Here is a 117,357-nt window from a genome sequence, read left to right as displayed (position 1 = left end):
GGGGCAGCAGTGAATCAGATCCTTATACTCTGCTGTGTACTGAATGTATACTGGAGCTGTCACTGAGATACACAAACTATGTGGTATCAGGTAGAAATGAATTATTCTCTTCTACTTCCTGCATATTGTGTGTGTATAAAAACTATCCTCGAGGCACACACGAACTGCACACCACCAGAATGGGATGAAATGTTTTCTTTAGTTGGTGTGTACTGTACATGTACAGAAGCCACCACTGTGACACACGAGCTGTATACCACCAGATGGGAGTGGATCATTTTATTTCTTCTTTTTCTCATATTCTAATTTAGATTTGTAAATAGTGATTTAATCCATTTTGCTTTCATCCTTGCAGCTTTGTGCAGGAAGCTGTGACGAGGGGGAATATTCTGATTCTGAATTTTTCGACTGAAACTGTGAAAGATTTACCTCAAAACATCATAGTTTGGCCACTATTAAAATTAGCCGATGATTTAATGGTACATCAGTGCCAGTTAGGGCTGAACCACACTTAAGCGTTACAGATTGTAACTAGAGATGGCCAGGTTGAACCATCTAAAATGTGCCTTGGCAAGCTTTACTATGACAAAGATGCCACAAAAGTGCAAGTTGTTGTTGCTATAACCAAATTATAACTCGAGTGACCCGCATACAACTGAAATCATAATCCAGATCAATTCAAACTGACAGATGGTCCCTATTTCACTTACTGCATATTCCTTGGAACTATCTCTTTTACTATTTTTAAATCTTTATTTATGTAATATTATGTACCAAATAAAATATACAAGATATCATCATTTGGGATCTCAGTGCTTCATCTGATAGACAGGAAGTCATAATACATGAGAGCAAAAAAAAAAGTAGGAACAGGAGTAGGCCATACAGCCCATCAAGCCTGCTGTGGTATTCAAACTCGGTACATCAGCCAGCTTGAGGCCTTTGGTGAACATGCACCCCAGCAGGCCCATAACCTCAGAGTGATACCCACTGCAGTGGGTCCATTACCTTACATTAATGACCGTTTCAACAAGCCCATTGCCTCATATTAATGCCCATTTCAACAGGCTCATGGCCTCCAGGGAGCAGCTGGCTTGGTGGCCTTACATTACCACCCACAGGGAGACACAACTAGGTGATATGCCACGAATAGGTGGAAGGAGACTGCTGGAGAGTCTGGGTGGGAGACCAGGGAATTGGTTCTTCTCATCTGAGAATTTAATATCCAGCACAATTGGGGTAGCTGAAGCTCCTGTGGCAGTGAGGTTTTGCATTCGTCAAATAGCCCTTATAATGCTACTTACAGACAATTTCAGTTTCCCAAACTTAATTGTTCTAGTTTAGAAGAATCCAATCATTATCAATTTCTCTTGCACTTCTGAGAATCACCTCAAGTGAGGTGTATGCCTCTATTATTAGAGAAATGGAAACTGGGCAACAGGGACTTGAAGAGAGAGGGAATTGTCTTGGGGAGGCAGCGAATGGGGTTTGGCAGGAGAGGGGTGAGATGGAGAATGGGAAATTGGGGCTTAGGGAGAGAATGAGGCTGGGGATGGGGGGAATTGGAGATAGATGGATTCTGTGGATTGAGGTCTCAGAGAAAGAGGCGACTAAGGATGGGGTAGAGAAGGGGATACTGACGTGGGGGATTGGGGCTCAAGTGGGGAGGGGAGAATGAGTGGGGGTGAGAGTGGGGACCAGCATTTTTGGCATCACCAAGAGTGGCCAGTGGGAGAAACATTGAAAAAGGAACAACCAGTTAAAGGGTTAAGTGAAATGTGAAGACTTTACTGTGGGGAAATGGTGAAGAATTACTTCTGCTGATGGGTGAGTGGAGGACTAGGGAATAGAAACCAAGGATTCTCACTGGAAAAATCAAGAGGGAAGATTGTTGAACATGGGACGATTATAACATGGGATCCATCATCATAAGTGGCTATTGAGATAGAGACTGAAAGTTTGGGCTGAATTTTACGGGGCACCCACAGGGCAGGAAAACAAATGTATGGACCTGTAAATTTGGGCACTGTGCCATTGGTAATGTACCCGCGGCTGGTCCATCCACCCCCACCACGATTTTACAGGCAGCATGGGAGGGATCAGGTGGGTCACCCACTCGGACCTCAATTGAGGCCCTTAAGTGGGCAGGTAATGCCCAATTAAGGGCCCCATCCAGCCGCCGCTCTGATATAATGAGTGGTGGGTGAGGCCTGCACCCAACTTGCAGCCTAGCAAATTTAATCCTGTGGGCTGTTGGTCAGTGAAAGGGGCAGTGCCTTCTTCCCGCGTCCCTTGTGCTAATCGGCGCCCCTGTCCTCATAATTTTACCTCCCCATGTCTAACCTGCCGCCCTGATCTGTCCAGCAGGCCCCCACTCCCCCTCACAAGAGCCTGCTAGCCTAGCCCTAGAGAAATCTTGAACTTACATCCATTGCTGAATGCCACCTCCTGCCCTACCTGCAGTACCAGAAGTGGCCACCACTCATGCTTGATGCTGCTGGTGTACATAGCTGCTGGCCTCTGATTGGCCAGCAGCTCTTGTAAGGCAGGGCTCCCTCCTGGAGGCAACCAGAAGTCCCGCCTTATACTAATTAAAGCAAGGCAGGCAGCTAAGTGGATGCGGGCTTGTCCCCGAAATTTATGTTGGGGTGCAGGGAGCCTGCCCTCAGCGTGAAATCCAGCCCCTTATTTAAAAGGAAAAGGGATAGATATTTGGAAAGGAGGAATCTAAAAGTATCTGGGCAGATCTGGCCCAAATTCCAATCTCCCTTTCCTCTCCAAAGTCTGTGAAAATGTTGTTGCCTTCCAAATACATTCTTTCCCAGAACTCCATATTTGAATCCTTCAGTCAGGTTTCTGCTCCTGCCACAGTACTGAAATGGCTCTTAGCAAAGTCACAAATCATATCCTGTGTGAATGTGGCCATGGAAAATTATCTCTCCTTCTTCTCGACCTGTTTGCAGCCTCTGACATGGTTCACCAGACCACGGTCCTCCAATGTCCCACCTCCATTGCCCAGCTAGATGGGTCTGCGCTTGCCTGGTTCCATAAGAATACAAAAACATAATAGGAGCAGGAGGGCGATTGGCCCCTTGAACCTGTTCCGTCATCCAGTGAGATCATGGCTGATCTGATTGTGGCCTTAACTCCATTTTCCTGCCCGTCTCCCATAACGATTTACTCCCATGTCAGTCAAAAATCTGTCTAACTCAGCCTTGAATATATTCAATGCCCCAGCTTCCACTGCTGTCTGTGGAAGAGAATTCCAAAGACTAATGACCCTGTGAGATAAAAGAAAATCCTCATCTTTTTAAATGGGACGCCCCTTATTTTGAAACAGTGCCCCCTGGTTCTAGATCTCCCCATGAGGGTAAAACACCCTCTCAGCATCTACCCTTTCAACGCCCCCCTCAGAATCTTACATGTTTCAATGAGATCACCTCTCACTCTTCTAAGCGCCACCCAAACACTCCCCACCCCACTTCCAATTAGACCCAACGTGCTCAACCTTTCCTTATGACAAAACCCCTTGATCCCAAGAATCAACCTAGTGAACTTTCTCTGAACTGCAGAGTGCAGTACCTACCTAGCTGGCTGTTTGGCCATTTCCCTGCGTAGTGAGGCTGCCTCCTCACTTCTGTAAGGCCCCAGCATGGCTGCCATCTCTCTTTGACAATCACGCTCTGCAGGCAGCTCCTGACACTCGGTAATGCCCAGCGCCGTTGACTTGGGGCCGATCTTGCCACTGGCCCGATTAGGGAATTTACATTCACAGGGACACAGATACAGCGCAGGGGCTGGGACATGGCAATTCTCCCAGTGTTAGGCCCAAAGCATTAGATCAGGGCAGTTGTAGATGAAAATTATGTGACAAAACCTCCAGGGAATATGCCCAACCTGAGTTGGTAACCATGTCCTAGTACCTCAGCCAAGTGAATGTCCATCACGTGTGAATATAGATGTTATTGGGAAGCTAATTGTCACAGGGAGAGGATGCATCAATGCCTCATGACTGCTTCCTGCAGTGCAGTTTGCAGCTTTCAATTGTGTCTGTAATATAGACACAAATTGATGCCTGAGGGCTACTGACAGTCTCACACTGCTGATTTGTTGGATGTTTTGCTAATATTTGTGACATGTAGGGGTTGCCAATGATTGCTGAGCTGAGCCTGGATTCCTACAATGGGTTCTTCAGATTGTCCTCGAACTGAGGGGCTTGCACTGTTCTCAGTTACAGGCCTATAGTCCACTGATCAGTATGAGTCTCAGGCTGAGAAATCATTTGTTGGAGGCCAAATTCAATAGGAATTGCATTCCTATCTATCTAGTCATAGCCAGAGCATCACCTGCAATGTCTTCTCTTCTCCCTCTCACACTGTTATCTTTGGTAACCCCAAGGAACCATTCTTGGGTCCCTCCTATTTCTCATCCACATGCTGCCCCTCAGCTGAAAACACAATGTCAGGTTCCACATATACACTGATGACCCCTAGCTCTACCTCACTATCACCCCTTGCCCCCTCTACTGTCTCTAAATTAGTCAGACTGCTTGTCCGACACCTAGTGCTGGATGAGTAGAAATTTCACTCCAAACTCCGTTCCCTAGCCACTGACTCCCCGATGCGTCTCCCTGGTAATCTGAAGCTGAATCAGTCTGTGCACAACATTGGTGTCATATTTGACATTAAGATGTGTTTCCAACTACATAAGTGTGCCATCACCAAAAGTGCCTATTTCCACCTCCATTACATCACCCCACTCTGCCCCTGCCTCAATACGTCGCTGCTGAAACTCTCATCCATGCAAGGATACGCATCCTTGTTACTTCAAGATTTGACTATTCCAACACCATCCCGGTTGGCCTCCCAGTTTCTACAGCTCCATAAACCTGAGCTTATTTAAAATCCAGCTGCCCGTATCTTAAATTGTATCAAGTTGCTTAAACACATCATCCCTGTGTTCACTTATCCACCTTCACTCCTGAACAACAACTCTTTTTTAAATCCACATTCTCATTTTCAATTCCCTCCATAGCTTCAGTCCTCTCAATCTCTATATCCTCTTTCAGCCCTACAACCCCGTGACCCCTGTATTTCTCCAATTATAGCCCTTTTTGCCCCATATTAATCCTTACGCTAATGGTGGCCATGCAGTCTGCTTCTGAGGCACTCAAATCTGGAATTCAATCCCTAAAACTTTCTGTCTCTCTACCTCTCTCCCCTCCTTTAAGGCACTCCTTTAATCCACCTATTTGACCAAGCTTTCAATCACCTGTTCTAATATATACTCACCAGTGCTCCGTTTGGGGTCCACCAGGGGCATTCGACTCCAGATCTCATTACAGCCTTGGCCCAAACATGGACAAAAGAGCTGAATTTTAGAGACCAGGTGAGAGTGCTGCCCTTGGCATCAAGGTAGCATTTGATTGAGAGTAGCATAAAGTAGCCCAAGCAAACCTGAAGTTCATGGGAATCAAGGGGAAAACTCTCCACTGGGTGCCTAGCAGAAGATGTGGTTATTGGAGGCCAATCATCTCAGCCCAAGAGCATCACTGCAAGAGTTCCTCAGCGCAATGTCCTAGGCCCAACCATCTTCAGCTGCTTCATCCATTACCTTCCCTCCATCAGAATTGTGGAGGTTGGCTGATGTTTACATCATATTCAGTACCATCTGCGACTCCTCAGATACTGAAACAGGACATGTGCACAAAACAAGATCTAATCAACATTCAGGCTTGGGACGATAACTGCAACTCATATTGTTAGGAAATAGAGACAATATAAGTAAGTTATATTTGAATTTGTGGGTGTTAGGAATGAGTTTTAGCTTTAATGTTTAAGCTTGATTTGTATTTCTGTGTTAAGAAAAGTTCAAGTTGAGTTTCAGTTTCACTTTAAAATGTACTGGCAGTTAAAGTGAAAATTTACAATTGTAAGAGAAGTTAAGCAAACACAAGAGTAGAAAAACTGGGCTGTTGTCTAGCAACAGGGGTCCAGAGAGGCAGGTCCCTCCCACAGACACACACAGAAGAAACTAGAAACAGCAGTTTTGAGCTCAGTTTTGAAGACAGCTACCAAGCAGAAGCAGCCTAGAAGGGGCCAGTCCCAAGCTAAAGTAGCTGCCAGAGAGAGACTGGAGTAAAAGGGATAGATACAAGTCCCAAGCTGAAGAAGGAAGTCCCCAAAAAATCCAGGAGAGTGGAACAGGAGAAAGTCCAGGAAGACCTTTTAGTCAAAGGGAGGGCAGGAACCTGGAAAAGATCCTGTTAAGTGAAGAGCGAGGCTCCAAGTTTCAAGTTTGAAGGGACAAAGGTTTGTGAGAAGTCAGAAGGCCCAAAGAGATGGCTAAAGGTTTGTAACTCTTTGCTATGGGCATGTGAAGCAGTGGTGTACCGTTGATGGCTGAGTCAGTGAGCGACAGTGCGTGGAAGGCAGTTTGAATGCAAATGGTGACCCAGGGGAGAGGAGCATCAGAAGAAGAGTTTGAAACCCTGGAGGTGAACCCTTGCGGGAGGCATCTGAGAGAAAGCGTCGATTTGGGAAAAGGCTCCAAAGCGAGGTCTTGGAGAATGGAGATTGGAAACCCTCGCGTGAAAGACAAAGTTCAGTGAGACTGGCTGCTCATGGTGTGACAAGCGTCTGGCGGGGAGCTGATGAGAGATCTGTAGTTTCTGGCTGAGGTGGCATCTGTCACTTGGTTTCAGAGTGTGGTGCGTCTGACCACAGGTTGCCTATTGGTACATGGACAGTGTACTTACTGTGAATATTAGAGTATAAGATAGCTTTTGTAACTTGTGCTATCCTTACAAATCTGTATATATCTGTAAAGGTATAGCTGTGGGTGAAAGAGCATTGTAATATAGTTCATCTTTTCTTGTTTAATAAATGTTTTATACTTTTGTTAAAAGTTCATTAGCTGACTCCCTTGACTCTGTTCAGTAGCCCCTCTCCATGTATCTAAACAAACAAAGTTAGGATCTATGGAGCTGGGTGCCACCCTGGGATCAAGCTTGTTCAGTGGTAACCTCAGCTGGGGATCATAATATTCATGCCGCACAAGTGCCAGGCAATAACCATCTCCAACAAGAGATAAGGCAGAGATCATGGTACATGTTGATACCAATGACATAAGTAGAAAGAGGGATGAGGTCTTGCATCAAGAATTCAGGGAGTTAGGCAATAGACTAAAAAGCAAGACCTCTCGGGTTGTAATCTCTGGATTACTCCCAGTGCCACGTGCTAGCGAGCTCAGAAATAGGAGAATAGCACAGATGAATGCGTGGCTTAAGAGTTGGTGCAGGACGGAGGGTTTTAGATTCCTGGATCACTGGGACCGTTTCTGGGGAAGGTGGGACCTGTACAAGCGGGACGGTCTACATCTGAACCAGAGCGGGACTAACATCCATGCGGGCAGATTTGCTAGTGCTGTTGGGAGGAGTTTAAACTAATTCAGCAGGGGGAGGGGACACAGAATGTTAGCAGAATAGGGACACATCATAATACAGTAAAATAATCAAGTCAGAGGGAGTACAGCTGCAATAAGCTTCAAAGGAGTAAGGCAAGGCTGGATGGCCTCTACTTTAATGCTAGGAGCATTACAGGTAAAACGGATGAGTTAAGGGTGAGGATTGACATGTGGAATTGTGATACAGTAGCCATCACTGAGACGTGGTTGAGGGAAGGGCAGGATTGGCAGCTCAACCTTCTGGGATATAGAATCTTCAGGCGAGACAGGGGAGAGGGTAAAAGAGGAGGAGGCATTGCATTATTAGTTAAGGAGTCAGTTACTGCAGTAAGGAGAGATGATATCTTGGTGGGGGCATCGAATGAAGCTTTGTGGGTAGAGCTTAGAAATAAAAAAGGGGCAACTACATTATTAGGTGTTTATTACAGACCCCCAGGTAGTCAGCGGGAAATAGAGGAGCAAATATGTGCACAATTTGTGGAGGTGTGTAAAAACAATAACAATAGGGTAACTATATTAGGTGATTTCAACTTTCCTAACATTAATTGGGATAGACATAGTGTTAAGGGCTTGGATGGAGTGGATTTCTTGAAATGTGTACAGGAGAACTTTTTAGGTCAATATGTAGAGGGTCCAACAAGGGACGGTGCATTGCTGGACCTAATTCTGGGGAATGAAGCCGGACAGGTGGCTGAGGTGGTGGTGGGCGAGCATTTTAGCGATAGCGACCACAACATGGTACAGTTTAAGTTTGTTATGGACAAAGAAATCGACAAGTTGCAAAAAAATGTTTTAGATTGGGGGAGAGTGGATTTTAGTAAAATAAGGCAGGATCTGGCCAAGGTAGACTGGGAACAGTTACTCGTGGGGAAATCTACAGAGGAGCAGTGGGGGGTGTTCAAAAAGGAAATGGGGAGGGTACAGGCTCAACATGTTCCCTCTATGATGACCAAAGGTATTCAGGTTACGATGAGAAGGATAAGAGAGGTTTTTAGCAGGTACAAGAGAAGCAAATCAGCAGAGGCATTATTGGAGTACAGACAGTGCAGGGTGAAGCTTAAGAAAGCAATTAGGAGAGCAAACAGGGGATATGAGAAAGCTCCGGCTGGTAAAAGTAGGGAAAATCCCAAGATATTCTATAAGTATATCAATGGGAAGAGGATAACCAGGGAAAGTGTAGGGCCCATAAGGGACCAAGGGGGCACTCTATGGGTGGAGCCAGGGGACATTGCTGGAGTGTTGAATGAATGCTTCACGTCCATCTTCACCCAAGAGAATGAGGATGAAGGTATTGAACTCGGGGAGAGAGACTGCGAGGTTCTTAAACAAATTGATATAGGGAGTGACAGGGTATTGGAGGTGTTGGCAGGCTTAAAAGTGGACAAATCTCCAGGTCTGAATTTGTGTCCCAGACTGCTAAGGGAGGCAAGGGAGGAGATCGCAGAGGTTCTGACCCGAATTTTTAATTCCTCTCTGGCCATGGAGGAGGTGCCAGAGGACTGGAGAACAGCTAATGTGGTTCCGGTATTTAAGAAGGGCTGTAGAGATAAGCCAGAGAACTACAGGCCAGTGAATGGTAGGGAAACTAATGGAGAAATTTCTGAAGGACAGTATCTATCTCCACATGGAGAGGCAAGGATTGATCAGGGATAGTCAGCTTGGCTTTGCCAGAGGGAGGTCATGCCTAACAAATTTGATTGAATTTTTTTGGGAGGTGACCAGGTGTATAGATGAGGGTCGTGCAGTTGATGTAATTTATATGGATTTCAGCAAAGCCTTTGACAAGGTCCCACATGGGAGACTTATAAAGAAGGCAAATGCACATGGGATACAGGGTAATTTGATAAGGTAGATTCAAAATTGGCTTAGTTGTAGGAGGCAGAGGGTGATGACAGAAGGATGCTTTAGTGACTGGAAGCCAGTGTCCAGTGGCATACCACAGGGATCTGTGCTCGGTCCCCTATTATTTGTTAATTATATAAACGACATAGATGACTATGTGGGGGGTAGGATTAGTAAGTTTGCGGATGACACAAAGATTGGCTGGGTGGTTAACAGTGAGGTTGAGTGTCTTGGGCTACAGGAAGACATAGATGGGATGGTCAAATGGGCAGATAAGTGGCAGATGGAATTTAACCCTGAAAAGTGTGAGGTGATACACTTTGGAAGGAGTAATTTGACAAGGAAGTATTCAATGAACGGCACGCCACTAGGAAGTTCTGAGGAACAAAGGGACCTTGGCGTATGTGATTTGATCTCTGAAGGCGGAGGGGCATGTTAGTGGGATGGTGAAAAAGGCATATGGGATACTTGCCTTTATCAATTGAGGCATAGATTACAAAAGTAGGGAGGTCATGTTGGAGTTGTATAGAACCTCGGTGAGGCCACAGCTGGAGTACTGTGTGCAGTTCTGGTCGCCACATTATAGGAAGGATGTGAATGCACTGGAGGGGGTGCAGAGGAGATTCACCAGGATGTTGCCTGGGATGAAACATTTAAGTTATGAAGAGAGGTTGGATAGACTTGGGTTGTTTTCATTGAAGCAGAGAAGATTGAGGGGTGACCTGATCAAGGTGTACAAGGTTATGAGGGGCATCGACAGGGTGGATAGGGAGCAGCTGTTCCCCTTAGTTGAAGGGTCAATCACAAGGGGGCATAAGTTCAAGGTGAGGGGCAGAAGGTTTAGGGGGGATGTGAGGAAAACCTTTTTTACCCAGAGGGTGGTGACGGTCTGGAATGCACTGCCTGGTAGGGTGGTGGAGGCGGGTTGCCTCACATCCTTGAAAAAGTACCTGGATGAGCACTTGGCACATCATAACATTCAAGGCTATGGGCCAAGTGCTGGTAAATGGGATTAGATAGGTAGGTCAAGTGTTTCTCACGTGTCGGTGCAGACTCGATGGGTCGAAGGGCCTCTTCTGCACTGTGATTCTGTGATCCTGTGAAGAGAGAATCTATATATCTCTCCTAGACTTTCAACAGCATTGCTATTGCTGAATCCCCCCAACATCAACATCCTGGGGCTTAGCAATGACCAAAAATTAACTAGACATAAATACTGTGGCTACAGAGGCTGGGAATTCTGCAGCGAGTAACTGAACTCTTGACTCTTGAAAGCCTGTCCACCATCTACAAGATACAAGTTAAGAGTGTGATGGAGTACTCCTCATTTTCTTGGGTGAATGCAGCTCCAACAACACTCAAGAAGTTCAAGATCAGCCAAGACGCAGCACCCTATCCACTACCTTAAACATTTGCTATCACCGGTGTACAGTGCTAGTAATGTGTACCATCTCCAAGATGCACTACAGTAACCAAAGCTCCTTCAATAGCAAACCTGTGATCTCTATCATCTAGAAGAACAAGGACAACAAACACCTGGGAACGCCACCACCTTCAAGTTCCCCTTCAAGCCACACACCATCCTGACTTGGAAATATATCGTGATCCATGACTGTCGCTGGGTCAAAATCCTGGAACTACCTCCCCAACAGCACTGTAGATGTATCTACCATAGTACACAGCATAACCAAGGGTTAGAACCAACCACTGCAGGCAGCTGGTTCAAACCCACCAACACAGGTTGTTGCAGTCTCAACTAAAGTCCAGGGCCACAGGCAATTACACAGTTAGGACAATACCCATTACTGAGAGAGTTGTGACCTTGCATTAGTACCCATCACTGGAGGCAGCCACAGGCTTGGGTTAATTCCCATCACTGGACTCAGTTTAACAGCTTAACTAAAGAACAGTACCTCCCACAAAGTAGTACTGGAAGATCAGTCTAGATTATAAACCCATGCCAGGTGTGGAATTTGAACCCACAAGTCTCTAACCTGGTACTGAGAAGCTACCACCGGAGCCAGGTTACTCATGGTGCTGATTCCCCTCCCAAAGTATATTAATAATTTAGCAAATTCCTGGAGTATTACAGATGGAGGGAGTACAGGTGAAGATGTTATAACTGTTCAAAGTACAAGTTGGGAGAGTATTTGGAGAGAGGTGGGAGTTGGAAAGGATATCCACATCTGGCATATTCAGTGTTATCGTTTAAGATTCTCCATATTCGTCCAATGATAAACCTTTTCAGTAATAATTCCTAGCTTATCTCACGTTCCACTGAAATCTCTTTTGCTCTCTCCTTTCTCAGCCTTGGTCTTGCTCACTCTCTCTCTCTCGTACTCTCTCTCTTTCTGTGTCCCACTCATTCTCCCCCTTTTTTTCTTTGTTCCCGTCTCAACTTGTTTAGCCTCTTAACTCATGCATGAACTAGTTGACAGGAAAATCAGCTTTCCTTTCCACTGAGATTGGAAGTTCTTGGCCGACCTGATCAGGTTTAAGACTGTCAGAATTGACCTGATCATTTGTTTATTTTAAATGGGCTAACATCTGGTTTAAACTAATGGAGAGAGGAATGCTACACAGTGTGCTCTGTGTTTGGTATCATCCCCTATAGTCACTTGTAGGCTTGAGCGGTTTCAGTTTCAAAAGTAGAAAATGTTTGAAATGCACAATAGGCTGCAAGGAAACATGAGGTTAACAGTTGGGTCTGACCCTGTAGTAGATCTCCATTCTAAGGTTTTGTTGTGATGGTATTTATCCCACCCTTATCCATCTACTTTAGAAGAAAAGTTGCTTGTTTTCAGTCATTAAACCAACACAAATTCAATTCTGGCAAACACTTGCCTGCCTCTGAAATGCCATGGGACATTGTAATCAATGTAATCATGAGCCAGTGCAGTCTTGTGCATGTCGAATGGACTGTCAGTTGAGATTAGTGTAGCTGTATGTTGTATAAAGGTTTCGGTTCACCAGTTAACACAACGTATCATGTTAATTTGTGAATAGTGTCTGATTACCAAAGTAAGAAATAGGACCCTTTTAAAATTTACTGCTGTTCCTACAAGTAATTTTATTTTCCCATTTAAAGTATTTGCAACCCTTGAAGGGAACTTACTTTGGAATAGCCCCAAGCACAGCATCAAATAAAGGGAGTGGAGTTCTGTGGGAGGGGAGGAGAAGAGGTGTCTCCTGCTCATTCACTGTACCTCTTGCAAGAATCATGAAAACCCCAGAAATATAGTGCAAATAGCATTCGTACTATTCCCCCAGGATTTCTGCAACTTTTCTGTTGCAATTAGCAAGAGAAATTTATCCTCAGCTAATATTAATGCCCATGTCCTCAGAGCTCCTCTGAAAATAACTGTCATGTTTTCAGTACCCACATTCCTCTTCTGGAAATGCACAATAGGCTGCAAGGAAACATGAGGTTAACAGTTGGGTCTGACCCTGTAGTAGATCTCCATTCTAAGGTTTTGTTGTGCTGGTATTTATCCCACCCTTATCCCATCCACTTTAGAAGAAAAGTTGCTTGTTTTAAGTAGTTAAACCAGCACAAATTCAATTCTGGCAAACACTTGCCTACCTCTGAAATGCCATGGGACATTGTAATCAATGTAATCATGAGCCAGTACAGTCTTGTGCATGTTGAATGGACTGTCAGTTGAGATTAGTGTAGCTACATGTTGTATAACGGTTTCTAAACCCATGTGACAAATCATGATTTTTGTCTGTGTTGGATTTTCTGACTTGTATTTTGTTTTGCTAGAAGTACCATACATGAACACACAAAATAGGAGCATAAGACGGCCATTCAGCCCCTCAATCATGCTCCACCATTCAGTAAGACCATGGCTGCTCTGTTTGTGTTTTGTATTCCACATTCCCAGCCACCTCCGATAACATCTGATTCCCTTGCCTAGCAAGAATTTATCTACCTCCACCTTAAAAATGTTCAATGGCCCCACCTCCAACGCCTTCTGAGGCAGAATTCCAAAGTTGGACAGCCCTCAGAGAAAAAAATTCTCCTCATCTCTATATAAGGAGAAAAGAGTGGAGTGTGCACTTTAATAACTCTAATAGTGTCCTAAAACCAACTGTGGTCCTCACATGAATTCCAATCTTAACACTGTTATAACTCTAATGCAATGACAATAATGTACTAACTTTAAGCATAATGCAACTAAAAAAGGGTTTTAGTCCAGCCCCAACCCTAACAGTGTTGTAACACTAACTCCAGTTCTAACCATAGCAGGTCTATAATAGTGTCTTTCCACCAATACAATTGCTAACATTGATCCTAACCCAATACATTTATAACAGCACCCTACCTCGCTTGGAGCACTGGAATAGGCCAGCATGCAACTGGCGAAGGGGATAACTAGTCAGGAGCCACACTGTGCTAATGCAGCGTCTAGCCGAATTGTCCAGGTAAGTTTATTTTTATTTTACTCATTTAAAGTTGATGCATAGCACATTCTAAAAATGTCCAGTTTTCAGACAGTTTTGGACAGCCAGATTTGAGGCACTGTACCTACACCTTGATAATAATTTTCTCATCTTAACTCTAAGACATCTCCAATAGTGTCCTAGCTGAAAGCTAATATTACCCCTCGTATTAATGCTAACACAGTGGTGTTTGAACCTTAAATGTACCCTAGACCTAAATTTAAACCAAATTCCAGCCCCAGCCTTAGCCCTAGCTCTAACCTGAATAAAGTGAGTTAAAGTATAATAATACAAACAGTATGCTCAACACAAATGCAATGGTACTTTGATATCTATATTAATGCCTTAACCCTAACACTAGCCCTAATGCTAACGCAGTAGTCATTTAACCTGTCCCTAAATTTAATCCCAATGCTGTGGCTTAACATATCCCAGTTTTAATTCTAACCCTAACAATAACCATTGAATATAAATTAGCAATGAATGATTGTGTCTAACAATTCAGAATGCCAGGAGTGACACCTTTTACAATTTTCTCTGTTTCTTGAGTGCCTTTTTAGATAGGTTCCTTGTCTGCTAACCTCCACATGCAATGAGGGATGTGGGCAGACTTCTGGGAGGAGCTTCTATACAAAAGAATGCAGCTTCATGTCAATGAACGGAGGTAAATGACTTTGTCTTAAAAGGAGAGATGTAGCTGGGTATGAGGTAATGCCTGAACCAACTGAAAGTCTACCAGTGGGAATGTTGAAGCTATGGTCTGAAGTCTTGTAACTGCACTGAATCCATGACTATCTGCTGTGTCCGCGTGGGGATTGATATTGTTTGCAAAAACAGGCAGGGTAGTGTCACTGCCCAGTTTCTTGGATTTACATAGTGCACTTAGAGTCCATATGAAAACAGTGCCAGAAGTCTTACAACTAGGTTCTGTTCTGTACAAACATCTCAAATTGTTTAAACACTTTATAACAGGTAAGGAAATAACATCATGAGGCTGCAAATTTACTCTGCAGACTTTGACCTCTGACCAGGCTGTGGTTATATATCCCTTAATCTTATCTTTATCAAATTGGTTAATAGTTAGTAATTGTACAATCAAAAGTTCATTAAACTCAGGGGAATGCTCTCTGAATTATTAATGTGTAGGAATAAGATCATTCTCATCACCTGCAATGAACAGCCCAAACAATCACATTATGGTAATTCTCAGCCTTATTGTGAGGGAGGCAATGGTGAAAATACCAAACAATTTCACTCCTGCTTCTTCCTGTAATTACTTGATAATCATCACAAAAACCGAATGAGGCACAGTGAACTAGAGGGCCATTGGTTCAGACACTATCCTTTCACAATCTGGGACTGGGTGGTATAGTGGGTCAGACACTGTCCTTTCACACTTTGGGGCTCGGTGGTACACAGGAACATAGGAGCAGGAGTAGGCCATTCAGCCCATTGAGCCTGCTCTGCCATTCAATACGATCATGGCTGAACATCCACTTCAATGTCTTTTTCCAACACTATCCCCATATCCCTTTGTATCATTGGTATTTAGAAATCTGTCAGTCTCTGCTTTAAATATACTCAATGACTGAGCTTCCACGGCCCTCTAGGGTAGAGAATTCCAAAGAATCACAACCCTCTGAATAAAAAAAATTCTCCTCATCTTGGTCCTAAGTAGCTTCCCCCTTATTTTGAACTTGTGTCACCTGGTTCTAGACTCCCCAACCAGAAGAAACCTCTTACCTGTATCTAACCTGTCTATCCTTTTAAGTATTTTGTAGGTTTCAATGAGATTGCCTCTCATTCTTTGAAACTCCAGAGAATACAGGCCCAATTTTTCCAATCTCTCTTCATAGGACAGCCCCACCATCCCAGGAACCTGTTGCACTCCTTCTATGGCAATAATATCCTTTTTGAGGTAAGGGGACCAAAACTGCACACAGTACCCCAGGTGCGGTCTAACCAAGGTTCTATACAATTGAAGCAAGACTTCACTACTCCTGTTCTCAAATCCTCTTGTGATAAATACTAACACACCATTAGCCTTCCTAATTGCTTGCTGCACCTACATGTTAGCTTTCAGTGACTTACTGACAAGGACATCCAGGCCCCTTTGTACATCTACACTTTCTAATCTCTTACCATTTAAGAAATACTCTGCACGTCTGTTCCTCCTACCAAAGTGGATAACCTCACATTTTTCCACATTAGGCTCCACCTGCCATATTCTTGCCCACTCACTGAGTCTGTCCAAATCCCCTTGAAGCCGCTTTGCATCTTCTTCACAACACACATTCCCACCTAGCTTTGTGTCATCTGCGAACTTGGAAATATTACATTTGGTCCCCACATCCAAATCATTGATACATATTGTGAACAGCTGGGGCTCCAAGTACTGATCCTTGAGGCACTCCACAAGTCCCAGCCTGCCAACGCGAGAATGACCCGTTTACTCCTACTCTCTGTTTCTGCCTGTTAGCCAATCCTTAATCCATGCCAGAATATTGCCTCCTATCCCATGTGCTTTAATTTTGATCACAACCTCCTGTGGGGGACTTTATCAAAAGCTTCCTGAAAATCCAAGTACACTACATCCGCCAACTCCCCTTTATCAATTCTGTTAGTAACATCCTCAAAAATCTCCAATAGGTTTGCCAAACATAATTTCCCATTCATAAATCTATGTTGACTATGCCTAATCAGATCATTATTATCTAAGTGTCCATTTATCACATCCTTTATAATATATTCCAGCATTTTCTCTACTACTGATGTAAGGTTAACAGGTCTGCATTTTCTCTCTCCCTCCCTTCTTAAATAGTTGGGTGACATTTGCTACCTTCCAGTTTTCAGGAACCGTTCCAGAATCTATAGAATTTTGGAAGATGATCACCAATGTATCCATTATCACCATAGTTACCTCTTTCAACACTCTGGGACATAGAATACCAAGTCCTGGGGATTTATCAACCTTCAATCCCATTAATTTCTCTAATACATCCTTCTGACTCATACTAATTTCCTTCAATTCCTCATTCTCCCTAATCCCTTGGACATATAACTCTTTGAGATTTCTTGTATCTTCCTCAGTGAAAACAGACACAAAGTAACATTTAGTTTCTGTTCCAATTCTCTATTCCCCATTATAAGTTCCCCTGACTCTGCCTATAATGGGCCCACATTTGTCTTATCCAAACATTTCATTTTTACATACCTATAGAAGCTTTTATGTTTTTTATCAATTTAGATTTTTGTTCTATTCTCCATTTCTTTATCAGTTTCTTTGTCCTCCTTTGCTGTATCCTAAAATGCTCCTAATCTTCAGGTTTACTACTATTTCTGGCAACTTTATAGGCCTTTTCTTTTAATTTTATGCAATCCTAACTTCTCTTGTTAGCCATGGCTTTCCTTTTTGGGTTTTTGGTTTTTGTGCCTTGAAGGGATGTATAATTGCTGTAAAATGTGTAATAGTTCTTTCAAGGCTATCCATTGCCTGAGTACCATCATATATTTTAATGTATTTTCCCAACCCACCTCAGCCAATTTATCCCTCATACTTTCATAATTTCCTTTGTTCAAATTTAACGCCCTGGCTTCAGATTGAACTACCTCACTTTCAAGCACAATGTAAAATTCTATCATTTACGGTCACTCATCCCTATAGGTTCTTTTACAACAAGATTATTAATAAACCCTTTCTCGTTACATAATGCTAGATCTAAAATAGCCTGTTCTCTAGTCAGTTCCTCAACATGCTGCTCTATTAAAAAAAAATCCCTAACATGCTCCAGAAACTTGTCCTCCACAGCATTAGTGCTAATTATGTTCATCCAGTCTATATGTAGATTGAAGTCACCCATGTTTACTATATTACCCATGCTACATGCATGACAACATGACCACCACCATCCTGAAACTGACACCTTTCACATCTGGACCAAGGTCAAAAAAGGTTGTGTGATTGCCCCCACCTTGTTTACACTTTACCTGACCGTCATTGTCCACTCATCCGAGATGATGTACCACCTGGTGTCAGCGTTCAGTATTGGCTGGATGAAAGCTCTTCAACCTTGGTCACTTCTGGTCAAAAACAAAACTTACCACCGTGGACATCCACAACCTTCAGTTTGCAGATGACTGCTGCATGATGGCTCACTCTGTACAGGACATGCAAAGGACACTTGACCTCTTCAACACTTCGTATAAGAGGCTTTGCCTGCCCTTAAACATTGCTAAGACGAAAGTCTTTTACCAATCTTCCCCGGGCCAGTTGAACATCTCCCATGCCATCCACGTAGATGGGATAGCTTTGGAGCATGTGCAGCACTTCCCTTATCTCGGCAGCCACCTCTCCCAAGGGACTACCATCGATGGGGAAGCCCAACACCAAGTCAACTGTGCCAGTGCTGCCTTCTTCAAGCTGTGTCAACATGTCTTTGACAACAAGGATCTTTGCAAGTCTACAAAGGTTCTGTCTTATAAGGCTGTTTTGTTGATCACCCTCCTCTACTGCAGTGAAACATGGACTGACTAATGACCAAGCTTTAAGATGCTTGAGAGCTTCCATCAGTGGTGCTTGCGTCGAATCCGAGGGGATCAGATGGGAGGACTGGCAGGCTAACGCGAGCATCCTCTATGTAGTTGCATCTACCAGCATTGAAGCCTTGTTCCTGCAGAACCAACTCCGATGAACGTGCCATTGCTTCCAGATACCCAAAAACCGCCTCCCTCGGCAGGTTCTCTTCTCACAGCTCTCCACTGGCCAATGCTCAAAGGGCAGCCAAAGGAAAACGTATAAGAATACGCTCAAAGTTGCCCTAAAGCACAGATACATTAACACCACTGGCTGGGAGGAGAATGCTGCCGGTCACTCGGCTTGGCACCACCTGGTCCATCAAGGCACAAGCCGCGTCGAGGCTCAGTGACTCAACAGTGAGGCAGAATGGCGGCACCAGAAGAAAGAAAGGGAAGCCAACCCAGAGCTGAGATTTCCACTGCCCTGTGCAAAAATATGCTCCCACGGCAGAAGAACATGTGGATCCAGAATTGGGCTCCTCTGTCATCTGAAGTCTCACCAAGCCTGATGGACATCACCCTCGATTCTGAGGGACCGCCACCGATGACAATGCAGATTGAAGTCACCCATGATTACTGTATTATCCACGCTTAATGCTTCTTTAATCTCCTGATTGATACCTTGCCCCACACTACCACTACTGTTTGGTGGCCTGTAAACAACTCCTATCAATGTTTGCTGTCCCCTGCTGTTTCCTTAGCTCCACTCAAACAAATTCCACATTTTCTTCTTCCGATCTGAGATCCTTCCTTACTAATGTACTGATCCCATCCCTTATTATCAGTGCAATATCACTTCCCTTTCCTTTTTGCCTGTCCTTCCTAAATGTTGAATATCCTTGAATATTCAGTTCTCAGTCTTGGTCACCCTGTAGCCACGTTTCCATAATGGCAATTAGATCATACCCATTTACCTCTATTGTACATCTACCTTGTTATGAATGCTGCATGTATTCAGGTAGAGTGCCCTTAACTTTGTCTTTTTGACATTACTCCACATTCTAAGCCTAGTTGATGCTCACTTTTGTTTTGCCTGCCTTCTAATTTCATTTGCTACTTCTCTGCTTCCTGTTACCAGCTTTACTTCCTTTCAATTTGAGTGACCCCTCAGGTTCGCATTCCCCTGACAAGTTGGTTTAAACCCTCACCAACAGCACTAACAAATCTCCCTGTGGGAATATTAGGCCCAGTCCTGTTAAGGTGTAGCCTGTCCATCTTGTACAGGTCCCACATGCCCCAGAACCGTTCCTAATGGTTCAGAAATCTGATGCCCTCACAGCTGCACTAATTCTACAGCTATGTGTTCAATCACTCAGTCCTCCTATCCTGTGCCCGCTAGCACATGGTGCCGGGAGTAACCCTGAGATTACTGCTTTTGAGGTCCTGCTTTTTAATTTACTTCCTAATTCCCTAAAATCTGCTTTCAGGACCTCAGTGGGAATCAGATGAAAGGTTTCCATTGGTTGGAGTCATATCTGGCACAAAGGAAGATGGTTGTGGTTGTTGGAAGCCAACCATCTCAGTCTCAGGACATCGCTGCAGGAGTTCCTCAGAATAGTGTCCTAGGCCCAACCATCTTTAACTGCTTTGTCACTGACCTTCCACCTATCGATAGGTCAGAAGTGGGGATATTTGCTAAAGATTGCATTAAATTCAATGCCATTCGCAACTCCTCAGATAATGAAGATGTCCGTATCCAAATGCAGCAAGGTTTGGACATTATTCAGGCTTGGGCTGATAAATGGCAAGTGATATTTGTGCCACACAAATGCCAGGCAATAATTATCTCTAACAAGAGAGAATCTAACCAGTTCCTCTTGATATTCTATGGCATTACCATTGCTGAATCCCACACTATCAACATCCTGGGGGCTACCATTGAATAGAAATTTGTCATGCCCACAGATCATAGCCCCAAATTACTTACGGATATATTGAACTTTTAAGTAAAACATGTGTTTTTTAAACAAAGGACATACAAGCAAAAGCTGGCTGTCACCGTAAAGAAATTACTTGCTGGAAAATTCCTATGTGGATTTCACTTGACCAACTAGTCCAGAGAAAGGAATGTCGCACCTGAAAATGTGTCAAGGACTAGACAGAGACACATCAAAGAAAAATATACAATGCAAAAGCTGAACTGTAATCTCCTATTGTTGCAGAGATAATGAAGGCTGATTACCATCTTAGCAGAAACAATCTGCTCTGAGTTATATCCCAGACTATGGGCATGATGTAAGTTGAAAAGAAAGCAGAGCTGGGCGAAAGACATGTTTGTGTTTTCCCTTCCAGGAATACACAAGAAAAGGGGTTAAAATCCAACTGCAACCCGGGTCTCTGTGTGCTAGTTTTGGTGTTCCAGGGGCCTGGTGTGCAAGGGTGTGCTGTGAAGGTCATAGCTAAAGTACATCAACTAGGCATCCTTGCATTTGCAGGTAAAAAAAATTCTCTCTCCCTGATTGCTGGAGGCAATTCACAAGTCAGCAAAGCCACAGTTGAAAAGGAAACAGGACAACTCCTTTCAGCTAACCTGCAGAACCAAGAATCTCCAAACCAACTGCTCAACTGACAAAGTTGGCTCTACCGGAATCATCCAGCTTAATGGCCACAACGTTTCATCATTTACCCCTCACAGGCCAGCCAAAGATTGATACGAGTATCTTTTTAACTTTTATTTCTGGACTCATTTCTCATTTCTAATCTGTGTTTATGTGTGTTGCATTTTTTTCTCTCGCATTTTAATAACTAATAAACTCCCTCTTTCTTTGACTCAAGAAAGCTAATAGACCAGATGAATGCATGGCTGGAGAAATGGTGTAGGAAGGAGGGATTTAGATTCCTGAGGCATTGGGACCGATTCTGGGGAAGATGGGGTCTGTACAAGCTGGACAGGCTGCACCCCTGCGGGACCGGGACCAATATCCTCACAGGGGTATTTGCTCACACTGTGGATAAAGGTTTAAACGAGATTGGGAGGGGCTGGGAACCTGAGTGGGGATACACAAGAGAGGAAAACAAAGATAGGAATGAAAGACAGAAAAGTATAAAGCAAAACTGGAAGGCAGAGGAAACAAGGGCTAGCACAAATAGGACCATAGAGCAAAAAAAGATGTGTAAAAATGTTAAAAAGACAAGTCTAAAGGCACTGTGCCTGAATGCATGGAGCATTCGCAATAAGGTAGATGAATTAACAGCACAAATAGATGTAAACAGGTACGGTATGATTTCAATTATGGAAACATGGCTGCATGGAGACCAAGGCTGGGAACTGAATATCCAAGAGGGATATTGTTAGTTAAGGATGAACTCAGTGCAATAGTGAGAGAGGATACTGGCTCAGAAAATCTAGATGTAGACTCAGTCTGGATCTAAGAAGCAACAAGAGGCAGAAAACATTAGCAGGAGTTTTCTATTGGCCTCCAAACATTAGGGGACAGCATTAAACAGGAAATGAGAGATGCATGTAACAAGAGTGCTACAGTAATCATGTGTGACTTCAATCTACATATAGACTCAACAAAACAAATTAGCAATAATACTGTGGCAGTGTGTACAAGATGCTTTTTTAGACCAGTATGTCAAGGAACTGACTAGGGAACAGGCTAGCCTAGATTTTGCATTGTGCAATGAGAAGGGGTTAATTAATAATCTTGTTGTGTGGAGCCCTTTAGGGAACGGTGACCATAACATGGTCGAAGTCTTCCTTAGGATGGAAAGTGAAGTAGTCCGATCTGAAACTAGGAATCCTAAATCTTAACATAGGAAACTATGAAGATGTGAGGTGTGGGTTGGCTAAGATAGATTGGGGACCTCCATTAAAAGGTATGACAGTGGATAGGCAATGGCTATTATTTAAGGAATTAACGTATGCATTGTAACAATTATACATTCCTTTCTAGAGCAAAAACACAACAGGAAAAGTGGCTCAACCATTGCTAACAAAAGAAACTTAGGATAGTATTAGATCCAAAGAGGAGTCATATAAAGTTGCTCGAAAAAGTAGCAAGCCTAAGGATTGGAAGGAGTTTAGAATTCAGCAAAGGAGGACCTAGAGATTGATTAAGAGGGGAAAAATAAAGTATGAGAGTGAACTTGCAAGGAACATAAAAGAGGACTGTAAAAACTTCTATAAGTATGTAAAGAGAAAAAGATTAGTGAAGGCAAATGTAGGTCCCTTAAGTGCAAAATGGGAGAATTTATAATAGAGAACAAGGAAATGGCAGAGCAATTAAACAACTACTTTAGTTCTGTCTTCATGGAGGAAGACACAAATAACTTCCTAGAAATACTAGGGAACCAAGGGTCTAGTGAGGAGGAGGAATTGAAGGGAATTAGCATTACTAAAACAATAGTGCTGGAGAAATTAATGGGACTGAAAGCCGATAAATCCCCAGGGTACTAAAGGAGGTGGCCATGGAAATAGTGGATGCGTTGGTTGTCATCCAAAATTCTGTAGAGACTAGAACAGTCCTGGCAGTTTGGAGGGTGGCAAATGTAACCCCACTATTTAAAAATGGTGGGGAGCAGAAAACAGCAAATTAGAGACCGGTTAGCCTAACATCAGTAGTAGAGAAAAATGCTAGAGTCTATTATAAAGGATGTGATAACAGAAGACTTAGAAAATATCAACAGAATTAGACAAAGTCAGCATGGGTTTATGAAAGGGAAATCATGTTTGACAAACCTACTGGAGTTGTTTAAGGATGTAACTAGCAGAATAGATAAGAGAGGACCAGTGGGTGTGGTGTATTTGGATTTTCAGAAAGCTTTTGACAAAGTCTCACATACGAGGTTAGTGTGTAAAATTAAAGCACATGGGATTGGGGGTAATATATTGGCATAGATTGAGAATTGGTTAGCAAACTAGAAACAGAGAATAGGAATAAAAGAATCTTTTTCAGGGTGGCAGACAGCGGCTAGTGGGGTACCGCAGGGATCAGTGCTTGGGGCCCAGCTATTCACAATATATATCAATGATTTGGACGAGGGATCCAAATGTAATATTTCCAAGTTTGCTGATGGCAGAAAACTTGGTGGGAATGTGAGCGATAAGGAGAGTATTAAGAGGCTTCAAGATGATTTAGACAGGTTGAGTGAGTGGGCAAATACATGGCTGTATAAAGTGGATAAGTGTGAAGTTATCCACCTCGGTAGGAAAAATAGAATGGCAGAGTATTATTTAAATAGTGATAGATTGGGAAATGTTGATGTACAAATGGGTGCCCTTGTACACCAATCACTGAAAGGAACCATGCAGGTGCAGCAAACAGTTAAGAAGGTAAATGGCATGTTGGCCTTCATTGCGAGAGGACTTGAGTACAGGAGCAAGGATGTCTTACTGTAGCTGTACAAGGCCTTAGTGAGGTCACACCTGGAGTATTGTGTGCATTTTTGGTCTCCTTACTTAAGAAAGTATATACTTGCCATAGAGGGAGTGCAGTGAAGGTTCACTAGACTGATTCTTGGGATGGCAGGATTGTTGTATGAGGAGAGATTGGGCCAACTAGGCCTGAATTCACTGGAGTTTAGAAGAATGAGAGGGGATCTCATTGAAACATATAAAATTCTGACAGGGATGGACAGGTTGGATGCGGGGATGATGTTTCCTCTGGTTGGGAGGGTCTAGAACAAGGGGTCACAGTCTCAGGATACATTGTAAACCATTTAGGACTGAGATGAGGAGGAACTTTTTCACTCAGAGGATGGTGGACCTGTGGGATTGTCTAACAGAGGAGGCTGTGGAGACCAAGTCACTGAATATATTTAAGAAGGATATGGATAGATTACTGGACTCTAAAGGTGTCAAGGTGTATGAGGAGAGAGAAGGAGTACAGCATTGAGATAGAGGATCAGCCATGATCAGATTGAATGGTGGAACAGGCTTGAAGGGCCGAATGACCTACACCTGCTCCTATTTTCTATGTTTCTAAATTGGCTCCTTTTAAAACATAAATACATTTGGACTGGGAAAAAGGTACCCGCGAGGGAAGAGATCTTTTTTAAATTAACCTTGTTGCGACCAGCCGAGAAGGTTGAATAAAGAAAGGGAGCCAATTCATCCCTCCTCATCCCAGAGCCTAACAATTTGGTGCGGCCTTGCCTGGGAGCTGGTTGTAACAAACTGAACAGGACTAGTCATATAAATACTGTGGCTGCAAGAACAGGTCAGAGGCTGGGAATTCTGTGGAGAATCCTGACTCCCCAAAGCCTGTCCACCATCAGGCACAAGACAGGAGTGTGATGGAATACTCCCCACTTGCTTGGATGAGTGCAGCTCCCACAACAGTCAAGAACATTGACACCATCCAGGACAAAGCAGCCCGCTTGATCGGTACCCCATTCACCAGCTTAAATATTTGCTCCCTCCATGACCTATGCACAGTGGCAGCAGTGTATGCCATCTACAAGATGCACTGCAGCAACTCGCCAAGTCAGCTTTGACAGCACCTTCCAGACCCACAATCTCTACCACCTAGAAGGACAAGGGCAGCAGCTAGGTGGGAACACCACCGCCTGGAAGCTCCCCTCCAAGTCACTCACTATCCTGACTTGGAAATATATCGCCGTTCCTTCACTGTCGCTGGGTCAAAATCCTGGAACTCAGGAATTCCTCCCTAACAGCACTCTGGGTGTACATATGCAACATGGGCTCCAGCGGTTCAAGAAGGCAGCTCACCACCACCTTCTCAAGGGCAACTAGGGATGGGCAGTCAGCGAAGCCCACATCTCACAAATGAATGAAAAAGTGCAGTTAAAGGGGACATTCTGTCACCCCTGGCACCCAGCCACCATGTTCTGCTGCTTGCTTCAGGCTTGGCAGATATGAGCAGCAGCTTCTCTACCTCTTGTCCCCCTGCCATCTGCTATCAGAGTGACAGGTAAGCAGTCTGTCACAGGAGAGGGGGTGGGGGGGTGGTGAACAGAAAGGTGATATATAGAGACAAGACCCATTGGCTACAACTTAGGAAAATGATCAGATAGAAAAATCAGACAATGGGCGATTAGTTAGTCAAGAAGGCTGCCGCTGTCAGCTGGATGGCAGGAGTTAGTCCAAATTTAGCGTAGTTCACTTTATTGCGGGCTGAACATTGTACTGTGTACCTTTAACCTCAGTACGTGACTACACCCGATCCGGTAACAGAACTCTCCTGTGTCTGTCTGCTGACAGAAGCAGCCTCTCACTTGGGGACAGGAGCCGGCACAAGGGCAAATGGTTGATGGTTGCGCACCGCCATGGTTCCTCACCTGTCCCTCCTCGCTGCCAAGGATGGGGACCTGCAAACCTTGAAGAGCCTGGATGCCAATGGCACGCTGAACGACAGCATCGAGGATCACCTGGGGGCCACTCCGGTCCATCACGCAGCCCGGGCCGGCAGGCTGGACTGTCTGAAATTCCTCATCACCCAGGCTAAGCTGCCGGCGAACAAAAGAGCCAAAAACGGAGCGACTCCCATTCACGATGCGGCCGCCACCGGGAACCTAGCGGCGCTCCTGTGGCTGAGCCGCGTTGCTGGCTGTGACATTGATGTGAGTGACTGGCAGCGCTGCTGAGAGGGAGACGGTGCACACAGCTATAAACACAACAACACTTAGTTACTTATTCCAGGGGCGAAGATTCTCGCTTCAACTTAGTGTCACAGCTTGTAAATAACAAGCAGAGGGTCAGCAATACATAGCAGGAGCTGTACATTACTGGTATGGGAGATAGACCGGAATTGTAAATTATACATAGGAACTAGACAGTACACATACAGGATCCGTACCTTACATACAAGAGCTGAACAATACTGGTATGGAAGATATACAGGGAGTGTAAATTATACATAGGAACTAGGCAGTACACATACAGGATCTGTACCCTACACAGGAGCTGTACATTACTGGTATGGCAGATATACAGGGAGTGTATATTAGACAGGAGCTACAACATAAGTTGTATAGGGTTATGTTCAAGCAACCACATTCAGAAATGGGGGTTGGGCCTGTGGATTTTAGGTTTAATCAGCATTCCCGGCAGAGAAACTCACTGGATGCTGTTGCTTTCGGATACAAGCAAAGATTTTGCCAAAATGACTTGCCTGGAAGGTTAGAGAGCTGGGCATGAGTGGGGCGCTTCTGAACTGGATCCAGGCTTGGCTGAAGGAGGGAAGACTGGTTAGATGTTCAGTTCAATGGGTATCGAAGGAGGCAGCTTGTGGGTTGGTGGGTGGCGTCAGGGGTCTGTAGCGGTTCTAGTGCTTCTTCTGATGTACATGAATTACTTGGAACAGGAGAGAGAAACAACACTAAGCTACAGGTGGTTATCACACTGGGAGGGACTGAAAACGATTAGGAATAAATGCAGGCGAACCTGTACAGGTTGGGGAATTGGGCTGACCAACGACATCTTGTTTTGGACAAGTGCAAAACCAGGAGACTGGGAGAAGATAACAAAGAATGATTGTATAAATTAATGTCAGAGGAGAGGGATTTGGAGATACCGGTGGGTAAATACTTGCGGCAGCAAAAATTGGCAGAGCTCGATATTGTCAGGGTGGGTGCACTGAGCACTGCCCGACCTAGAGTACTGTATCCAGATCTGATCACAGTGTTGTGAGAAAGTCTCCAAGGCATTGGGGAGGGTGAAGTGAAGGATCATTGCCCTGGATTAGGCACCGAGTTATGAGGAGAGGCTGCAGAAACTGGGAGTGCTTACACTGAAAGGTTCTGTGCTGACTTGAGTACTCGACAGCATGAAGAGTTGATACAAGCCTGCTTCCCTCACGGTCACTGGGTCTAAATGACGGCGGTGTCGTGGTAATGTCACTGGACTAATCATCCAGAGATCCAGGCTAATGCTATGGGGGACACGGGTTCAAAGGGCAGCTGGTGGAATTTAAATTCGATTAATACATCTGATTGAAAGCTAGTCTCAGCAATGGTGACCGTGAAACCATTGTCGATTGTTGTAAAAACCCATCTGGTTCACTAAAGTCCTTTAGGGAAGAAAATATGCCATCCTTACCTGGTCTTACGTACATGTGACTCCAGACCCACAGTAATGTGGTTGACTCTTAACTGCCCTCTGAAATGGCCGAGGAAGCCACTCAATTCAAGGGCAATTAGGGACGGGTAATAAACGCTGGTCTTGCCAGTGACATCCACGTCCAGTGAAAGAATAAAGGTAAAAAGTGGCTGGGTCAGCTCAACGCCATCTTCTCAAAGGCAACTATTCTGACAATATATGTCAGAATGATTTTTTTAAAAATAGTCAAAAACTATACTGTAAACGGGTGCAGCCTTAAACTTAAGACAAATGGAAGAGTATTGATTAGGAAAAGGATTTGCCAGAATGTAGAAAGCAGTGGATTTAGAGGAATTTCACTTTTTGGGGAATAAAATCGTTTCACACAGAGTTTGCAGCTGGTACACAGAATCTCTTCCGTGTGGTTAGTAGGATATGTGCAATGAAGAGGTGTAATCTGCCTGACATGTAAATAGTCTGACAGTGGACATCGTAATTTATTGCAGTTAATGAAAAGGGTCCACGGGGACATTAGAAGCTAAGCGTCCTGTGTGATGGTTTACTGCATGGCTGTTGCACTGCTGACGGTGCTGATGTCGGGACACCCGTCCCTCAGTTTCTCCATGTGAATTGGTGTTTGGGTAGTGAAGATTTGGAGAGTGCAGCAAATCATAATGAGCCGAGGAGCCTGAAATTGGGTCGGGTTCAAATTAAGAAGAGTCATTACCAGCCGGATGCTCAGTTAGGAGTAATCTTGTGCTGCAGTTCACCGTGCGATAGCCGGATTGCAACCGAGCGCAGTTTCCACAAGAGCTTAACAACCAGCAAAAACAGGATTCTTCCACATGCATGTAGAGCAGTTAACATGACCTGTACACTGATGGGTTTTTTTTTTGCGAAAGACGCTGATCAAAATATTTCTCCTTCAGGACCGCGATGACTATGGTGCATCTGTTCTACATCTGGCAGCTCGGTTTAGCCGGCCGGATACTGTGCAGTGGCTGCTGCACGAGGGATGTGACCCCATGTTGGAGACGGACAATGGGGCGGTGCCGGCTCACTATGCGGCAGCAAAGGGCGACTTGACATGTTTGAAACTCCTCATGGCCCACACTCCGAGGTAAGGGAGGCATTAGTTCAGAGCTTGCACCTGGCAGCTCTTAAAGGTGAACGAGTACAGGGTTCATTCCACGCTCTGGGCTGAGTTTTTTTTTGGAAAAATATACTTTATTCATAAAGTGTCTGAAAGAGCATTACAAAACATTTCAAAATGGGCATCACAGAATGAGCAATTATATTCAACTTTTCCACATAGATCATGAGGTGCTTCAATACAATCAACGAATGTTACAGACATTTCAATATGGTCATTTCAGACAGTGCAATGGTATTCAAGTTTTCAACATAGATCATGTTGCACTCTGAGGTGCTTCAATGCAATTTTGATACATTTAGTATTCACTACACACATTCCTTATGAGTCAACTCATCTCACTTTGCTGCTGGCTTTGAAAGGGGAGACAGAAGGGCTCCTGTGCCTGCTCTCTGCCCAGTGACTCCTTTCAAACTGAGGCCCCGTCTACCAGTAAAGATTTCATGGCATTATCTCAAAGAAGAACAAGGGAGTCTTTCCCCCCAGCCTCCTGGCCAAAGGTTATCACTAAGTCAATATTAATCTATTTTTATTTATGCAGATTATATAGTCAATATCATCATGATGTTTGCAGGAGCTTGCTGTGTGATAATTGGTTGCTGTGTTTCCTGTATTGCAACAATAACTAAACTTCAAATGTATTTCATTGGCTGGAAAGCACTTGGAGATATCCTGAGGTTGTAAAGGTCCTATATAAATACAAGCTTGTTCTTTAAAAGGTGCGTGTATGTGTGGAGGAGATGCTCATTATGCTTTGGGGTTTTATCGGTACAATTTGTAGGTTTACTTGAAGCTGGTAAACTTAATAGCAGCTTTTTGTCCCATAGCCAGCTTCCCCCAACCCCCCAGGCTCATGGTGGTCTGGATCGCTATGGAGATATTGCGTGAACACCTGTAACAGGTCCAGCGTGAAACTTCATAAGCACTAACAGCTGGAAAACATTGTTCTCAAAGAAGCTGTCAGAGCTCATGGCCTCAGCTGAGCTGCTGTTGTTGAGGGTGAACCTGATGTGATGTTTAATCATCACGCAGTGAGAAAGGGATACCTGAGTGAGGGGCTGGGAGGGACCCACAAGCTCAACACCATGATATTGCTCCACTAATACAAAGCAATGGTATTAATCCACCTTCTTATTTAATATGACACAAGCCCAATGGAGGTCTTGTGGCTCAGGAGGTAGCAGCCTTGCCTCTGGGCCAGAAACTTCGGTTCAAGTCCGACTCCAGAATTTGGAGTGTTCATGACATAGTTCAACAGGTTGGTAATCCGCCCGCTAATCCTGCACCGCTATTCCATAAAGGAGAAAAAAAAGTGTGCTTAAAGATAGGAAATGAACAACCCTGTTTTAATCCAATTCCATTTGTCACTGTGAATAAAATCCAAACCAAATTGCTTTGGTCAGGAAATGTGAAGAGCCCTCTGTGTGAAAGGCTGAACTCTGACAGCTGCAGGACAACTGTTGAATGGCTCCTATGCCAGGAAGCTTCATCCTGTTATTGTAACGTGCTACTCACCAGCTGTGTAGCAGATTAATGATGCGTAGGACAGCCACGGCCATTCGGTAGATCTGATGGCCCACTCTCGGGTGCTGTCTGTTCAGGGATCAATCAGTACTTCATATCTAATGCAGGCTTTTCCCTTTCAGCCACATAGTGATGTGCTTCAGCTCCATTTCATCAGTCCCTTGGACATTGCCACTATGAGCAGCTCAATGTAAAATCCTTTCAAAGATGCAGAAACGTTGCACTCTTCTACAAATACTTTATGGCTCCTCTTCAAGCTATCCCTGAGCACTCTGCTAAACGAAATGTCGGGGGAGGGGCTCACGATTTTCCTGAGGCTCACACTGATTTTTCTCAGACCCATTGCTGTGTACCTTCCTCTGACGACCCCTGAGTGTGAGAGAGCCAGGATCTGTTCCTGCTGTGTCCACTGGGGTTTAATTTCCTGAGGGATGGGGGTGGCGGAGCCTTCTACAGGTGTCAGGCCCCTAATTAACTCATTAATTATCTAACTAATTAACAGAAGCAAGGAGACTAATGCCTGGTTGACACAAATACCTGGACTGACAAAACATGGAGCCTGATGAAGTTAGCAGTGACTGGAACATGCCTGCCAGTTGAGCATATGTTGCGGATGCGGTGATCCATTTGAAATCTCCATTCAGTTCGGCGGGACCATAATATCCCGCCGGGCAGGAGGGGCTGTAAAATCCTGACCATAATCTAACCAGAAGTGCAGCACATGGTTACATTGGGAAGCTCATCTCATTGTTCTGAAATGCAACAGGATAAAAGGTCTCACTTCACCTGGCACTGGGCTGTACTTGAAACCAGTACTATGATGACAAGGTGGAGATTAATGCCTTCTCTAAACAATAACTTGCATTTGTGTAGCACCTTTAACACATGACGATGACTGGCAGGCACAGGCCAGCTGGTCCATCGAGCCTGCTCCACACTCATGATACCCAGTGCATCGAGACCAATGACTTGCACCCTCCCCCTGCCAACTCCAAAAGCCTAGTAACCCGGAGAGAGGCAAAACAAAGAGAGAAAACTCCAGGGCCAAGAAGAGAAGAAAGTCCCCTGGCAAATTCCTCTCCAACCCCCCCCCCCACCTCAGTCGATCAAAACCAGCTGCCCCCTTTGGATATGAGTTTCAACACTGAGATGGCTTGAAATATTTACAGTTTGCTATTCCTGACACACTCGTAGACTGCTATCCATCTCCAAGTTTAGAACCAAACTCATCGGCCGGGATTTTCCCGTCCCACTCGTCGCTGGTGGCACCAGCAAATCCAGCCCAATGTAAAAGTCGGGTTGCCAACCCTCCAGGGTTAGCCTAGAGTGTTCAAGTGGAAGATTAATCTCCAGGACCCAGCTCTGTGCAGAAACTGCCGCTGGAACAAAGGAGGAGATATTAGAAAGGCGATCAATAGCTTGGTTTTAAGAGTTTATGAAGGAGGACAGGCAGGTTTGCACAGGTGGGGCAGGCAGAGCCCCACCCAGGCCCTTTCTGTCTAAGTTAATATGATACAATGCACTTGTTGCTGAGCCGAGTTCCCAGTGCATTTAAAGTAACTTAAGGAGATCAGCATGTGGGCTGGTACAACACAGAACCAGGCGTTCGGGGAATATGAGACACTGCTATCAAGTCAATTAACTCTTAGGCAGCTGTCATGTTCCACCTTGTCAGGGAATGAACTGTTCCAGTCATCCTAGGTTTCGTCCTTTATTTTCCTGCTCAGTTTTAAACTTTCAGTTTTAAATCTTGCACAGTGTTTGCAGTTACATTAGTATCATCAAATTCCGCCCACCCTGTCCAGGATATCCTTGTTTGAGGGCTGTGACAGAATCCAAAGAACAGTGCCTACCTTCGACAAACTGTAGCAGATCTCGATGTGCTGGCACCCAGTGGGTTGTCAGTCCTCCAGTGGAGACACTGCAGGTCATGCTATTCTTTATGTAAATCTATATGTGCTTATAGAAACCATGCACTACAACTTGAGTTGATCACAGCAGTTTGATTTTAATATGGCAGGTGCATTATACACAATAGTTTGTGTTGTACATGGCCTTTTTTTTTGTTTGTGGGATGTGGGCGTCCCTAATTGCCCTTGAGAAGGTGGTGGTGAGCTGCCTTCTTGAACCGCTGCAGTCCATGTGGTGTAGGTACACCCACAGTGCTGTTAGGGAGGGAGTTCCAGGATTTTGACCCAGCAACAGTGAAGGAACGGCGATATATTTCCAAGTCAGGATGGTGAGTGACTTGAGGTAGAAGTTGCAGATTTGGGAGCATTGTCAAAGTTAGTGCGGCACATCTTGTATATGATGCACACGGCGGCTGAGGTGTGCCGATGGTGGAGGGAGTGAATGTTTAAGGTGTTGTACACAACGGTGAGTGTTATACGCAACAGTTTGTGGAAACTATCTTTCAGCAACGAATGAATGTGAACTCCTGAACCTTTGCTGTAACAGAGAAATGGTGAGGAATGTTGTGGAGGATGCTTCTGTGATTAGCAGAGCCTGGCACTGCTAAGAGGAATTGCAAGTGCAGATGTGCATCGTCCTTAGCAAATGAACCTGTGCAGAAACAATATTGGGCTGGGGACAGCTGGGGGAGGGCAGAACTGCAAATGGCAATTAGTCATCCATTATATGTTGGATAGTGTAAGTAATTGTATGACAGTGTGGCTATTTCCTTCCTGTTGTGGGGATTAAGATTTGTTTCTGACCTGACCTTGCAGCAGTGTCAGTCACAGCCAGTATCTCACTCAGACATGCTGTGCCATGGGATGGAGCCTGTGCCTGTGATTTCCACCCACACCGTGAACTCTGATTTCAGTTATGTCTCTATGGCCAGGCATACCCCACACTCAAAGAAAAAAATCAAATTGCTTGATTTTTGACAAAGAGAAAAAAAAACTTGCATTTTTATATCACCGTACCCAACCTCAAGTGTATTCCAAATGACCAGTGTAGTCACTGGTGTATGTAAGAAATGAGGCAGCTAATTTTTGCATAGCAAGCTCCCACAAACAGCAATGTAATAATGACGAGACAATCTGTTTTAGTGACTTTGATTAAGAGAGAACATTGGCCAGAACCCCAAGGAGAACTCCCTGCCCTTTTTCAAAATGCTGCAATAGGATCTTTTACATCTGCTTGAGGGAGCAGACGGAGCCTCAGTTTAATGTCTCACCCAAGAGTTGGCATCTCTGACAGCTCAGAGTTAATGAGCTAGAGTCCGAGATTCGGATACTGCGAAGCATCAGGAAGGGGGCAAGTTATCTGGTCACACCCCTTAGGTAGATTCTTCAGATTTGGCCTGTGATTAGGGACAGGAGGGTGTGACTGCAGGTGAGGCAGGTATGAGGACCCAAAAGGTAGAAGTGGAGGAGCCTCAGCCCCTGCAATTGTCCAACAGGTTTGAAGTTCTTGTAACTTCTGTGGACAAGAGCAGGGAAGATGGGAAAACTGACTACGGCTCTGTGGTGGGAGTAAAAAGGAATGTAGTTGTGGGGGTCAATCTAGTTAAGGGGATAGATACTGTCCTCTGCAGTCAAGAGCACAGTCCTGAAGACTGTGGTGCCTGCCTGGTGCCAAGATTAAAGACACTTCTCAGGGCTGGAGAGGATCTTGGACTGGGAGGGAAAGGATCCAGTTGTCATGGTCCATGTGGATACCAACAACATAGGTAGGGCTCAGAAAGAGGTTCTGCTCAGAGAATGTGAGCAACTGGGAACTAAATTAAAAGCAGAACCACAAAGGTAATAATCTCTGGATTACTACCTGAGTAAATTGGAAAAGGGTAAATAAGATCAGAGAGTTGAATGCATGGCACAGAGACTGGTGTGGGAGAAATGGGTTTTGATTCATGGGGCACCGGCACCAGCACTGGGGGAAGAGGTAGCTGTACTGATGGGACGGTGTCCACCTGAGCTGCGCTGGGACTAGTGTCCTGGTGAGTCATCACTCGGGCTGTGGAGAAGGCTTTAAACTAAATAGTGGTGGAGGGGGCGGGTGTTGGGAGGGAGGGCTCATGTGAGGAGAGATTTGGAAAGCTGAAGAGAAAGGAAAAGGGTATAGTGTAGAGTAGCAATACAGGTAATGATAACCAGAGTGTGACAGGAAGTACAGAGCTTACAACCTTATGAGTACACCAGCAAATGAGGCCAGAGTAGGGAAAAATGGTAAAACAATGGAATTAAAGCCCCGTTATCTGAATGCCCACAGCATTTCTAGCAAGATGGATGATTTGATAGCACAAGTAGAAATAAATGAGTATGATATGGTGGCCATTACAGAGATATGGTTGCAAAGTGATCATGGCTGGAACCTGAATATTGCCAGATACTTGAAATTTGAGGACAGGAAGAAAGGAAAAGGAGGTGGGGTAGCTCTGTTAATTGAGAATGAGATCAGCACATTAGTGAGAAATGATCTTGGTTCAGAGGATCAAAATGTAGAATCGGTTTGGAGCTAAGAAATAAAAAAGAAAATAAGTCACTAGTAGTTTACAGGCCCCCTGACAGTAGCTGGACAGAATATGAATCAAGAAGTAATGGGGCTTGTAAGAAAAAGGTACCACAATAATCATGAGAGATTTTAATCTTAATATAGATTGGACAAATCAAATTGGCAAAGGCAACCTGGAGGATGAGTTCATAGAGTGTACTCAGGACAGTTTTTTTAGAACAATATGTTCTGGAACCAACTAAGGAACAGACTATTTTAGACCTGGTTATGTGTAATAAGACAGGATTAATCAATAACCTCATAGTTAAGGATCCTCATGATAGAATTTCACATTCAGTTTGAGGGTGAGAAATGTGCTCTGAAATGAGAATTTTAAACTTAAAGGCAATTTCAAGGATATGTGGACAGATTTGACCAAGGTAGAATAGGAAAAATAGGTTAAAAGGTAGAGATGCAGTGGCAGACATTTAAGGAGATATTTTATAACTCTTAACAAAGATATATTCCATTGAGACAGAAATGCTCTACATGAAGGATGTACTATCCGTAGCTAACTAAGGAAGTGGAGGACAGTATCAAATTGAAAGAAAAGACGCACAATGCTGCAAAGGTTAGTGGCAACCCAGAAGATTGGGAACATTTTAGAAACCAGGAAAGGGTGACTTAAAAAAGATGAAAGTGGAGTATGAGGGAAACCCAACAAGAATTATAAAAACTGACAGTAAGAGTTTCAACAAGTATGTAACAAGGAAGAGAGTAGCTAAAGTAAACATTAGTTCCTAAAAGGGTAAGACTGGGGAATTAGTAATGGGGAAAAAAACGAAATGGCAGAGACTATTAACAAGTACTTTGTATCTGTCTTCACAGTAAGTAGACACTGAAAGCATTTTAAGAATAATAGAAAATCTAGAGGCAAAATTGTCGGAGGAACTTAAAACAATCACAAGCAAATACTAGGAAAACTAATGGCATTAAAGGCTGACAAGCCCCCTGGACCTGATGGCCTGCATCCTAGAGTCATAAAAGAGATAGTGGATACATTGGTTGTGATCTTCCAAAATTCCCTAGATTCTGAAAAGGTCCCAGAGGATTGGAAAACTGCAAATATAACACCGCTATTCAAGAAAGGAGGGAGACAGAAGGCAGGAAACTATAGGCCAGTTAGCTTAATATCTGTCATTGAGAAAATGCTGACAATACAAAGATATTTAGAAAATAAGTTGTGAGGGGGATGCAAAGAGTCTGCAAAGGGACATAGACATAGGTGAGTGTGCAAAAATTTGGCAGATGGAGTACAATGTGGGAAAATGTGAGGTTGTCCGCTTTGACAAGAAGAATAGAAAAGCAGAATATTATTTAAATGGAGAGAAACTGCAGAATTCTGCAGTACGGAGGGATCTGGGTGTCCTTGCACATGAATCGTAAAAGGTTAGCATTGCAGGTACAGAAAGTAATAAAGAAGTAATAACTGAAGGAATAGCACCTTTAGGCACTTGACAGCCTTCCAGACTTAACATTGAGTTCAACAGCTTCAGGCCATGAGCTCTCCCTTCCATTTTGATTTTTTCCAACCCCCATCCTCCCCGTCCGCTCCCATACCTAAAAGTGCCAGTCTGTATCTTGTTCTCATGTTTTGCTTAAGAAAGTGCTGACCCCTGTTCTGCTATTAACACATTCTGCTATTTTGCTTTCAGACAGGGCTGACCTTTATGCTGCTATTAACACCTGTAATGATAGGTGTTTTTATCACTATCATTAACACTCCCTTTGTCTTGTGTCCATGACATCTTTGTCATTTAACCTTTCCTGACCTCCGGCCTATCCTTGACCTTCTATTTTGCTCTACCTGCTCCACCTCCCCTTTTCAACAGCATAAAACCCATCACCTTTCTACCTCTCTTCAACTCCGAACAAGAGTCATATGGACTCAAAACGTTAACTCTGTTCCTCTTTCCACAGATGCTACCAGACCTGCTGAGTTTTTGCAGCATTTTCTGTTTTTATTTTATATTAGAAATGTGAGGGGGGCGGTTTGACAGGCTTGAGTTTAAGAATGAATCTGCTTCTAATTTAACAATTTTACCTTAATTCTAATTTAGAAATTCAAGAGACAAAATTAGTTTCTGTTCCAAAGAAATTAGTTGTTGGTTTTCCTCATCCTTTAAGATCAAGTCTGTGTTTTAGTGATAGGGAACCAGAGTTGTCCACACTGAGTTGGACCTGTTTCATGCATATTGGATTGGAGCTGCTTTGGATCAATATACATCTCCAAACCTTGTGTTAATGATAAATGGGTTCTAGTCACAGTGCAGTTTTCCCTATTATTTTGACTTCAGAAGTACATCGATAAGGTCAACTCTTGACCAAAGTCGCTGATGATTGCACAATATTCAGCACCATTCATGACTCCTCAGATACTGAAGCAGTCATATCCTAATGCAGCAAGACCTGGACAATATCCAGGCTTGGGCTGACAAGTGGCAAGTAACATTCACACCACACAAGTGCCAGGCAATGACCATCTCCATCAAGAGAGAATCCAACCATCGCCTCTTGATGTTCAATGGCATTACCATCATTGAATCCCCCACTGTCAACTCCTGGGGGTTACCATTGACCAGAAACTGAACTGGACAAGTCATATAAATACTGTGGCTACAAGAGCAGGTCAGACACTAGGAATTATGTGATGAGTAACTCACCCCCTCACTCCGCAAAGCCTGTCTACCAACTACAAGGCACAAATCAGGACTGTGATGGAATACTCCCAACTTGGCAGGATGAGTGCAGCTCCCATAACACTCAAGAAGCTTAACACCACCCAGGACAAAGCAGACCGCTTGATTGGCACCACATCCACAAACATTCACTCCCTCCACCACTGACCCACAGTAGCAGCAGTGTGTGTATCATCTACAAGATGCACCGCAGGAATTCACCAAGGCTCCTTTGACAGTACCTTCCAAACCCATGACCACTACCGCCTAGAAGGACAAGGACCACAGAACCCTTGCTGCCTGGAATTTTCCCTCCAAGTCACTCACCATCCTGACTTGGAAATATATTGCTGTTCCTTTACTGTTGCCGGGTCAAAATCCTGGAACTCCCTCTCTATCAGCACTGCGGGTGTACCTACACCACATGGACTGCAGCAGTTCAAGAAGGCAGCTCACCATCACCTTCTTAAGGGCAGCTAGGCATGGGCAATAAATGCTGGTCCAGCCAGTGAAGCCCACATCCCGTGAATTAATTAAAAAAAAATATGGGCCCAAAGCCCATCAGAGTTCAAACCACTCCTGTCTGCCTCTGATCAGGTGGAAACCTACTCACTTACTTTGAAACAGCTCCAACTTCCGATGGAGGATCCTGCAGATTTCCCTCACCGCAGGGATCCTCGCAGAGAACAGCGAAGAGAATCAGCGCAGAACCCACGCCCCCTTTGTACGGCACTGGCTGCTGCTGCTGCTGCATTCTAGTAAGTATTTAAAGGTTCCCAAGCCTCTCAGTGTGTTGGTGAGGGAGAGGTGTGAGGATGGGAATGAGGGTGGGAATGAGGGTGGGAGTGAGGGTGGGTGTGTCAGGGTGAGGGTGTGAGGGTGTGGTTGAGTAGGTGTGTAAAGAAAGCGGGTATGGTGTCAGCTGAGTTGGGTAGTAGGTTGTGAGGTGGGTGAGTGGGTAGGTGGGTCGGGAGGTGGCCAGGTTTGCCTGGGAGCAGTTGTCCGGTCAGGGCCTAGTCAGATCGGGTAAGGGGAGTCAGTGGGGTGGGGAGTCGGACGGGGGAGTTGGGTTGTGGGGGCTAGAGAGGTCAAGTTGGGGATCGGGGGTAGGTTGGCGTTGGGTGTTAGTCAGGTTGGGTGGTGAGAGTCTGGGGTTTGGGGAGTAGAGCCAAGGGGTTGAGGGGGTGGTTGTGGGGGGGGTGGTGGTGGTGCAGTTGTACTGTTACCCAGGAAATAGATTAAGATTTTTCTGTCTAACATTTCCTGGGTAACTATCCAGGTAAGTAAGCAGGAACCGTTGATGTCTCCGACTCTAACTCAGGGACCAGGGGAATTGCCCCTCAGAATTGCACTGGGACTTCTTCAGGGTCCCGAGGTGCATCTTGGGAGATATGTCAAGTCTCTGACGATCCAGAGTCTGGAAGATCTGGGCCATGGAGCCAGGGGACACGTAGCAGAATGGATAGCATGCTGGCTACAAAACAGTAAACAGAGGATTGGGTTAAAGGCAGTTAGAGCATATGAGAGAATGGGCCTTTCACTAAACACCCTGAAAACTAAGATCCTCTTCCAACCAGCTCCCACACCAAAACACCTCCCCCTGTCAATCAAAATCAGCGGTAAGGCCCTGGAAATGGTGGACCATTTTCCATATCTTGGAAACCTCCTCTTAATGAAGACAAACAGATGATGAAATTCAATATCATCTCCAATGTGCCAGCTCAGCCTCCGATCGACTGAGGAAAAGAGTATTGGAGGACCCGGGCCTCATACCCAAGACTAACGTCATGGTTTACTGGGCAGCAGTAAACCCTATGCTCCAAATGCTTCTGAGACTTGGACAACCTACAGCAGGCACTTCAAAGCACTGGAGAAGCACCAGCCTTCACAAGATCCTCCAAACCCAGTGACAAGAAAGGCGGTCCAACAGTGGGGTCTTCTCCAAGTGAACATTCCCAGCATCAGGATGATAATCATTCAAACCCAGTTCCACTGGGCAGGGCATGTCGTTCCTATGCCTGACACCAGGCTCCCAAAGCAACTGTTCTACTTGGAACTCAGTCATGGCAGGAGACTCCCAGCAGCACAGTGTAAACACTTTTGGGATATCCTCAAAACATCCCTGAAGAGGTCAACAACCAGTCGACCCATGGGAGTCTCTGGCTTGTGACCAGCCAAAATGGAGAAGGTTCTTTCAGGAAAACACCTGACTCATTGAGGGACTTCATCAGGAGCACACAGAGGCAAAGTTGGGGTACCAGAGGGAGCGTGCAAACCTCCAAACGCCTCTCCTACCAACCCTTCAAGCACACCCCCACCTGCCCCACATCTGGCAGGGTCTGTAGAGTGGGCATTAGACTTATCAGCCATCTCAAATCCCATTAAACCAGGATAGAAGCAAGTCGACCTCGATCCCAGGGAACTGCCCAAGACCAAGGAGAGTTACCGCACTCAAACTGTCAAAAGATGGGAAATGGTGATCCACGAGTGTCAGTGCTGGGGCCACTATTGCCCAGTATTTACACAAACAATTTGAAAGTTTCAAAATTTACAGATGGAGGTTAAGATGAGGGAAACTGCAACAAAATGTGGCAAGATAATAAACTTGCAGAATAAGTGTGTAATTGGCAAATGCATTTCAATGTGGATAATCGTGGATTGCTGCATCATGGTAGGAAGAATGAGAGATCACATGCTGCTTGGAAAGGAAGTGTTTGAGAGTAGCAGAGTGATGGAGAGATACAGATACACAAATCATTAAAAGTAGTGACAGGAGTTAACAAAATTGCAAAATGTGAAAACCAGGCTGTTGCATTCGGGGATAGAAATGCAAAGCAGAAAAATTCTATTAAGCTTGGGTAGAGCCTTGGTTAGATCACACTTGGAGTACTGTGAACAGTTCTGGTCTCCTTTTTAGCAAAAGGATATAGAGACACTAGAGAAGGTCAAAAGAGGTTTACAAGGATGATATTAGAAGTGAGAAAAGGTTGACCAGGCTGAGGCTCTTTTTTTTAGTAAAGAGAAGACTGAGGAGTGACCTGATAGCAGCCCTTAAGGTCTTTGTGAGAGGGTTTGATGTGGTAGATATGGAGAAGATGTTTCCACTTGTGGAGGTAGACCGAAACTGGGGCCAATAATGTAAGATAGCCACTAATAAATCCAATATGAAATTCAGGAGAATCGACTACCCAGAGAGTGGTGAAAGTGTGGAACTCACTCTCACAAGTAGTTGAGACTAATAGTGCAGATGCATTCAAGGGGAAGCTAGATGAACACATGAAGGTAGTAAAAGGAATACAAAATTATACGGATGAGAGGAGGTTCACATGGAGCATAAACACCAGCATAAATCAAGCTTCTTTTTTACACTATACATTCCATGTGAAAATCTAAGCCACAATTTTGATGGTAACCACGATTGAGCTCTTTCCATGGTATTTACTGCCACCTGGTGGCAGCATCCATGTTTGCAGGCACTCCCATTTCCTGTTATTATATCTACTATTTTCCCATACATTGGCCCAAATCTTCCGGTCTCTGGATTTTCGGCAATGGGACATACGTTGGGGGGAGCACATCAGGACACTGCAGAATTCCTGATGCTAGAAATATGTGGAAATTGCCTGGGAAGTTTCGAACTTCTGATGGGCTGATTCCCTGCTGCCAGGGACCCTGTGAGAAATATCTGAATCTGAGCTCAAGGCGGAGGCTTGTGCCAAGTATATGGGACTTACCTGTATTCTTATCCAGGAAACATTACACAGTTTAATAGCTGGCCTAACAGCTGTATAACTCAACTGAGCACTCCCACCAACCACCCCCCTCCCATGACCGGACCCAACTACCCCCTTCCGAACACCAGGCCAGTCTCCTGACCCATCTACCCATCTCACCCGCCTACCTACTTTACCCACCTTACCCACGTTCATTCACCCACACTTATTCGTTAAAAGACTTGAGACCTTTAAAAGTTTACCTGACTGCAGTAAATCCTCACTTAAAACTGCTTGTGGTGCTGAAAGTAGTGTTTTTTTGTGGAACAAATGTTAAAACTGTCGTTAGGTTTTCTAGGACCTTCCTTAACAGAAAAATAAAATATTAAAACATTATACCCTGTAAGTTGAAATATTTTACATTGCCAAATTCCTACATTGGTAAGTGAAGTCACTTTTAAAATAAAATAAGTTAAAAAATATAGAAGAAAAATGTAACTTTCTACTGACAGTACCTCCTGCTCGCTGTGGATCCCGTTCCCTGGTCCTCCTGGTCACTCCAGACCATCCCCCTCCCCAATATTGAGTTCAACAATTTTAGATCATGAACTCTCTCCTCCATCCCCACCCCCTTTCCGATCCCACCTCCCCCTTTTTTCCAATAATTTATATAGATTTTTCTTTTCCCACCTATTTCCATTATTTTTAAATGTATTTCCATCCATTGTTTTATCTCTACCTTTTAGCCTTTTTCGATTCCTTCACCCCACCCCCACTAGAGCTATCTGTACCTTGCTCGTCCTGCTTTCTACCCTTAATTAGCACATTCCTCAGATAATATCACCACCTTCAATACCTCTTTGTCCTTTTGTCTGTGACATCTTTTGGTTATCTCCACCTATCACTGACCCTCTATCCAGTTCTACTTGTCCCACCCCCCCTATAAACCAGCTTATATTTCACCTCTCTTCTATTTTTACTTAGTTCTGTTGAAGAGTCATACGGACTTGAAATGTTAACTGTGCTCCTCTCTGCAGTTGCAGCCAGACCTGCTGAGTTTTTCAAGGTATTTTTATTTTTATTTTTGTTTTGGATTTCCAGCATCCGCAGTTTTTTGCTTTCCCCTCCCCAATCATCCGAGTTGTGGTCTCTCCCTCCTCCCCGACCCACCTTCTCACCGAACGTCTCACCCCCTGACTCACCCTCTCGCTGCTTCCCTCTCCTGGGCTCCTGATCCCTTTCAAGATCCAGATCCGATATGAAGCTGCTACAATCCATGTTGTTTTCTTTGTTAAATGCTCCTGCTTGCTGCTTCTCTCCCCGAGCCCTCTCACTGTGAGTGAGGGCTCGGGAAAAGAGCAGTGAGGCAGGAGCAGCCCCGACAGTCGTTTTTTTAAAAAAAAGCATAGATTGTAGCCAGCCCCAGCTTGGCACTTCTGCACCGTTGGGACTCACTTTCACAACATCAGTGCTCTGGCTTCAGATCGGGTCTGGATCTTGAATGGGAACCCAAATCCTGGAAAGGCAAGCGGCGAGAGGGTGAGTCATGGAGCGGGAGGCTTGGTCAGGGAGGAGGAAGAGGCTGCAACTCGGAGGTCGGACGAGGGAGGAGAAGCCGCAACTTGGGGAGCAGGGAGATCCCATTCTGAGCTGGTGCCAATTGGGTCACACGGGAAATGACTTTAAAATGAACCTCGCAATGCTCAGCGAGATTACAGACCCCATTAACTTATTGAGGTTAAAGCAAGGGCCATGTTAAATGAAGACTTACTGTCCGGCAGTTACTGTTGTAAAATGCAGGTGTTCCTCTTTCCCCTCTCCTATACTCACTGAACCTACCCTGCGAATCTACACTGCCCGTTTCTGCTTTAGCTGGGATCGGAAGATCCCAGGAGAAGTGGGCAGCATCATCGGGTCAGACAAGGCTTTGTGGTCAGCAACAACGCTGATCGAAGGCATCTTCACTCTGGTCCGGATTCAATTTCTATCTCTTTCATGTCAATGGTTCTGTCTGTTTGCCTGTCTATTAAGGCACCAGTTTGCACTGATTGTGTAAGTAACCAAACACCACCATCAACATCATTAAGACATTGGTGCAGAAGCAAAATACCGTGGATGCTGGAAATACTCAGCAGGTCAGGCAGCACCCGTGCAGAGAGGATCAAAGTTAACGGGTGGAATTGTCCCAGATTTGCACTAAGTGCGGTAGCGGGCGGGTAAAATGACGTTCTGGCCGCAATGGTGGCTTTTCACGCCGTATCGTCCCAAACCCGCTGCATTAACTATCCATTCCCGGGAAACACGCTGTTTCCATGGCAGGCGGGCTCTCATTCGCTCGCCACATCATCACTCGCCACTTCAGCACGCCGGGCGCCATATTTAAAGACCAGCTACGCGCACACTTCTCAGTGCCTCCAGCCCAGGACAGCTGTAAAGAAGACATGGCCCTGAAAGGCAAAAAGACTGAAGCCCCCAGGGTCAATGACATGTCCCTCGAGCGCCTTTTGGAGGCTCACCGTGATGCCCTCTACCCCCACTCTGGCTGCAAGACAGGCAGCAACTTCACTCATCCAGTTTGGGAGGCAGTGGCAGTGGTGGTCAGCGCCAATGCCCTGCAAAAGGGGACAGCTACCCAGTGCCGCTACAGAATGAATGGTCTCATCCGTTCTGCCAGGGTAAGTCACTCTTCTCATCGCTCTCAACTCACACACTCACAAACCCATCACGTGTCCACAGGGATCCCACACCTCAAGGGACAACACCACTAACTCTCACACACACCCTCACACCTCCATCAGGCTCATATCCTCAGGAGCTCACATCCTCATTCCTGTCCATGGTTCCGCTCACCACACAAACATTCCACACAGTGCCATGTGCCCTGCTCACACCCTCTCCATTTGTTTCCACGCAGGAGAAGCTGGCTCACAACAGCAGGGAGAGGTCCCAGACGGAGGTGGAGTGGCCCACGTTAGGCCCCTCGCTCACTTTGAGGGTGTGCCATCGCGCTGACTGGTGGACAGGGCATAGCAGTCAACAGGCTGCCTCCACCTCTGCTGTGGATGTCTGGGGAGCACCAAGATGTAGCGGCAGGGTTAGGACGGTTAAGAAGACGTAGTTGCACAGCCTGGGCACGGGTGTTAATCACTTGTACATAACGTTCACTATTGTTAAAAAACTCCCAAAAATGTCTCCCTACCTATGGCTCCTTGTTCTGATGAGCAATGTTCTTGTCACTCAGATGTGAAACCTTCCTGCACAAGATAAAGGCAGGAGTCTCAGTCCAGGGCCTCTTCCCTGTGCTTTATGCAGCCTTCAGACCAAAGTGATGGTCTGGCCTCACACACTCCCTGGACACATTACTGATGCCTGCACCTCGATGGTGCTTATCTTTGCTGTCAGAATGTCGTGGGCAGACGTCACACAGTTCCATCATTCTCTCTGTGTGCTCTCAACACCTTTAAGGTGGGGCTGGCCCCCATCTTTTCAGCATCTGTGACCAGTGACGTTGTGCTCCTGAAGGGGCCAGGTGCTGAAGGTGGACAAAGGTTCAGGTGCATTTAAAGTTTCATGGCTGTGTCTCTATGATATGACCCTGATCACAGAGCACAAGTGAGCTGCCCTCAGCCAGACAGGAGTCAGACATTCACAGATGCAATGTGAGGATCGATGGTGTCTCCTCACTGCATGTCGTCATCCTCCACAAATCTAGCAGCTGTGAGAGCCTCCTGATGCACCTGTCTTGCCTGGCCATTGCAAGGGCCTGATCGCCGTCATCCTCACATTCGAGGACCTCCTCACCCTCATCTCTTTTGATGTCCTCCTCAGCCAGTACCTCTCCCCGTTGCAGCGCCAGGTTCTAAAGGGCACAGCAGACGATGATGATGCGTGACATCCTTTGCGGACTGTATTGCAGGGCTCCACCAGACCGGTCCAGGCACTGGAACCTCATTTTCAGCATCCCAATGGTCTGCTCCACCAAGTTGCGGGTTGCAGCTTGAACCTCATTATAGCGTCGCTCTGCTACAGTCTGAGGCTGCTGCACGGGTGTCATCAGCTTGGCCGGAGGAGCCAACGCTGCAGCTTCTGTGGACCCAGGAAGTGGTCAGCGATCTAAGACCTACTGAGAATGTAGGAGTCATGGACACTCCCTGGGAACCGTGCGTAGACCTGTAGGATGTGTTTGTGGTGGTCGCAGACCAGCTGCACATTCAGTGAGTGGAAGCCCTTGTGGTTGATGTAGGTGACCACTTGTTGCCACGGAGATCTGAGCGCCATGTGAGTGCAGTCAATGGCACCCTGCACCTGTGGGAAACCCGAGATCTGCACAAATCCCAGTGCTCTTGCTTCCTGACTTTCCTGATCCCGGGTGAAATGCACCAAGTTGTGTGCCTTCATGAGGACAGCATCCATGATCTAATGAATGCACTTGTGGGTGGAGGCTTGTGAAATCCACATAGGTCACCTGTGGAGCCCTGAAAGGAACCACTGGTGTAGAAATTGAGCACAGCCACTTGAAGCGGATGCCCTCCATGTCCCCGTGGCATTAAATCCTGTAGCAGGGGCAGATGTGACCGACCAGCTCCCTAGACACGGGCAACCTTTGGTGACACTGGTTCTCAGTTATCTGAGGAATGAAAGGCAGTGTCCATTGACCCAAGTCTAGCTAGGCTCCTTAATGCATCCCGCAGAGTTCTGGCCACCACTTGGATGGCCAGAGATTAGTGCGCTGCATGGCTGCCCGTAACCCCACCTTCCTCTGCCCCACTCCACCTGACCGATTGGCGGCAGCTTTGCCCATTGGACTGCATGCTGTGCTCTCAGCTCAGGCACAGGCATTCTCCTAACCCACACTGCAAGGCTGCACTGTTAGCTTGAACCATGGGGGAGACTGGTCCAAACCAGGATGCTGACATTGCAAGGGGCTGTGAGCACCTCCACCAGTGAGTGCTCCATGGCCAGCTTTAGCAAGGAGATTGTACAACGTGCCCAGTTGTCCAACTGTTCTGCAGTCCACTAAAACACTCATTACTTTTCAGTCTGTGCCAAAGGAGTGAAAGGCTCTGGAGCACTTGGTGGCACTTTCAGGCCTCTGTGTTGCTTGAGTGGGCAGATAAGCTAGAGACCCGACTCCGAGCCTGTCAATGTGGTCTCAGCTGCAGCAAAATGGCCGCTTCCCTGCTCCCCCCAACACCACCCCCCCACCACAGCATGTGCTTGTGCATTACCATCAACCGGAGGGCAGCCCCTAGCCTCCACACACACACACACACACACACACACACACACATCCCCCCCCCCCCCACCCCCAACCCAACTCGCCTTAACTGGAGTGTAGCCCTTGGCCCTCACCAACTCGCCTCAACTGCAGGGGAGTCTTTGCCCTTTGCCCTTGCTCCCACCACCACCCCTCCCGCCCACAACTCGCCTCAGCCGCAGGGCAGCCCTATCAGCCAGCCAGGAAAAAGTGACTTGCCTGTGCCCTCGTTTGAATGCGCAGTGCCTCAGCCTTGAGGTCCAACAGGCGACCCTCATGAGCCCTGTGCAATGTTGCTGTGCACTCACCTCCGAGTTCCCCTCGAAGTGCAGCCTGCAAGGTGCACGCCTTATAAATGCTGTTGTGAAACACGTCGGTATGAAATCACGCCAATGTGCTCGGATGATCCAGCGTAGCGGTATGATTCCAGCCAACTGAGCTTATAATGATATGCAGATGTATTATAATGAGGTTCCTGCATCCAGCGGCCATTGACGGGCAGAGTGGACGGTTACAAACATTTTTCACGAAGGCGTGAAACCGATTTTTGGCCTTCACTCCATATTGTCCACTCATGGCCGCTGCGATGCCTGACGCCAGTGGGCACAGACAATTCTGCCCCTTGGCTTCCTACTCTTTACCAATGAAGCTGAACGGAAGCTCGAGAAACATCTTTCGGTTGGGCACTTCACAGCCTTCCAGACTGGACATTGAGTTCAACCATTTCTGATCATAACCTCTGACTCTATATTTTCGGGCGGCAGCTGCTAGTAATGTTACTGCTTTACCATTTATACCGACTCTCGGCCCATCTTTTGTTTCTTGTCCCAATACCATCTCCTTTTGCCTTTCACCATCATTCCTTTTCTTATTTAATCTCTCCTGCCCTCCACACCTTCCCTTTTGTGTTTTTCTCCTCTCACTCTTTTCCTGCCTCTGTACTTGCTTAAAACCTGTGACATTCCTAATGTTTCTCAGCTCTGACAGTCCATTGACCTGAAATGTTAACTTTGTCCTTCCGCAGGTGCTGCTATTTCCTGAGTATTTCAAGTGTTTTCTGTTTTTATTTTAGCATTAGCACATGGTACAGCCTCGGGCAGTTTATATAGTTTCCAGATCTGTGGTAAAGGTGTGATTGGGAAAGAGTCTGATCCACTGTGAATCTGTGCAATCAGAGATATTTTTGAATTTGAGCCAGCGGCATTCTTATGGTGAAGTCTTCTGTGAAATATTTGTAAAATATTTATTTTGACTGCTCTTTGTGAATGGGGAGGTAGCTGAGTTCTGGGGTAGAATGAAGCTTCAAAGTTCAACCAACAGTATGCAAGTTACAGGAGCATTCTTCATTAAGTGTGGGACAGTGCGTGTTGTAATATTCCTTTAAGGGATAGCAGCATGCCATCACTAGAAGGGAAGTTTGTCATGTGATCCAGTATTAGTTTCATTTCGGCCCGTGAACAGAGAACACACACACACACAGCCCTGCTACTCATCTCTTAAAGCTTTCTATCTATGCATATCTGTTCTCATGTGTCTAGTTTAAATAAATGAAACCACAATGTGTTTACCCAATCCCTTATAAGTGATCGGTGCCTTTGTCATTATAAAAACACAACAGTGTGCACTGATTCTCTCGGGAGTACAGGTTCCACAGGCACTGACTCTCTCGGGAGTACAGGTTCCACAGGCACTGACTCTCTCGGGAGTACAGGTTCCACAGGCACTGACTCTCTCGGGAGTACAGGTTCCACAGGCACTGATTCTCTCTCTGGAGTACAGGTTCCACAGGCACTGACTCTCTCTCTGGAGTACAGGTTCCACAGGCACTGACTCTCTCTCTGGAGTACAGGTTCCATAGGCACTGACTCTCTCTGGAGTACAGGTTCCACAGGCACTGACTCTCTCGGGAGTACAGGTTCCACAGGCACTGACTCTCTCGGGAGTACAGGTTCCACAGGCACTGACTCTCTCGGGAGTACAGGTTCCACAGGCACTGATTCTCTCTCTGGAGTACAGGTTCCACAGGCACTGACTCTCTCTCTGGAGTACAGGTTCCACAGGCACTGACTCTCTCTCTGGAGTACAGGTTCCATAGGCACTGACTCTCTCTCTGGAGTACAGGTTCCACAGGCACTGACTCTCTCTCTGGAGTACAGGTTCCACAGGCACTGACTCTCTCTCTGGAGTACAGGTTCCACAGGCACTGACTCTCTCTCTGGAGTACAGGTTCCACAGGCACTGACTCTCTCTGGAGTACAGGTTCCACAGGCACTGACTCTCTCTCTGGAGTACAGGTTCCACAGGCACTGACTCTCTCGGGAGTACAGGTTCCACAGGCACTGACTCTCTCGGGAGTACAGGTTCCACAGGCACTGATTCTCTCTCTGGAGTACAGGTTCCACAGGCACTGACTCTCTCTCTGGAGTACAGGTTCCACAGGCACTGACTCTCTCTCTCTGGAGTACAGGTTCCACAGGCACTGACTCTCTCTCTGGAGTACAGGTTCCACAGGCACTGACTCTCTCTCTGGAGTACAGGTTCCACAGGCACTGACTCTCTCTGGAGTACAGGTTCCACAGGCACTGACTCTCTCTGGAGTACAGGTTCCACAGGCACTGACTCTCTCTGGAGTACAGGTTCCACAGGCACTGACTCTCTCTCTGGAGTACAGGTTCCACAGGCACTGACTCTCTCTGGAGTACAGGTTCCACAGGCACTGACTCTCTGGAGTACAGGTTCCACAGGCACTGACTCTCTCTCTGGAGTACAGGTTCCACAGGCACTGACTCTCTCGGGAGTACAGGTTCCACAGGCACTGATTCTCTCTCTGGAGTACAGGTTCCACAGGCACTGACTCTTTCTCTGGAGTACAGGTTCCACAGGCACTGACTCTCTCTCTGGAGTACAGGTTCCACAGGCACTGACTCTCTCTCTGGAGTACAGGTTCCACAGGCACTGACTCTCTCTCTGGAGTACAGGTTCCACAGGCACTGACTCTCTCTGGAGTACAGGTTCCACAGGCACTGACTCTCTCTGGAGTACAGGTTCCACAGGCACTGACTCTCTCTGGAGTACAGGTTCCACAGGCACTGACTCTCTCTCTGGAGTACAGGTTCCACAGGCACTGACTCTCTCTGGAGTACAGGTTCCACAGGCACTGACTCTCTCTGGAGTACAGGTTCCACAGGCACTGACTCTCTCTGGAGTACAGGTTCCACAGGCACTGACTCTCTCTCTGGAGTACAGGTTCCACAGGCACTGACTCTCTCTGGAGTACAGGTTCCACAGGCACTGACTCTCTGGAGTACAGGTTCCACAGGCACTGACTCTCTCTGGAGTACAGGTTCCACGGGCACTGACTCTCTGGAGTACAGGTTCCACAGGCACTGACTCTCTCTCTGGAGTACAGGTTCCACAGGCACTGACTGTCTGGAGTACAGGTTCCACAGGCACTGACTCTCTGGAGTACAGGTTCCACAGGCACTGACTCTCTCTGGAGTACAGGTTCCACGGGCACTGACTCTCTGGAGTACAGGTTCCACAGGCACTGACTCTCTCTCTGGAGTACAGGTTCCACAGGCACTGACTGTCTGGAGTACAGGTTCCACAGGCACTGACTCTCTCTCTGGAGTACAGGTTCCACAGGCACTGACTCTCTCTCTGGAGTACAGGTTCCACAGGCACTGACTCTCTCTCTGGAGTACAGGTTCCACAGGCACTGACTCTCTCTCGGGAGTACAGGTTCCACAGGCACTGACTCTCTCTGGAGTACAGGTTCCACAGGCACTGAATCTCTCTCTGGAGTACAGGTTCCACAGGCACTGACTCTCTGGAGTACAGGTTCCACAGGCACTGACTCTCTTTCTGGAGTACAGGTTCCACAGGCACTGACTGTCTGGAGTACAGGTTCCACAGGCACTGACTCTCTGGAGTACAGGTTCCACAGGCACTGACTCTCTTGGTGCTATGGGTTCCACAGGAATGGGATGGTGGGGGGGGGTGCGGTGATGAAAGAGTGGGTGCTGGGTTGTGGGTTGGAGTGCAAAGTTGGAGCATTGGTCACAAACGTGCTGATTGTTTTCACCCAATGTCCAGCAGACGTGATCAGATTGTGTTCAGGAGGGTGAGTCCTGGCCCAGGGTAATCGGAACACCCCTGACTGATTTCCCACCCGATACCAGTAAACTCAGTGCAGGCCTAACCCCAGATGCACTGTCTCAATGCACACCTGGCAGTGGCTTCCACTGACACACTAGGGAGCTGTCTTCTGTTTCTAACTTGTAGCAGTTTAACTGCTGTTCCCAGATGTTACTTGAAACCTGCTCTATGATTTGTACTGAAGTCATTTTTTGCTCCTTCTCCTTAGGGCCCTGGATAAACAGAGCCAGAATGGTGCTACCCCTCTTTACCTGGCCTGTCAGGCAGGTCATCTTCACGTCGTGGAATTCCTGGTGAAGGACTGTATGGCCAACTTGAATCTTTGCGCACACGACGGCATGACCGTTCTCCATGCGGCAGCACAGATGGGGCATTGTGCTGTGGTGGTGTGGCTGGTAAGTCACTGTCATCCCTGGAGCTCCAACCATTTACTTCAGGGCCATTGCTCCCTGGGACGGAGGGTGAGGAGGTGGGTGTGGCTGGATTGCTCCTTGGGATGGGGTGGCTGTTCACTCCCTGGGATGGAGTGGCAGTGGAGGGATCGCTCCCTGGGACTGTGATGCTGGTGGTGGGTTGTGGTGTGTGTGTAAGGGAGTGAGTGAATGAATGAATGTGTGTAATTCTTTTCCTGCCAGCTCCCTGTTTCACTGACTGTATGTGTTATTTTATTTATTTATTGTTTTATTCATTCATGGGATGTGGACATCACTGGCTGGGCCAGCATTTATTGCCAATCCCAAGTTGCCCTTGAGAAGGTGGTGGTGTACTAATGTTAAACCAGTTCCCTCACACAGTCAGGTTCAGTAACCACTCCTAGGTTACCATGCCATACTGACTTCCAGAAACTCTCCATTTCTCTCTTCATACTTCGATTCACTCCTTAAAATCTGCCCCATCGCTCCTAATACCTCTTTGAAGAAGTGAGAGGACCCAGGGGCAGTAACCACCACCTGGAAGAGCGAAAGGCCCTGGAGACAGTAACCATGACCTGGAAGAGCAAGAGGACCTAGAGACAGGAAACCCCATCTAGAAGAGTGAGTGAAAAGAGGACCTGGAGACTCATAGGCTCAGCTTGTTCCTTTGTTTAGACCATATAAATTCAGACATCCTCAGTGCGAGCAGCACTGATTGTGCAACCTCAATGGAGTACGGGGATTTGGTGAGCTGAGGGAGTTCGGTGAGGAGGGGAGGGAGGTGCTCCTTTGCTTTTTCTAACTCTTTCATCCTGTAGGAACTGGTTCTTGCTCTGATACCGGGGAAGGAGCTAGCTGTCTGGTGAGTATCTGGTAAGTGGTCAAGGTCTATTCTATTCCTATGATTTCGAATAGTACAGGAATTTGTGATAAGATTAATAAAAATATAAAAAAATAAATAATTGAATCAAGTAATTAAGTAATTAATTAAAGCACATAAGTATGGCAGGACAGGTGATGTATCATGGCTGCGACATGTGGGAGCTCCTGATTACCAGTCTGATCCAAGGCAAACACGTCTGCAGTAAGTGTCTACAGCTTGAGGAGCTTCAGCTCAGAGTCATTGAGCTGGAGGCTGAGCTGCAGACACTGTGTCACATCAGGGAGGGGGGAAGCAACCTGGACACTTTGTACCAGGAGGTAGTCACACCTATTAGGATAGGATCTTCTGATTTGAAAGGTAGTCAGCGATAGGAGGGACTGTAGCAGAGGCAGGTAAGAGGACCCAAAGGGTATGAATGTCAGTCTCTGCAATTGTCCAACAGGTTTGAGGCTCTCTCAGCTTGTTTGGGGACTGCAGGTTGGAGCTGACTGACCATGGCACCATGGTACAGGAAGTCATTGAAGCGGGGGGGAGCACAAAGGAATGTAGTGGTTGTAGGGGATAGTATAGTAAGGGGAATTGACACTGTTCTCTGTAGCAAAGAGCGAGAGTCCAGACAGCTGTGTTGCTTGCCCAATACCAGGATTCGGGACATCTGCTCAGAGCTGGAGAGGAACTTGCAGTGGGAGGGGGAGGATCCAGTGGTCAAGGCTCATGTAGGCACCAAAAACATAATCAGGACAAGGAAGGAGGCTCTGCATAGTCAGTATGTGGAGCTAGGCACCAAATTAAGAAGCAGAACCTCAAAGGTCATAATTTCTGGATTATTACCTGAGCCACGTGCAAATTGCCATAGGACAAATAAGATTAGAGAAATGAATGTGTGGTTCAAAGACTGGTGTGGGAGAAGTGGGTTCTGGTTTGTGGGGCACTGGCACAAGTGTTGGGGAAAGTGGGATCTGTACTGTTGGGATGGTCTACACCTGAATCATGCTGGGGCTGGTGTCCTCGCGAGCTATGTAACTAGGGAGGGCTTTGAACTGAATAGTGGGGGCGAGGGATCAAATTTGGGAAGATGTGATAAACCAAAGAGTAGAGACAAGGCAAGAGAGAAAGGTAATAATATGGGAAATGATAAACAGACCATGACAAGAAGGGACAGAGTGTACAAATCTAAGAGTAAATCAGCAGGCTAGATGCTACAAAAGTAATAAAAGGACAAAACTAAATGCTCTGTATCTAAATGCATATAGCATTCAAAGCAAAACAGATGAATTGATAGCACAAATAATAATAAATAAGCATCATCTGATAGGCATCACAGAGACATGGATACAGGATGACATAGATTTGGACCTGAACATTGAAGGGTATGTGACATTTAGGAAGGACAGAAAGTGAGGAAAAAGTCGAGGGGTGACTCTGTTAATTAATGATGGTATTAGCACATTTGAGAGGGATGACCTAAGTTCAGGAAACCAGGATGTAGAAGCGATTTGTGTTGAGATGAGAAATGATAAAGGCAAGAAGTCACTTGTGGGAGTGGTGTACAGGCCCCCAATTGTAACAACACAGTAGGGCAGAGTATAAAAGAAGAGATAATGGGAGCTTGTTAGAGAGATACAGCAATAATAATGGGGGATTTGATCTACATATAGACTGGAAAAATCATATGGGCAAAGGTAGCACAGATGAGGAGTTCATAGAATGTTTTCGGGATCATTTCTTAGAACAGCACGTTCTGGAGCCAAGCAGAGAAGAGATTATACTAGACCTGGTATTGAGCAACGAGATAGGATTAATTGATAACTTCATAGTGAAGGTACTCCTTAGGTCACAGCAATCATAATATGATTGAATTTTACATTCATTATGAGGGAGAAATGAGTGCATCCAAGACTAGTATTTTAAACTTAAATAAGGGCAATTATGAGGGCATGAAAGCAGAGCTAGCTAAAGTGAACAGGCAAATGAGGTTAAGGGCTATGTTAATAGAAGTTCAGTGACAGGCATTTAAAGGGACTTCAGAATACACAGAATAGATGCATTCCAATGAGAAAGAAAAATTCCAAGTGCAGGGCTCACCATTTGTGGTTAACTTAAAGCATATAATTATATAAAGATGGGTGGCAAGTCAGAAGATTGGAAAGAATATAAACAACAGCAAAGAATGACAAAAAGATTAATAAGGGGGGAAAATTAGAGTAGGAGTTAACAAGGTGGGCATTGGTTCTATGGAGAGTACGTCTGGGGAATTGATAATGGAAAGTAGGGAGATGGTAGATGAGTTAAGCAGGTATTTTGCTTCAGTCTTCACTATAGAAGACACAAGTAACATCCCAGAAATAGTTGTAAATCAGGAAATGGAAAGGTGGGAGGAACTCAGGAAAATTATAATCAACAAGGAAGTGGGATTGAGCAAATTGTTGGGGCTGACAAATTCCCAGGTCTGGATGGACTTCGCCCTGAGGTCTTGAAAGCAGTGGCTAGTGAGATAGTTGATGCAGTGGTTTTAATTTTCCAAAATTCCCTAGATACAAGGAAGCAAATGTAACTCCTTTATTCAAAAAGGGAGGCAGAAAGCAGGAAATTACTGGCCAGTTAGCCTAACATCTGTCATTGGGGAAATTTTAGAAGCTATCATTAAAGATGTTATAGCAGGGCACTTAAAAAAAATTCAAGGCAATCAGGCAGGGTCAACATGGGCTTGTGAAAGGGAAATCATGTTTAACCAATTTATTGGAGTTTTTTGAAGGAGTCAGATGTGCTGTGGATAAAGGGGAACTGGTGGATGTACTGTACTTAGATTTCCAGAAGGCATTTGATAAAGTACCACATCAAATATTATTGTGGAAAATAAAAGCCCATGATATAGTGGGTAACATATTGGCATGGGTAAAAGATTGGCTGGCTAACAGGAAGCAGAGAGTCTTTTTCTGGTTGGCAGGATGTGATGAGTGGTGTGCCACGTGGATCAGTGCTGGGGCCTCAACTTTTTACAATTTATATAAATGACTTGGATGAAGGGATGGATGGGATGGTTGCTAAAGTTGCTGATGACACAACAGTAGGTAGGAAAGTAAATTGTGAAGAGGACATAAGGAGGCTACAAAGGTTCATAGAGAGGTTAAGTGAGTGGGCAAAGATCTGGCAAATGGAGTATAATGTGGGCAAATGTGAAATTGTCCATTTTGGCAGGAAGAATAAAAAAGAAGCATATTATCTAAATAGTGAGAGATTGTAGAGCTCTGAGATTCAGGGGGATGTGGGTCCTAGAGCGTGAATCACAAAAGGTTAGTGTGCAGGTACAGCAAGTAATTAGGAAAGCTAATAGAATGTTATCGTTTATTGTGGGGGATTTCAAAAGTAGGGAGGTTATGCTTCAGTTGTACAGAGCACTGCTGAGACCACGTCTGTACAGTACTGGACTCCCTATTTAAGGAAGGATGTAAATGCATTGGAAGCAGTTCAGAGAAGGTTTACGAGATTAATATCAGGAATGGGCAGGTTGTCTTATGAGGAAAGGTTGGACAGGTGAGGCTTGTACCCGCTGGAGTTTAGAAGAATAAGAGGCGACTTGATTGAAACCTTTAAGGTCCTGAGGGGTCTTGACAGGGTTGGATGTGGAGAGGATGTTTCCTTTTGTGGGACAATCTAGAACTAGGGGTCATAGTTTAAAAATAAGGGGTTGCTCATTTAAGACAGAGATGAGGAGACATTTTTTCTCTCAGAGGGTTGTGAGCCTTTGGAACTCTCTTCCTCAAAAGGCATTGGAAGCAGAGTCTTTGAATATTTTTAAGGCAGAGCTAGATAGATTCTTGATAAACAAGGGGGTGAAAGGTTATCGGGGGTGGGCAGAAATGTGGGGCTGAGGCTACAGGAAGATCAGCAACAGTCTTATTGAATGGCAGAGCAGGCTCGAGGGGCCAAGTGGCCTACTCCTGCTCCTAATTTGTATGGTCTGGAAGTTCTTTACTTGGCTCAAGTCAAACTTCATCTGATTACGCTCCTTTGAAACAGCTTGGAATATTTTACAGTGTTAAAGATGTGTATAAGTAGAAGCTTTTGTTTTACCTCTGTTGTAATCAATCTTCCTGGAGCAATATTTGTTCTTTTCTTTTCCTATGTGTGATGCAGAGGTCATTTACAGACATAGACCTGTCCGCACAGGACAATGAGGGAGCAACTGCAATGCACTTTGCTGCCAGTGGAGGGCATGCTGAGACCTTGGACAAATTAATAAGGATGGGGGAAAGGATTCAGAAAGACCACTGGGGTGGAACCCCCCTCCACGATGCTGCTGAGAATGGCGAGCTGGAGGTGAGTATTCAGTCAGACTAACAACCTTGAGATAATTCGGAAATTGGATTTGTTGTCGTTCCACTCTCCAGTGTAGGAGTCTGCAACCCATGACTCCAGAGCCAAATGCAGCTATTGAACTTCTCAGTTGAGACTCACAGGCTTTTTCCAATTGGATCACATTTTAACATGAGAAAAGCCTAAAAAATAACCAAGAAAAGTTAGAGCCATGTTCGAATTGTGGAGATAAAAGACCCAATCATTACACTTTATAGTTTCAAGTAATTATTTTAACAAAAAATAACACTTGTACTCTAAATTAACCTATTCAGGTGGTATAACTACATCATGGTTATAAATGATGCCTTTGAGGAATAGGTTTTATGGCTGCGGCCATTATTGTTTCGAATATATCTGAGATGATAAGTTATTTTGGGCAATTAGAAGCTCTTTTAATCATTCTTTGTTTTTTCGTGGGATGTGAGCGTCGCTGGCAAGGCCAGCATTTGTTGCTCATCCCTAATTGCCCTTGAGCTGAGTGGCTTGCTAGGCCATTTCAGAGGGCAGTTAAGAGTCAACCACATTGAAACCTTTTTTTAACATTGGAGTTACACGTAGGCCAGACCAGGTAAGGATGGCAGATTTCCTTCCCTGAAGCACATTAGTGAACCAGATTTTTTACAAAAATCAGCAGACTTCATAGTCATCATTGCTGAGATTAGCTTTTTAATTTGAGTTCCACCAGCTGCCATGGTGGGATTTGAACCTACGCCCCCAGAGTGTTAATCTAGTCTGCTGGATTGCTAATCAAGTGATATTACCACAATGCCACTGGCTCATGAGAATTAATAGCTGAAAAAATAGTCTCAATTTTATGCATCCTCAGTTAAAGTGACAAAGTTATAGTTTAAAAAATCAGAAAAACATGATAATTCAGAGTTAGGTCTATTTTAATTCTTGTTTTTTTCTATTAATATATAAATTCAATGTATTTTCTTCATTATGCATATAAATTATGCATTCTACCGTAGACACTTGGCAATCTGCTAGGTATTTGGTTTAGAAATGCCAAGTTTTTTAGCTTGTGGCTCCCAATAGTTTTTATTTTAGGCATTTTTAAAAAAGGCTCTGCTGGTTAAAATAAGGTTGCTGACCCCTGTCCAGGTGCTAATAAAGAAGAAATTTTACACATAAAAAGTGCTCGAAAAGAACATCTATTTTAACAAGGAAAAAGAGTTTGTTGAGACAATTTTCAAATCTGATGTTAAAGTATCCTTAATATGTTATGGGAATGAGAGAGCAGCAGCTATCCAGTGGGCGGGAGGAGAATATGAAGAGAAGATTTATCCTTAAAGCAGTTGACGGTGGGGATTAGGGACCAGGCACTAAGTTTTAAAGGAAGAATGGGAATTATTTGAGTTGGAAAATGCAAGGGGGGACCATGTTCTGTGCAAAAGCTAAAGATGCATTGGAGGCAGAAAGATGCACTAAATACTTTCTCGAAGCTGTAACAAAGGTCCTCATGAATTGGAGGGTTGAAGGTTGGAAGAGGATCTTTAATAGATGTGGGGAGATTCTAGGGATGACTGGTGATTGTTAACCAGGTGTTCTTCACAAAAGGAGATATTTTCAAATTGTGACGGAGGAAATGAGCTCTTTTATTGAGAAGGCTTCAGGGAGGATGAGAGAATTACATAGGAACTTGGGAGCAGGAGTAGGCCATTCGGCCCTTCGAGCCTGCTCCGCTATTCAATGAGATCATGACTGTTCTTCTACCTCAGCGTCATTTCCCTGCACTATCCTCTATCCCCTAATGTCTTTTAACATGTAGAAATCTATCAATCTCTGTCTTGAACATACTGAATCACTGAGTCTCCACAGATCTCTGGATTAGAAAATTCCAAAGATTTGCCACCCTCTGAGTGAAGAAATTCCTTCTCGTCTCAGTCCTAAAAGCTCTACCTCTTACTCTGAGCCAGGGGAAACATCCTTCTTGCATCTACCTTGTCGAGCCGTGTAAGAATTTTGCATGCTTCAATGAGATCGTCTCTCATTCTTCGAAACTCTGGAGAACACAGACCCAATCTCCTCAATTTCTCCTCATCGGACAATCCTGCCATCCCAGGAATCAGTCTGGTGAACCTTGGTTGCACTCCCTCTATGGCAAGTATACGTGACACAATAGGATTGGAAGAAATACAAGTAGCAGGAAAGGAAATGAAAGGTCCCTTGTCCAATAGGCTGCAGAATTTTGTAAAGAATCTTTCAAATTTCAAGTCCATTTCTCTGAGATGTCTTTTAGAAAATTACATTTGAAGGAAGCCTGTCCCAATCTATGAGACGTATCATGAGCTTAGTTTATAAAAACAAAGGAGATAGACATGTTTTTAAAAATTGGAGGCCCATCACATTCCTGAATGCAGATTATAGGATCATGGTGAAGGTTATGGAAAATCTTACAAAGGAGGTGATGTGACAGATAGTCCCACCCTCTTTGGCCTATGGAATTGTAAACCGGGACCTTAATTTTATTCATTCGTGGGACATGGGCATCACAGGCAAGGCTGGCACTTAATACCCATCCTTAATTGCCCTCAAGAAGTGGGTGGTGAGCTGCTTTCTTGGATACAACTGAGTGGCTTGCTCAGCCATTTCAGAGGGCAGTTAAGAGTCAACCACATTGCTGTGGGTCTGAAGTCACATGTAGGCCAGACCAGGTGAGGATGGCAGATTTCCCTAAACAATAAATGTCAACTTGATGGGTTTTTATGACAATCTTGTACTTTGATGGTTACCATCAATGTTACTATCTGTTTTAAGACCAGATTAACTCAGATTTATTTCATTAATTGAATTTAAATTCTCCAACTTCCATGGTGATATTTCAGCCATTGTTGCCAACTCATTAGCCGAGGCCTCTGGATCATAAGCCCAGTAATATAACCACTATGCTACCATCATTTGAACTCAAGGACCCAAACGCATCAGAGCTCATGGAAGAGAGTGAGAGGGAGGCTTATGTGTTAAAGATAGATCAAGAGAAAGCCTTTGATGGGGTCTCTCATCAATTTTATTTATGGTTTTGGGAAAAAATTTCTGGACTGGTTGAGGATCTTTTATTCAAACATTTTTAGCTGTGGTAAATGCAATGAGTTTCTATCATAGTATTTTCCAATTCAGAGGCCAGTAAGACAGGGTTATTCCCTTTCCCCATTGCTGTACACATTAGTAGCAGAACCTTTAGGTTAAATTATGTCGAAGGACTATGGGAGCAGCCAAGATTGTGGTTCCCAGTTTTGGGCTGATGTCGGTGATATACCAATCGACAAACAACAAAACCTTAACGTTAAGAGATAGAGGGAAAGCTGTGGGACTAATAGAGAGTTGTATAGGCTTTTAAGAACCAGGGTAAACTACAATAAATCCCAATTTCTGAATGTGGGAAGGGTTGGGGGGGGGGGTGTCTGGAGGAAAGCCCCTTTAAGATGCTGATGTTTCTGTTAAATTGGCACCCCATCCACAAACATTCACTCCCTCCACCACCAACACACAGTAGGAGCAGTGCGTACCATCTACGAGATGCGCTGCAGGAACTCACCAAGCCTCCTTAGACAGCACCTTCCAAACCCATGACCACTACCATCTAAAACAGGGCTGGGGAACCTCTTTCTTATCAACGGCCACTCACATATAGACAAAATCAGTTGCGGACCACACACATAAAAACCAACTTAATTTAGCTTTTTTTTAGAGAGATTACAGGAACGTTTAACTCATCACTGCTTTAGTGCAATGGCTGAATTTGCTTTTCCTTAATGAGCCTTTATTATGTCTGCTGGCACTGATGATTTTGCTAATCGCAACTGGCTTTTCTCTCTCTCTGTCTATCTCTTTCTCTCCAATTCCCACTCCTTCTGTCTATCTCTTTCTCTCCAATTCCCACTCTGTGTGTGTCTCTCTCTCTCGCTCTCTCCTTTCTGTCACTCTCGCTATCTCTTTCCCTCTCTGCCACTCTGTCTCACCCCCAAACCAACCCAAGGCAGTGACTCAACGACCCAAGGCTCTGGCCAACTCCCAGTCTGAGGCTGCATCTGGGCCTGGAGCCTGGGTCTCTTCCTCAGTCTGCAGGGGCTGAGCCCCTGTCCGGGGACACCAATGAAGCTGGAAGGGAAGAGTGGGTGAGCCACCCATGGAGCCTGCTCCCCTTCTTCCCCCGCCCCGGGTTACTCACGCTTCACCACCTGCTCGGCAACCGGCAGCTTCCCATCCCTGCCCTGTGCTCCTGCTCCTGGATCTCAGGCCTCGCTCTCTCCCCACAACCTGGGCCTCTAGTGACTGCAGCTGAGGCTCAGGCATCAGAAGATCAGTGGCTGGCTCAGATTGCAGCATGCGGGGGTGGCAGGGCCAGATTTCCACAGCTCTTGGGAGATGGGCTGGGAAGTGCGAGGCCTAAACTGGCTGAGTCTTATCCGTTCTATGAATATTTTTTTGAAATCTCACCACGGGACGGATGAGAGGGCAGGATCTGGCCCCTGAGCCGGGTCTTCCCCACCCCTGATCTAGAAGGACAAGGGCCAGACGTATGGGAACACCACCACCTGGATGTTCTCCTCCAGGCCACTCACCATCCTGACTTGGAAAGATATCGCCGTTCCTTCACTGTCACTGGGTCAAATTCCTGGAACTCGGTTCCTAACAGCACAGTGGGTGTACCTACACCACATGGACTTCAGCGGTTCAAGAAAGCAGCTCAGCGCCACCACCTCAAGGGCAACTAGGGATGGGCCCAGCCAGCGAAGCCCACATCCCATGAATGAATTCAAAAAAAATATTGCGTATGGGGGGATCATGTGAGAGGCAAGAAGGGCAGGGCAAAGTGGATTAATTAAATTAAGAACTGATGGTTAGAAATGTGAAAAAAGATTTTGGTAAATTGGGGGACAAAGGTGTTTGAAAGTCCATGGAGGAGCAGCAGTGGTGCCAGCTCTCCTGCTGTCCAACCTATGGTACTTAGTGATGGTGGAGGATATTCCTGGGTGGGTGGGAAAGTCCATTGAAAGGCCTGTACGAGCGATTTTTGGGGAGGAAATCCAGCCTGCATTGCTTATAATGCTTTCATTGGATGGAGAGATCAAAGAGCTCAATATCTCATATCGATTTGAAGAAAAATACCTGTAAAACCAAATGGGTGAAGAAATTTCTATCAATTTTTGAAATTGTCGTTTTGTGCATTTTTACAATGAATTGGACTGGTTGGACAAAGGATATTTTATAAGGAATATAATAATATGTCTTTAAAAACTATTAAATATTTCCCTAGGTTTTCTCGGGGGGTTATAGAGATTTGAACTCAGTTCTTAAAAAGTGTGTAGATCATATCTAAAGGCACTGGGGATTTATTTTCATATAACTATTATTATTGAACAGTAAGTGTCGAAGGGAAGCTCTTATAAATTCTAGGATCATATGTGTGAATGATGCATTTTTCAAGGTGACTCAGGTTAGTGTTTGCCAGAGACAGTTGTGAGGGACATGGTCTGGAGGAGGATGAGGAGACAGGGAAGAAAGGCATGTATGAGAAATTTGTGAGGAAAGTTGGATGGAAGAAATATATGCAGGAATCTCCGGTGGAATAAAATGTATTCCTGCTTTTCCAGACTTTCAGCTGGCGAAAGTTGATGAGTTTTTCCAATTAGGGAGATTTTGATAGGATCTTTGGGAAATGGAGGTTCAAGACACTTTCTGGTCAGGAGCTTTGACTGAGTAAATTCCCACAGCTGGATTTGGAAAGGGGTGTCGATGAATTTTAAGTACCTGGAGATGATTGAACTGGATTTTAAATTAGCCGACAACTGGATATTTATCTTGACTGTTTTGTGTCACCTGGGGCAAGGGGAGATGGCAAGCTGCCTGTTATACAGGACACAGGGTGAGACACTGTCCCGTTTACGGTTCATATCTTAAATGATTTCAAGCATATATTCAACACTTGTGCGTGGTTCCCTTGCTGGGCGGGGAATGAAGGGAAATGGGGATACAATGGGAGGGAGGCAGAAAACACGGAACTACAGGCCAGTTAGCTTGACGTCAGTCATGGGGAAGGTGTAAGAATCAATCGTTAAAGAGGTCATAGATGGGTACTTAGAAAAACTCAAGGTAATCGGGAAGAGTTAGCATGGTTTTATGAAAGGGAAATCATGTTTAACCAATTTATTAGAGTTCTTTGAAGGAGTAACATGTGTTGTGGATAAAGGGGAGCCTGTAGGTGTATTGTGCTTGGATTTCCAGAAGGCATTTGATAAAATGCCACATCAAAGGTTATTGTGGAAAATAAAAGCTCGTGGTGTAAGGGGTAACATGTTAGCCTGGATAGAAGATTGGCTGGCTGGCAGCAAACTCAGAGTGTGCATAAATGGGTCTTTGTCTGATTGGCAGGATGTGATGAGCTGAGTCCCACAGGGGTCTGTGCTGGGGCCTCAAATTTTACAATTTATATCAATGACTTAGATGAGGGGAGCGATGGCGTGGTAGCTAAATTTACAGATGATACAAAGATAGGTAGGAAAGTATGTTGTGAAGAAAACAAAAGGAATTTGCAGGTGGGTATAGAAAGGTTGAGTAATTGGGCAAAAATCTGGCAGATGGAGTGTAAATGTGGGAAAATGTGAAATTGTTCACTTTGGCAGGAAGAATGAAAAAAGCAGAGTATTATTTAAACAGAGAACGACTGAAAAATTCTGATGTGCAGAGGGATCTAGGGGGATAATTTTTCCCATGGTTGGTGGACTGGGCGGGAGTGGGCAGGGGTGGGCGCAGAGCCGATTGCCGCCTGCGCGCCGCCATTTTACGCGAGCGGGCCAACTAAGGCCCGCCCAGCATAACGCGCAGCTGGTAGCGCACCGCTACCTGTGTGGGCGAGGGGAGGAGGGAGAGTCGGGGCCTGCGTTCTTTCGTGCAAGCGCACAATCTCCCTGAGACACAAAGCTGCCTCAGGGAGATTGAATAGACAATAGAAAACTTTAATAAATGATGTTAAAATTTATTTAAACATGTCCCCTCATGTGACAGTGTCACATAAGTTGGGACATGTTTGTAAAGGTGGGGAAATTATTTTATTGATTTTATAAAAGCTTCAGGAAACCTCATCCCGCCCGTGGATGAGGTTTCCTGGAAAACGTGAAGGCTGCTTGGGCTTTTCAACTGCCCGCCAACCTTAAGGTTGGACGGGCAGCGTTCTTAACTTGTTTAATCACATTCTTAATGGCATTAATTGGCCGTTGACATTTCAGCGGGCACACAACAAAATATCGAGATGGTGTGCGATAACATTGGGAGACACGCCCGACGTCATCGCGCGTCATTTTACGCACCGGCGTGTTGGACCCGTCCCTGCACGCTGACCGGAAGATTCTGCCCGAGGTGTTCGAGTACACGCCTGACCCAAACGGGAGTAAAATAGTGCGCGATGACGCCAGGCAAGCGTCCCGACATCATCGCGCACTCGCGCGATATTTCAGCTGGTGGGCGCACGCGGGTACCAGCAGTGTGCCCACTGACAATTAAGAGGGCTGTTAAACCCATTAATTAATTAATCTAACTGAGTTTTTCCCTGTCCTTCCAACTTTACAGTTGATTGGGGGGGCGAATAGGCCAAGTGGCCTTTGCATTTTTTGTGAAACCTCATCCACAGGCGGGCTGAGGTTTCGACCAGTGATTTAAAAAAAAATTAAAACTTTTGAAGCTCATTTTTAACATGTCCCTGGGGACATGTTTTCCTTATTTTTCAATTCTTTATTTTTAAAATCTTCACTCCCTGAAGCAGCTCTGTGCTTTCAGGGGGCTTTCACTGAGCACACCCGCACGCATGCACTGACTTCCGTGCTCGCCCTTCCCCCCTCCCACCCAGACAGCACTGAGCATTTCAGCTCACGATTCATGCTGGCTGCCCATTAATTGGCCAGCCGTTAATTGGCCAGCCGTTAATTGGCCAGCCGTTAATTGGCCAGCCATTAATTGACCAGCCATTAATTGGCCAGCTGTTAATTAGCCAGCCGTTAATTGGCCAGCCAGCGTGAAATGGCGGTTGGGGCCCAGTCATGGCCACTCCCAGGCCCACCTGCCCGACGAGGTAAAAATCCTGCCCAATAACCTTGCCATAGTTATTTTGTTAGTTGTAAACATCCTTTGAAAATCAAACAACCCCTTCACTTATCTAAAAATGCAAATTTCATCATACCTTATCCTCATCCTCACTTGTCTATCTCCATTTCAAAAGTTTGCTTTACACCTAACTCTTCTGATAATTTCAACCTTGCAGTCTATCTGGCTCTAATTCAATTAAATCAGTCACACAGACAGAACCATCCACACTCACACCCATAAGCCTACAATAATGCTATGAAAAAAATTATAGTTTCTTAACAAATGCCAGCCTTTATTATGAGCGAAGTTGAACATAGAAGTAAGGATGTTATGCTTCAATTACACATGGCATTGTTGAGGCTGCATCTTGAATACTGTGTGCAGTTTTGCTCTCATTTAAGGAAGGATATAAATGCGTTGAAGGCGGTTCAGGGGAGGTTTACTAGATTAATACCTGGAATGAGTGGGTTGTCTTATGAAGAAAGGTTGGAAAGGCTGAGCTTGCTTCCACTGGAGTTTAGAAGAGTGAGGGGTGACTTGAAGTATATAAGATCCTGAATGGTGTTGACAAGGTGGACTTGAAAAGAATGTTTCTTCTTGTGGGTGAGTCCAGATCTGGGGACCGCTGTTTTAAAATTAGGGGTTGCTCTTAAAGGACAGAGATGAGGAGAATTTTTTTCTCTCAGGGGGTTATGCGACTTTGGAACTCTCCACCTCAGAAGGTGGTGGAGGCGGGGTCATTGAATATTTTTAAGGCAGAGGTAGATAGATTCTTGTTAGGGAAGGGAATCAAAGGTTACCCGGGGTAGATGGGAATGTGGAACTTGAAATACAAACAGATCAGCCATGATCTTATTGAATGGTGGAGCAGGCTCGAGGGACAGAATGGCCTATTTCGTATGTTCGTATGTAATAACAATGATGTACATTATAACAGAATAATAATGATGTAGTTAAAGTCTATAATTTTACTTTCTGTAGTTAGGAACTAGTTAAGATATGATTGCATGGTATAAAGGAATGGTCACTACGTTGTAAATGTGTTTAATGTTGAATAAATCCAAAAACACTTCAAAAATTATTAAACTAGCAACTGGAGATTGAGAGTTCAAATCTGGTAAACAGTCAGCCACTTAGGTCTGAGATGAGCAGAAATTTCTTCATTCAGGTGGTTGTGAATTTTTGAAATTCTCATTGAATATATTCAAGTCAGAGACCAATAGCTTTCAGGGCACTAAAGGAATTGAGGGATGTGGCAGGAAAGTGGTGTTGATGCAGAAGGTCAGAAATGAGCTCATTCAATGGCAGAGCAGGTTCTTCTGTTCTTATCCCTCACTGTTATGTTATGTAATGCTCATGACTAGGGGAGGGAGAGACAGCTGTATTGGGGAGGCTAAGGCAGATCTACCAGTGAAGGGAGAGACAGATGTAATAGCAGAGAGTGAGACAGGAGCACTAGGGAGGTTCTGAGAACTCTGAGGAGGAGCTGGCTGCTCTGTCAGGAGAACATTAAACTTGCGCCCAATGGGCTTACCAGTCAAGCCAAGGATAGAAACTGAAGAATAATGTAGAGTTGGTTGCTAATCGGGAGTCATAGCCTTGCTTTATCCACCCCATCACACTCTTCTGAATTTCAGTGTTGCCAGATCCTCGTCATGAATCATGTGGACCCCACCGTTCGAGATGACGATGGCTATACTGCCGCAGAGCTGGCAGACTACAATGGAAATGTGGAGTGTGCCAAGTACTTGAGGCATTTTGAGGAAATGGTAAGGAACATCCAGATATTTGATCTAATGGGTACAAGTGTAGACTGCATTTAAAATAGCCTCCAGCACTGGAGGACCTGTGTCTGTCCTTCTTGGATTGAAGCTATTGGAGATAATTGCCAAGGATGTTGCAGTGACACAGGGCAGAAGGGCACACTTTCAACTCTTGGGGCAAGTGTTCATACATTAGCCTTGGTGCCCTTGAATTAAAGCAAGCAGGATACTGTTCCTGATCATTACCCAGTGATTCTGCTGGATGTGGAGAGAGCCTGAGAGTACTATGGGGACAGTGCCGATGACCAGTGGGAATGTCGGGATGTACTACGATGGCTACTCATTCAATCAGTGTCGGAGTGAATTTGCTTTGTGGTGCCACTGTTGCTTCTTGGGATTGAATGGATGGAGCAAGTACACTGATTAGAATGGCTGGCAGTGTTGGTCTTTACTTTTTTGAAAAACCCAAGTGAAGCATCGCCAATGTACAACAACAGCACCCATATTTATATAGCATCTTTTAAATAGTAAAATATTTCAAGTCACTGTTTTAAAATTAGGGGTCGCCATTTTAGGACAGAGATGAGGAGAATTTTTTCTCTCAGAAGGTTGTGCAACTTTGGAACTCTGCCTCAGAAGGCGGTGGAGGCGGGTCATTGAATATTTTAAGGTGGAGTTAGATAGATTCTTGTTAGGCAAGGGAATCAAAGATCATCGGGCATAAACTGATCAGCTGTGACTTAATTGAATGGTGGAGTAGGCTTGAGGGGCTGAATGGCCTACTTCTGCTCCTATTTCTTATGTACATATGTATGTACGTATGTAAGTCACATAGCTGAAGCAGTGTCAGAAAAAATCTTGACACTAATCCACATTAAGGTACAATTCTCAAGGGTGGTGCAGGAACAACAAGAGCTGGGAGTGAGGGTGGGGGATATACGTATACAAATCTTTGAAGGTGGTAGGACAACTTGAGAAGGCTTTGAAGAAGTCACATAGGTTTAAGAAGCATAAAAGCTAAGAAGTTATGCTAAACCTTTATGAAACACTGGTTAGGCCTCAACTCAAACATTGTGGCCAATTCTAGGTGCCACCTTTTAGATAGATGTCAAAGCCTTAGCAAGAATGTTTTGTTTAGAACAAGGTTAAGGGGAGATTTGATAGCGGTGTTCAAGGTCATGAAGCATTTAAAAGAGTAGATATGGAAAAACTGAATTTCCAGTTGGCATAAGGATCAGGAAAGGATTTAAAGTGATAGGCAAAACAACTAGAGGCAACATGAGGAGAAATGTTTTCATGCAACAAGTTGTTATGATTGTGAATACGCTGCCTGAAAGGGCAGCGGAAGCAGATTCAATAATAACTTTCAAAAGCGAATTGGATAAATACTTGAAGTGAAAACATTTACAATGCTGGGTCAAAGATCAAGAGGTTGGGACTAATCGCATAGCTCTTTCAAAGAGCTAGCACAGGCATGATGGGCTGAATGGCTTCCGGTGCTGTATCATTCTATAAGTAGATATTAGGGCTAAACATTTGGTCAAAGAGGTAGGCTTTAAGGAGTGTCTTAAAGGAGGACAAAGAGTTGGAGAGATGGCGAGGGTTACAGAGGAAATATTCCATCTTAAGGTCCAGTCAGCTAAAAGCCCGGCCATCGATGTCTGGCCAAGGTAGGGAGTAGGGGGTGCACAAGAGGCCAAGGCTGGAGGATCACAGAGTGCTTGGAGGGTCATAGGGCTGGAGGAAATGGAGGAGAGAAGATGAGGTAAAGCAAATAGTGATCAAGATGAAGACATGGAATATCACTTCATAAATTAGTAGTATTTGTGAGTGGTGGTGGTATGGGTAGGAGCAAGGGTGGCTGGTCCAGGAGTCTAGATTCTGAATAACTTTGCATGGCAGAAGCACAGTAGGCTGACATAGTGCATGGTGCTCGAGCTCCCGTTGAAGCATGAAGCAATGAATTAATAATGGAAGTAAGTGGATGAGTTCTAACTGTGACAAGCCATGGAAGAGCAGCTATATTTCATGCTCCTCACAGCCATAGATCAAGAGAATGTCATGTTCAGTCAACATTTTTCAGGTTCTCCACTTCATACCATCATTTGATCTGTATATTCTCCTTGTTAATATTTTATTAACATCTCCTTTGGTAAATATGTTTCTTGTTGACCTGTTGAATAGGAAGAACATCTTCAGTTTGCCTTGTTGCCCATGTTTGCCTTGCCTCAGCTCAGGGAAGGGCAAAAGTGGCCAATTTTTCTCTAGGATAGCGCTGGCTCCCTTTCATGACTGCAGTGGGAAGGGTTGATAACCAAGTTGGGAACCTGTTCTCCTGGCTCCCAGCCCCCTGCCAGCACCTCTATGATTTCCTGTTACAAATGATGTTGCATGTTAAGTATGTCTGACCAAATACAGGTGGTTATATGGTACATAGGAACATGAGACCATTCAGCCCCTCGCGCCTGTTCCGCTGTTCAGTTAGACCATGGTGATCTGTATCTTAACTCCATCTACCAGGCCCACATCCCTTAATACCCATTATCTAACAAAAATCTATCAATCTCTGTTTCGAAATTTTCAACTGATCCGCAGCATGAAAAGCTTTTTGGGAGAGAGAGTCATAAATTTCCATTACACTTTGTATGAAGACTTGCTTTCTGACATCCCCCTGGACAGCCTAGATCTAAGGTTATGTCCCTCTTCCTCAGGCTGACATTGTCTTCCTCCATTTTCTGACAGGTTTCCTCTTTATCTGCTCCATTCCTCACCCCTACTGGCTGCTCATCCCCCTGCCCGCAGCTCTGTAGTCCTCCCGAGTCCCAGAACCCTACATTATCAATTTTGGAATTTAATCACTGACCCTGCGAACTGTGAAAAACACCCAATAGCGTCGTTCTAGATCCTATCTTTCTAAATTGGGCCGAGATTTGGGATTGTGTAACACAAGGTTGTTACATTTACTGTGTAACACAAGGTTGTTACATTTATAAAATGTAAAGGCCGCTTGGTAAATTTGAATTTAATTAGATTGTTAATGGCCTTAATAGGCCTTTTAATTATCAGTGGGTTTGCAGCTGACTCCGGCACGCGCCCGCCGACTGAAATATCGTGAAACTGCGCGATGACATCGAGACGCATGACTGACGTCATCACGTGTCATTTTACGCTCGGGTATATTGGACGCACGCTCGCATGCTGAGTATAATATTCTGCCCCAGGATTTTGACCCAGTGACAGTGAAGGAATGGCCATATATTTCCAAGTCAGGATGGTGAGTGACTTGGAGGGGAACTTCCAGGTGGTGGTGTTCCCCTGTGTCTGCTGCCCTTGTCCTTTTAGATGGTAGTGGTCGTGGGTTTGGAAGGTGCTGTTTAAGGAGGCTTGGTGAATTCCTGCAGTGCTAACACTGACACAGGCACAGTGTGCTGACTGTCATTCTGTCATTTCTGTGATAATCGTTGAGCACATGAGACCGTGGAAGGTGACGGTCAAAATCATAACTCGAGGGATTAAGCATAAGGCTCAGGAGGTGATGATTAGTCAGTGCAAAGCACTGGCCTGCATTTGAGATACCTCTTGAAGCAATGCTGTGGTTAATGCAGGGGTGGATGGGATATTAACTCCTGGCCCCGAGATCAGTGCCTTAATTCAGAGCAAACTGGAGACAAGAAAATGGAATGAAGAAAGGTTTTGATTACAAACCCTTGATAGCTGTGAATGAAGGCGCCTGGCTATTGTAAGTGTGTGTTGCTATGTTAGTTATCCACTTACCTCCTCAGGCATTCCATGTTGTGTGAGCTGTGTTTTCAATTGATATGAGATCACCAGACTTCAGTTTCAGGGTAGTTCAGCTCAATATATCTTTACTTTCCTTTATTGCTTTTGTCAGGGAAGGGATCAGTGGAGTGAAATTGTTTGAGTTGGTTCAATATTCACGACACCTGACACGAAGGGTTAGGTGGACATTTACTCAGTGTCTTTGTATAAAAAGAACTAAAGTAACACAGTCCTAGTGACAAGACAATGCAAAAAGATAATAGTTCACAGAGTGAAGGGTACACAAGCAGACACGAAGATATGCAGGAGCCACACAGTACTAGATGGAGTAAATCATTCCTTTTTACCTGTTATGTATTATGTATCTTCTTAGGCAGTCCCTCGGGCCCGAGGATTACTTTCTTCCACTCTGGGGTAGTGGGTCCTGAGATGACTAAAAAGTCCAATGCTGGATCCGCACACTCTGCCACAGGTGGGGCAGGTAGTGTTTGATGGGGTGGGTGGGCGGGAAGCTCAGATTTTGGTACTCTCCTTCCGCTGTTTGCGCTTGGTTCCCAGCTGGGCTTGTAAAAATTGGCACCTTCTCAGACCTTTCTTCTCCAGTTTGGGTGGTCTCGAGCAAGAGATTCCCACAGATTTGTGGGGATGTTGCATTTTTTCAGGGAGGCTTTGAGGTCTTCCATGAAATGTTTCCTTTGCTCTCCTAGTAATCGCTTGCCATAACGAAGCTCGGAGTAGGGAGTTTGTTTTGGGAGCCATGTGTCAGGCTTGCGGACAATGTGGCCTGCCCAACATAGCTGATTAACCATAGCCCGTGCCTTAATAATGGGGATATTGGCCTGAGAGAGGACACTGATATTGGAGAGCCTATCCTGCCATTGAATTTGCAGGATTTTGCAGAGGCATCGCTGAGGATACTGGGATTTAAGGTGTCTGCTGTATGTTGTCCACGTCTCTGACTCATACAGGATGGCAGGTAACACTGCAGCCCTGGAGACCATGAGCATGCTGCCGCCTTTGAGGTCTTTGTCAGCAAGCACTCTGTTCCTCAGCTGAAGGCTGTGCTGGCACACTGGAGGCCATGTTGAGTTTCTTTATCGACTTCTGCCCTTGCTGAGAGGAGGCTCCCAAGGTATAAGGAATGATGAACGTTGTCCAATGGTTCGCCATGGGTCTTGATAGCCAGGAGGCAGTGTCACACAGTGGGAGTAGGCTGGGAGTAGGCTGGTAGGGACCTTTGTCTTCCGGATGTTTACCTTAAGACCCTTTCTTTCATACGCCTCCGTGAATGCGTCAGCGATAGTTTGGACCTCGGCCTCTGAGTGTGCGCATACACAAGCGTCATCCGCGTGCTGCAGCTCGATGACAGAGGTTGGGGTGAACTTGGTTCGGGACTGGAGGCAGCGTACGTTGAATAGTTTCCCGCTCATCCTGTAGAGTAGCTCCACTCTGGCGGGGAGATGGGGAGGAGTATTGTGGTGAGGAAGATGGAAAAGAGCGTTGGTGCGATGACATACCTTGCTTGACCCCAGATGGCACATGTACAAGGTCTCTGGCAGATCCGATGGTAAGGATCATGGCTTGCGTGTCATCATACAGCAGGTGGAGGATGGTGATGAATTTCTGCGGGCAGCCAAATTTGAGGAGGATGCTCCACAGTCCCTCCCAGTTGATAGAGTCAAAGGCCTTTGTGAGTTCAAAGAAGGCAATGAATAGGGTCGCTGCTCGCTGCATTTTTCTTGGACTTGTCTTGCTGTCCACTGTGCCTCTCGACGGATGGAATCCACATTATGACTCTGGTAGGAGCTCTTGAGCCACAGGGAGAAGGCGATTGAGAAGGACTCTTGCAATGACCTTTCCTGTGGTAGACAGCAGAGATACCCCTCTATAGTTACCGCAGTCAGTTTTGTCTCCTTGTTTTGATGACGGTTACGATTACAGAGTCTTGAAGATCCCCGGCATGCTCTCCTCCTTTAGATGAAGGAGATGAGGTCACGTATTCATGCCAAGAGTACTTTTCTGCCATATTTTAGTATTTTGGTGGGGATTCCGTCTGCGCTGGCAGCCTTGTTGGTTCTTAGCTGTTGAATGACCTTTCCAGCCTCGTGTCGGGCTGGGATTGTGCTGAGGTGGTGGTGGGTAGCATGCTGTGGGATGTGGTCGAGGGCACTCATGATTTTGGGTGAGGACATCCTCGAAGTGCTCTTTCCAACAAGCGCTTGCTGCCTCTCTGTCCTTGATGAGCATCACTCCGTTCTTAGCCCTCAGTGGGATAGGTCCTTGTGTCTTGGGCCATAAATGGTCTTGACTGCACTGAAGAATCCATGCATGTTCATGGCTGTCAGCGAGTTGTTGTATTTCCTGTGCTCTTTCCACCCATCACCTGTTCTTTAGGTCACAGGTTTTTTGTTGGCCCTCAGCCTTCATTTGTCTGTGGATCTACTTTCTTTCCCTCGGATTTTGGTGGTTCTTCCAGTTAAGGAATGCCTTGCACTTGTGACCTCTCCCATCCATGTATCTATCTAATTTATTCTTAAAACTTAAGAGTGATCCCGCATTTACCACATCAGATGGTAGCTCGTTCCACACTCTCACCACTCTCTGCGTGAAGAAGTTCCCCCTAATCTTCCCCCTAAACCTTTCCCCTTTCACTCTAAAGCCTTGTCCTCTCATGTTTATTTTTCCTAATCTAAGTGGAAAGAGCCTACTCACATTTATTCTGTCTATACCCCTCATAATTTTGTAAACTTCTATCATATCTCCCCTCATTCTTCTACGCTCCAAGGACTAAAGTCCTAACCTGTTTAATCTTTCCCTGTAACTCAACTCCTTAAGACCCGGCAAGTAAATCTTCTCTGCACTCTCTCAATCTTACTGATATCCTTCCTGTAGTTAGGCGACCAGAACTGCACACAATACTCCAAAGTTGGCCTCACCAATGTCTTAAACAACCTCACCATAACATCCCAACTCCTATACTCAATGCATTGATTTATGAAGGCCAGTATGCCAAAAGCTTTCTTTACAACCTTGTCTACCTGTGACGCCACTTTCAGGGAATTATGTATCTGAACTCCCAGATCCCTTTGTTCCTCCGCACTCCTCAGTGCCTGTGCTGGAGTGTCAACCTAGATTATGTGCTCAAGTCCTGGAGTGGGAGTTGAACCCAGCACCTTTTGACTTGGAGGCAAGAGTTGCCACTGCTGACCACCACTGTCACCTGAGAAGGCTAATGTTTAAATTCGGATGGAGAGGTGGATTGCCTTTATGGATTTATTCCTTGCAGGAGGTTGATCGGGTTAGGGTAGAGTCCATAGCACAAGCATTTTCACATCTGTGGATAAAATAAGCTTAAATGGGTTTTTTCTGCCATGTTATTAATGTAAGAATGTGCATTGAAAGGAATGACTGAGGGTACCACAGTTTTCATAGTAAACGTGCACCATTGCCGTGCTCCTTTAAGCTCTGTATTTACTGAATAACTACACAAGCAAACAGGATGTAACAAGCAGATCACATTCCTCATTAAACATGGAATACTGATAGGATTACTGTGCTCAGACAGAGTGACCACACAAACAATCACAGTCAGCTGCTGGATCCAATCCTTTAAACCACTGGCCATTGGGACTATTTCATCATAAATAACTAGAATTAAGGATTAGGTTTTCCATTTATTTAAATTTATCCCATTTCATCATTTTCTGTTTGAGAGAAGGAGGAATGCCAGGCTTTGGATCATGCCCTTTTCGAACTATTAAGCAGGAGGCACAGGTGAGTAACCTGGTGAGATTTTCTTGTCAAAACTTCCTGGACTGACACCAAACTGATCAAACCTGCAAAGATTGTGTCAGTGACTGCAGATCGCTGGGACCTCGACCTGGTTTCCCTGACCGTACATCAACTTGCTTCTCACTCAGTGCGTGTATAAACCGGGTACCCCTGAGTGTGAATGGGTCAGTGCAAGTCCATGGTTGAGAGAAGGGAAAATCAGCTGCAGGAACATTAAAGGAGCATGGAGCTCGATTAGTAATTTCTGCGGGCATAAGTCAAATCACTTGGGCCAGGACTTTACGTCCTGCGGGCAGGCGCCTGACCTGAATGGATGTGGAATATTTTGCTCAGCAGGCACTTGGGGCAGCCTGAATTAAGCGGGCAATTAAGCCCATTAATAATGCAATCAACAGAGATTTTAGTTGGCCCGTCCACATTTACGCTTGGCGGACAGGCCATTCTCCCAGGCGGCATTCATATATTTGCTCAAACCTCGATCCAGGGTGGGATGAAACCCCCATGGGGAAATAAAATAAAAATAGATATCTGGGGACTGGTTTTGTATGAGATATGCTTTCAGGTGCTTGATTGTGCTGCATGGACATATTTTGCAGCATTTTTGTCGTGTCCTTTATTCTGTGGAGGTCTGCAGCTCCCTGGGGCAGCTGCCTGCCTTCAGGGAACTCTCTCGAAGCGCTCACCCACACCCTTGGTTACGTCGGTGCCTGCCCTCTCTGGGCGAGGTTCCCCAGTTTGTTAACTTCCTGAATAGGACCCCAATTTTGTTATGCTGCCAGGTGAGGAGGAATGAGCTGGCTCCCCTTCTTTATTCAGCCCCTCGGTTGGTTGCAACAAGGTTAATTTAAAAGGGATCCCTTCCCCTGTGGACACCTTTTCCCAGTCCAAATGTATTTATTTTTTAGAAAGAGCCAATTTAACTAGGCTTTCTTGAGTCAAAGAAAGAGTAAGTTTATTAGTTACTAAAACCCGAGAAGTTAAGAGTCCAAAAAGTTTTTTAAAAATGAATCCGTCTTTGGCTTGTCCATGAGGTGTAGATGGCGGTACATTGCGGTCGTTAAGTTGGGTGATTCTGGTACAGCTGACTTTGGCAGTTTCATAGTTAGTTTGGAGACACTTGGTTCTGCAGGGTGGCTGAAAGGCTGAGCTATTTCCTTTAGATTGGGGCTTTTTCTGAGCTTTGGCTCCAGCAACAGACAGAGAGAGAGAGAGAGAGAGAGATCCTTCGCCTGCAAGCTGCGGGAGTGGGGGGAGGCGGTGGACTGACTGGTTCTTCTGCTTGTTGTAATACACAGACACACCAGCACACCAGCTTTTAAACTGTTTTTTCCCCTGTGTATTCTGGAAGGAAAAAACTATGAATTGCACCCAGAGTCCATGTTCTTTTCATCTCAGACCATTTAGACATGCCAAGCTATAAATCAACAGGAGATAGACTTTGGATGTCTGCTGAGATATGCAAATCAGGAGAATAAAGTTCAGTCTTTTGCATCTTTCCCATCTCCCTTTCAAGTGTTCCTATTGAAGTGTTCCATGATATCTTTCAGGTGCGACATTTCATGTGCTCTCAGGACCAATCGGTCAAGTATAACCTACATAGGAATTTTCCAGAAAGTTGTCTCTTTACATTATTAGCTATCTTTTGCTCAGTGTCCTTTTTTTTTTCAAGAAGAAATACAAGTATAGGTCTTCCTTCAAGTGTTCAAATTGCCTGTAGATAATTGGCACCATTAGTAAGTTTTTTTTACAAAAGCAATAAATTGATCATTTCAGAAAAGAGTAATTAATAAAAATGGCTATTAAAAAATGCCAAGCAGCAGAATTCACCTTTTTTTGCCCTATCGCTTAAGGAGCAGAGCTAAAGAGAGACAGACTAGGCCCCAAGTCCTGATCACCAGGGAAGGGGTGGAGAAACGCAGGGCTGAGCTATGGAGTTGGGTTTAACTAACACTGACCTTGCATTTGCCTCTGGTGGCACTCACTCCGTGCTGACCTTGGTGAAATTCATATGAAAGTGGGGTTTGGAAGCAGTTTGTCTTTCAGCCGGGGTTTTCCTTCTCTCCCGGCCTGCTTTGTGGATAGATTTTTGGGGAGGGAGGAGGAGGAAGGCTGTGTGTGCACGTGTGCGTGTGCATGCCAAACACTTGTTGCTTCCTGCTTGTCACCCTTCTCACCATCCCTCTCTTGAGCCTTAGCTTGCTTCCCTTGCTTGGGAAGGCCTGCAGAGCAATCAGCCAATCAGTACTATCAGGAAGTAGCATGATTTCATCTCAGGTTCTCAGCCAGCTCTCTGCGTATTTTGATATTTTATTTTGTTTTTTTAAAATATACATATATATATCTCTGTGATCAATTAAATAAGCAAACAACAGAGAGAGGCAGAGCCAAAAGGGACATATTCAGGTGAAGCTGTAGACTAGCTGCTGTTTGGTCATAGGTTGCCTAAAATGAATCAGACTTAAACAACTACACTTGGACAAAAGTGTAATGTCTGTGATCATGCCAAATTGTGCTTCTTCACTCCGCACTGTTGGAGAGTCCAGCTGCTGCAAACGGGCGGTGTGGAAGGCTGGTAACCGGGCAGCCACTGTTGTTGCAACTCTGCTTTTCCTTGTGGCCTACTCGACCCACTCCGCCATCTTGGCCGTGTGCTCCTTTAGGGCCAGTGCCTGAGCAGATGGCGAGAGAGAGCTGTGAAAACAAAGGAGAAGCCACTCACCTGCACACTATTCACTGCTCTTCCAATCAGATACTGATTCTCTCCCACGTTTACTGCTGATAGGCTCATGGGCTAGCCTATCAGCAGCAAATGCAGGAGAGAAGCGGAGGAGCAGCTCCTTACAGATCTTTCATTCAACTTACCCGTAGTTTGAACAGTGAGTCCGTGGGCCAGATATAGAGGCTTCGGTGGCCAGGCTGTGGCCCATGGGCCAGGCGTTGGACAAGCCTGGTTTAGGAGGCAGGTGAAGGTTTGACCCTGATGGCAGAGAAATTAAAATCTGGGTTATGCAAGAATTGGGGGAGTGCAAGATCTTGGAGGGTTGCGGGCCTTGAGGAGGCTACAGAGAAAGGGAGGGGTGCGACTATGGAAGTATTTGGAAACAGGGATCAGAATTTTAAAATTGAGGCATAGCCAGTAGATCAGCAAAGTCAGGGGTGGTGGATGAATGGAGCAGGTCTTCAAAGGGTTTGCATTGATATAGGACCTGTCACAACCTCAGGATATCCCAAACCAGTTTCGATCCAATTAAATATTTTTGAAGTGTTGTCATGTAGGAAACATGAGAACCAAGTTACGTTACAGCAAACAGCACTGGGTTACTGACTAAATGAGTTATTTTGTGCTATTTTGAATGGGGGATAAATATTGGTCAGGACAGGAGGAGAACTCTTCTGTGAATAGTGTCATGGGATTTTGTAAGTCCACCTGGGAAAGAACATAGATCCTTGGGTTAACACCTCATCTAATAGTGCAACACTCCCTCAGTGCTCCAGTGGACTGTCAACCTAGATTTTGTGTTCAGCTTTCTACAGAAGGAACATCTCCTTCTGACTGAACAACAACAACTAGCATTTAAGGTAATAGAATGTCACATGGTGCGTTATCAAACAGAATTTGACAGCTAGCCATATAAGGAGATATTAGGACAGGTGACCAAACAAGGAAGTGGGTTTTAAGATTTGCCTTAAAGGAGGCAAACAAGCTATAGAGGCTTAGGGATGGAATTCCAGAGCCTTCAACCTAGGGAGCTGAAGGCCTGTTTACCAATAGTGCAATAATTAAATTTGGGGATGCACAAGATGAGGGGAGACAGTGGGGTAATGAACTAGTAATCCAGAGGTTCAGGCTAATGCTTTGGGGACATGGGTTCAAATCTCACCATGGCAGCTGGTGGGATTTAAATTCAATGAAAGGGAAAAAAAATCTGGAATTGAAAAGCTAGTCTCAGTAATGGTGACCATGAAACTGTCATCAATTGTTGTAAAAACCCATCTGGTTCACTTTTGTCCTTTAGAGAAGGAATTTAAAGAATAGATAAACAAGAGGCCTGAAGCGCAGAAGTATCAGAGACTGAAAGGCAACGGGATTGTGGGATTTAATAGGACTGTTTTGCAGATTAAATCCTATTTTTCCATGAACTCAACAACCTTGTTATGCCCCATGATGCCACATTGAAAAGAGAATTTTAAAAGACAATACTATGATCTGATTGGCCAGGCATTCATCTCAACACCATAATGGAACGAAGCTGTGGCAGGGACATGCATTGTGGAGGGACAGTTTTGGTTGCTCGGTCATGCACATGGGACTCGGATGGCTGTTCAGGCTCTATCTACAAATTACAGGGCCATAACTTAAGTGGGAAACAATCTCGTTTATTTAAAATGCCTTGCATTGTTTCAGAGTGACATGAGAGAAGAGGAGAGCAGTGATGCAGAGCAGAGAGCCTGCAACCTGGCACAATAGCTTCAATAAATTGCTCCTAACTGGCTCACGGTCGATAACCTAATTAGTCACTTGAACCTATCTTAAATAATTGAGTGACTGCTAATTGCAGCTCCATGAACCAGCATTACAGCCTTTATAACTTAGATTATTCTGAAACACAGGAGATGTGGGAATCCACTCAGCAGCCGTAACACCAGGAATAACAAACCAGTGAAGGACGAGATCCACCCTAAACAGAGGTAGACATCACCATAACAAATCCTGTAGGAGATGTGAGGCCCCGTTCGAGTCACTGGCTCACATCTCCGGCAGCTGACAGAGCCTGCTCATTTGAACTAGATTCAGCCACTTTTATTTGGTGTGTTTAATGCTTGTCAAATCATTGAGTTGATAGAACATCAGCGAGTTCAATGGATGTCCAAGCACTGAGCCTTAACCAGTGCACGGCCTGAGAATGTGAGTATTACAATTGGGACTGGGTTAGCCTGTCAGCAACTCTATTGCTAGGATGCACAAAAGTGCTACTTCAGGGCTGCAAGAATTGTGGGAAGTCTGTCTGTGCAAACTCTGGGACATTTCTCAGAATCGTGTTACACCCAGGGACAGGTAGGAGGTGAGAAGATTCACACCAATGATTGATTGGTTGTGAAAGATAATCTATCTATGCCACTTCATCTGCATAGCTGAGTGCCACCTAAGTGATGAGCAGTGTCTAACTGAGAAGTGCTGTGTAACTCAGGAACGCTGTAAACAGGTGAGTGCTGTGAGATGGGAAAGCGCTGTATGCTGTGTAACTGCTGAGTACCATGAAACAGATGTGTCCCCTGTAAGGACCATGCACACGTAGCTGACAAACACTCTGTAAGGGACAAGCATGGTATAACTGAGGAGCTGTGTGTAAGGACCTACTGAGCTATCACTGTGTAACAAGGAAACAGTGTACCTGGGCGAGTGCCGCATACCTGAGCAAGTGCCGTGTACTGGGCGAGCGCCTCTGCATACAGGGCAAGCGCCGTGTACCGGGGCAAGCGCCATGTACCAGGGCAAGCGCCGTGTACCAGGGCAAGCGCCGTGTACAAGAACAAGCACCATGCACCGAGGCGAGCGCCGCGTACCGAGGCGAGCGCCGCGTACCGAGGCGAGTGCCGCGTACCGAGGCGAGCGCCGCATACCGAGGCGAGCACTGTGAAAATCTCTTCTGTATCCCCTCCAAAGCCTTTATTTCCTAGCTAAAGCATGGTGCCCAGAACTGAACACATTACAGAATCTGGGCTGAACCAGAGTTTTATAATAAGTTTAGCTTGACTTCTTGCTTTTGTTCTCTATGTCTCTAATCTATTTATAAACGTAAGAAATCAGAGCAGGAATAGGCCATCGGGCCAGTCGAGCTTGCTCTGCCATACAATACAATCATTGTTGGCCTTCTGCCTGCACTGTACTTTCCCAACTGCTCCCCAAACCCTTCGATTTCCCAAGAGACCAAAGGCAGGATTTTCAGCTCAGTGTGCGGGCGCACACCCAACATGCCCGAGTGTGAAATAGCGCACAATATCTTGGTCAGCGGGCGCATGCCAGAGGCTGCGGCAGGCCCGCAGTAAATTAAAAGGCCTAATAAGGCCCTTAAGCTGGTAATTAAGTTGAATTTTTTGCTGCCCGTCCAACCTTAAGGTTGGCAGGAGGGCGAAAAGGCCAGACAGCCTTTGATTTTTAGCGAAACCTCATCGACGGGCAGGATGAGGTTTCCAACAGTGAATAAAAAACCAAGGAAAAGAAATTTAAACTAATTTTTAACATGTTCCTGTTCATGTGACAGAATTACACGTGGGGTCATGTTTCACTTATTTTTCGAATCTTTATTTTTAATTTTCAAATCCTTCAGCTCCCTGAGGCAGCTCTGTGCCTTCGGGGAACTTTCAGTCAGTGCACCCCCGCACACGCACAAAATTTAACGCTCGCGCTCCTCCCGCCCCCACCCCGGCAGGGCTGAGGCTCTCAGTGCGTTTCACACTGGCTGGCCGTTAATTGGCCAGCCAGCGTGAAATCACAGTCAGGGCCCAATCGCGGGCGGTGCATCATTCTTGACCGCTCCCGCCTGATGAGGGGAAAATCCTCCCCCGAAAGTTTGTCTATTGGAGCCTTAAATTTACTCAACGATGGAGCGTCCACAGCCCTCTGAGTTAGACAATTCCAAAGATTCACAACCCACTGGGTGAAGACATTTCTCCTCACCTCAATCCTAAATGACTGACTCAGAATCCCACTTCCTTTATTAACTGATTTGTTAACAAAACCTGCCACCTAAAAAAAATTGTGTGCAAACCTCCGTCTCTCTTCCTGCACCCCTCTGCATTTGTACCATTTAGCATCTGTTGTTTCTTCCTACCAATGTGTATCACCTCACACTTCTCTGCATTTAATTTCATATGCTCCATGTCCATCCACTCCACTGACTTGTCTATATTACATCAATGCAGTGTATTCCACTCTAATTATTGAGACAGTGTGGAGGGATGTTTAATCTGTATCTAATCTATGCTGTGCCTTTTATTTGCACACTTGGGTGAGCAGTGTAGAGGAAGCTTTACTGTGTACTTAACATGTTCTGTATCTAACCTGTGTTATGCCCAAAATGGGAGTGCTTGGTCATAAGCATGAAGAGGGAGCTTTTGTACGTGAGCTGGGAGTGCAGGTCCAGGTGGATGAGCTAAGTTGGGAGCTTCTTCTCTGCTTCCATATTGATCTCCCTTTTCTCGGCTTATGGGGAAGTGTCTGACTGTTTAATGTTCAAACCAGTTTTATTTGTGAAATTGTGAGCTCTTGCCTTAGGATTGTGACATTTTGCAGTGTGAGTTGTATTAATAATTACTGAAGTAACATAACTCCTGTATTAGCTCAGAGGGCAGGCAATGCATCCTGTATAGTACCATAGTGGTTGTGTTACTGGTCTAATAAACCAGATAAATGAGTTCAAAACCCACCATGACAACTGGGGAATATAAGTTTAATTAATTAAAATCTAGAACAAAAAGCTAGAACTGGAATGGTGACCATGAAACTACCGCATTGTACCCTAATGTTCTTTAGGGAAGGAAATCTGCCAGACTTGCCTAGTCTCCAGGCCCACAGTAATGTTGTTGACTCTACTCCGCCCTTTGAGATAGCCTAACAAGCCACTCAGTTGTATTCAAGATGACAGCTCACCACCACCTTCTCAAGGACAATTGGGGCTGGGCAATAAATGCTGGCCTTACTGGTGACATCCACATCCCATGGATGAATTTAAAAAAAGAGGAACTTCACCAAAGCAATGAATGAATAGAGTGCTAGAAAGAAACCTTTGTAAATCATATACCCAAACAGGCTGTGAAGGAGGGGATACATATATATACCTGAAGAGGAAGATGGTGGAAAGAGCAGAATATCTTTATCTTGCATGAAATGGCTTTTTCAATGTTATGGGCACAGTATAGATGCACCTTGTTGTTGTTTGTTTGGTTTCTGGTATGCATCAGCCTCCTGTACCAGTTAGTATTATTCTTTGGTTTTGCCTGTTGTTCTGGATTGAGTTTGATGCCGATCTCTGGTTTCTGCTCTATTTCCAGCCATCACTGGATGACACTCTGGCTTCTGTGCAGAGGCAAGAATCGTTTCGGAGAACAAGGAGCATCGTGAGACAGCAGAGCAGCAGTGACTACTACAGATCAATCAACGAGGGTCGCAGGGAGTCATATGACTTTCAGAAAGTGATGGAGAATGGCAAGGTACTCACCCCAGCTGGGCCGTGCCTTACATCCTATCTTCGAAAGGGCAGGTTTACAAGTAGACTCCCTCAGCATCTTTATTTACTGTCTCTTTTAAATTGGGGCTCTCTTGGGTTTAAAGCATTCTCTCAGTCTGGATTGAGAGGATGCATGGCACAGGCTTGCAGTCAGCACTCATTATCGATTTTACTATCGAAGCATTTGAAGTGGCCAGTGCTACCACTGATGGAACCTCATGGATGGAGCAGTTAACATAGCGGGCGGAATCGTCCGCCCCATTGGCAGCAGGAGTCATGGTGGGCAGGGTGGGGTGGGCAATATGGCGAGAAGGCCAAAAATGGGTTTCACACCGCCATGAAGCCAGTTTGTGATTGTCTGCTCCACCCGTCAATGTTGGGGCCGCGTTTCCCACTGCCGCACGTCAGGGACCTAATTTCAATACTTTAGCATCTCATTATAATCCCTGCTCGCCGGAATCATCCCCCCCACGGCAAATTTACCACCCATGTCGGCGTGACTTTAGAGCGGCGAGTTTCACAACTGCAAACCTGACCTTCGAGGGGAACTCAGAGGTGAGCGCATACAACCTTCCGCAGCGCTCACGAACATAGCTCATAGGACATCAAGGAAGAGGTGCCACGCATTCGGGAGGGGGGGCACAGGCAAGTCACTTTTCCCCGGTTGGCTTTCAGTGTGGTGTCGGGGCAAGGGCTCCAGTGTGGGTCAGGCCAGGGTGGGGAGTGGAGGATGTGGTGGGGAGCAAGGCAGCACAGACTGAAGGAAATACTCAGGCACATGCCGGGAGGTCGGAGGGGTGGTGGCGGGGTGGAGGGAGGGGGCGAGGGAAGCAGCCATGCACTTGGAAAAGTTTGTCAAAAGTGAGCATTCTTCCGCAGCTGAAGCCGTTCAGCTGGAGCTCCATTGACAGGCTTGGAGTCGGGCCTCTGAAGCTTTTCTGCCCACTCAAGCAACGTAAAAGCGTGAAAGTGCCACATAATGCTCCATAACTTTTCACCCCTGAGGCACAGGCTGCAAATGAATGTGCGTTTTAGGGGGCAGCAACAATTGGCCGACTGGGCAAGTTGAGGAATCACCCGCAGTCACTGGTGGAAGTGCTCACAGCCCCTTACAATGTCTTTATTGAGGCTTGGACCAGTAACCCTCATGGTTCAAGCTAACAGTGCAGCCTTGCAGTGCGGGTTAGGAGAATGCCTGTGCCTGAGCTGAGAGCACAGCATGCAGTCCAATGGGCAAAGCTGCTGCCAATCGGTCAGGTGGAGCGGGACGGAGGTGGGTGAAGTTTCGGACAGCCAATGAGCGCACTATGCACTGGCCATCCAAGCGGTGGTCAGCACTCTCCGGTATGCGTAAAGGGGCCTTCAGACTTAACAAATAGAGGTTCTTGGACGCATATGCTAACCCACCCATGCGTCTCTCTCTTTGATCTTGCGGGAGGAGAACATTAGGATCATGGATAAAGGCAAAATACAAAGGCAAAATCAGGATCATGGAGCCTGGTGGATTTAGCGATATGGCTCATGGCTTACAAAGACCAGAGAAGAAGAAGAGAGCAGCAGAGGTGCCTGGCTCGGCAAAGGGAGGAGTATCTCCCTCAATATGAAGGGGTGGCAGGGCCTGCTGTGCAAGCAGCTGAAGATCTACAGAGAGCCATCGCTCATAGGTGCCTCACTAGACCCAAGGTGGCATTTGTCATTCCTGCAGATGATTGAGAACCAATGCCCCCGAAGACTGTGCATGTCTAGGGTGCTGGTCAGTCACATATGCCACCTGTTGCAGGATTTGCGCCACGGGGACATGGAGGGCATCCACTGCCAGTGGCCGTGAAAGTGACCATGGTGGTCAATTTCTATGTCAGTGGCTCCTTCCAGGGCTCCACAGGTGACCTGTGTGGGATCGTGCAAGCCTTCATGCACAAGTGTATTCAGGAGTTACAGAGGCCATCTCCGCAAAGGCACTGAACTTTGTGCATTTCACCCAGGATCAGGAAAGCCAGGAAGCAAGAGTGCTGGGATCTCAGGTTTTCCACAGGTGCAGGGTGCCATCCAATTTTGTATCCAGCTTGCTACATTCCCCTGGATCACATGGGCTTTTTTTTTACCCAGTCTACCATGTGGAATCTTGTCAAAAGCCTTGCTAAAATCCATGTAGACCACATCAGCTGCACTATCCTCAACAATCCTCCTCATTACTTCCTCAAAAAACTCAATCAAGTTAGTCACACACGACCTTTCTTTAACAAATCCATGCTGACTGTCCTTGATTAATCTGTGACAGTTTAGACCCAAGGTGGCACTCATGTGATGCTGAGATCTCTGTGGCAACAAGCAGTCAACTACATCAACCACAAGGGCTTCCACTCGCTGAATGTTGAGCTGGTGTGCAAACACCACAAATGCATTCTAAAGGTCTGCACACGATTCCCAGGGAGCGTCCACAACTCCTACATTTTTAGCAGGTTTCAGATCCCTGACATCTTCTAGGGTCCACAGAGGCTGCAGGGTTGGCTCCTTCAGGACAAGTGCTACCCACGGAGGACGTGGCTGGTGACGCCTGTGCGGCGGCCTCAGACTGCAGCAGAGTGATGGTATAAAGATACTCCTGTCACAACCTGGACTTTGTTGGAGCAAACAATAGGCATTTTGAAAATGAGGTTCCAGTGCCTCGACAGGTCCAGTGGAGCACTGCAATACAGTCCCCAGAGGGTGTCGCACATCATCGTCACTTGCTGCATGCTCCACAACCTGGCACTGCAACGAGGGGGGGACCTGGAGGAGGAGGAGCTGCACGTATCCTCCGATGAGGAGGATATCGAGGAAGGGGAATGATGATGATGAGGTCCTCAAAGGTGAGGATCTGACGATGAGGCCATCACAATGGCCAGACAACTCAGGCATGTTCGGGAAGCCCTACTATCCGCAGGTTTCGTAGAGGATGATGACTAGGTGCAGTGAGAACAGTCCAGACATCCTCACCTTGCATCTGGGAATGTTTGACTCCTGTGTGGCTGATGGCAGCTCACATACCCTCAGTGCTCAGGCTCATGTCATGGAGACGCAGAGGAGGCCCTAATAGTCACTAGATTCCAAGAGGATGATGACAACATCAGGTCAGAGGCTACGAATCCTGCGATGTGTAATTCACCTCCTGACTCCCCAAAGCCTGTCCACCATCTACAAGGCACAAGTCAGGAGTGTGATGGAACACTCCCCACTTGCCTGGATGAGTGCAGCTCCCACAACACACAAGAAGCTTGATACTGTCCAGGACAAAGCAGTTCACCTGATTGGCACCACATCCACAAACATTGACTCCCTCCACAACTGATGCACAGTAGCAGCAGTGTGTATCATCTACAAAATGCACTGCAGGAATTCACCAAGTCTCCTTAGACTGCACCTTCCAGACCCATGGACAAGACCATCTCCAAGGACAAGGGCAGCAGAAAGATGAGAATACGACCACCTGAAAAGTTCTCCAAGTCATTCACCGTCCTGACTTGGGGCAGAATATTTTGCTCTTCGGGTGGGCGCGTGCCCAACCCGAACGAGCGTAAAATGACGTGCGATGACATCAGGTGAGTGTCCTGATGTCATCGTGCACTCGCGCGATGTTTCGTGTGGGAGTTGGTAGCGTGCCCGCCAACAATTAAGCGGCCTATTAAAGCCATAAAAGAAATTTTTCGCTGCCTTGCCAACCTTACGGCTGGCGGGCAGGCGAATTGTCCAGGCAGCCTTTGGATTTCTTTGCAAAACCTCATCCACGGGCGAGATGGGGTTTCGATCAGTGATTGAAAAGAAAAAGAAAAACTTTTCAAACTAATTTCTAACATATCCCTGCTCACCTGACAGAGTCACAGGAGGGGACACCTTTTTAACGTTTTAAATTCTTTATTTTTTATTTTAAAAGTCTTCAGCTCCCTGAGGCAGTTCTGCGCCTCAGGAGCTTTTACTGTGCGCACCCACGCGCATGTGCAACTTTTCACACTCACCCTCCTCCAGCCACCACCCCAGCAGCGCTGTGCGCTGTATTGCGCGATTCACACTGGCTGGCCAGCATGAAATTGCAGTCGGGACCTGATTACGGGCGGCCGTCCATTTCCCGGCCACTCCTGCTCACCCCTGCCAAGCCCACCCTATGACCAGAAAATCCTGGCCTTGGAAATATATCGCCGTTCCTTCACTGTCACTGGATCAAAGTCCTGGAACTCCCTCCCTAACAACACTGTGGCTGCACCCACACCACGTGCTCATCACCACCTTCTCAAGGGCAACTAGGGATGGGCAGTAAATGCTGGCCCAGCCAGCGAAGCCCACATCGCCTGAATGAATAAAAAAAAATCATGCAGTGAGGACACTCCATAGATCTTCGCATAGTCTATGAATGCCTGACTCCTGTCTGGCTGAGGGCAGCTCACTTGCACTGTGTGATCAGGGAAATATCATAGGGATGCAGCCATGAAACTTTAATTGCATCTGATCCTTTGTCTGCCTTCAGCAGCTGTCCCCTTCAGTAGCACAGTGTCACTGGTCACAGATGCTGAAGAGATGGGGGCCAGCCCCCCCTTTAAAGGTGCTGAAAGCACACAGAGAGAATGATGGAACTCTGTGATGCCTGCCCATGACATTCTGGCAGCAATGACCAGCACCATCGAGGTGCGGGCATCAGTAATGTGTGAAGCTGGACCATCACTTTGGTCTGAAGGTTACACACTGCACAGGGAGGTGGACCTGGACTGAGATACTTTATCTTGTGCAGAAACGAAGGATGGTTTCACATCTGAGTGACATGAACATTGCTCATTAGAACAAGGAGCCATAGGCAAGGAGACAATCTTGGGAGTTTATTGACAATAGTGAACATTATGTACAAGTGGTTAACACCCGTGCCCAGGCTGTGCAACTAATTCTTCTTAAATTTCCCAATCCTGCCACTACATCTTGGTGCTCCCCGGACACTCTCAGTGGAGGCGTAGGCAGCCTGCTGACTGCTACACCCTGTCTGTGATGACCTGAATCCTCTGGAGGGCCGAGACCTGGAGGGCCCCGGCCTGATTCCGGGGTCCTGCTGTGTGGCAGTGACACCCTCCTCAGCTTGTGGAGCTGGAGCTGCTGAGGTCACAGGAAGAGGGGGTTCGGATGGGCCAGACACTCCCGGAGTCACCTGCTTGGATGGCCCCAGGCTGTGCACCTGCTGATCCTCCTCCCTATGGGTGCCCAAGGACCCCTGGCTGACTCCTTGAGGAGAAGGGGAGGCTGGAGTGAAATTGAGCTACCCGTACCCCTCTTGCGTTGACACTGTTGGAGGCCAACTATGGCGTCAGCGATGGAGTTCAGTCTGCGCAGCACTGCAGGACCGATGTCCTGGACCAAGGTCTCTATGGCGGTCACCATCATGCCAATGTTGACCTTGATGCGTTGGCATGCTGGCACTATCAACTCAGCCTGAAAGCAGACAGACTCCTCCCATCCTGTCTTGCAATCTGAGGAGTGCAGCGGACATCCCTTCCTGATGTTCCCGAGCTTGCCTTTGCAGTTCCAGCAAATGAGGTATGACCAAATCCAGAGGCTCCTCATCTGTTTCGGACTCAGGAGATTTCTGGCCTCCAGCAGTCCTCTGAGTGGCGGAAAACTGGGAAGCCCCTGCCTCCGCCTGCTGTGTATCAGATTGTGCGATGTGTTCACCAGGTTGTGACCCCGAGGCTATTCTAGAACTATGTCCCACCGAGGTGTGTGTCTCTGCACTGGTGAAGTGTGTGGGTGAGCGCTGTGACAGGTATTCAATTAAGGTGTCATCAGATTCTTCTTCTGAGGTGTCTTCAGGGCTTGAGTTAAGGACCCTCTCAGCTGCTTTCCAGATGTGCCTGTGAAAGCAAGGAGATAATCAGGGGACTGCAGAACAGGGGAACTCACTCAGAATGGCTGTCTGATGGATGTTGCACTGCTGGATCCTCACTTGGTTGTTGAGCACCACCGATCTCACCACTCATACAGGAAAGGTCCAGATCATTGCCGGCCAGCTGGATGACTCTATTTTCAAAGACCTTGATGTTGGGCATTACTCCACCAGTCTGCGACCTCTCCCTTTTGTATGTGCCAGCTTGTCCTGCATGAATACAGATGGAGAGAAAATGTAAGCAGGACGCCTGCCAGGCCAGAAGAGAAGGATGCCTGGCATGTTTGAGTGCCATGGACGGAATGAGGACACGATCCACAGGGTAGATGAAGTTGTGTCTGAGAGAGTGAATGGTGATATCCCTTGAGCTAGCAGCGAGTGAGATCCCTGTGGATGTGGAATGCGTTTGAGAGTGTGTGAGTTGAGAGTGATGAGAAGAGTGACTTACCCTGGCGGAACGGAGGAGATCATTCATCATATTTCAGCACTGGGTGGCTGTCCTCTTCTGCAGAGTGTTGACGCTGACCACCACCTCCCATGCTGGATTGGTGACCTTGCTGGCTGTTTTTTTGCCCAAAGCAAGGGTAGAGGTCTTCATGGTGACCCTCCATAGTATCCAGTAGGTGCCCAAGGGAGGTGTCGCTAAATTTGGGGGCAGCATGTTTCCTCCCTTGGGGCTGTGCTTTAGTGAATGGTGAACACCCTCTCACTCCACATATGATTTCATTTCAGAATACAATCCTGGTGAAACCTGCATCTGCTCAAATATCTCCACAGCAGCAGCCACCTGAAGCCCCACCATTGCCATCCCCAAAATCCCTGGTGCTACCACCGGTCCCAGAGCCGAGGCAGAGCATTCAGAATTTGAGTGGTGAGTATGATTAGCTCTAACCGCCTTTTGTCTCTGTCTGTTTGTCTTTTATTCTTCCTGTGCTCATAAAAATTGCAAAGCAAAGCACTGCTAGTCTCAGCTAACCTGTCATTGCCACTCACCCATGTGGCCTGACCTTTGAATGCTTGGCGCAACCAGATTGTAACCCATCCTGAACATAACTGCAAGTGTTAAACAGATTTGAGTTGTCCTGCCCTCCAATTTGAATAAGAATAAATCTCAAGTTTGGTGATGTGGGAGAGCTTTTTATTTATTCGTTGATGGGTATGGGTGTTGCTGGCTAGGCCAGCATTTATTGCCCATCCCTAATTGCCCTTGAGAAGGTGATGGTGAACGGCCTCCTTGAACCGCTGCAGTCCATGTGGTGTAGGAACATCCACAGTGCTGTTAGGAAGGGAAGCTTTAGACTCTTGTCAGCCAGGCAAGCATGCATTGGGTCACTTTGTGACAAGACCCACTTTACAAATGTCTCTGACAGCGAACAACAAAAATGAGAGCTGTAGTACATAATTATATAATTTAAAAATACTGCATCCTTTGCTTTCTCTAGGTAATCCACACTGTCTTCGAATGGCTTCCGTGATCTGAGGCCTCCTGTGGCCAGACTGACGTAAGACTGCCTGCGGTGAGGCTGATTGTCAGCTCTCCTGCAAGCAGGCTGAGTGAAGCCTCCTAAATCCTGTCTCTGTTACAGCTTCCTGTGGCCAGGCTAACGAGAGACCTCATGGAATCAGACTGAGGTTATATTCCTGCTTCAAATTGAGTTATTTTCTGTTTTCTTTCTCTGCAGGTGGGAAGCCCTTCAACATGGTACATTCCATAGAGAACAACAAAGCTGCCCTCATAGCAGAGCTCAAATCAGGAATGTCATTAAAATCTACAGGTTTTGGCACTGTGTTTGTTGGCACCGTAGCACAGACAGTAAGTCATTCTGAGAAAGGTTCCATTATCTGGATCTTATGTCAATCTGTTATACATTACAGCACAGGCACCGAGTCTCACCCACACACACACACAGATCGCACGTACTGAGGCACACACTCACCAGGTCCTGAGTAAATGTTTGTGTGACTGTGGTTGACCGAGATGATGTGGCTTAATTTTAAAAATAATTTCTCTCGTTCCAGACTGACCAAAAGGAGCAAAGGCTCGAGTGCTAGTTTGGAGGGAGAACTCAAAGACTGCAGCAGCTGTGGAAGGGAGGGCAAGGAAGGGGAGGGGAGGGGAGGAGCTGGGGAGATCTGTCAATGGGGCCGGACGACTCAAACTAATCTACGGCTACCAAATATAATCATTCACTGAGGTTGAAGGCTATAACATTGTGTAGGCCAGTTTTTTTTTTCCTCGTAAACAATCTGTATCTGATAGCAGCATATCTTTTGACCAGCAATTTATGTTGTTAATCTAATGTATAGCAGGCACCTTCATGTCAGGATGCTTACAGCCTCTTACAAGTTAACTAAAAGCTTTTAAATGTTCTCAGTTCTTTTACAATCCACCTCTCTGTTTGCCAATCCCCCACATCTGCAGATTTCAATATTGTGCTCTCTATCCCATGTCCAACTCATGCAAATATATCAAGAATAAAAGCATACCCAACACTGATCACTGGGATAAAACACTTACAACCCTTATCTAATCCAAGCAAACCCACATTTACCCAAACTATTTTTCCCTTCCATCAACCAACTTCCTATCCATTCGGCTACATTTTCTCCAATATCACCAACCTGAGATTTTGTAACAAGCTTCTTGTGAGAAGCCTTATTGAATGCTTTTTAAAGATTCACAGAAGTGTCCACTGCATTCCCTTTTATTTATGCAATCAGTTACTATTTCAAACAAATCTTATTATCACACTCTTGTCCTTAGTCCATGCTGGATGTCACCCACACATCTCCAACTGCTCGCTAATTTAATTCTGGTTCATGAATTCTAATTGAGGCTTGCAGCAGTGCTAAGGGTGGGGTGGAACACATGAATGTCAGGTATAATTTCTGACTGATAGAGGTTGTTGGGAGGTGAGCGATGGGGTGTGTCAAAGGTTGGTGGTGCAGTTGGTAGGATATCTCCATCCTCAATGATGAAGGAGCTCAGCAAATCATTGCAAAAGTCAAGGCAGGAGCATTTGCACCAATCTTCAGCCAGAAGTGCTGAGTGGATGATCCATCTCGGCCTCCTTCAGAGCTCCCCAGCAGCACAGATGCCAGTCTTCAGCCAATTCGATTCACTCCACGTGATATCAAGAAATGGCTGAAGACACTCGATACTGCAAATGCTATGGGCCCTGACAATATTTGAGAAATAGTACTGAAGACATGTGCTGCAGAACTTGCCATGCCCTTAGCCAAGCTGTTCCAGTGCAGCTACAACACTGGCATCTACCCGGCTATTGGAAAATTGCCCAAGTCCTGTACACAAAAAGCAGGACAAATCCAACCCGGCCAATTACCGCCCCATCAGTCTACTCTCGATCATCAGTAAAGTAATGTAAGGGGTCATCAACAGTGCTGTCAAACGGCACTTGCTTATCGATAACCTGTTCACTAACACTCAGTTTAGGTTCTGGCAGGGTCACTCAGCTCCTGACCTCATCACAGCCTTGGTTCAAACATGGACAAAAGAGCTAAACTCCAGAGGTGAGGTGAGAGTGACTGCCTTTGACATCAAGGCAGCATTTGTCCGAATGTGGCATCAAGGAGCCCGAGCAAAACTGGAGTCAAGGGGAATCGGGGGTAAACTCTCCGCTGGTTGGAGTCATACCTAGCACAAAGGAAGATGGTTGTGGTTGTTGAAGGTCAATCATCTCAGTTCCAGGACATCGCTGCAGGAGTTCCTCAGGGTGGTGTCTTAGGCCCAACCATATTCAGCTGCTCCATCATAAGGTCAGAAGTGGGGATGTTCACTGATGATTGCACAATGTTCAGCACCATTCGTGACTTCTCAGATACTGAAGCAGTCCATGTCCAAATGCAGCAAGACCTGGACAATATCCAGGCTTGGGCTGACAAGTGGCAAGTAACATTCGCGCCACATGACCAATGAACACCTCCAACAAGAGAGAATCTAGCCATCATCCCTTGATGTTGGTAATGGCATTACCATCACTGAAACCCGACTATCAGTATCCTGGGGTTTACCATTGACCAGAAACGGAACAGGACTAGCCATATAAATATTGTGGCTACAAGAGCAGGTCAGAGGCTAGGAATCCTGTGGTGAGTGACTCACCTCCTGACTAACCAAAGCCTGCACACCATCTACAAGGCTCAAGTCAAGAGTGTGATGGAATACTCCCCACCTGCTTGGATGAGTGCAGCTCCAACACCCAAGAAACTTGACACCATCCAGGACAAAGCAGCCCGCTTGATTGGCACCACATCCACAAACATTCACTCCCTCCAGTGGCAGCAGTGTCCACCATCTACAAGATGCACTGCAGGAATTCACCAAGGCTCCTTTGACAGCACCTTCCAAACCCACAACTGCTACCATCTAGACAGACAAGGGCAGCAGACACATGGGAACACCACCACCTGGAAGTTCCCCTCCAAGCCGTTCGCCATCCTGACTTGGAAATATATTGCCATTTCCTTCACTGTTGCTGGGTCAAAATCCTGGAACTCCCTCCCTAACAGCATTGTGCCGACACCACATGGACTGCAGCGGTTCAAGAAGGCAGCTCACCACCACCTTCTCAAGGGCAAATAGGGGTGGGCAATAGATGCCGGTGACACTCACATTCCATAAATGAATAAAAAGTTTTAAAATGGTATTTGAAAATGCAATCACTGACCTTGACCACTTGTGTGAGGTCATTGAACTTTTTACAGTATTACATTCAAGTTCTTGACTTTTGATATTGACCTTCACGATTATCAGCTCCCAGTGTCTTCTGAGTATATGCCTGGACAGCCTCCTGGCCCCCTGCGGGTTAAAGGACATCTTTTCACCTCCTCCTCCACCAAGGTCCCCCAGTCTAGCATCCCAAAAACCTAGGTGCACACTCTCTTCTGTGTGCCAACCTTTACTGTTTCCCAAATCAGAATCCCTTCCTACATGACCGCCAGCATCTGGTCCAGCCTCAACACACCTGCCCTATCAAAGGTGCAGGCCAGCTTTAAGTAGAGCAGGCTAGCTTTAATTGGTGCTAGCCCTGTGTTAATCATTTTATTGTCTGCTCTTCTTCAAACTGAAAGATTGAATTCAAATTAACCTGAGTAAGCAGATAGTCTCAGTGCAGAAGGCATTGGTCTGAAGTGTCATCAAGGCCTGCAGTCAGGCTTGAACTTTCAATCTTCCAACTCGGAGGAGAGAGGGCTCCTGTTATGCGTTCTTGTCTTTTGGTTCCCACACGTTGTTAATAATCACACTTTAAGCTTGGAAATATCAGAAACTCTTTATGTTTAATTTTGCCATGTTGTCTAATACAAAGAAGGACCAGATTGAACTGGTTCTGTTATACTTCACATCAGTCTGTAGTGCAGCTGTAAAATGTGGTCCCCGGAACACTTACGCATAACATATTAGTTCCTAGCTATTTATAGATATGTACAGATAACACAATAAGATATAACAGCTATCAAACAGAGCCAAATTGACACTTAAGTTGATAGTTAATAATCCATTGTATGTGAAGCGCTTTAGGGCATTTCTAAGAGAATGGAGTCGGTGCCACGTAAATGCAAGTGTTCCTTATTGCGCAATACTTCTAATGTGGCAGCAGGTGAGAAGAGAAGCCAAAAATGACTGGGTTTTGGAAATCAATCCAACTTCTCTTTCTTAATGCCAAATTTCTCTCAGCGTTTTATTGTAATCTCACCTCATACAGAGCCAAAACCTGACACCCGAAGAGGAGTCAAAAGAGAATGGATTAGTGCCACTCCCTGTTGAAGAGGTCACCGCTACTGATGTTGATTTGCTGGTGCCCACACACGATGAGAGGGGATGTCCCATCCAGGAGTGGAAACGTCAAGTCATGGTACAAAAACTGCAGGCACGACTCAAGGATGAAGAAGAGCAACGGAGGAAGGTGAGGTGAAGGTTTGTCTGAGGAGCTTGCTGAGTATATCTCTGCTACTGTGTGTGACTGCCCGATCAACCTGATTTCAATACTTAGCCACAGTTAAGAAAGTTGACCTTTAGTGAATTTGCTAAACTGATCCAGGTAAATTGTTTTTTGTGGTGAGGGGTCCAAACCGCAGGGGACAATAGCTCTACATAAGGAACCTTATCACCCAAAAGCTAATCAAGTCGGTGCATTGCTGTCTTCTACAAGTTTCAATAGCATCAACAGAGCTGGAGCTCTTTTGGATTTACCAGCTCAATATTGCAACATTTATATTTTTATTGGCTGAGGTTGGGGAAACCCAAGTGTAACAAGGGCAACAGATGCCAAGGTCTGCTGAACCAGGTGAGAAGCCCGAGGGATCAGGTGCAGCATCCGTTTTGCACTTTGCCGAATCTTACTCCGCCTGATTTTACCTGGTTGAAGTCAATGCAGAGTGCGAAACCAGCATTGCTTCTGATCCCGTTCGTTTCCCAATGGGCGGGTTAGTTTGAAGTTCCCTTAGGGTGCCAGGATGTTCCTGTTGTATTAATATGTAATGTGAATGATGCCATCCACTTTTAATCCCAGGAAGAAAAATCCAAATATTTTCCTTCAATAATGAGAGACTAGGGACTGTAGAGAAGCAAAAGGATTTGTGTGTCTCTGTGCTCGGATCGTTAAATGCTATGCACAGGCACAAAAGGTAAGCAAAAAGGCTGATGACCTTGAGTTCAAGGGCTTTGGAACACAAAAATGAGGAAGTTATGTTCTGTTTTGCAGCGATTTGGGCAGCCCCAGTTTGTTTAGTTTTGGACACTGCAGCTCAAAAGAAATATTAGCCTTGGTAGGGTGCTGATGATGAAAATTATTAGGGAAGTTATGCTAAGCCTGCATTGAACCTTGGTTAGTCCACATTTAGAGTACTGCATGCAGTTCTGGTCACCACATTATAAAAAGGATATAGAGGCACTGGAGAGCTGCAGACAAGATTTACAAGGATGATGCCAGAAATGCCTGGATATACATGTTAGGAAAGAATTCACAAGCTGGATCTTTTTACTCTTGAAAAAGGAAGGCTGAGGGCTAACCTAATAGAAGTCTTTAAAATCATGAAAGGTTTCGATAGCGTGATACAGAGAGAATGTTGCCCCTTGTGGGGAATGGAGGTGAGGCCACAATAATCATCTTATCGAATGGCAGAGCAGGCTCAAGGAACCACATGGCCCACTGATGCTCCTAATTCTTGCGATCTTGTGGGGAGGGCATAACTCAAGGCTGTCAATGTAAGATAATCACCGAGGAACCTAATAGGGAATTCAACAAAAGAAACATCTTTACCCAAAGTGTGGTAAGAATATGGAACTCACTACCAAAAGGAGTGGTTGCAGCAAAAAGTATAGATGCATTTAAGCTAGACACACATTTCAGGGAGAAGGGAATAGATGGTCACAGTTGATAAGAAAAGATGGGAGGAGGTTCAAGTGGAGAATAAACATTGGCATGGGCTGGTTGGGCCAAATAGCCTATTTCTGTGCCACATATCATACAAAACTTTATAGGGAGATGGTGGGGTAGTGGTAATGTTACTGTAATTCAAACTAATGTCCTGGGGACCTGGGTTCAAATCCCATAACGGCAGCTGGTGGAATTTAAATTCAATTAATACACCTGAAATTGAAAGCTAATGGTGACCATGAAACAATTGATTGCTGTGGGAAAAAAAAACCTATCCCATCTGGTTCACCAATATCGTTTAGGGAAGGAAATCTGCCATCCTTACCTGATCTGGCCTACATGTGACTCCAGACCCACAGCAATGTAGTTGATGCTGAAATGGTCTATTAAGCCACTCAGTTCAAGGGCAATTAGGGATGGGCAACAAATGCTGGCCTTGTCAGTGACACCCACATCCTATGAAAGAATAAAGGAAAAAAAGCCTATGTAATTTCCCAGGGCTTGAAGAATTAAAGTGAGGAAAGGTTGCATAATCTTGGTTTCTATTCTCTTTAAGGTTGAGCAGTAAACTTATCAAGGCACTTAAAATGGCAACAAGATTCAATAGGGTATATATAAATAAACTATTCCCATTGCGAGGGAATAAAGAACAAGCAAACATAATCTGAAAGTTAGAGCTAGGCCATTTAGGGGTGAAATTGGGAAGCATTTCTTCCACACTAAGGGTAGCAGAAATCTGAACTTGCTTCCCAAATGTCTGTGGATACTGGGCTAACAGGAATTTTCAAGGCTGAGATTGAAAGGTTTTTGTTAGGCAAGAGAATGAGGGACCTGAAGAAAATCTGGGTAAATGTTATTGAAATGCAGATCAGATGTAACATAAATAAATGAACAGGATCAAGGTGAAGAATGGTTCACTTCTGCTCCTGTTCCATTTACATATAGTATCAGAGTATATCACTGTGCATTGTACAGATCTGCAGTGTTGGGATGTCTTGCTGTGTGTCCTACAGAGCTGCAGTTCTAGTTTGTGTTGCTGTGTGTTTTGCAAATCTGCAGTGTGTCAGTGTGCAATGCTGTGTATTTGTTCACATGCAATATCCACACGGATTGCTGTGTATTTGCAAGCCTGCAGACTCCATGTGCATTACTGTGTGTTTTGCAAACCTGCAGTCTTAATGTGTGTTGCTATATATGCTGCAGGTGTCCAGTCTTGGCATGTTTTGCTGTGCGTTTCTGTGGGCTTTGCATACCTGCAATTCAGTGTGGATTTCTCAATATTATGCAGAGCTGTAGTACCTGAGTGGGTTTGTGTGGTTTGCCCAACCTGGAGTTTCAGTGGGGATTTCTCTGTATTATGCAGACATCTCTGCATGTGTGTAAATCACACAGAAATACAATCTTTGTGTATTATGCAGGCTCCAGTCTCACGGTGTTTCTGTGGGTTTTGCAGTGTGAATTGTGATTGCATTGCAGTGCATTGTTTAAACCTTGCTTGGTATTTGTGCAATACCTTTAAGGATAAGGCTAATCTTGCAAAAAGAAACTTGGATTCCACACAATTCACAAACAAAAACTTATATCCTTTGAATGTTCTTTCAAGGGACTATATGGTGCTTATTGAGCTGGGAGATGTCAGTGCTGGCAAATAGAACACTTTTCCACTTCTTCCTTTCAACATCAATGTCAAATACTCACAATCTAGACACAGTACAGATCAGAGTAAAAGTCTCCTCTACGCTGTCCAATTGAGCATTTCCAAAGCTACTACAGTGTAGGTTAGATACAGTAAAGCTCCTTCTACAATGTTCTGAACACATGCATCCTTTGTAAATAACAGAGTTAGACTGACCTAAAGGTTAAAATGTCAAAACGGTTAGAGTGTGTGGAAAGTTAAAATAATCCCAAAGTTATAACAGAGGCATAGTTTGTTGGGTTAGATTGATCTTAGATTGAAGTTAGACTGACTGAGAGGTTCGAGTGCTTTGGGTTAGAATGACTCTGGGTCAGGGGCATTAGAGTGACTTCCATTGGTGGGGGTGGGGGGGGGTGGTGGATGAAGGTGATGATGGATTTAGTGACTCTGGTATGATTAGATTGGTTCAGGGGAGGTTAGAGTGAATTGAGGGGTTAGAGTGACTCAGTGGGGAGGTTAGAGTGATTGGGAGCGTAAGGCAGTTAGAGAATGCATTGGTACTTGGGGAGTGAGTGAGTCAAGGATCAGAGTCCCCATTGTGTTAGAGTGACTTGGGGCGGGGGGGTGGGGGTGCAGTAGTAATGTGCCCCTTGTGTTGACTAGGAGTTAGAGTATCCCATTCCACTGCACTGACATCTCTCACTTTCACAAGCAGAAACAATAATATTGAACAATTTTTTTTTGGTATATTATGAATCAGCTGGGGAAAAGTCACCATTAGAAGCTGTAAACTGTAAAAACTAGGAGAAACACCACCCAAGACCCCCTTACATGCTAGAAAAAGATCCAAGTAAAGATTGAACTACCTGAGCTAAATGGAGGACATCAATTGATCTCCTCTGGAAGTCTCACACTATTTAGAGTATTCGGTTACTCTTGATTTGGAAGATTGTCTTATCCTTAGTCAGGGATTGTGGTATGGTTTGAGGCTCCATTTCATATCTTCTTTGCTCTATCAAGCACAATGGAAATGGTTACCTGCAGACAGAGGTGTGGAGGTATTCCCAGGAACACAATGCCATATTGGGCCCATTTGGAGAGCTTCTGACTGAGGATGACCTCATCTACCTGGAGAAGCAGATCGAGACTGTCCAAGTGATGAACAAGTGCCAGGGGTATGAGGGGGAGCTGAACCAGTTGGCAGTACAGCTGCGAACCATCCTCCCTGCTCCCATTGTCAACCTAACCGTCAATACTCAGCTTCTGCCTCAGGATGCAGGCAAGGAGGAACACGTGCCTTTGCCTGTGTGGTGCAACAGAATATCCGGCATTGTGAGGACTATGTCACTCCTCCTGGCAAATTTGAATGAAAAGGGTTGTGTGGAGTACGAAAGCCAGGAAATTACTAGAATGCCAAATATGGAATTGGCAGCTGTCTTCTCTCCAAGGCCCGACCAAAGGTGCACAAGAATGAGCAGGAACAAAGTGGAGAATGAGATTCAGCAGTTTGGTGTGTCTGTACGCACACTCAAAGCGAACTTTGAAAAGCAATGTGTGATGAAAGAAAAAGCATTAGCGCCCTCCGACACACGGGGAAATCAGAAAGATGTGACAAAGGAAGATAGGAGCAATGGGCAGTCTTACTCTAAGTCCTCTGAATGTAGAATTAGGGCTCAAAGTTCAGAAGCTACCCTTGATGGTACCACCATTGCTGAAGCTGAACCTTGGCATGAGGATATCACCGGAGCTCAGCAGAGTGAGTTGAGTAAAGGTCAATTGCCCAATCCTGCATGGTCAGGCAGCAGGGAGGACAGAAGCGACTCAGGAATTGGTTCAAAGGATGATGCAGCAGAAGACAGCACTGCACATTCGCTTGTGACGGAGTCGACTAGTCTGAGGAAAGAAAGAATAGTTGTATTATTCCTGGGTCACTGGAAAAAGTCAACTTACACCATGTCTTTAAGAATGAAAGTCAGAGACCTGCATAAAGTTGCCAGCACTGAAAACAGCAGTGAACCACCAAAAGATGGAGAGAGGGCTGAAACTGGGGAGAATGGTCAAAACCCAAAGTTGGAAACACCGCTGGAATCCCAATCCAAGCAATCCATTCAAAATGGAAAATTTAGGCATCTGTTCCTACAGCAAAGGATCATCACCAAACTCATTAGCAACTGGAGAAATATCATATCCCATGTTCCATCCAGGCAGATTAGACGATTGAACCGGCAGAGGATCACCTACTCACCGGAACAGTTTCTGCCCCGTGTCAATGGTGTCCCTGTTGACCACAATAGTCTGACCCTTGACCTTTTTATGCTGGGATACTTCCACATTCTTGAACTTGACCTGCTCCCAGATGAAAGGAAGATGAGGCATCTTCTGTGCTTCGAGGTGTTTGATCACTTGGGGAAGTTCAGTTGGGACTTGGTCCGAGCGTTTCATAAGGCCGTCATTGAAGAGATCAATGCTGGCAAAAGGGAATGGAAGGATGGGTTTGAAGATATTAAGCAAAGATTCTTCAGCAACCCTGAAAATATGGCAGCTGCAATGGACTCCCCCACACAGCATGTGACAGCTGTAAGACCAGTGCCCAAAGTCATCGTGCAAAGTGCCACACCTGAAGAGGATGAAATGCCGATAGGGCAATGCTACTCCTCTGACCTCGGAGGTTTCAATAATGATGAGATTTGCAAGTACATTGACAGAAGCTTTGCTTTCTGGAAGGACAAGGAAGCTGAAATTTTTGATTTTGAGGATGACTGTCCATTCTAATGGTGTGGTTAGGATTCCTCCAGCTGATGGGGGAATAGTAGGAGTACTTAATTCTCTGGTCCAGATGGATTCAAGTTCCATACAATGGGACCTTTGCGACCTAGAATAAAGAGGACACATTTTTTCGGTGCTAGTGAAGTCACTGACTGCATTATAGGTTGAGTCCTGACTAGTGGACACTTCAGTTCTACTTAAGCGTTAAAATCACTGAACTGTCATCAGTAATCAGCAGAACCCAGTAATCCACTCTCCATAATGAACAGAACCTATTACTTCCCGTTCCATGATGACTCTACCATTACAGAAACTCTGAATCTCGCTCGTACTCTATACATGTACATCTCTAGCTAGAACATTTGTGCAAATCCTGATGGTATAAGTCTGGCAGGAGCAGGTTTTTTTTTAAAACAAGTAACAGATCACTTAACCTAATCACCAACCGAGCTGCAGGTATTAGCAAAATAATAATTTTTTCCAGATGTGTTGCTGGAGGTCCAACACAGTGCACTAAATAGAACCACTTTGTAATGCTATGCTACCAACTGAGTCAAGCTTATAGATAGCAACATAACCTGCCTCAGTTGTTGCATTCTGCATCTTACTCTACCCCATGCAATATATAATCTATCCTATCAGAGACTTTACCCCATCCATTAAATCTCTCTCCACAGCGAATGGTACAATCTGTCCTATCCTGGATTCAATGGCACTCATTTAATCTCCTTCAGTAGGCTATATGTAATCTATTTTGTTATGGACTCTTATCTATCACCTAAACTCATTTTCTGTTTGGGGTGAAATTATTTGAGGAAACCAATCTTGGATAGGACAGCAGGCAAACTTCTGCACTGCCAGACGGTGCCCGAGGTTAATGCATTACCTGAAACTCACAACTAAACCAGGGCTTGAAGTGATGACCTTCCAACTCAAGTGAGAGGGCTGCCAGATGAGCCAAAATAAGCTAACACTGCTTTCTATAAACAGTGGCAGGTTCAAGATTATCAGCAAAATGAGTCTCCCTCCATTTCATACCACTGGTAGAACTTGAACAATTTTACTTTACCAGTTGAAAGCAATTCATTTGAAACTGTCTTGAAATGTAATCATAGCTAATGTGCACCCAACACATCTTCCATCACCTTTGAAATCACCTCCACATGATAGTATGAGGAATAAGATAGTATATTGATAGTAAGTTGATGAGTAAAATAAAAAGGATGAATTGGAAAAAAAACAAAATAAATGTTCAAGTTATTTGATTTGAAAGTCACATGGAAGTAAAAGTAACCTTTGATTTGTTTGTCTCTATGGGTGCTGCCTAGTATGGCTCACCGTTTTTGGATGTGTGAGTTTGGCCAACACACAAATAAAAAAGGAGGGAAAGTAAGAACCTGCATTTAACTACAGCCTTTCACAACCCAAAAACAGCCACTTTTTGAAGGGGAATTGCTGTTGTAATGTAGGAAACAGCAGCCAATTCTGCACACAGAGAAATACTACAAGCAGCAAAGAAATAAATGACCAGACTATCTGTTATAGTGATGTTCATTCAGGCCACCAATGGGCCAGGCCACGTACTGATTCTAAGTACAGTAGAAGAATATCACAGTATTTTCTGCAGTTGGAATTTCATTCTGTTAGCACTCCCTTTGCTATCCGCTCTCCCACACGCAATATTTGAAATATATCGGTATTAGTGACCTGACCCCACCCCCTCCCCCCACTCATCCAAATCACCCATTGAGGAGGTTGCATTTGGATCCCCAATTCTCTGTTCAAAAGTTTAGGTTCTGGCAATGAAACCATGGACAAGTTTGATGCCTTTAATCAACAATTGAGGATCTCATTCATCCTATCAGCCTTTTCCAGCTCCATTAATGGCCGTTGAAACTTGCACTCGTTCTTCTAAACTTTAAGTCTTTGTGAATGCTGCAAATGGAAATTTGGATGAATGGCCCTTTCTCGACCTATCAGCTCTCCCCAGCTTGTCCCGAGAGATTAAGAATAGCCACATGACTCTTTAGTAAACTCCATGCAGCATTTAATAAGGACAAAAATTAGCCTTCAAATATTGCATGCCTTACTTCAGGAAATATTGTCCACTTTGTTCATTAATTAAAGCTGTCAGCATGGGCATTTTAAAAATCATTGTGAGCTCAGTCCTTCAGGGTCATTGTGAGGAGATTGGATTGGTTCCAGTGGAGGTTTTTGCTGAGGCAGTGATGTCAGATATCTTGCAAAACACTGATATTCTTTTGCTTGTGTGTCACTGTTTGATTTGCTGAATATTAAAAAAAGTAAATGATTTTAAAATATTTCTCATGATTTGAGTGAAAGGTTGATGCTTGTGAATGGAGTTTATCTGCTGCCGCATTTGCACTGGTTGAAATTTGGCCTGGCTGCATCACGCAGCCAACTCTTCTACACAAAATGGTCTCTTGTGGCCTAGGTCAACTGACCTTAGGATAACATTGTGTTAGCCATCAAAATGTATAACAACCCTTGTATTATTACAATATATTATATTACAATCTGCATCCCATTAAAGCTTTCACATTGATGACATATATATCAATTCACATTCCTGCTTGTCCATTCATGAGATTTGTCAAATTTCTGTCACCGGATTCTTCCCACTCAAGCTCCAGGTAATCCTACCATCCAGTGCCTTCGTGTATAGGGTGGTCCTGGATAGAAGTTGCCAGTGCTCTGCATTGGTAAGCTGCAAGCTTTTAGTCTGTAAAATACCAGCCCTGACCTTGCACTCACTTCATCTCCAATTGGCTCTACCAACCAGTGCCTAAGCCCTCAGGTCATGGGGGTCAATAGCATGTGTCCCTACAGAGAGAAAGAGAGAGAGAGAGAGAGTTCATTTAGTATCAGGCAAATAGAAACCTCACCAGTGTGGATTTCTGCAATGGGTTGGAGACTCTTAAACAAGGAGATAAGTTTTTGACCATAACAGACATCAGCTGATCAAGATTAAAATCAAATCATGTAATTTGATTTTTACAATCCTCCCATCTATCCGACATGGCTGCCTCACCTGCAACGATCGAGATGTTGATGGTAAGAATTTTGCATGTTGTGAGAATATGATGTGAATTCTAAGATTCTTGGACTTGAAAAAGGAAATCAACAGAGGAACAGATTAGTTTGTCACAATTCGGGAAAATTTATGAAGTATAAAAATATAAAACTTAACAAACCAGGGGGTTGTTTAAAGATTGTGACAGGCATAGTTCCTCTGTTAACCTTGGACATGGAGCACACTACTTGCTTGAACCTGGCTGCCTCTTCCTCTCTGTGCCTGCTTCTCTTTCTGTGTTTTGCTATGATGTCTATACGTTGTCATGAGGTGGTTTGCTGTGGTGTTCTTCTCCAACATGAAGATGGGTTCTTGACTGTGCTCTTTTATCCTGTTTGGAACGTGACAGTTGCCACATGCATGATCCATTTCTATCTGATAATTGGCCTGGACGTTCATGATAGCTCTTATTAGTCAAAATCAGCTTAGCTCTGCCCTTATGACCAAAGTTCATATAATATTACCCTACAAGGCATCTTTGGCCTGACCACTTTTTATTGCCATATATGATATCTTTTCACAAACAGGTACATCCTGCATGCCTTTGGAATGTGACTACACAGACCCTTATATGGAATTTTCTTTTGCACAAACATTCTGATAAAACTTAAGCTGTTTTCTTTTATCAGTACTTCAGTAATCCAAAGGTTAAATAGTTGCTCAGTAACACAAGATCTGAAATTCAATAAAGTTTCTAACAAAGTTTCAGCAAAATACTTCAACAACTGTAGACCAGGTCAAACTAATGCTTTGCACTAATAATTGACTGAGTTCATTGTAGAGAAATGATAATTTAAAATGCTTACTATTTGTGATGAGTCTCTGTGGACTCAAAGTTCCTTATTAAAGGGCCGCAATTATCTGTGCCATTAAATCTTTAGAGTCTAAAGGCATAGGAATTCCCAGATCCTAAACTTCCAGAGATTCTAACGTTAAAACAGATACATAGTGACTTCAAAAGTTACAAAGATGAAATACTGACATGATTAAATACTGATTACAGTTGACTACAACTCCTTTTAGATGCTAATACAATTGATATAATTGAATATCAAGTATAATTCCCTTACAATTCTTTATATATTTTACAGAACATCACACTCCACATCTCTGAAAGGCTATAGGATCGTTGCATTAATCTCCCACCTGTTCTCTCACTGCCACCAAACTCCTGTTTTGACTCATTTCTTTTTGGTCTTATTCTATTGCTTTTGTTAGTTAATTGACTAGATGAACTTATTACCCTCAGTCAAAATTATCTTCCACATGACTTTGGGAGACAACATACAACAGGAGATATCAAATCAGACACCAATTATACATCACCCCCGATTTTCATTTCCATTTGACCTTCTGCCAAATCTTTGCTCCTACTGCCAACCCACTTTGGGAGGGGCTTGGAAGGGCTGGGGGTGCAGGAGAAGGGCTTGGGAGGGCTGGGGGTGCAGGAGAGGGGCTTGGGAGGGCTGGGGGTGCAGGAGAGGGGCTTGGGAGGGCTGGGGGTGCAGGAGAGGGGCTTGGGAGGGCTGGGGGTGCAGGAGAGGGGCTTGGGAGGGCTGGGGGTGCAGGAGAGGGGCTTGGGAGGGCTGGGGGTGCAGGAGAGGGGCTTGGGAGGGCTGGGGGTGCAGGAGAGGGGCTTGGGAGGGCTGGGGGTGCAGGAGAGGGGCTTGGGAGGGCTGGGGGTGCAGGAGAGGGGCTTGGGAGGGCTGGGGGTGCAGGAGAGGGGCTTGGGAGGGCTGGGGGTGCAGGAGAGGGGCTTGCGAGGGCTGGGGGTGCAGGAGAGGGCTTGGGAGGGCTGGGGGTGTGGGAGGAGGGCTAGGAATGGCTGGGGGTGTGGGAGAGGGGCTTGTGAGGGCTGGGGGTGTGGGAGAGCTGGGGGTGTGGAAGAGGGGCTTGGGAGGGCTGGGGGTGCGGGAGAAGGGCTTGGGAGGGCTGGGGGTGCAGGAGAGCTGGGGGTGTGAAGAGGGGCTTGGGAGGGCTGGGGGTGCGGGAGAGGGGCTTGGGAGGGCTGGGGGTGCGGGAGAGGGGCTTGGAATGGCTGGGGGTGTGGGAGAGGGCCTTGGAATGGCTGGGGGTGAGGGAGGGGGGCTTGGAAGTGCTGGGATGAGGGAGGGGGGCTTGGGAGGGCTGGGGGTGTGGGAGAGGGGCTTGGGAGGGCTGGAGTGTGGGGGTTGTTGAAATTGCACAGGGTAATGGGAATGTGGTGAGGAGGAACTTTGAAGAGACACAGATTTGGCATTAAATTTTGGAAAGACAAAATAAAGGATTAGAGATTGTAGACAAACAAATTAACATTTTCCTAGACCAAAGAATGCTTTACTTTTCAGTTTGGTTGAATGTGGGAGATATATCATACACAGCTAATGATGAAATGGTTTCTTCAGCTTGGGTAAAGTTTTAAATCATTGGTTTCACCCATTCTCCACAGCAAAAGGAAGAAACAATGCTCTCCAGTGATCTGACTCTGTGGAAAAGAGAAATGATGACTCAGAAACTGAACAGAGAAAAGTACGTATCATCAGAATATAGAGCGAGCAGCTGAGTCAGCAACTACTATTGAAGGGCCCAACATCAGAACTCATTTATTACAGGAAGTATATGAAGCTTAAAACTGGGTGGAAAATGCACATGTATGCTCAAGGAATGAGTGTGTGACATGTAACAGCAGAGTAACTTATTATGACTTAGTCCGAGAGTGACTTATATTTACTGCATCCACAGTGACCTCTATCTAGAGTAATTTAATACTAAAATTTCCTCAATCCGGAGTGATTTACTCCCAGAGCGTCTTCCTTCTGGAATGGCCTACATCCTGACTGAGCAAGAATAAGTTATTGCTTCAATGAGTTAAACAGAGGGATTATTCCCATCGTCACCAACATCCAGAAGGATCTACAGCAATGGCTCTGCCCAGTCTGCGCAGATCTGATTGTTGGAGGTGTTTGAATGAATGAACCAGTCCAGGTAGGTCTGGGAGTTTGCTGCATGGTCAGACCATGGACCTGAGTCTGATTCTTTTCAATGATGCCATCCCTAATGGTCACACTCTGTGCTGGGATACCATGTCATTCCATTTTCCATCTCCATTGCCCCTTGCGGTGCTACTCCATGGGCACTGGCCATCCTCTCCATATCTCACCCAGGTGACCATTTTACAAGTTGGCTGGCTATCCGACCATTGGGTGCAATGGTCCAATCTTGTCCTCACCTGGTATACACACATTTCTAGTCAGGACAGTGGAGAGTGATCAGGGGCAGAAAACCTGGCTGTGTTATTGCCTCATCATAGCCTGTGAACTTTGAAGTCAACATAAATATCCTAACTCGTACATCAGCTGAGATAATTTAAACTCACACTGAACCCAGCGATTGGACCTGGCACTTCTGGGCTGTGTGACCATCTATCTTTTAACCACAGTTCTCACTGAGAGTGGGGGTCACAAGTCTTTTTGTACCTTTCTAAATCAAATTTTGTTTTCCCGGTGAGGGACACTTTAACATATCCTGCTAAATCTCAGCCTTTTGCTCACTTTTGTCAATGATGATTTCAGCTAATCCCTCAACATATTTTTAACACGTTCTCTTGTTTTGTTTCTCAACAGGAAGAAGCAAAGGTGAGTGTTGCTCCTGGAGTTGGAATCAATTTGAGTCTATTTTTTCAATGGCTACAGTTCGGCAGGTATATTACTGTCAGGTTAATTCAGAAGGAGCGCAGTAAGGGAACTGTTGCACCACAGGCCAATCATATCACAACTCCAAGTGCAGTGGATCAGTTCGCAACCAGACCATGAGGGGATGTTTGTCACACTGAGTTATTGTCCAGTAGGAGCTTTACCTTCACCACAGAATACTTGAGAAAAGATTCTGCATCACTTCAATCAACCTGACCAGGCAGCCATGCCACTCACTCCCACCTCCTCCTCCTCACGCACTCACTCCAACCTCCTCCTCACACACTCACTCCAACCTCCTCCTCACACACTCACTTCAACCTCCTTCTCCTCACGCACTCACTCCAACCTCCTCCTCCTCACACACTCATTCCAACCTCCTCCTCCTCACACACTCACTTCAACCTCCTTCTCCTCACGCACTCACTCCAACCTCCTCCTCCTCACGCACTCACTCCAACCTCCTCCTCCTCATGCACTCACTCCAACCTCCTCCTCCTCACGCACTCACTCCAACCTCCTCCTCCTCACGCACTCACTCCAAACTCCTCCTCCTCGCACTCTCTCCAACCTCCTCCCTCTCACACACTCTCTCCAACCTCCTCTACAAACACTCTCTCCAACCTCCTCCTCCTCCTCCTCATGCACTCACTCCAACCTCCTCCTCCTCGCGCACACTCTCCAACCTCCTCCTCCTCACGCACTCACTCCAACCTCCTCCTCCTCCTCATGCACTCACTCCAATCTCCTCCTCCTCAGGCACCCACTCCAACCTCCTCCTCCTCACGCACTCACTCCAACCTTCTCCTTCTCACACACTCACTCCAACCTCCTCTTCAAACACACTCTCCAACCTCCTCCTCACGCACTCGCTCCAACCTCCTCCTCCTCATGCACTCACTCCAACCTCCTCTTCAAACACACTCTCCAACCTCCTTCTCACGCACTCACTCCAACCTCCTCCCCCTCACACACTCTCTCCAACCTTCTCTTCACACACTCTCTCCAACCTCCTCCCCGTCACACACTCTCTCCAACCTCCTCCTCAAACACTCTCTCCAACCTCCTCCTCCTCATGCACTCACTCCAAGCTCCTCCTCCTCACGCACTCACTCCAACCTCCTCCTCTTCACGCACTCACTCCAACCTCCTCCTCCTTGCACTTTCTCCAACTTCCTCCCTCTCACACACTCTCTGCAACCTCCTCTTCAAACATTCTCTCCAACCTCCTCCTCCTCACGCACTCACTCCAACCTCCTCCTCCTCGCACACTCTCTCCAACCTCTTCCTCCTCATACACTCAATCCAACCTCCTCCTCCTCACGCACTCACTCCAACCTCCTCCCCCTCGCACACTCTCTCCAACCTTCTCTTCACACTCTCTCCAACCTTCTCTTCACACACTCTCTCCAACCTCCTCCCACTCACACACTCTCTCCAACCTCGTCTTCAAACACTCTCTCCAACCTCCTCCTCCTCATGCACTCACTCCAACCTCCTCTTCAAACACTCTCTCCAACCTCCTCCTCCTCACGTACTCACTCCAACCTCCTCCTCCTCACGTACTCACTTCAATCTCCTCCCCCTCAGACACTCTCTCCAAACTCCTCCCCCTCACACACTCTCTCTAACCTCCTCTTCAAACACTCTCTCCAACCTCCTCTTCATACACTCCAACCTCCTCTTCAAACACTCTCCCCAACCTCCTCCTCCTCACACACTCTCTCCAACCTCCTCCTTCTTACACACCCACTCGAACCTCCTCCTCCTCGCACACTCTCTCCAACCTCCTCCCTCTCACACACTCTCTCCAACCTCCTCCTCAAGCACTCACTCCAACCTCCTCATCCTCAAGCACTCACTCCAACCTCCTCCTCCTCACGCACTCACTCCAACCTCCTCCTCCTCACGCACTCACTCCAACCTCCTCCTCCTCACGCACTCACTCCAACCTCCTCCTCCTCGCACTCTCTCAAACCTCTTCCCTCTCACACACTCTCTCCAACCTCCTCTTCAAACACTCTCTCCAACCTCCTCCTTCTCACGCACTCACTCCAACCTCCTCTTCCTCGCACTCTCTCAAACCTCCTCCCTCTCACACACTCTCTCCAACCTCCTCTTCAAACACTCTCTCCAACCTCCTCCTCCTCACGCACTCACTCCAACCTCCTCCTCCTCACGCACTCACTCCAACCTCCTCCTCCTCACACACTCACTCCAACCTCCTCCTCCTCGCACACTCGCTCTAACCTCCTGTTCCTCACGCACTCTCTCTAACCTCCTCTTCATGCACTCTAACCTCCTCTTCACTCACTCTCTCTAACCTCCACTTCACGCACTCTCTCTAACCTCCTCTTCACGCACTCTCTCTAACCTCCTCTTCACGCACTCTCTCTAACCTCCTCCTCACGCACTCACTCCAACCTCCTCCTCCTCACGCACTCCAACCTCCTCCTCCTCGCACTCTCTCAAACCTCCTCCCTCTCACACACTCTCTCCAACCTCGTCTTCAAACACTCTCTCCAACCTCCTCCTCCTCACGCACTCACTCCAACCTCCTCCTCCTCACGCACTCACTCCAACCTCCTCCTCCTCGCACACTCGCTCTAACCTCCTGTTCCTCACGCACTCTCTCTAACCTCCTCTTCATGCACTCTAACCTCCTCTTCACTCACTCTCTCTAACCTCCACTTCACGCACTCTCTCTAACCTCCTCTTCACGCACTCTCTCTAACCTCCTCTTCACGCACTCTCTCTAACCTCCTCCTCACGCACTCACTCCAACCTCCTCCTCCTCACGCACTCCAACCTCCTCCTCCTCCTCGCACTCTCTCAAACCTCCTCCCTCTCACACACTCTCTCCAACCTCGTCTTCAAACACTCTCTCCAACCTCCTCCTCCTCACGCACTCACTCCAACCTCCTCCTCCTCACGCACTCACTCCAACCTCCTCCTCCTCGCACACTCTCTCCAACCTCCTGCTCCTCATGCACCCTCTTTAACCTCCTCCTCTTCACACACACACTCCAACCTCCTCCTCCTTGCACACTCACGTTCAATCTCCTCCTCCTCGCATACTCACATTCAACCTTCTCCTCATGTACTCATTCCAACCTCCTCCTCCACCTCACACACTCTCTCCAACCTCCTCCTCCGCCTCACACACTCTCTCCAACCTCTTCCACTTCACACACTCACTCCAACCTCCTCCTCCTCACGCACTCATTCCAACCTCCTCCTCCGCCTCACACACTCACTCCAACCTCCTCTTCTTCACACACTCTCTCCAAGCTCCTCCTGATCCTCAAACACTCACTCCAACCTCCTCCTCTGCACACTCACTCCAACCTCCTCCTCTGCACACTCACTCCAACCTCCTCCTCTGCACACTCACTCCAACCTCCTCCTCTGCACACTCACTCCAACCTCCTCCTCTGCACACTCACTCCAACCTCCTCCTCTGCACACTCACTCCAACCTCCTCCTCTGAACACTCACTCCAACCTCCTCCTCTGCACACTCACTCCAACCTCCTCCTCTGCACACCCACTCCAACCTCCTCCTCTGCACACACTCACTCCAACCTCCTTCTCCTCCTCACACTTGCTCCAACCTCCTCCTCACGCACACATTCTATTCCTCCTTAGTCACTCCACTCACTATTTCCCTTCCTTAATCTACTCACTTTACCCTCTTCCTCACTCCATTCCCTGTAACCTCTTCCTCTTCACCCCTCATTAAAACTTCCCTCCATCCCAATCACTAACCAACCTCATTCTCCTTTTTCTCTAATCTTGTTCCTCACTACACTCATGCTAATCTTTTCCTCCTCAACATCCTCACTCTAACCTTCTTCCTCAACCTACTCATATGCCATAGACAGTCTCTGCTCCCTGCCCAGAAGATACCACAATACCCCTCTCATCCTCTTCCCTACCTTGTGTTTGATCCTTAGCTCGCTGCTGAGCATGTAGGAAGCCATTGGAAGTCTTATAATAAGCGAGTTCATTGCCAGCCATTGATCTCACCCTCATTAAAGTAACTTCTTTGGAAATTCAGAGTTGCACTCCATATGATGCCATGCAGGAGTCCGTCACCCTTTGCTAAAGAGAAAATGGCCCAAGGACAGGCAAGTATCACCACAGTCCCCCAAGGTTTCTGCTGCAAATCCTCAGCAAGTCACCTAAGAACCAGCATCCACCATACATTTAGGATGCTGAAAGGACATAGATTAGAACAGGTCAGGGGAAGCCACAGTAATATTAAATGTCACAGAGGTTGTCAGATTAGTTTGTAGTGAGATTTTTTTGCCCAGGGTCATCGATCAATAGCCAAGGAGGCACACATTGCAGTGGGCAGGGACTGTAGCACCATTGGATTATCCTCTCCCCAGGACTGCCCGTAAAGGGTACTAATAGTGCCAAGTGTCTGCCGCGATTATTTATTGAAGGTACACTGAACATTGAGCTGCTTATCAGCAATGTAACACTGACTTGGTCAGTGATATTTTGAAGGTAAATTCAACACTACTAGTTCTGGACTAAATTTACAGTTGCTGCCTCAACAAAAACAGCCTACATTTATAGAATGCCTTCAAGTTCTTTGGGATATTCTACCATGTTAATCAGACAAAAATTGACACAGAGCAAAAGAAGGAGGCATTAGGACAGTTGACCAAAAGCTGGGCCAGAGAAGTAAATTTTAAGGAGTGGCTAAGAAAGAGAGAGAGAAGAAGAGAGGTTTAGAGCAAGAATTCCAGAGCCAATCGTGGGGCAAAGGAACTCATGGATCTGTAAAAGGCCAGACTTGTAAGAACACAGAGGGTTTTAGAAGTGGAGAGATAGAGAGATAGAGAGAGAGAGAGGGAGAGGGAGGGGTGAGGCCTAAGTAAGACATCTAATGGTCAATTTGTTAAGCACGGGCAGACTTTCCAACAGTGCAAGATGGTGTGTGCCCAATCTTCTGCTGATACTCACAATTGCATCCCTAACAGGAGTTATTAGGCAAAAATCAGCTCTAGTAATGTTCCCTCTCATAACCTATCACAGTGCTTCCAACTGATGCTTCAGCTGAGACCATCCAATAACAGCTAGGGAGCCAGTCTGGAAGCTTTTAGCTCTGAATGGATGAGTGCCACATCTGGCAGTGCGTTTACCCACTGTAGCACTTAACTAATTTAACACCAGTTGACAACTAGACACTAACAAGAAACCCCGGGGGGGGTGGGGGTGCTGGTTAATTTCATCTGTGCCACTGAGGTGGGTTGTATGATGTGCAGGAAATCCACTTTATCTGATTAGAGTCAGCGACCAGTAAAGTAGAAAAATAACTCATTGTTCCACAGGTTAGAGGAAGAGAGAAGGAAGGAAATAGAGAATCAAGAGATGAATGGACAGTCTGCAATCCTCAAGCAGCTCGGATATGATGAAAACCAACTGCTGCCATGGCAACGGCATGCCATCCTCATCCAAACCAACTTACTGAAACAGGGAAAGTCCCAGATACAATAGTCTCTATCTGGGAGAAATGAGACTTCGGAGCTCAACCAATCACTTCCACATAATGCACTTCAGCTGGGGAAAGGGGAATTGTCAAGATCTTGCTGACTCTTTCTAGGTATCAATCGCATCACTATTCTCAGCCAAATCATTGTGAAAAACAGGGAGTTCAATCCAGCACCAGTTCTGATCTGTTTGCTTTTCTCATACTGCAATGCTTGTAGTGGCATTCTTCACACTGGAATAAAAAGAGAAAATGCTGAAACTATTCAGCATCTGTGGAGAGAGAATTCAAGTTAAAGTTGATGGTCAATAACCTTTTGTCAGAACTGAAAAAAGTTAGAGATGTAACAGATGGTGGATGGAAACTGGCTGGCCCTCCATTCGAGGAAGAAGCAGAGAGCCTTCAGGTTGGGGACAAAGATGAAGAGAGACATTGGACATCCATAGTTAAATAGAGAGAGCTAGTGCTGGGAAACTGGAGACTGTTAATGTGGTGGAGAGGTAGGACAAGCCCTGTATATGAGTATGAAGAGATTGGACAAGTCGGGGTTAAAAAAAAGTGTTGGGATAGGAAGAAATCAGTTTCAGGGCCAAGAACAGGCTGAAACAATGGGTTTACTCGGGCAGTCACTGGGTCTTCCTCATACTCATAACCTCACACTGGGCCTTCCTTCACTTATATCCTTGTATTGAGACTTTGTCACACTCATATTCTTGTCCTGGCCTTCTTCACACTCATATCATTACACTATTAGGATTTTCTCACAATCATGTCCTCACCCCAAGCTTTTCTTACAATTATTAGCATAGACTCACAAAAGGAGACCATTTGGCTATGTGCCAGCTCTTTACAGCAGCTATCCAATTAATCTCACTCCATTCCTCTTTTCCAATAGTTCTGTACATTTTTTCTTCCAAGTTTTCACAACAGCCTTCCTTTAGGCCCTGTTTGCCCTCTCAGGTGGATGTGGTGTATCCTCCTGATGCCCTCCTTGCACTCTATCATTACACCAGGCTTTCCTTACACAAGGCCTTCATGTCTCATATTCATATCCTCACAGGGCCTTCCTTACACCAAGCCTTTATCACATCCATGTATCTGGCACTATTTCAAAGGGAGCAGTGGAGTTATTTCTAGTGTCCTGGCCTATACTTGTCCCTCAATCAACATCAAAAAACAGTTTATAGATAATTATCACATAGCTGTCTGTGGGAGCTTGCTGTGTGCAAATTGGCTGCCATGTTTCCTACAACACAACAGTGATTACACTTCAAAAGTACTTTATTGGTTGTAAAGCACTTTGGGACATTCTGAGGTTATGAAAGGTGCAATAAACATTCAAGATTTTCTCTCTTTCACATTGGTATTCTCATGGAGCCTATTATACCCTTGCACAAAGCCTACCTTGCACTCATATCTTCAACCAGGCCTTCATGACACTCATCCTCACAAGGCCTTCCTCACACTATGCTGTTATTTCCTAGTCTTTTGTCACATGCATACCATCACACTGGCTGTTGTCACACTGGTATTCTCACACAAGGGTATCCTCACATCAGGTTTTCTTCACATTTTTACCCTCACGCAAGTTCTTCCTAAAACCGCACGAGGCCTTTATCACACTCATATCTTCATAAAAAGTCTTCCACTTGTATCCTTCCACAAGGCCTTTTTTGCACTCCTTTCCTCACACCAGGCTTTTCTTTTACAAGACCTTCATGCTCACACTCAAACTCACATTAATATTGCCACAAGGCCTTACACCATGCCTTTATCACACTCAAATTCTCACACCAGGCCTTCCTCTCAGTCAATCCCGGAGAGTGAATGTATGTGAACAAGATACTCTATCTCTTCCAATTGTCTCTCTTTTACCCACCTCTCTGGTTCAGAGGGAAGCGTGAGGCCTTTTTGAGTTGTGATTCATTGAAAATCATTGCAGCCCAATATAAATGTGGCAAACTGAGGGTCACAGCATCTGAACTGAATGGACTTTACAAATTATTGCTTGTTGATGATCCCAGCGGCATGATTAATTATTATAATACAATGCTATAATTATCATGTAAATAAATTACTTTTTGTGAAAGCTCATTATTTATAAATGTTGTACATCACAGGATGAACTTTATGTGGGGGCATATTGCTCTCCCTCCACACCTCCGCCATTGCAAAAGTCATTCGCAAACCTATCAACTTAAAAAAAAAGGCAACCCTGCAACGTTAAACACTGGCAGCAATCTAAACAAGCAGAGAGTGGGACTTCCACCCCTCAATGGGAGGAAGTCCCGCCCTCAACAGCTGCCAGCCAATCTGATTGACTAGTTTCTCTAGCAGTCCGAGCAGCACCAGAACTCAGTAATGGGTGCTGCTGAGACTGCAGGCAGGCCCACGAAGAAGACAGCAATGGATCCCGGAGGACCTGGACTCAGGTAATTCTGGGATTTTTGGCCAGGGAGGGATCAGGCACCTTAGGGAGGAGGGCAAGGGGGGTGGGGCGGGGGGCAGATTTTGGAAGCCAGGCAGCGAGGCACAAAGGGTTGGGGGGGCGGTTTCATCTTGGGAATGCCCTCAATGTGAACAGGGCACCCACACCCCCTAAAGATGTACCCCCTCGCCCTTCCCACTTTTTTACCTCAGGTGGTGAAAAAGCAGACTTCCCACTCTTGCCCGCCTGCCTATGCCAACTGCATTATGGCTTGTTAACAAACTCAATTGGCCATTAATAATATTTTTGAAAATGGTGGGTGGGCGCCAAAATTGGCAACCTGCCTGCCTACCGTATTATGAGAAGCTGGCATGTTGACAATGGGTTCGCAACCTGATGCCATCACGCCATATTTTACACAGGCATGAGATGGGAGCAGTCCTAAGTTGTAAACATAAAAATCTGGCCCACATCTGCAATTACGCTGAATATATCTCATGGGAAATACATTTCTCCATTGTACCAAAAACCATGGAATAGTTCCACTATTTGGTCATTGGTCTGTCAAGCAACAATTCTAGTTCATTGTAGAATAAGGTTGCAAACCGTGTTACGATCCCTGTGAGGAAACATTAAACCAAAATAACTAAATTTTACTGAATGAGCCCCAAATGAAGAAATTACCAACAAGATTCCACTTTTTGTCATTATTACTTGAACATGAATCAGAACCAATGCAAATTACACATGAATTAATAAACAAATGATACATCAAATAGAAAGATAAATTTCACTTTAGTTGAAACAACAAAGTTATGTCTACGCAACCACAAGCTTTTAGAATACTCCCTAAAAGTGTGGCACTACATTGTTACAGTTCCACAATATGCTGTTCTTTATTCATGCAGAGTCCTATCTGTCAACAACTTTTACCTCCGAGTTTCATGGGTACAGTTATCATCACCCTTCTACAAACCCTGTCTCCCTCAGGTCACAACAGTCCGGATAGTGTAACTTTCCAAAGTTTCTTCTCAACTGACCAGCCAACCAATAACACCCTGATTCGTGGTTTGGCCACCACTGGGAAAACACCCAGCTCTGTAGTGTCTGTGAGCTATTCACACAGCTTTCCAGGTTTTAGACCTTTATAGCCAGTTCACACAGTACCTCCAACAGCTCACGTCTCCTTTTCTGTCAAACATGGAAATTACAGTGACTGGACGTTCTAAAGTCAAAACTGGGACACAGTGAAAAGCATTGAGAAGGTAGGGTTTCCATGATGTTTGATATGTTGGGTGACCAATGACAAGAGTCTGGGGGAGAGGCAGTTGAAGCAAGGACATCTCCCAGAATATGTCCAGCCAGAGCTGGCAGCTGATAAAGACACCCAATCCTTGAAGAAAGCAGTTACGAACCACACTTTCTCCACCATTGATTTTGTCGCTATCGGCTAAGCTTACATAGTTACCTGGAGACTGCGGAAATCTACTGCTGTTGGCTTCCAAATTACTGTAGAGGGTATAGTGTTCCAGCAGTTATTTGCAATCCATATGCAAGCTATCATCTAGAACTAAACCTTTCACTGTCAATTGTCATTATAATGCCTGGTGACAGTTGGCTGTGAAAGGCTCAGCCTGGAAGGTATCTTGTATGTGGATTGCAGTTAACTGCTGGAACACTACATCCTCTACAGTAGAATAATTTGGAGTCAACGGCAATTGATTTCCCCAGTCAGCTATGTAATCTCAGTAGCAATATTTATGGAACCAGTAATAGAAAATTATTTGTTTTTACTCCAGAATCTAGAGATGAACAATTGTACATTACAAAGGCTGCTCCTTAGCTTAGAAAAAAAGAGAAGGTGCAATTGGATTCCAAGAGTGGAATCGTCCCAGATTTGCACAAAGTGCGGTAGTGGATGGGAAAAAGAACATTTTACCCACCGGCTGCAGTGGCAGCTTCTCACGCCATACCGTCCCAATCCTGCCTCAATATTCATGCATTCCCGGGAAACACATCATTTCGATGGTGAGCAGGCTCTCATTTACCCGCCACATCATCACTTGCCACTTCCTCACGCCGGGCGCCATATTTAAAATGCACACCTCTCAGTGTTTCCAGCCCAGGACTGATGCGTAGAAGACATGGCCCCAAAAGGCAAGAAGACTGCAGCCCTCGAATTTGTGATGCATTGCTGGGACGACTTCTGGACACCGTTGGAGCCCGCCGCAATGTCCTGTACCCCTGCTATGGCCGCGGGAGACCTATCAGTGTCACCACTCTGGCTTAGGAGGTGGTAGCAGAGTTTGTCAGTGCCAAAGCTGCACAGAAGAGGTTGGCCATCCAGTGCAGAAAGAGGATGAATGATCTCACCTGTGCCACCAGGGTAAGGCAACCATCTCATCACTCTAAACTCACACACTCACAAGCCCATCGTAAATTCATCTCACTCACTTCCAGCTCAAGGGACATCACTCGCTCTCTCACACACACAATCACATCTCCATCTGGCCTCATCTCCTCTGGAGACTGCCTCCTCAGCCCTCACCCTCTTGAGGCCACTTGCATGGATCAACATGTGTCCCCACACACACACCTTGGGATACACCCCCCTTCCCCAGTACAGGTCTCACCCTGCAGCCTCTTCCCTTTCCTGAGGCCACTTCTCCCCCTTCCCCAATCAAACCCTAGGCCTGCAGCTGATGAAAAGCCACCCCCGCCTTACAACTCATCTGGTAGGTAGAGACCTGCCCATGAGCCCCCCTAAAATTGATGTGGTGCTGCCTGCAAAGCCTGGCACTGATGATCGCAAGTGTTGCCTGGAGCAAGGTAGGCAAACAAACCTCGAAGTCCTGAACAAGATGCAGCTCGCCACATGCACGTCGCTTATGTTCAGTTGTGAAACACGTCAGTGTGCAATCATGCCGATGTGCTCTGGTGATCCAGCACGGGGGGGATGATTCAACATTTTTAACCTGGTCCGAGTACTGAGGTGAGGTGGGAGTGGGGGTGTCCTATGTTTATTTGGGCTGGAGGGTGTGGGACCTTGGGGGGTGGGGAGTCAGGACCCTGCGGCAACATAACAGCATTATTATCAACAAATACAAAACGATGGGAACATTTAAAAACCTCGTTGTTTTCATTGCCATTTACACACGATGGGTTCTGACAACAAGATGGACTTTTTCAGCCAGAAGCTGGAAATTAGCAAACGTACCTTAAATGTGGGAGAATTGTATTCGGAGCTGCAAGCAGGAAAGCACACAATCTTCCAAATGAGAACTGTGGTTGTGTGCCATGGTTCAGCTGAACTTGCCCATCACCTCTCTCAGTGCTGGTTGGCATTAGATCAGCAG

The 117,357-nt window shown here is 45.7% G+C and overlaps 1 protein-coding gene across 1 annotated transcript; it reads left to right on the top strand.

The window, feature by feature from the left end:
- Window positions 1-25,517: 25,517 nt before the first annotated feature.
- espnla (espin like a) lies at window positions 25,518-99,312 on the top strand. The gene is made up of 11 exons (XM_078564640.1): window positions 25,518-25,854; window positions 28,261-28,451; window positions 50,520-50,706; window positions 55,745-55,927; window positions 65,686-65,817; window positions 81,436-81,594; window positions 88,240-88,378; window positions 89,190-89,320; window positions 93,231-93,431; window positions 97,561-98,609; window positions 98,667-99,312. Exons 1-11 carry the CDS (start codon window positions 25,561-25,563, stop codon window positions 99,310-99,312), a joined length of 3,312 nt encoding a protein of 1,103 aa, XP_078420766.1. The 5' UTR covers window positions 25,518-25,560.
- The last annotated feature ends 18,045 nt before the right edge of the window (window positions 99,313-117,357 follow it).

This window comes from Cetorhinus maximus, chromosome 19, assembly GCF_964194155.1.
Source record: "Cetorhinus maximus chromosome 19, sCetMax3.hap1.1, whole genome shotgun sequence".
In the NCBI taxonomy this organism is placed as follows: Eukaryota; Metazoa; Chordata; class Chondrichthyes; order Lamniformes; family Cetorhinidae; genus Cetorhinus; species Cetorhinus maximus.
Note: the sequence above shows the minus strand (reverse complement) of the source record. Positions and strands in the feature narration are given on the sequence as shown.

Excerpts from the sequence above, each read along its gene's own strand:
- espnla (XM_078564640.1), top strand. The coding sequence starts at position 25,561 with ATGGTTCCTCACCTGTCCCTCCTCGCTGCCAAGGATGGGGACCTGCAA. Across the intron at positions 65,818-81,435 it reads TGAGGCATTTTGAGGAAATG|CCATCACTGGATGACACTCT; the intron begins GTAAGGAACATC and ends CTCTATTTCCAG. Across the intron at positions 89,321-93,230 it reads TTGGCACCGTAGCACAGACA|AGCCAAAACCTGACACCCGA; the intron begins GTAAGTCATTCT and ends CACCTCATACAG.